General features: G+C 39.7%; 2 protein-coding genes across 2 annotated transcripts; one reads left to right on the top strand and one right to left on the bottom strand.

The window, feature by feature from the left end:
* Positions 1 to 29,238: 29,238 nt before the first annotated feature.
* LOC133250509 (adhesion G protein-coupled receptor E2-like) lies at positions 29,239 to 94,786 on the top strand. Its single transcript, XM_061421830.1, has 20 exons — positions 29,239 to 29,435; positions 32,519 to 32,572; positions 33,105 to 33,224; positions 36,288 to 36,434; positions 37,847 to 37,900; positions 38,189 to 38,323; positions 40,714 to 40,760; positions 40,858 to 40,935; positions 41,316 to 41,493; positions 46,628 to 46,735; positions 46,920 to 47,140; positions 47,326 to 47,505; positions 56,234 to 56,431; positions 56,703 to 56,938; positions 75,893 to 75,959; positions 76,321 to 76,412; positions 77,408 to 77,576; positions 77,662 to 77,772; positions 91,954 to 92,161; positions 93,865 to 94,786. The coding sequence occupies exons 1-19, from the start codon at positions 29,369 to 29,371 to the stop codon at positions 92,134 to 92,136; spliced, it is 2,445 nt and encodes an 814-aa protein (XP_061277814.1). The 5' UTR covers positions 29,239 to 29,368; the 3' UTR covers positions 92,137 to 92,161; positions 93,865 to 94,786.
* A 41,680-nt stretch (positions 94,787 to 136,466) lies between these two features.
* On the bottom strand, positions 136,467 to 137,470 carry LOC133251836 (olfactory receptor 7A17-like). The gene has a single exon (XM_061424613.1). It carries the CDS (start codon positions 137,403 to 137,405, stop codon positions 136,467 to 136,469), a length of 939 nt encoding a protein of 312 aa, XP_061280597.1. The 5' UTR covers positions 137,406 to 137,470.
* Positions 137,471 to 144,179: the final 6,709 nt, after the last annotated feature.

A 144,179-nucleotide genomic window follows, 5' to 3' on the forward strand; every position in this document is an offset into this window, starting at 1 on the left:
ACGACAATCTAACAAGTGGTGCTGGGAAAACTGGTCAACCACTTGTAAAACAATGAAACTAGAACACTTTCTAACACCACACACAAAAATAAACTCAAAATGGATTAAAGATCTAAACATAAAACCAGAAACTATAAAACTCCTAGAGGAGAACATAGGCAAAACACTCTCCGACATAAGCCACAGCAGGATCCTCTATGACCCACCTTCCAGAATATTGGAAATAAAAGCAATAATAAACAAATGGGAACTAAATAAACTTAAAAGCTTCTGCACAACAAAGGAAACTATAAACAAGGTGAAAAGACAGCCTTCAGAATGGGAGAAAATAATAGCAAATGAAGCAACTGACAAACAACTAATCTCAAAAATACACAAGCAACTCCTGCAGATCAATTCCAGAAAATAAATGACCCAGTTAAAAAATGGGCCAAAGAACTAGAAAGACATTTCTCCAAAGAAGATATACAGATGGCTAACAAACACATGAAAAGATGCTCAACATCACTTATTTTCAGAGAATTGCAAATCAAAACCACAATGAAGTACCATTTCACACCAGTCAGAATGGCTGCTATCCAAAAGTCTACAATAAATGCTGGAGAGGGTGTGGAGAAAAGGGAACCCTCTTACACTGTTGGTGGGAATGCAAACTAGTATAGCCACTATGGAGAATAGTGTGGAGATTCCTTAAAAAACTGCAAATAGAACTGCCATACAACCCAGCAATCCCACTGCTGGGCATACACACTGAGGAAACCAGAATAGAAGGACATGTGTACCCCAAAGTTCATCACAGCACTGCTTATAATAGCCAGGGCATGGAAGCAACCTAGATGTCCATCAGCAGACGAATGGATAAGAAAGCTCTGGTACATATACACGATGGAGTATTACTCAGCCATTAAAAAAATACATTTGAATCAGTTCTAATGAGTTGGATGAAACTGGAACCTATTATACAGAGTGAAGTAAGGCAGAAAGAAAAACACCAATACAGTATACTAATGCATATATATGGAATTTAGAAAGATGGTAATGATAACGCTATATGCAAGACAGCAAAAAAGACACAGATGTATAGAACAGTCTTTTGGACTCTGTGGGAGAGTGTGAGGGTGGGATGATTTAGGAGAATGGCATTGAAACATGTATAATATCATATGTGAAACGAATCGCCAGTCCAGGTTGGATGCATGATACAGGATGCTTGGGGCTGGTGCACTGGGACGACCCAGAGGGATGGTATGGGGAGGGAGGTGGGAGGGGGTTCAGAATGGGGAACATGTGTACACCCATGGTGGATTCATGATGATGTATGGCAAAACCAATACAATATTGTAAAGTTATTAGCCTCCAAGTAAAATAAATAAATATATTTAAAAAAAAACTCTAAAACATACAAAGAACTCCAATAAACAGAAAACAAATACAACCAAATGGAGAATTGAGTAAAGTATTGAGTTTCAGAGAAGATATGCAAATGATGAATATGTGTATGAAGGTGTGTGAAACCTTGTTAGTCATCAGAAAAGGGGAAATGGAAACCACACACACCCACACACACACACACACACACACACACAAAGTCCCTAAGTGCAATGTTGTTTCTTGTATTTGATTTTCAAACAGGAAAATAATATTAGTGGAGGGAAATGGTGAAATCCAAATACAGTCTATAGTTTGGCTAATAATAACATATTTCTCATGGTTTTCATCAATGTTAATTTCTAACTGTTGACCAAAGTATCATTGTTCTGTAATACTTTAACACAGGAAAATCTGGGTGTAAAACATACAGGAATTTTCTCTACCAACTTTGCAGCTTTTCTAGAAATACAAAATTATTCTGAAATGTTTATTTTTGGAAATGTTTTATTTATTTATTTATTTTATTTTTAAACTTTACATAATTGTATTAGTTTTGCCAAATATCAAAATGAATCCGCCACAGGTATACATGTGTTCCCCATCCTGAGCCCTCCTCCCTCCTCCCTCCCCATACCATCCCTCTGGGTCGTCCCAGTGCACTAGCCCCAAGCATCCAGTATCGTGCATCAAACCTGGACTGGCAACTCGTTTTAAAATCTACTACACACTCACTACATACTCAAAAGAATAATTAAAATTTAAATGATGGAAAACAGTAAGCATAACAGAACATGTGGACAAGTGGAAGTCATACATTGATGATAGAAATAAAAACTGGCAACCCTCCTTCAAAAAATTATTCAGCACTGTCTATGAAAACTATATCTACACTCTGATACATCAATTTCATTCTTAAAAACCCCAAAGAATTGAATGCATAAGTGCACAAAAGATGTAAAGTATGTTCATTGCAGCTTGATTTATAGCAACAACAATAGGTAAAAAAAAAAAAAAAAAAACTGAAAACAATCCAAATGACCATGAATCAAGTAAATAAACTGCAGTGCTTTCACACAATGGAATGATACCCAAGATTAGAAAAGGACAAAATATCTTTATGGGTGGTTATCACAAACGTAACACTGAGTAAAAGAAATCAGACACATAAGACACATGCTGTTTGTATTCAGTTATAAAAGTTTTTTTTTTTTTATATTAATAGATATAGCAATGGCAGCCCACTCCAGTACTTTTGCCTAGAAAATCCCATGGACAGAGGAGCCTGGTAGGCTACAGTCGATGGGGTCGCTAGAGTTGGACACGACTGAGCAACTTCACTTTCACCTTTCACTTTCATGCATTGGAGAAGGAAATGGCAACCCACTCCAGTATTCTTGCCTGGAGAATCCCAGGGATGGGGGAGCCTGGTGGGCTGCCCTCTATGGGGTCGCACAGAGTCGGACACGACTGAAGTGACTTAGCAGCAGCAGCAGCATAGTTAATCTACTGGCTTAGAAATTAAAGTGAAGTGAAAGAGGCTCAGTCATGTGGGATTCTTTGTGACCTTATGGACTGTGATGTCTGCCAGGATCCTCTGTCCATGGAATCCTTTAAGCAAGAATATTGTAGTTGGTTGCCATTCTCTTCTTCAGGGATCTTCCTGACTCTTGGATCAAACCCAGGTCTCCCACATTGCAGGCAGATTCTTTATCATCGGAGCCACCAGGGAAGCCAGTGGTGACATTTGTATGAAAAAAAAAAAAAAGGAATAAAGTACAAGTTAAGAGGAGGAACGAGAAAGGGTTTTTCTTGGGTAGTGCCCATGTTGTTTTCCTAATAATAGCATTGACTATGTATAGTTAGCAAAAACAAGACCAGGAGCTGACTGTGGCTCAGATCATGAACTCTTTATTGGCAAATTCACACTGAAATTGAAGAAAGTGGAAACCACTAGACCATTCAGGTATGACTTAATCAAATTCCTTATGACTATTCAGTGAAAGTGAGAAATAGATTTAAGGGACTGAATCTGATAGACAGAGTACCTGATGAACTATGGACGGAGGTTCATGGCATTGTACAAGAGACAGGAATCAAGACCACCACCAAGAAAAAGAAAGGCAAAAAAAACAAAGTGGTTGTCTGAGGAGACCTTACAAATAGCTGTGAAAAGGAGGGAAGTGAAAAGCAAAGGAGAAAAGGAAAGATATAAGCATCTGAATGCAGAATTCCAAATAATAGCAAGGAGAGATATAAAAGCCTTCCTCAGCGATCAATGCAAAGAAATAGAGGAAAACAATAGAATGGGAAAGACTAGCCATCTCTTCAAGAATATTAGAGATACCAAGGGAACATTTCATGCAAAGATGGGCTCAATAAAGGACAGAAATGGTATGGACCTAACAGAAGCAGAAGATAGTAAGAAGAGATGGCAAGAATAAACAGAAGAACTGTACAAAAAAGGTCTGCACGACCCATATAATCACGATGGTGTCATTAATCACCTAGAGCCAGACATCCTGGAATGGGAAATCAAGTGGGCCTTAGGAAGCATCACTACGAATAAAGCTAGTGGAGGTGATGGAATTCCAGGTGAGCTATTTCAAATCCTGAAAGATGATGCTGTGAAAGTGCTGCACTCAATGTGCCAGCAAATTTGGAAAACTCAGTAGTGGCCACAGGACTAGAAAAGGTCAGTTTTTATTCCAATCCCAAAGAAAGGCAATGCCAAAGAATGCTCAAACTACTGCACAATTGCACTCATCTCACACATTAGTAAAGTGACGCTTAAAGTTCTCCAAGCCAGGCTTCAGCAATATGTGAACTGTGAACTTCCAGATGTTCAAACTGGTTTTAGAAAAGGCAGAGGAACCAGAAATCAAGTTGCCAACATCAGCTGGATCATCAAAAAAGCAAGAGAGTTAAAAAAAAAAACAAACCCATCTATTTCTGCTTTATTGACTATGCCAAAGCCTTTGACTGTGTGGATCACAATAAACTGTGGAAAATTAACTGTGGATCAAAATAAACTCTTGAAGAAGAGATGGGCATACCAGACCACCTGACCTGCGTCTTGAGAAACCTGTATGCAGATCAGGAAGCAACATTAAGAACTGGACATGGAACAAAAAAACTGGTTCCAAATAGGAAAAGGAGTACGTCAAGGCTGCATATTGTCACCATGCTTATTTAACTTCTATGCAGAGTACATCATGAGAAACGCTGGGCTGGAGGAAGCACAGGCTGGAATCAAGATTGCTGGGAGAAATATCAAGAACCTCAGATATGCAGATGATACCACCCTTATGGCAAGGGTGGTATCACCCTTTAGAAGAACTAAAGGGCCTCTTGATGAATGTGAGAAAGGAGAGAGAAAAAGTTGGCTTAAAGCTCAACATTCAGAAAACTAAGATCATGGCATCCGGTCCCAACACTTCATGGCAAATAGATGGGGAAATAGTGGAAACAGTGGCTGACTTTATTTTTCTGGGCTCCAAAATGACTGCAGCTGGTGACTGCAGCCATGAAATTAAAGTGTGCTTACTCCTTGGAAGGAAAGTTATGCTCAACCTAGATAGCATATTGAAAAGCAGAGACATTACTTTGTCAACAAAGGTCCATCTAGTCAAGGCTATGGTTTTCCCAGTGGTCATGTATGGATGTGAGAGTTGGACTATAAAGAAAGCTGAGTGCTGAAGAATTGATGCTTTTGAACTATGATGTTGGAGAAGACTATTGAGAGTCCCTTTGACTGCAAGGAGATCCAACCAGTCCATTTTAAAGAAATCAGTTCTGGGTGTTCTTTGGAAAGACTGATGTTTGAAGCTGAAACTTCAATACTTTGGCCCACTGATGCAAAGAACTGACTCATTGGACAAGACCCTGATGCTGGGAAAAATTGAGGGCAGGAGTACAAGGGGACGGCAGAGGATGAGATCGTTAGATGGCATCACCAACTCAGTGGACATGGGTTTGGGTAAACTCCTGGAGTTGGTGATGGACAGGGAGGCCTGGCATGCTCCAATTCATGGGGTCGCAAAGAGTTGAACATGACTGAGCAACTGAACTGAACTGGTGTATGTTCATTATATGTTAACCCATTAACACATTTAAAAATGTAGGATACATTTTTCCTAGCCCTGAAAGTTGTATTATAGTACAACTTAATACTCTAGTTATTATACCTTTTTATTAATTATGCTGGAGTGTACTTCCTTTATATGTTGCTTTAATTTCTGCTGTACAGCAAAGTCAATCAGTTATATGTATCTGCTCTTTTTCATACTTCCTTCCAATTTAGGTCAGTACAAAGCATTAAGTAGAGTTCCCTGTACTATACAGTAGGTTCTCATTATCTATTTTATACATATTGTTGTTCAGTAGCTAACTCGTGTCCAACTTCTTGTCACCCCAGAGACTACAAGCACACCAGACTCCTCTCTTCTCCACTATCTCCCCGTTTTTGCTCAGATTCATGTCTATTGAGTTGGTGATGCTATCTAACAATCTCATCCTGCAACATCCCTTTCTCCTTTTGCCTCAATCTTTCCCAGAATCATAGTCTTTTCCAATAAGTCAGCTCTTTGTATTGGAACTTCAGAAACAGTCCTTTCAGTGAATATCCAGGGTTTATTTCATTTAAGATTGAGCGATTTGATCTCCCTGTAGTCTAAGGGATTCTCAAGAGTCTTCAACACCACAATTCAAAAGCATCAATTCTTCCAAGCCTACCATCCTTTATGCACTAGCTCTCACATCCACACGTAATTACTTGAGCAGCTTGTACATCTGTAAGTTCTTAATTAAAGTATTTTTGAAGCCTGGCTTGAAGGATTTTGAGCATAACCTTGCTAGCATATGAAATGAGTGCAGTTGTACAGTAGTTTGAACATTCTTTGGGATTGCCCTTCTTTGGGACTGGAATGAAAACTGACCTTTTCCGGTCCTATGGCGACTGCTGACTTCCAAATTTGCTGACATATTGAATGAAGCGCTTTAACAGCATCATCTCTTAGGATTTTAAATAGCTCCACTGGAACTCCATCACCTACACTAGATTTTTTTTTTTTTTTGCAGTAATTCTTCCCAAGCCCCACTTGACTTTACATTCCAGGATATCCAGTTCTAGGGGAGTGACCCATCATTATCTGGATCATTAAGACCTTTCTTGTATAGTTCTTCTGTGCAATCTTGCCACCTCTTGTTAATACATATTACACAGAACATAATACATAGTAGTGTTTATACATCAAAAGGACCAGATTAGTGCCATTAGCAGAGGTGTGGATGGACCTAGAGATTGTCATACAGAGTGAAGTAACTCATAAAGAGAAAAACAAATGTTGTATTAATATAAAATCACTTATATGTGAAATCTAGAAAAGTGGCACAGATGAACTTATTTGCAAAATAGAAATAGAATCACAGATATAGCAAATAAACTTATAGCTACTGAGTGGGGAAGGGAGTGGGATGTATTAGGAAATTGGGATTGCCATGTAGAATTCACTTTAATCAAGACATTTCTATTGGTTTACAGCATTATATGTTTTATGTATTGATATATTTCAACTTCTGAATACACTACATTTGACAACCACTGATGGTGTATTTTCCATTCATCACCACCCTCTTGAATTCTCTTGCCTATTTTCCCCTCCCCCTACTCCTCTTCCTCTTTGGAACCATTACTTTGTTGTCTTATACATGTATTTAAAATATTATACTTTATTCTAATAAATTTCTAAAATTTAGATAAATAGACAAAATTTTTAAAAACCATGATTCAGGGTTATTGTTACCATCTTTCTAAATTCCATATATATGCGTTAGTATACTGTATTGGTGTTTTTCTTTCTGGCTTACTTCACTCTGTATCATAGGCTCCAGTTTCATCCACCTCATTAGAACTGATTCAAATGTATTCTTTTTAATGGCTGAGTAATACTCCATTGTGTATATGTACCACAGCTTTCTTATCCATTCATCTGCTGATGGGCATCTAGGTTGCTTCCATGTCCTGGCTATTATAAACAGTGCTGCGATGAACATTGGGGTACACGTGTCTCTTTCCCTTCTGGTTTCCTCAGTGTGTATGCCCAGCAGTGGGATTGCTGGATCATAAGGCAGTTCTATTTCCAGTTTTTTAAGGAATCTCCACACTGTTCTCCATAGTGGCTGTACTAGTTTGCATTCCCACCAAGAGTGTAAGAGGGTTCCCTTTTCTCCACACCCTCTCCAGCATTTATTGCTTGTAGACGTTTGGATAGCAGCCATTCTGACTGGTGTGAAATGGTACCTCATAGTGGTTTTGATTTGCATTTCTTAACCCTGTGTACGAGACAGCAAAAGAGACATTGATGTATAGATCAGTATTATGGACTCTGTGGGAGAGGGAGAGGGTGGGGAGATTTGGGAGAATGGCATTGAAACATGTGTAATATCATGTATGAAATGAGTCGCCAGTCCAGGTTCATTGCACGATACTGGATGCTTGGGGCTGGTGCACTGGGACGACCCAGAGGGAGGGTATGGGGAGGGAGGAGGGAGGAGGGTTCAGGATGGGGAACACAGGTATACCTGTGGCGGATTCATTTTGATATTTGGCAAAACTAATACAATATTGTACAGTTTAAAAATAAAATAAAATTTAAAAAAAGAAAAATAATTAAAAAAATAAAAAGTAAAAAAAAAATAAAATCCATGATTCATCACAATTAATACTTAAAAAAAAAGATACAGAAGGTTTGCAGCACTATAATTTTCTCTATCTTTACTGAGGTATAATTGACAAACTAAAATTGTATATATTTAAGTTGTACAACATGATCCTTTGATATACATATACATTATTAAATGACTATCACAATCAAGATAATTAACATAGCTACCACCTCATATAGTTCTTTTTCATTTTTGGCTTTTGTGAGAACAATTAAAATTTCTTCTCTGATATGCTCAGCATCACTCATTATTAGAGAAATATAAATCAAAACTATAGTGAGATATCACTTCACCCCAGACAGAATGGACATAATCAAAAATTCAAAAAACAACAAGGGCTGGAGAGAGCATGGAGAAAAGGGAATCACTGCAGGTTGGAATGTAAATTGATACAGCCACTATAGAAGACAGTACGGAGATTCCTTAAATAATTAGGAATAAAACCACGATATGATCCAGCAATACCACTTCTAGGCATATACCCTGAAGAAACCAAAACTGAAAAAGACACATGTATCCACAAAGTTCATTGCAGTACTATTTACAATAGGCAGGAGTTGGAAGCAACTAGATGTCCATTGACAGATGAATAGATAAAAGAATTTGTGGCACATGTATACAATGGAATACTACTCAGCCATAAAAAGGAACACATTTGAGTCAATTCTAATGAGGTGGATGAATCTAGAGCCTATTATATGGAGTGAAACAAATATCCTATATTAATGCATATGTATGGAATCTAGAAGGATGGTACTGACAAATCTGTTCACAGAACAGCAATGGAGACACAGACATAGAGAATAGGCTCATGGACAAGGGTGGGGAAGAAGAGGGAGAGGGTGCGTTAAATGGAGAGAGTAGTATGGGTGCCTATACACTAACATATGTACAGAGATAGCCAGTGGGAATTTCTCTATGACTCAGGGAACTCAAACTTGGGCTGTACAAAAGACAAGAGGGATGGGAATAAGTGGGAGACGGGAGGAAGACTCAAGGAGGGGACATATGCACACCTATGGTTAATTAATGTTGATGTATGACAGAAATAAAACCAATATTGTAAACCAATTATCAATTAAAAATAATTAAACATTTTTAAAACTTTCCTCTCTGAGCAAATTTCAAGTATATAATTATATACTTGAAATTATATAAGTAAAGTCGCTCAGTCCTATCTGACTCTTTGCGACCCCATGGACTGTAGCTCACCAGGCTCCTCCGTCCATGGGATTCGTACTGGAGTGGGTTGCCATTTCCTTCTCCAGGGGATCTTCCCGACCCAGGGATCGAACCCAGGTCTCCTGCATTGCAGGCAGACACTTTAACCTCTGAGCCACCAGGGAAACACATATAATTATATAACACAGTATAATTATTATCTATTATAACCACACTGTACATCACCAGAACTTACTTACCCTGCATAAATAAAATTTCATGGCCTTTAAAAATCAAGATTTCTCTATTTCCCCAACTCCCAGCTCCTGGTAACCAACAGAGACTTTAACACCTGAAAGATGATGCTGTGAAAGTGCTGCACTCAATATGCCAGCAAATTTGGAAAACTCAGCAGTGGCCACAGGCCTGGAAAAGGTCAGTTTTCATTCCAATCCCAAAGAAAGTCAATGCCGAAGAATGCTCAAACTACCACACAATTGCACTCATCTCACATGCTAGTAAAGTAATGCTCAAAATTCTCCAAGCCAGGCTTTAGCAATATGTGAACCGTGAACTTCCAGATGTTCAAGCTGGTTTTAGAAAAGGCAGAGGAGCCAGAGATTGAATTGCCAACATCTGCTGGATCATGGAAAAAGCAAGAGAGTTCCAGAAAAACATATATTTCTGCTTTATTGAATATGCCAAAGCCTTTGACTGTGTGGATCACAATAAACTGTGGAAAATTCTTCAAGAGATGGGAATATCAGACCACCTGACCTGCCTCTTAAGAAATCTGTATGCAGGTCAGGAAGCAGCAGTTAGAACTGGACATGGAACAACAGACTGGTTCCAAATTGGAAAAGGAGTACATCAAGACTGTATATTGTCACCATGCTTATTTAACTTCTATGCAGAGTACATCATGAGAAATGCTGGACTGGAAGAAACACAAGCTGGAATCAAGATTGCAGGGAGAAATATCGATAACCTGAGATATGCAGATAACACCACCCTGATGGCAGAAAGTGAAGAGGAACTAAAAAGCCTCTTGATGAAAGTGAAAGTGGAGAGTGAAAAAGTTGGCTTAAAGCTCAACATTCAGAAAACTAAGATCATGGCATCTGGTCCCATCACTTCATGGGAAATAGATGGGGAAACAATGGAAACAGTGTCAGACTTTATTTTTTGGGGGGATCCAACATCACTGCAGATGGTGACTGCAGCCATGAAATTAAAAGATGCTTACTCCTTGGAAGGAAAGTTATCACTAACCTAGACAGCATATTCAAAAGCAGAGACATTTACTTTGCCAACAAAGGTCTGTCTAGTCCAGGCTATGGTTTTTCCTGTGGTCATGTATGGATGTGAGAGTTGGACTGTGAAGAAGACTGAGCACCGAAGAATTGATGCTTTTGAACTGTGGTGTTGGAGAAGACTCTTGAGAGTCTCTTGGACTGCAAGGAGATCCAACCAGTCCATTCTGAAGGAGATCAGCCCTGGGATTTCTTTGGAGGCAATGATGCTGAAGCTGAAACTCCAGTACTTTGGCCACCTCATGCGAAGAGCTGACTCAATGAAAAAGACTCTGCTGTTGGGAGGGATTGGGGGCAGGAGGAGAAGGGGACGACAGAGGATGAGATGGCTGGATGGCATCACTGCCGCGATGGATGTGAGTCTGAGTGAACTCCGGGAGTTTGTGATGGACAGGGAGGCCTGGTGTGCTGCGATTCATGAGGTCTCAAAGAGTCAGACACGACTGAGTGACTGAACTGAACTGAACTGAACACTGATCAGAGAGATCATCCAGACAGAAGGTCATTAAAGCAACAGAAATCCTAAATGCCACAATAGAGCAGTTGGGGACCTAACTGATATTTACAATACATTATATCCCAAAAGAACCAGAGTGCACAATCCTCTCTAGAAATGTACATAGAACATTCTCCAGGATAGATCACATGAGTATATATCTGTCTGCTTAGTTGCATCCTACTCTTTGTGATCGTATAGACTGTAGCCCACCAGGGACTTCTCTCCACGGGATTTTCCAGGCAAGAATACTGGAGTAGGCTGCCATTTCCTTCTCAAATAGGCTACATGTCACAAAACAAGTCTCAATAAGTTTAAGAGGATAGAAAATATATCAAACATCTTTTCCTATCACAATGATTAGAAGTCAAGTACAGAAAAAATAATGAGAAAAGAGCAAACATGTGAAGACTAAACAACATGCTACTAAAAAACCAATGGGTCAGGATTAAAATCTGAGAAGAAATAAGAAAATATCTCGACACACATAGAAAAAGAAAGAAAACATACCATTCCAAAATTTTCGGGATGCAGTAAAGACATTTCTACGAGAGAAGTTCATAATGATACAGGTCTATATCAGAAAGCAAACTCTCAAATTATCTGACATGCACATAAAAAAATTAGAAAAAGAAGAAAAAACAAACCCTGACGTTAGAAGAAGGAGGAAACCAAAAAGAGTTTTGAATTTTTGAAGCAATCTTGAAAAAATAATTACCTTCCAAGACTTCCCTATACTATAAATCTGTATTAATCAAAGCAGCACAGTCCTGGCACAAAAACAAACACATAGATCACTGGAAAATAATTGAAATCCCAGAAATAAATTCACACACCTATGGCTAATTAGCCTATGACAAAATGGGCAAGAATATTCAGTGAAGAAAAAACAGTCTCTTCAACAAGTGGTACTGGGAAAACTAAACAGCCAAAAATAAAGCAATGAGATTAGAACGTTTCCTCACTCCATATACAAATATAAACTCAAAAGCGTTTAAAGGTCTAAATGCACGACATGAAACAATAAAGCTCCTAGAAGAGGACATAGGCCAAACAGTCTTTGACATAAGTTGCAGTAATATTTTTTTGGATCAGTCCCTGGAGGCAAAAACATAACAACAAGAGTAATGAAAATTGACTATAACTGTTGCAGGAAGGGGGACCCCTTCCAGGGCCCGAAACTGGGCTCTTGTCTAACACTCCAAAATGAATTGTCTGAGGAGACCCATGGGCTCACAAAGCAAAAGATTTTATTGGGAAAAGGGCACCCGAGTGGAAAGCAGTAGGGCAAGGGAACCCAGGAGAACAGCTCTGTCACATGGCTTTCAGTCTCAGGATTTATGGTGATGGGATTAGCTTCCGGGTTGTCTTTAGCCAATAATTGTGACTCAGAATACTTCTTAGTGGTGCACGCCTTGTTCAGCCAAGATGAATGCCAGAGAGAAGGATTCTGGGAGGTGGTCGGACATGTGGTGTCTCATTTTGACCTTTCCCAAACTCTGCCGGTTGATGGAGGCTTATTAGTTCCGTGTTCCTTACCGGGACCTCCTGTCTTAAAACAACTTATGCAAATGGTTACTATGGTGCCTGGCCAGGGTGGACAGTGTGCTTCCCCTAACATAACTACAATAAACAGGTATGTCTAGTAGTAAACAATATATTCCTCAAAGTCTACTATTCTATACACATTGCTAAGTATTCAATCAGTATTTATGAAACACAAGCAAAAACACAAAAAACAACTCATGAAGAGATCAACAGAACCATACTTAACCTAACTGTCAGGAAATTAAAAATAACTATGAATAATATATTAAAGGCTGTAGAGCAGTAGCACTCACCTAAGGGACAACTTGGCCTCAGGAAATGTTTGGCAACTTCTGGAGACAATTTTGGCATCACAGACAACGTTGGCATTAGTGAACAAAAGCAAGGGATTCTGTTCAGCATTCTACAATGCAGAGGACACACTTCCAGCCACAAAGAATTATACAACCACCCCCAAATGTCAGTAATGCTGAGCTTGAGAAACTCTGTCCTTACTTTCTGCAAATACTAAGCTCAGCTATCTTCCTTTTGCCACTGGATGCAGGACATTTTCTACAGAATCATATGAGTGGTAAAGAGAAAGTAACTTTTAATAGGAAATTTAACGTTCTCTTTCTTTCCCTAAGATTGAGAAACCCTGTTCTCCTGGCAAAAGCGGACAGCATGTATGAACACATGAGAAATTTCAAAAGACAATGAGGGCCAACATTTTAAATTTTATAATGCCATACTTTTAAAACATATCTAGTCATAGAAAAAATTGACAAATTTTACTACTCAAATGTTTCTAATAATTAAAGGCACCATTTACAAAGACTGAAGACAAGTTAAAGTATTTGCCATGTTAGTAAGATACCAACACACATAATGTAATAAGAAGTGTCACATTCAATAATAAAAGGTTAACAGAGATATTTATAAATAATTAACAAAAGTAAAAATAAATTTCTTTAAAAATACCAAGTAATCAAGGAAATTGGAATTAATACAAAGAGCAAATACTGCCATACATTAGATCAGAAAAATCTACATATCTGAGCAACATTCAATATCAGTTACACCAGGGTAAAATGGATATTCCTATATGGTACTAAGGTAAGTTTATATAGACACTTTGCTCAGGAATTTGGTAGCAGCTATAGAAATTTAGGATGCAGAGACCCTAGGGTTCAGCAATCTTACTTTTAAAATCTTCATTCAAGAAACATTCCTATGATTGTAGAGGATATTTACAAAAAGGTTTTTTTGCACTACATTCACAAGAGATAAATATTGAAAGGTAGGTGAGCAAAACAATGTGCACCAAGAGTGAATCCTAATGTAAGCTATGGACTTTGGTTGATCATGATACATCTTTATAGGTTCCTAACTTGTAACAAATGTGCCACTCTGATGAGTGATACTGATAACAGGAGAAGCTGTACATGTCTGGAGGCAAGGGAAATATGAAAAAAACCTCTGTACCTTCCTTTATTTTGCTGTGAATGAAAACTTATCTAAATAATACTGTCCCAAAAAATGAGCAATTTGGTTGACACCCAAATCTCTTGCAGTTTCCCACTTGGCCTTCTCAGTTGCCCCTGAAACTATATTAATGTGGCTAAAGCTGAAACTCCAGTACTTTGGCCACCTCATGTGAAGAGTTGACTCATTGGAAAAGACTCTGATGCTGGGACGGATTGGGGGCAGGAGGAGAAGGGGACGACAGAGGATGAGATGGCTGGATGGCATCACTGACTCGATGGATGTGAGTCTAGGTGAACTCCAGGAGTTGGTGATGGACAGGGCGGCCTGGCGTGCTGCGATTCATGGGGTTGCAAAGAGTCGGACACGACTGAGCGACTGATCTGATCTGATTTGATCACCTCTTTGTTCTGAGATCATTTGTTGGCTGGGAGAATCTTTCTGATGGTAATCCAATGCAAAAATATAAGCTTTTTTTCTGGGGCTTTAAATGTGTATATGAGTAGCCATTAATTTTACATAAAAATCAGTTATTTATAAGTATCTATATATTTAAGTAAAAATATATACTTCCAAATTGAGGACTCTAAATTTTAGCATTCTACAAAAAAACACCTCAATGCTTGACAAAGTTGGAGAGTTCTTGCAATCTAGAGTTTGTAGAAAGGGATGCTTCATAAAATGTAAAAAATCAAAATTGTTTATTTATACTTTCAAATTACTTAGACTCTTAGATTTTAACTAAAATCATTCTTTTAATTTGCTTTAAATATTCAAGCATCCATTCATTAAAAAATGTCAAAATAAATGTAGATATATATCTATGAATAGAAAAGGATAAAATGCATGTATGTGTAGCATAGCTTCTATAAAGATGAGAAAAGATTTTCAATATACATAGTTGAGTGTAAAAAAAAAGCAACTTGAAATACAATGGACATAGTATTATTGAGTTAATTCTTATAAAGAGTAAAATATTCTATTTTTACAGGTGCAAAGCAAAGAGCCTAAGTTTGGAGCAGTGATTAGAGGCATGATAACTTCTGTAATGTCCGAGATGTTTCAGCAAGATATATTTTACTAATGTGATTAACAGGTTATATGTTAAAAAGCAGAGACATTACTTTGCCAATAAATGTCTGTCTAGTCAAAGCTATGGTTTTTCCAGTAGTCATGTAGGAATGTGAGAATTGGGCCAAAAAGAAGGCTAAGTGCCAAAGAACTGATGCTTTCAAACTGTGGTTCTGGAGAAGACTCTTGAGAGTCCCTCGGACAGCAAGGAGATCAAACCAGTCAATCCTAAAGGAAATCAACCCTGAATATTCATTGGAAGATCTGATGCTGAAGCTGAAGCTTCAATACTTTTGCCACCTGATGTGAAGAGCGAAATCATTGAAAAAGACCCTGATACTGGGATAGATTGAAAGCAAGTGGAGAAGAGTGCAGCAGAGGATAAGGTGCTTAGATAGCATCACTGACTCAATGGACATGAATCTGAACAAACTCCAGGAGACAGTGAAGGACAGGGAAGCCTGGCATGAAGCAGTCCATGGGGTTGCAAAGAGTCAGACACAACTTAGCAACTGAATGACAACATCATTAAACTCAATGTCTTGAGTTTAAGATAGAATACACATCCTAGTCATAAAAAATAAGAATTCTGCTGAGGGCACTGGGATAGGGACAGTGTTCAAGAAGCAATTTGACACAATTTCTCAGTTCTAGTAAGTTATTTAAAGTTACAACATAAGCACTTAGTGCCTGTGTGAAGTAAAACTGTTAGTCATTCATCATATCCAATTCTTTGGGACCTCATGTATGTAGCCCACCAGGCTCCTCTGTCCAAGGGATTCTCCAGGCAAGAATACTGGAGTGGGTAGCCATTCCCTTTTCCAGGGATCTTCCCAACCCAGGAATCAAACCCATGTCTCCTTAATTTCAGGCAGATTTCTTACTGTCTGAGCATAAAGGCAGTGCCAGTGCTTGTGTACTTCACAATAAATAGAGTATAAAAAATAAGAGACAACTTCTGAGTGTTTGGATAAATAATTCAAGTGTTCTCAGTGACTACTGATGTTTTAAAAGAAAGAGCAAAGAGAAATGCAAAAAAAAAAAAAGAAGAAGAAGTAGAAGAATAGAATACTAAAATTTATAAGAAAAAGCAGTAGACTGAGAACATAGACATCTCTGGGGTACCAGGTCTTATCTGTCTGGATGTAAGGAGCCACAATTCTTACCTCAGTGTGGGAGTTATGATGCTCTGGGTGGAGGGGAAACCATAAGATAATGTTACCAGAAGGAGGGTGTGGGGTCCGGCTGCTCACCACTCAAAAGCCAATAAACAATCCAGGATGGTAGAAAGGAAAATTTGCTTTATTTCAGATGCTGGCAACTGTGTGGGGGGAGGGTGGCAGAAACCTGTCCAAAGGCTGACACCCCTCCCTCGACAAGCAGGAGGAAAGGCTTTTATAGACAGATTGTTGGGATGGGGTGCTACATGCAGTCATCTCTAACAGTCATCTTCAGATTGGTTATCAGTGGTCTGACCAGCATCATCATGAATGTTTTAGGTACAGTTCATCTTCAGCTCCAGGGTCCAATTTTTCCCATTTCTTTGTGGTCAATTCTCAGAATTGTGGCAGCTCAAGTCTTGGGTACAGTCTGGTCATCATGTAGTTAACTTCTCCATCTAGGGTTTTTGTATCTATAAGACCGCTCACAGGATATGGATCAGAATATAATCTATAGCCCTTGAGAAAGAACTAAAGACCTTTGACTATGCTTAATGACTACATAATTATAATTTCGTCTCTTTTGACTGCTTTCCATTGTTTTAGAATTTCTTGTTTCTCTGATTATTCTTTGACTAAAGTTTTCCACAGGCAAAAGAAAAGCAGAGGACATGGGGGTTGGGGGAGGTAGGGTGTGGGAAGGACCATATAACCCTGCTCTGTTTCAATAAGACTGTCCATAGGATCACCCTCTCCCTGCTTCTTAAGAGGAATACTCTGCTGAGCCATTCAACTTTCCCCACCTCCCAGTACTGAAGCCCTGTATTCTACAGTTGATCATGATCCTTATTTTTTGCATATCTCAGTAATGGCTCAAGGATTTCACAACCAGGTATAGGGTCTTGGCCCTCCTCCACTTTAAGTATCATGTCCATATACAAATCAAATAATAAATCTGCACCCACTTCAAATGTGCAATTCTCCTTTAAAACTAAAATATTTACTAAAAAGGCAGAGTTAAATCAGAGTTCAATTATAATAAGAAAGTACATAGTGCTAGGAATAAAACCAGAAGGCATATATACTTAAAAGGAATATTTTAATGTGAAAAATACTAGTTACATAATCCTACATATAGTTTGAAACAAATTTTCAAAAATATATAGATACATAAATCCATGTAGATTAATATTTAGAATGATTAATGGGTTGTTGCAAAGTTTAAATCATAAGTGAGAAAGAAAATGCATGTCCACTTGTGTTTTGGACAGGACAGCTGTGGGTAAGGGAAATTTTTTTGAATTTTGCTGTATCAGTACATATATAACTTCTTTGAAGAGACTATTCATATATTGTGATAAAACAAAAATTATAATTGCTGTCAAAGAAAAAGAAACACATGTATGAATAATTTTCCACTTCTCAGTTTAATGTGTTCACATCTAACTAACATGGTATTTCTTCTTTGGACTATGGTGGAAATTTACAAATTTTCTCTTGGTGTGATTGTATTTTCCATACCAGTTGCTGCTTGCAATCTCTGTTCCTGGAATGCATTATTTTCCACAAGACATACATTCTTTGGATGTGGGATAAGGAGAAAGAGTAAATCAAACCCAATCGCCCCTAATATGCTACCTTCACCTCACTGCTTGAAAATTTCTAGCTGCTTCCTGAAGCAGACAGTACAAAGCACTTTTCTCAACAAGCAAACCCCAATGGAAACAGACCTTCATCCACTCCTCCAAAAAAAAACCTACAAAACAATGTCTCCCAGGAGTGATCCCAGATTCACCTCCTACCACACTCTTATAACTTTTCCTAGCTGGGGAATTCATTCTGTGCTGAATACCATTTAAGCAATGGCTCAGCCCTTTGCTGTGTGTTTCTCCTTGAATTATTTCATATCATATATCTTAGCTTCCTCAGCTCAATTCCCTCTCATTATCATCCCCCAATCGTCTCTGCTGCCACTCCAGATTTTCCTATCTAACTCCTTCAGAACATGATCCTCTTTGCACGATCAATCTTTCATATTCTCTCATCTAGACTCCTCAACCACAAACTGTCAATCTGGGTGATCAGTTTAGACCCACAACAGTCTCCTTCATTATGTGACACTCAGTTTGCCTTCAGGCTCTACAGTCGTCCAATTTTCACATCCACCAAGAGTAGATGGATTCTTAGCATCTCCAGTGTTCAAGTCTTAGATTCTTGAGTCATGCTCCTGGATTTCTGCATATACAAAGTTTCAATTCCCCTTATTCTTGTGTTTCAATTGACAGGAATGGAATGTGGTTTCCAGTTTACTTTAGTCACAAACTTCTGGTTTCCAGATTGCTGAGAATACCAACTTCTGGCAATCAGCAGAAAAGAGGTGACATCTTAGCAAAGGTCCTTTTTTATCTATCAGACAATAGGAAGTCTCTGCTCTAAACATTTCTAAAGTAGGGAGCTCAAGGAGAAGACATTCATTGCAGCACTGTAAGAAGAAAAATCAAGCTACTCAAATGAACCATTAATAAACTATAGCAAAATGAAAAGTCATCTCAATTTTAAGGAACCCTGGTCCACAGACCCAAAGACTGAATTACTTCTACCTATGTTGGCAAGGAAAAATTGCCTTGTATGCTATAAAGAGTAGTCAAGTTTGGGGGTGATTTTCAGTAAATGCTTCATATTTCCAAAAGTATATATTTATTAATATTTGAATATTTAAGAAATCTTATATAACTGTCAATATTAAAATATAGATTCTATGTATACCAGAAAAAATACAGTTTTATGATAGTTTAGTTAGGTTCAGTCGCTCAGTCATGTCTGACTCTTTGTGACCCCATTAATTTCAGCACGCCAGGCCTCCCTGTCCATCACCAACTCCCGGAGTTCACTCAAATTTATGTCCATTGAGTTGGTGATGACATCCAGCCATCTCATCCTCTGTCGTCCCCTTCTCCACCTGCCCCCAATCCCTCCCAGCATCAAAGTCTTTTCCAATGAGTCAACTCTTCACATGAGGTGGCCAAAGTATTGGAGTTTCAGCTTTAGTATCAGTCCTTCCAAAGGACACCCTGGGCTGATCTCCTTCAGAATGGACTGGTTGGTTCTTCTTGCAGTCCAAGGGACTCTCAAGAGTCTTCTCCAACACCACAGTTCAAAAGCATCAATTCTTTGGCACTCAGCTTTCTTCACAGTCCAACTCTCACATCCATATATGACCAATGGAAAAACCATAGCCTTGACTAGACTGACCTTTGTTGACAAAGTAATGTCTCTGCTTTTGAATATGCTATCTAGGTTGGTCATAACCTTCCTTCCAAGAAGTAAGTGTCTTTTAATTTCATGGCTGCAGTCACCATCTGCAGTGATTTTGGAGCCCCCAAAAATAAAGTCTGACACTATTTCCACTGTTTCCCCATCTATTTCCCATGAAGTGATGGGACCGGATGCCATGATCCTAGTTTTCTGAATGTTGAGCTTTAAGCTAACTTTTTCACTCTCCACTTTCACTTTCATCAAGAGGCTTTTGAGTTCCTCTTCACTTTCTGCCATAAGGGTGGTGTAATCTGCATATCTTAGGTTATTGATATTTCTCCCTGCAATCTTGATTCCAGCTTGTGCTTCCTCCAGCCTAGCATTTCTCATGATGTACTCTGCATATAAGTTAAATAAGCAGAGTGACAATATACAGCCTTGACGTACTCCTTTTCCTATTTGGAACCAGTCTGTTGTTCCATGTCCAGTTCTAACTGTTGCTTTCTGATTTGCATACAAGTTTCTCAAGAGGCAGGTCAAGTGGTCTGGTATGCCCATCTCTTGAAGAATTTTCCACAGTTGATTGTGATCCACACAGTGAAAGGCTTTGGCATAGTCAATAAAGCAGAAGTAGATGTTTTCCTGGAACTCCCTTCCTTTTTCCATGATCCACCAGATGTTGGCAACTTGATCTCTGGTTCCTCTGCCTTTTCTAAAACTGGCTTGAACATCTGGAAGTTCACGGTTCACATATTGCTGAAGCCTGGCTTGGAGAATTTTGAGCATTACTTTACTAGCGTGTGAGATGAGTACAATTGTGCAGTAGTTTGAGCATTCTTTGGCACTGCTTTTCTTTGGGATTGAAATGAAAACTGACCTTTTCCAGGCCTGTGGCCACTGCTGAGTTTTCCAAATTTGCTGGCATATTGAGTGCAGCACTTTCACAGCATCATCTTTCAGGATTTGAAATAGCTCAACTGGAATTCCATCACCTCCACTAGCTTTGTTCATAGTGATGCTTTCTAAGGCCCACTTGACTTCACATTCCAGGATGTCTGGCTCTAGGTGAGTAATCACACCATCGTGATTATCTTGGTCATGAAGATCTTTTTTGTACAGTTCTTCTGTGTATTTTTGCCACCTCTTCTTAATATTTTCTGCTTGTGATAGTAGATAATAACTATTAAAGGGAGACTAGACCAGGGTAGGAATGGATCATATATGTCTTGTGTTTTGGGTTTATTTTTTCAACCAAAATTTATTCATGTTGTCCTTGCTATCAAAAATTTTTTTTCAATTTAAATAATGCTAGAATATAGCTACTGAAAAGCACCATTTAATGCATTAAATACCTCAACTCTGTGTGTGCTCTGCCAAATTCCTTATGCATACAGAATATGTGATACCTTTTTCTTAAATTGCAATTTATAACTCAATAACCATTGAACTTTTACCAGTAAGGAAGCAAGACTTATTGTGACCATTATTAAATGTTCAACTCAAAATATTTGAACACTGGTACTTGAGTTGTCTCACAAATCTTTATCCCATCTCCAAACTCACACAAGTGCAATGAAAAAAGAAAGATACAAGTGCTTGAAAGAAATACACAATAGAGTCTTTATTTCCAGAGGGCAAGTTGTCTATCAAAGAAACTTCACATTGTTTATTGAAAAATATTGAGTTCTACATATATAGCAGGATCAACTTGCAAAGTGCAATGTTTTTTCTATCTAAAGAAAAAACAATTTAAAAATACTATAGGAAAATTGTTTGAAATTTAAGAATAATACTAGGAATAATCCTCCAAGAATGCATCAAGTTCTTAAGCAGAAAACTGGAAAGTATAATTGAAAGAAATAATAAGCTACATAGGGTGTTATATTGGAGGGGTTGGAAAATCTCAGTTTTATAAGGAATCTATTACCTCCAAATTAATCTACAGAGCCAGTTCAATCAAAATCAAAGTCCCAAGACATTTTTTATGGAACTTACTAATGTTTATATAGTATAAAAAATATGAAAGAGGAAATAGCACAATTGTAAAGAATGACATTTATCAATTGTTATTTCTTACACTTTGCTTTGTCTTGGTCCAGCTTGAAACAAGTGTTTCTCTTTTTCCTACAGGTCTCTGAACTAAGTTTATCCACAAGCCTGAGTAAGAATCAAAATAAAGTAGAACATGCCTTCATTTTTAACTTCTTCTGGGAAATGGCTGATCACATTAAAATCAATTTCCTGTCACAAACTGAGGATAATTTCCCCTTACTTGTCCAGCTTCCCCTTCCAAAAATTAAGTTTATCTCTGCCTGCTTCTTCCTTTACACTATAAAAGAAAAACTTTTTGCAGTATGATTTTGAGATCCTCACAGATTTCTGAGATCAGAGCATTCTCCCTATTACAATAGACTTTCTGATGAAACTCTATTCTTATCCAACCAGATTCACACATTTAACAGGAAATACAGAAATTTGCTTCATAGCACTTATAAAAACAAAACTAAAGCATTTTAACTGTGTTACTGGTCTGGAAATGGGAAAATTGATTCATGAAACAAATAACAAATACATCATGTATAGAAATTTAATGTTCAGTAGATATGATATTTCAAATCAATGTATGAAAGATGGCATGTGAAGTCAGGAAAGTCACAATAACTCCTGCAATAAATCACATCAATATAGCAGGTTATTTATTCAGAAAAAATTAGTGAATGAACAAATTCCAAGTATACTAACAATCTACCAAATAAACATTGGAAGATGAAGAACAATGCCCTAGGCAAGGCTAAAGCAAAATCCACATAGTAAATAATTGAAAACTAGACCAAAATAAAAGTTTGTAATGACATAGCTGTCAATTTCATCTCACTTCAATTGGAATGAGGATGATGTTTACCCTGTTTACTATCAACATGAGCACAGACATGCAGCATCATCAAGTGAGCCTGATGTTCACAGATAACTCCTATCCACAGAGGTCAGAAAATGTGCAGTGAACAGGGTGTGCAAGTCATCTTGGACCCATTGCACAGCATTCAACTTTTTGATGGGTGCATCCTTAGTATCTGGCTTTCCTGCCAACATAGTTACTGATTCCCATCACTGGAGGCAGCTGTGAGCTAGACAGGTCCATCAGCAATCAAATCCCAGTTTAGAAGGAGTGACTTGACTGTATCTGGTTAATAATGCCTTTGTTCTTCATGTTCCTGGGGCTCCTACTATGGGTAGAAGACCAGCTGAATTCAGAAAGAATACAACTGTGACTTCTACACATATTTTCATTTTAAAAATCTGAATTTGAAAGGAGTAACCTCACCTTAATTTCTTTGTTAAAACTCTATTTGGTGTTACTGAGCTTGCTTTTCTTCATTCTTTTATCCCAGTGAAAATGGATGATCTTGCTCTAGTCTCCAAAGTAAGATGATTCAGCATTCCCTTTACTGAGAATATTCTTAAGGGCTTAAAATTATTGACACTGTTGCTTCCAGCATAGCTGCCTCTCAAATTAAAGTGAATATCTTCTCTTTTTTGTTTACCCTTCTCCAGGAATAAAATAGGTAACAGGTTTTTGAGGGGTGGGGGGGGAGGTAGGGTGAGGGAAATATGGTAACAAAAGACACCACAATCAAAGATATATACACACATCATGCACATGTGTATATTCTTAACAATTTTAGTAAATACAATGAATAAAATAGTTTGCAAAAGATCAGATCAGATCGCATCAGTTGCTCAGTCATATCCAACTCTCTGCGACCTCATGAACCACAGCACGCCAGGTCTCGCTGTCCATCATCAACTTCCAGAGTCCACCCAAACTCATTTCCATTGAGTCGGTGATGCCATCAGATCAGTTTATTCTTCTCCCTTAGTTCTTATCTCATCATAACAAAGATTTGAAATGACAAAATAGTCACAGTTCAAGAAGGCAGGGTTTCTCAGCTCTTGTATCGTCATAGCATGGATTTGAGATAATAGCCTAGTTATAGCTCAAATAGGCAGGATTTATTAAGGAGACAGCAGATAGTGCACCCTCAAGGTTATCGTCTCATCAACAGACTAGTTACAGCTCAAGTAGGCTAAGAGCTCAAGAAGGCAGCAGGCAGTAGACAGTGCACCCTCAAGATGGGAGATAAGGCTGACCCCACAGGAGAGATTTTATCTCTCTTGTCTTATACTTTCTGTCTCATCCTCCTGGAGTCTGATTGTTTCACCTTTATGCAAAACAGAGCTTGTACCCACCACCAATCAAGAAAGGGAATGCAAAAAGGCATATGCTCAAGACCAATAAGGTAATGGAACGTGTTCTGGGCATGGTTTTTTTTTTTTTTCTTTTAGAAAATATATTTATTTGCCCTTATTCTTGATAGTCTTTATTTTTTTTTTCTAATTTTATTTTATTTTTAAACTTTACATAATTGTATTAGTTTTGCCAAATATCAAAATGAATCCATCACAGGTATACATGTGTTCCCCATCCCGAACCCTCCTCCCTCCTCCCTCCCCCTCCTCCCTCCTCCCTCCCCATACCATCCCTCTGGGCCGTCCCAGTGCACCAGCCCCAAGCATCCAGCATCATGCATCGAACCTGGACTGGCAACTCGTTTCCTACATGATATTTTACATGTTTCAATGCCATTCTCCCAAATCTTCCCACCCTCTCCCTCTCCCACAGAGTCCATAAGACTGTTCTATACATCAGTGTCTCTTTTGCTGTCTCGTACACCGGGTTATTGTTACCATCTTTCTAAATTCCATATATATGCGTTAGTATACTGTATTTATGTTTTTCCTTCTGGCTTACTTCACTCTGTATAATAGGCTCCAGTTTCATCCACCTCATTAGAACTGATTCAAATGTATTCTTTTTAATGGCTGAGTAATACTCCATTGTGTATATGTACCACAGCTTTCTTATCCATTCATCTGCTGATGGACATCTAGGGCATGTTTTCTTACCAGAGGCTCTCACTCAAGTTTTTAGCTTCCTCTTTTGCAGGTTTTTTCTTTGTTTGACCTCTGCATGGCTTTTGCTAGCCACCATCTTGGACTCCCCTTTCCATTTTAACGACCTAATATATAATGAATTAACTTCCTGACATTTTAAAGTTCCTATATCTTAGTCTTCTATTAATTTAATTCTAAGTTAGGTAATGGAGAAGGCAATAGCAACCCATTCCAGTACTCTTGCCTGGAAAATTCCATGGACAGAGGAGCCTGGTAGGCTGCAGTTTATGGGGTTGTGCAAAGAGTCAGACATGACTGAGCGACTTCCCTTTCACTTTTCATTTTCATGCATTGGAGAAGAGAATGTCAACCCAGTCCAGTGTTCTTGCCTGGAATATCGCAGGGATGCAGGACCCTAGTAGGCTGCTGTCTATGGGGTCGCACAGAGTCAGACACGACTGAAGCAACTTAGCAGCAAATGAGATAAATAATTGATTAATTCATATGTCATTTAAACCAACTAACAACAAAAATTTTTATATTAAAAATGAAAAAAGTATGGCAGCAAGAGTGTTAATTGAATATAGGAAGTTGACTCTATCCTATAGCACCAATGGCACTTTGAGTGCCATTAAATAGAAGACTTGTAGAATTTATCATAATGTAGAATATATATATACTCTACAACCCAAGATTAGAACCACATAATGCCTCTTGTAAGGAAAATATCAAATGTTCTCCTTATGGTACTTTTGAGGTATTCACTGCAGCATTATTGTATGGGCATAAAAATAGAGAATGGAAAAATTAATTTCTTCATGTTGTTCTGGATACATGCAACAGCAGCAGAAAAGAAAAATGTGGATTTACATGGAATGACATGAAAGAACTCCCCAAGAACTTCTGCTGCTGCTGCTAAGTTGCTTCAGTCGTGTCTGACTCTGTGCAACCCCATATATGGCAGCCCACCAGACTCCCCTGTCCCTGGGATTCTCCAGGCAAGAACACTGGAGTGGGTTTCCATTTCCTTCTCCAATGCATGAAAGTGAAGTCGCTCAGTCGTGTCCAACTCTTAGCGACCCCATGGACTGCAGCCTGCCAGCCTCCTCCATCCATGGGATTTTCCAGGCAAGAGTACTGGAGTGGAGTGCCATTGCCTTCTCCACACCAAGAACTATTGCTGACTAAAGAAACTTTGAAGACAAAGTTTATAGCATGAAAAACCCTACTTAAAACACAATTACATCCAAAATATGTATCAGTTCAGTTCAGTCACTCAGTCGTGTCCAACTCTTTGCAACCCCGTGAATCGCAGCACGCCAGGCCTCCCTGTCCATCACCAACTCCCAGGAATCACTCAGACTAATGTCCATCGAGTCAGTGATGCCATCTAGCCATCTCATCCTCTGTCCTCCCCTTCTCCTCCTGCCCCCAATTCCTCCCAGCATCAGAGTCTTTTCCAATGAGTCAACTCTTTGCATGAGGTGGCCAAAGTATTGGAGTTTCAGCTTTAGCATCATTCCTTCCAAAGAAATCCCAGGGCTGATCTCCTTCAGAATGGACTGGTTGGATCTCCTTGCAGTCCAAGGGACTCTCAAGAGTCTTCTCCAACACCACAGTTCAAAAGCATCAATTCGTCAGTGCTCAGCCTTCTTCAAAGTCCAATTCTCACATCCATATATGACCACAGGAAAAACCATAGCCTTGACTAGATGGACCTTTGTTGGCAAAGTAATGTCTCTGCTTTTCAATATGCTATCTAGTTTGGTCATAACTTTCCTTCCAAGGAGTAAGCATCTTTTAATTTGATGGCTGCAGTCACCATCTGCAGTGATTTTGGAACCCTCCAAAATAAAGTCAGCCACTGTTTCCACTGTTTCCCCATCTATCTGTCATGAAATAATGGGACCGGATGCCATGATCTTTGTTTTTTTGAATGTTGAGCTTTAAGCCAACTTTTTCACTCTCCTCTTTCACTTTCATCAAGAGGCTTTTTAGTTCCTCTTCACTTTCTGCCATAAGGGTGGTGTCATCTGCATATCTGAGGTTATTGATATTTCTCCCAGCAATCTTGATTCCAGCTTGTGCTTCTTCCTGTCAGCGTTTCTCATGATGTACTCTGCATATAAGTTAAATAAGCAGGGTGACAATATACAGCCTTGATGGACTCCTTTTCCTATTTGGAACCAGTTTGTTGTTCCATGTCCAGTTCTAACTGTTGCTTCCTAACCTTCATACAGGTTTCTCAAGAGGCAGGTCAGATGGTCTGGTATTCCCATCTCTTTCAGAATTTTCCACAGTTGATTGTGATCCACATAGTCAAAGGCTTTGGCATAGTCAATAAAGCAGAAATAGATGTTTTTCTGGAGCTCTCTTGCTTTTCCCATGATCCAGCAGATGTTGGCAATGTGATCTCTGGTTCTTCTGCCTTTTCTAAAACCAGCTTGAACATCTGGAAGTTCACGGTTCATGTATTGCTGAAGCCTGGCTTGAAGAATTTTGAGCATTATTAGCATGTGTATAAACATCTTATATATCAGACAAACATAAGACTCTAAAAGATTTAGAGAAGCAAGATAGGACAAAAAACAACTTTGTAAATATAAAGAACAGAGAACAGAGAGGGGGAGTGGGTGAAGGGGATCCAAAGGTACACGTATCCAGTTATAAAATAAGTCATGTAGATATAACGTGCAACAAAGCAACAATACCTAATAATATTGTATTACAAAGTTTCTAACAAAATAAAGCTTTTTTTTTTCAATATTCCGTTCAGAATTTAATGATTCTTCTAAATCAGTCTTATCTGTTGACAGTAATCACAGTGAGAGGCATTCTCTCTCTCTCTCTCTCTCTCTCTCTCTCTCTCTCTCCATACTCACCAGATTAAGCAATCAGGAAATTTATTGTCTTACATATTGGGAAGTTCTGAGGTCAAACAAACTTCAGCATTGGGTGATTGAGCTGATCAACAATGTCATCAAGGTCCATTTTTCTGCTCTGCCTTTCTGACTGGATTGGTTCCCCTTTTCAGGCTGCTGGATGGAGCCATTCCAGCATTGCATCCAGAAATTGCAATGCTCAGAAAGAAAAGGGATATCAGGGTTTTTTTCTTAGGAAGGAGGAATCTTACTAGAAGCCCCACAGCTTTTGGTCCTCATTGCAAGAACGGAGTCACCAATCCATTCTGAAACCAATCTCTGACTGGGGATGGGGCACCGTAGCTGTTTATGGTCAAATAGAATGTACCTTAGAAATGGGGCGGCGGGGTGGGGGTGGGGTTGGTGGTCATCTTTGTTCAAAACTGGAGCTCTTGGACCTTGATGACTAAGAAAATAAATGTGAGGGACATCAAAGAACACCTGCCTATGAGTTTACTTGCCTAATTCAGTTGAATTTTTTATTGAGTTAATTTTGAATTGGCCAAAAATTTGAAATTTCCTATCACAAGCAAAAACAATTTGTAACTGTGTGTGGTGATGGATGTTAACGACTTATTTTGGTAATCATTTGGCAATATATACAAATATCAAATAATCCCATTTCACATTTGAAACTAATATCATGTTATGTGCCCATTACAACACAATTTTTAAATGTCCACTAATCAATAATAAATATATAATTCTGCTCACTCTGACCTAAAGGCCTCACAGAGGTAAAAAGTCCAATATGATTATTCATGTTGGGGAGGTTTTCTTATACATAGTATCACACCTTCAGAGAGTGAAAAAGTTTGCTTAAAGCTCAACATTCAGAAAACAAAGATCATGGCATCCGGTCCCATCACTTCATGGCAGATAGATGGGGAAACAGTGGTTGACTATTTTTCTGGGCTCCAAAATCACTGCAGATGGTGATTGCAGCCATGAAATTAAAAGACGCTTACTCCTTGGAAGGAAAGTTATGACCAACCTAGATAGCATATTCAAAAGCAGAGACACTACTTTGCCAACAAAGGTCTGTCTGGTCAAGGCTATAGTTTTTCCAGTGGTCATGTACGGATGTGAGAGTTGGACTGTGAAGAAAGCTGAGCACTGAAGAATTGATGTTTTTGAATTGTGGTGTTGGAGAAGACTCTTTAGAGTCCCTTGGACTACAAGGAGATCTAATGAGTCAAGCCTAAAGGAGATCAGTCCTGGGTGTTCACTGGAAGGACTGATGTTGAAGCTGAAACTCCAATACTTTGGCCACCTCATGCAAAGAGTTGACTCATTGGAAAAGACCCTGATGCTGGGAAAGATTGAGGTCAGGAAGAGAAGGGGACAACAGAACATAAGATGGTTGGATGGCATCACCAACTCAATGGAAATGAGTTTGGGTGGACCCTGAAAGTTGGTGATGGACAGCGAGGCCTGGCATGCTGCGGTTCATGAGGCTGCAGAGAGTCTGACATGACTGAGTGAACTGAACTGAGCTGATACCAAAAAGATTAAAAAACCACCTTCAATGAGTATTTCAGTACAAATACTATGTGAAAGTCACTCAGTCGTGTCCCACTCTTTATGACCCCATGGACTATGCAGTTTATGGAATTCTCCAGGCTGGAATACTGGAGTAGGTAGCCTTTCCCTTCTCCAGTGGATTTTCCCGACCCAGGAATCGAATCGGGGTCTCCTACATTGCAGGCAGATTCTTTATCAGTTGAGCCACAAGGGAAGCCCAAATACTAATTCAGTATAAATACCATGCACATAGTTTAAAAACAGAACTGCAGTTTCTAAGAAGCTAATCATAGGGCAGATTAAAAGGGAAGAAAGAATCCAGATCAGCATTTTCCTCAGTCAACTTCTTCAAAGTGCAAGTAACACTTAAAACCAGAAGTCTTTTCAACACGCACAGACCAAGATCAGATGTCTTCCGTGGCTGAACTTGCTGGTCTCTACATCATGAAAAACGGCTATCTAAGGTTGCTTCCAGGTGTGTAGAATGATAACACGGGGTATAGACAAATAGAGCTGTTTGGGGACTCTATCCATCTGCAAATATTCTCTTCTTTCTTTCATCCTTGATATTTAACTTGCTTTCCTACTATCTCTATAAGGGATAGACAAGTAGAAATTTTAAGGATATTAGCACACTGATAGTAAGTTTCAAAGGAGAAAACTGGTCAAACTTACTTCTGGGCAAATTGGAGACTTAAAGACATCTCGTTTTGCCACCTGTATTAGTCCAGGTTTTCCTGAGAAAGAGAATTCACTGGAATGTTTAGAGAGAAGGAAAGAGAAAGGGGTTTATTGAAGGAACTGGTTCATGGGACTGCGGAGGTTGGAAAGTTCAAAATCTACAGGACAGGGAGCCAGGCTGGAAACCTTGGGAAGACCTAATGCTGCTTCTCAAGTCCAAATGCAATCTGGAAGAATTCTCTCTTCCTCAGTGAGGTCAGTCTTTTTACTATAAGGTTTTCAACTGTTTGAAAAAGGATCACCTATATAATGGAGAGTAATCTGCTTTACTCAAAGTCTATGGATTTAAATGTGTGTGTGCATGCATGTTTAATCCCAAAGTCATCTCAGATTCTTTGGGACCCGATGGACTGTAATCCACCAGGCTTCTCTGTACATAGGATCTCCCAGACAAAAACACTGGAGCAAGTTGCTAATTTCTTCTCCAGGTGATCTTCCCAGCCCAGAGGCTGAACCCGCATCTCCTGCTAGGCAGGCAGATTCTTTACCACTGAGTGACCTGGGAAGCCCTGCCTTAAATGTTAATCTCATTTTTAAAAAGCAAAACAAAACTCTGCAGCAGCATCTAGACTAGTGTTTGACAAAATATCTGGGTACTATGGCTGAGACAAGCCTGGTAAACTTTTTTTTTTTTTTTTCAGAAGAGTATAAAACCAACCTATGTGAAAATTCTAATGGCATAAGAAAAACACCATTACTTAATCTATAGGCTTTATGTGGGATGGAATGATTTGAGGGAAACCACTCCAGTATTCTTGCCTGGAAAATCCCATGGACAAAGGAGCCTAGTGGGCTGCAGCCTATGGGGAGGCAAAGAATTGGACACAACTGAGTGACCAACACTTTCAATAGTAAATTGGTGAAAAAACAGTATCAGAAAGGTCAGCTTAATTCTGATGAATCTTTATTTTCTTCACTGTTTAGAATAATACCTGTTACCTAGTAAGTCAAATGTTCCTTATATGTTGTCCTCATTGCTTGTAAATAGTTTTCTGTTTTTTATGAGAATGGCCATATTTCTTATCTTCTTTGTGAAACATGACTTTATTAATTCTGGGCACATTTGGGGAAAATTCTGTGCAGACTCACAGATCGTAAAAAATTTTCATAGGGTTCACTGGCTCCCATGGATAAGATAACAGACTCTAATACGTGCTCCACATATTGCCTATAAGAGTAAATTTTATCTTTGCATCCATAGTTATTTTCTTTATTCATTTTTTTAAACTTTCATTTTGTATTGGAGTGTAGCCAATTAGGGGCTTTCCAGGTAGCACAAAAGGTAAAGAACCCGCCTACCAATGCAGGAGACATAATGAGATGTGGGTTTGATCCCTGGGTCAAGAAGATCCCCTGGGGAAGAGAATGGCAGTCCACTCCAGTATCTTTGTCTGGAGAATTTCATGGACAAAGGAGCCTGGTGGGCTGCAGTCCATGGGATTGCAAAGAGTAAGACACATCTGAGTGATTAACACACACACACACATATGTCCAATTAATAATGTTGTGATAGTTTCAGGTGAACAGTGAAGGGACTCGACCATTACATGTACATGTATCCATTCTCCCCCGAAATTCCTCCCATCCTGGTTGCCACATAACATTGAGCAGAGTTCCCTGTGCTATGCAGTAGGTCCTTGTTAGTTATCCATTTTAAATGTAGCAGTGTGTACATGTCCATCCCCAACTCCCTAAATATCCCTTCCTCCATTCTTCCCACCCCCCACCCCCCCGGCAACCATAAGTTCATTATCTATGTCTATGAGACTCTTTCTGTTTTGTAAGTTAATTTGTATTATTTCTGTTTAGATTCCACATATAAGGGTTATTTTCATAACAGAAAACTTGATCAGTAACTCATTTTCTCAGACCAAACTGGGAGATCAAGAAAAAAGGCTGTGCTCTTGATACACTATAGCAGGACCAGGAGTTCACTTGGAAGTTTAGAAGTCATTGGACTTCCCTGGTGGCTCAGATGGTAAAGAATCTGCTGAAATGCAGGAGTCCCAGATTTGATCCCTGGATGGGGAAGATGCCCTGGAGAAAGGAATGGCTACCTACTCTAGTATTCTTGCCTGGAGAATTCCATGGACAGAGGAGTCACCTTGTGGGCTACAGTTCTTGGGCTCACAAAGAGTCAGACATGACTGAGCCACTAACTCTTTCAGTTTCATAGAAGTTATTGGTGCTATATGTGGAGAGGCCATTTAACAAGGTTATAGTGACTCTACCTTAGTTCTTCTACCTTAGAAGTTGCCTTAGTTCTTACTTCTCACATGCTCTAAACTCCCTGTCTCCTGATCCAGGGCTCCATGCCCTGCTGATATAATTGTGAGCTAGGGCTCCAACTCAGGGCTGTTTCATTTCTACTACCCATACCCATCTGTGTCATGTATGTTAAACATGAAGAGAGATCCTGAAAGAGAAACCTTCAGAGCAGATTTCTGCCACTGTCAGAGAACAAATAACCTAGGTACAACAATCTAAAGAACTTTCTCCTCCACAATTTAACACTTCCACCGGAAGAGGTTGGAATTTCAAAGATGTGTTGCTAACATCAGCTGTAGGTCTATATATTGCCTGTCCTTTACCTGTAGCACCTGTTTTTTCTGTGAGGACTGTGTCCGTTGCTGACTGACTCCTCAGGGAGACCCAAGACTCAGGTGAAAGACTGAGTTCTCGAGAATATGACATGCCACTGGAAAGCTAAGGGATACAGGGCCCAGAAACACATCCCCAGGTGGCAATGGCTATGGGGACAGGAGATGAAATTGAGTGTGACTCTACTCTGTCATCTTTCTGTTTTTCTGCCCCCAGGATTCTTGATTCTGCTGTTTTTGCCGTTGGAATCCATATCCTTGAACAAGAAACGTAAGTTTGTTCAGCCAGCCCCATTAGTGACATAAGCTGTGGAGCATATGCTGGGGTTTGTGTCCTCTTACCAACAAAGGAATAAGAAAGTAGGCTTATGCTGAATGTAAGGTCCAGACACAGTTTTATGAATGTAAGAGAAGCTATTCCTCCACACTCCAACATGCTCAGAAATTTTTGTCTCTTCCTATTCCAAGAAAGGGCTTCCCAGCTGACTCAGTGGTAAAGAATGTGCCTGCCAATGCAAGAGACACAGGTTTAATTCCTAGATCATGAAGATCCCCTGGAGGAGGAAAATGGCAACTCACTCCAGCATTCTTGCTTGGAGAATCCCCTGGAGCCTGGTGGGCTAAAATCCATGGGGTCACAAATAGTCAGACATGACTTAGTAACTAAACAAAAATAACTTCCAATGGAAGCCATCCCATCCATTCCTTCCCTTCCTCTATTATTAGATCACCAGCCTGAAGCAGGCTTTGTTCATTCCTTGACAATTCCTTGACCTCCATCCCCACTGCTTCTTCCCTCACAGCCTGTGCTTGGTGGTGCCCTCCAAACCCTCCATGTGTCAACACTGATGCCTGCCGCTGCATTCCAGGATTCAGTTCTGCATCTGAGGACAGCTTCACCAGCCCCTTGAAGAGTTGCCATGGTACAGAGCCTTGGGGTGGTGGAAATGCTCAGGCAGATTTGGGGAGAGGCTGTGGTACATCTATAGCATTCAGCTCTGAGGGCAGCACAGAAGCACTTTGTTGAGAATAAGAAAGGAGACACTTTAAGAAAGCATGAAGGAAGTGAGCAGTCCCATAGGGGCTGCAAATTTGATACCAACAATGGAAAAAAGTCCTTTCCTCCACATCATCACTAACACTTGTTCTGTCTTGTCTTTTTGATAATAGTTATTCTAACAAGTGTGAGGTGATATCTGGTTTTTATTTCCATTTCATTGATTGGTGATGTTGAACACCTTTCCATGTACCTGTTGGCCATTTGGTAGTCTTCTTTGGAAAAACATCTATTCAGTCATCTACCCATTTTTTACTCAATCACTTTATTTGGTTTTTTTTTTGTTTGTTTGTTTGTTTTTTGCTATTGAGTCATATGAGTTCTTTATATATTTTGGATATTAACCCCTTATGTATGTATGATTTGTAAATTATTATCCAATATTGTAGATTTTCTTTTCATTTTTTGGATAGATTCATTTGCTGTACAGTCTTCCCTGATAGCTCAGTTGGTAAAGAATCTGCCTGCAATGCAAAAGACCCCAGTTCAATTCCTGGGTCGGAAAGATCCTCTGGAGAAGGGATAGGCTACCCACTCCAAAATTCTTGGGCTTCCCTTGTGACTCAGCTGGTAAAGAATCTGCATGCAATGTGGGAGACCTGGGTTCGATCCTTGGGTCGGGAAGATCCCATGGAGAAGGTAACAGCTACCCACTCAAGTATTCTGGCCTGGAGAATTCGATGGGTTGTAGAGTCCATGAGGTGGGACACGACTGAGTGATTTCACTTCATTTTGCTGTACAGAGCTATGTAGTTTGATGGAGTCCCACCTCTCTAGTTTGCTTTTGTTGCTTTGCTTTTGCTGTCAAATCCAAAAAAAAGTTATTACCATGACCAATGTCAAGGAGCTTATACAGTATGGTTTTTTCTATGAATTTTATGATTTCAAGGTAGCCTGATTTTTGTAATTAGCAAATTCAGCCTCAAAGAGATTGAGTGATGTCCAAAGTTCTATAACTAATAAGGTAGTATAAACAGACTATGTCTAAAGCCAAGGAGTTTTTATTCTTCAAAAAAATAGAACGACAAAAGGAAATTATTAAACATAAAGTTAAGATGAAAACTTTTGTTATGGACATTTTACTGCAATTTTTTTTAATGAGGGAAAAGAAAATTATATGATTTTTCATCAAGAAATATTCTTCATCTGCTCAAAATAATCTGAGTTATTGGTAATAAAATAAATTATTCCTAGCATATTTGAAACAATGAGTGAAAAAAAAAAGAAAAAAATCTACAATATTCTAGAATGCTAGAATTCTGGGTGATCCCCCCCCCTTTTTTTTTTTAACTTTTTCCCTGTTTTATTTTTTTTTTTAAGTTTTTTTTTCTTTTTTTGGTCTTTGAAATCTGGTGTGTATTTTATTTTTTAAAATTTTATTTTATTTTTAAACTTTACATAATTGTATTAGTTTTGCCAAATATCAAAATGAATCCACCACAGGTAAGTATCGATGTATTATTTAAAATTTGGGAGAAAGTAAATTTTATCAAAGAAAGGAAAAGATGTTGCAATTACTGCACAGCCCTTACTTGACCCTGGAAGTATCCAAAAGATTCCTTTGTGAACTTGCATGTGTGTGTCTCAGGGAGATATGCAGACTCTTGAACATGGAGAGGAAATCTGGCTGATGCTTTAACTGGATTCCAGCTCCTTCCTTGGACTACACTTGTCAGGTTGAGGAGTCTCCCATCCTCATGTCTTCTCCTTCCAGCACTCATTCCCATATGCCCCCACTCACTCCTCCCTATCCCTCAGCCTTTAATATGGGTCTCCATCTGAGAGGAGGAAATCTCAGAGATCAGATGGGGGCCAAACAACAATTCCTCAGGTGTGCATCCCTCCCCCTTCCATTCATATCCTTATGTTAATACTACCCACAACCTGGATCTGGGGCCTTAGAAGGGAATGTCAAAATTCTGGATAAGAAACTCTGACCTGGGAAAGACCAGTTGTCTACCCTGACTGATCATGACCGTGTGAGTCCTTCCAGGCTTTAAACGTCTTTGGCCCCCTGACTGGAAGGAGATCATATATGTACAAGAGCCAAACATTCTACTTCTGAATTTTTACTAAGTTGCTGTTGTTTTAGCATTGGTGTCCAGCACTTGCTCTATGGTTCCCTGACCTATTCCAAGGGGACCTGGCTCATGGGCACCTTTCCTCCTAAGTTTAGGAACAGGGAGAGGTAAAATGCCAGACAACACCTGCAGTGACTCAGCTGTGAGCTGCTTCCTCTTTCCTATGCATAACAGGCTCTGATAAAATGTGATTTCTACAGAAGTGGAGAGAGCAAGTCTCCCCTAGAGACATCCTGGGGAATCTCAAGAAGTCTTAACATGAGAGCTGGGGGAGTGCTTGATGAAGATTGTAGGGTGTACTAGGACTGCTATGACTAAAGTGGAGGTTGAGGGGATCAATGTGTAAGAGCCTGATCACCTACCCCTAACCTCAGCTGTAAATGATGGATATCACTCTGGACAATTCCCCAGCCATGACTGCCTCCATTTCCTCAGCATCTTGGGAAGCTTTCAGTGTCACTGTCACTCACAGTTAGGAATGACTTGAGCTCAAATGCTTGTCCCTGATGATGCAAACAGCAACCAAGAGGATGGTCCAGAACCAAGTCATTTTTTCTGTCTACCCCAAAAGGCCTGCAGCGGGGAGGCAGACCTCCTTCCAGTCCCCATATGACACAGCAGAGTGTTTGAATCAAGGTACATGCAGATAGTCAGAGAGCAGGGATGAGCAGAACAGTAAGCCAGCTTTCTGGAGCAACTGATGCTAGTTCAGCCTAACCCTACAAGAGCTAATGAGGAGCTGAGTTAGTTCAGTCTTGTGTCAAGATCAGGATGGAGGTGAGTGCCATGTGAATTCACAACGGAATTCATACCTTTGAGAGGTGACATTTTGTCCTGTTGTGTTCCAGATATCAACAAGTGTGGACCATCATGGAAAGTGTCCTGTGGAATATATGTAGACTGCCAGAACTTTAACAACACACAGCGTCAATGCAAAGGAAACAGAACTCTTTCTCAAAAAGAATTTGAGAATGAGTGTACTACAAAAACCTTTGGTAAGAAGGAACCCATTTCTTTCATTTCCTCATTCATTAAGTTTGGCCACTTACTCTAGGCCACAGAGGTCTGTTCTCAGCACCTACTGGTATCCCCTCTCTCTCAAAACCCCAAGGGTCAGAACCCCACATAGAGTGTCATTTCTGCAATACTGGATGCCCCCTTGACATTTGGCATCTTATTTTCTCAAATAAACAGAAGAGTGGTATTCAAGACATTTCAGGAGTTGATGTCCAGTGCAATGAGTTCCAGGAAATTATCTGTATTCTTCATCATTAATTGCCAAGATGAGACCTTTCTCACCTGGATCCCATACAGATTTGAGCAAGCTAGGGGTCCTTTCAGACTCTTCTGGAATGATGGACCTGAGAACTCTGTCTAGAAATGTTGGAAGGGGGATATTCAAGGGTGGTCCCATCTTCCCCAGCCAGCCCTGTCCCTGGGTAACCTTACCCAGTTCCTTGGCCACTCAGCCTTTGTCTATTTCACTATGCAAGTATCCACCATGCCCCTGACCAATAATTTCTATTAACAAGCCTATGGGAAACTCAAATGACTGGGACCGGGAGGATGTTATGTCAGAATGGGTAGATGACATGAACCACACCACATATACTCAAAGTGGCTCCCATTTGGCATAGATGGAAAGAGAGAGTGTCACTGGGCTTCATTGTCCTGGCCCAACTCTCTACTTAGGAGGTCAACAAAGGCCCTACATTGACTCAGACCACTTGAGCCTTGCACAGAAGGAGCCCACAAGTTTGCATCCCTAGCTGGATGCCCAGGACAAAGAAGACAGAAACACCAGCCACTCCTCATCCATCAGCACCTGCTTCCTTCTTCAGCCACCCAGCCCTCCCACAAAGCTGGCCTCACTCAGATGATGAGTCTTACCATTTCATTTCAGTTTGGAAAACGCCTTCCAAGGGTACAGGAAGTGGATCCTCACAACACCAAGTCTGCATGGATGGAAGTAGACCTCCATTGTATCCCCAGTCTGGTCCCCAGTGTCCAGGAGCCTCTGGCCTGTTCTGGCATCATCTTTACACGCCTCACCCCTTCCTGAAAGCTTATTGATGGTCCTGGCTCAGGGGTGGGTCTTGGACCAGCTTCATGGAGTTAGAGTCTGAGCTAGCATGGATGGGAGAGCACTATTCTTTCTACAAATGTGTAGCACATGAGGTTCCACAGGGGCTGTCTATTAGTGACTGATCCCTCAAGAGACCTGAGAAATGGAGGGGAAGTGTTGATTCCTTGATTCCAAGTAAAGTACAGGAGCCTCAGTAATGTTGCTCAGAGTGATGGGCTATAGAGCCAGAGCCATCCAGTAAGAAGGCAAAGGCCATGGGTATAGTGGTTGCAATTAGAGCTCAACTCTCTCCTCTTTGTCATCTCTGTCTTTCTGCCACAGAACTGAATCTACTACTGCTGAAGACAATGAACACTGCAGTCCAGAACCTTAAAAGTGAGTCTCTGCACCCAGCTCCATTGGTGACATAAGCTTGAGAGTGTATGCCATGGTCTGGGTCCTCTCACCAATAAAATTGGGAAAGGAGGTTTATTCTGCAAGAATATCCTCTAAGGATACTAACAGCTGTTACTCTTCCCCATTACGTCCAGAGTTTTCTGAGGCTTTTCACTTCTAGTGGCAGCCATTCAACACTTTGCTCCCCTCCTCTACTATTGGGCCTCTAGCATGAAGCTGACTTCCTCAGTTTCTTGGGTCTTCTGACCATGATCTTCATCCACACAGCCTCTATCATAACTCGTTGTGCTCGGTGGTGCCCTCCAAACTCCAAATGTGTTGATGCCAACACCTGTCGCTGCATTCCAGGATTCACATCTTCAACTGGGGAAGTCATCACCAGCCGCTCAGAGACTTGTGATGGTACAGAGGCTTGGGGGTGGCATTAACTTGTGGGTGGCATATGCTTGGGGGTGGTATATAGAGATTGTGGGAGGACACAATGGGACCTCCAGAGCCCTCAGCCATTGGAGCAGCTCAAAAGTATTTTAACAAGCATAACATAAAAGTGGCAGCACAGGAAAGTATGAGGGGAGTTGGTAATCTTGTTTTCATGATCAGTTGGAAGAGGGCTGAGAGCCGACACAGCAGAGCTGGGCTATGACACAGGCTCTTTGACAGTTAGGAAGTTGTTTTCCTCTCTGTGCATTATTTGCTAGTCTGTAAACCAGAGGTAGCCATTGTACCTACCCCATATGGATGAACTTAGATTTAATATTTACCTTAGTTAAGAAAAGCTAAAGTTTCAGTTCAGTTCAATTCAGTTGCTCAGTCATGTCCAACTCTTTGTGAACCCATGAACCACAGCACGCCAGGCCTCCTTGTCCATCACCAACTGCCAGAGTCCACCCAAACCTATGTCCATTGAGTCAGTAATGCCACCCAACATCTCATCCTCTGCTGTCCCCTTCTCCTCCTGCCCTCAATCTTTCCCAGCATCAGGATCTTTTCCAATGAGTCAGCTCTTCCCATCAGGTGGCCAAAGTATCAGAGTTTCAGCTTCAACATCAGTCCTTCCAATGAACACCCAGGACTGATTTCCTTTAGGATGGACTGGTTGGATCTCCTTGCAGTCCAAGGGACTCTCAAAGAGTCTTCTCCAAAACCACAGTTCAAAAGCATCAATTCTTCGGTGCTCAGCTTTCTTTATAGTCCAACTTTCACATCCATACATGACCACTGGAAAAACCATAGTCTTGACTAGATGGACCTTAGTGCAGAGAAAATTGTCAACACATGAGAGCTATTATCATCATTCATAGTGTTACACTATTATTATTATTATGGCAAAAAGAAAGGGGGGGGGAATAAATGGACCGACAGAAGGAAAGAAACTCCCAGGAGGAAGCTCAGGCTTTCTCACTGTCTCAAGCTCACCAGGAACTCCTCCCCACTGACCATTGTGGTTTCCCACATCAATCCTCACAGCAGACCCAGGATGCTAGCACACTTAGATTTTTTTCCCCACCTTCTCCCACTTTGCCCAACTGTCATATTTTATTCTAGGAGTTTTACATTTTCAAGGCAGAATCTTTTTTTCAATAATCATATTTGGGCCCAAAGAGCTTAAGTTATATATCCAAAGTCACACATTTAGTAGGGTCATAGAACCAAGATCCAGATCTAAAATTTAAAGACTTTATTTTCAACAATATAGAATCATAAGGGAAATTGTATTGCTTAAAAAGTTAATAAGATGGTACATTTTATGTTTTATGAATTTTACCACAATACTAAAAAGTACGGGAGAATTATACAGTTTTTACAAGAAATAATCCTTGTCTACTGATAATAGTTTTTGATGGACATTTATTGCTACTAAAGAAAAATATTCTTAATATGTGCAATATGATGAGAAAAAAATTTTGAAGAAATTTCCAGGGATCTGTGTAATGGACATAAGAGTGATTTTCTTTCTTTCTTCTTTTTTTTTTCATGTTTTAAATTATCTTTGTTTTCCAAGTATCCATGTGTTACTTAATATTTTTTATAAAAGTAGATTTTATCAGATTTTGTTATCAAAAAACGTATTTGACTGATGTTCAGTCTTTCTGTCACTCTAGAGGTATTCCCAGAGTTTCTTTGATGCATTTGTATGTGTGTCTCATGGAGATTTGTAAACTGCTGAACATGGAGAAGAGATATGGCTGCTAGTCCCAGCTCATTCCTAGGAGCACACTTGTCAGGTTGAGGAATTCCAGATCCTCATATCCTCCCCTCCTCACACCCCATTTCCACTATCCTGCACTCAATTCCATCTCATCTCATCAACATTTAAGACAGGTCTCCAGTGACTGCCACTATCTAAGAAGACAGGAAGAAGTCTCAATGCCCAGTTAGAGGTTGAATTTGAATCCCTCAGTTGTGCATCCCTCCTATATCTTGTTCTGTCTTACTGCAGACCCTCCACCTGGGTCTGGGGCCTTAGAAGGGAAACCCTTAGGTCCAGAGATGAGGACTCTGATCTGGGGGGACCAGACAGCTGCCCTGACTCATCATGATGTTATGAGTCCTGTGAAGCCATAAAGTCTTTGGTTCCCTAATCAGAATATACAGGATCGAGCATTCTGTTCCTTCTTTTTGATTCATTCTTACGTTCATGGTTCTTCCTAAACTGTTATTCTGAGGAACCAAATATTCAGGGATTAATGTCTGGGATGGTACCTGGCCTGACCTGACCACAGATCCCACTCACAACATACACACACACAAATGCTCTCACCCCTAATGATCCACCGTACTGTTCCCTGCAGAGATCTCCATCCACACCTGGACCGCACCCTCAAGTATCAACAGCTCGGTGAGTGGCCCAGCAGACAACACGCAACAGGAAATCCCTCCATATAGCCCACCTATTTCCCCCAAGTTCTAACCTCCTCATATTCTTCCCCCCCAAGATGCTCTCCTGCTTCTTCGAAAGAGTCCAGAATCTTAGGGAAAATGTGGAGTCAGTCCCTGTCCAGGACACTATCCAGGTAAGGGTAGGACCCAGGGAGGCAGGTGGAGGCTTCCCACAGGTCCTGTGGGAAAATCTGGTCCAGGAGGAGATATTTCAACATAATGGTGCACTGCTCCGAGGCCCTGCCATGTGTAGTCACTCCCACATGCACCTTTTAAAAACCTTTAATCTTGCAGCCCCTGAATATTAGGTTTGCATCATCCTTGGCATTCATGTACAAGATTGACCTCTGAATGGCTGGATTCCAGATGCAAAGACCACCCAAAGAATCCTACCTGGCACTGCCTTTATCCCTCAAACAGTTTCCAATCTCTGTTTTCTGTGAGTGAGTGGGTAATGGCTTCATACAACCTCTCAGGTGTGTGATCTACTGGCTCTGTGTCCTTATCTCCACAGAACCTCATACAGGGGGTGGATGAAATGCTGGAGGCCCCCCGGGACCTAGAAACCTTGCCCAACTCAGAACAGCACCTTGTGGCCTCTAACCTGCTCATTGGCCTGGAAACTGTCTTGAGAGGACTGAGCAAGTCCCTGAACAATGAATCACTGTACTTCAGTTCACCTTCAGGCACAGGTAATTACCTGGAACAGCCTCCAGGCTCCTGCTCTGCTCATTCCTGGTTCATTCCTTTCCCAACCTCACTAGAGCCCAGTGACCAGGGTTGTATTTCAAGTTGACCTCATAAACAAAAATAAATTTTAAAAAATAAATAAATTATTATGCTAAGCAAAACAATAAGACAGAGGAAGACAAATACCCTGGTTTCTCTAATAGTTCAGATGGTAGAGTCAGCCTGCAATGCAGGAGACCTGAGCTTGATTGCTGAGTCAGGAAGTTCCCTTGGAGAAGGGAACGGCAACCCACTCCAGTACTATTTTCTGGAGAATCCCATGGGCAGAGGAGCCTTGCAGTCTACAGTCCGTGGGTTGCAGAGTCAGACAAAACTGAGCCACTAACACTTTCAAAAAACTATACAAACACCAAGGTCATCAACATAGAGAACAGATTGGTGATTGCCAGAGACAAGGATAGCAGTACAGGAAATGGTGCAAAGAAGTCAAAAGGTACAAGCTTTCAGTTAAAAATAAGTTACTGGAATGTACAACATGGTAACTATAGTTAATAGTACTGTACTGTGTATTTTAAATTGCTATGAAAGTACATCTTAAAAGGACTTACCACAGAAAAATTTGGAACTCTGTATGATGACAGATTTTAGCTAGTTTTTGTGGTGATTGTTTTGCAATATATTCAAGTATGGAGTCACTATACCTGTCAATTATACCTCAGTAAGAAAAACATAAATGAATAAAATTATATACAATATACACTTTCATTGTAAATAAATTATAAGCATAAAAATAATGATAATGAAAAGTTTAAGACAAAATAGAAATGGTTACAAAAGGGAAAATTTTTAATTTGGAATAACATAACTTTCTCATGTTATTTGTCATGTAGGTATAATCTGTTTCAATTGAGTATTTGTTTTGTTTAGCACAATTATTTATTTATTTTTTTAAAATTTATTTTTATTTATAGTAGTTTCAGGAGTGCAGCATAGTAATTTGGTATTTTTACAGAATACACTTGATTACAAGTTCTTACAGGACAATGGCTATATTCCTTATCCTAAACAATATATCCCTGTTGCTTATCTATTTTAAACATAGCTGCTGCTGCTGATGCTAAGTTGCTTCAGCCGTGTCCGACTCTGTGGGACCCCATAGATGGAAGCCCACCAGGCTCCCCCATCCCTGGGATTCTCCAGGCAAGAACACTGGAGTGGGTTGCCATAGCAGTTTGCACTTATTAATCCCATAACCCTAGCTTGCCCTTCCACCCTACCATCTCCCTTTTGATAACCACTAGTTTCTTTTCAATATCAATGAATCTGTTTCTGTTTTGCATATATTGGTTTATATTATTTTTATATTTCACATAGAAATGATATACAGTATTTGTCTTTATCTGGCTTATTTCACTAAGCATAATACTCTCTAGGTCCATCTACAATGTTGCAAATGGCAGAATTTCATTCTTTGCTGTGGTAGATTAATATTCTATTCTACATAATCATCACATCTTTTTATCCCATTCCTCCACTGATGGACACTAAAGTTCACAATTTTAATCAAAGTGTAAAATCTAGTAGCATTTAGTACATTATAAGGTTGTAATCGGAGAAAGCAATGGCACCCCACTCCAGTACTCTTGCCTGGAGAGTCCCATGGATGGAGGAGCCTGGTGGCCTGCAGTCCATGGGGTCACTAAGAGTCGGACACAACCGAGCAACTTCACTTTCACTTTCATGCATTGGAGAAGGAAATGGCAACCCACTCCAGTGTTCTTGCCTGGAGAATCCCAGGGACGGGGGAGCCTGGTGTGCTCCGTCTATGGGGTCGCACAGTCAGACACGACTGAAGCAACTTAGCAGCAGCAGCAAGGTTGTAATCATAACCTCTATTTATAAAATAACTTCAACTCTCCCAAAGTAGAAACTGTAGCCACTAAGCAAACACTCCTCAATCCTCTGTTCCCCTGGTACCTGCCAACCACTGATTTGTTTTCTTTCTCTATGAATTTGCCATGCTGGAAATTTTGTATAAATAGAATTAAAGATATATGACCTGAATGTTTAGCTTCTTTCACCTAGCATAATGTTTCCAAGTTTCATCCATGTTGTAGCATGTATCAGTATTTCATTCTTTTATGGCTGAATAATAATGTATTGTACATGGATGTACCTCCTTTTGTTTATCCATTCATCCATTGATGGACTTTGGCTGACTGCCACCTTTTGACTGTTGTGACCAAAGCTACTATGAATGTGGTGTTTCTTTTCTGTGCACCTCACAGCATATGGGAAGTAGGATCTTAATTCCCTGACCAGAGACCAAAACTGTGTCTCTTGCATTGTAAGCATGGAGTCCTGGAAGCACTGTACCACCAGGGAAGTCCCTGTAGCATAAGTTTTGATTTTAATAACTGTTGAATAAAGTTCTTTGGGGCACATAATAGGGTGTAAAACTGTTTGGTGATGTGGTAGTTCTATTTTCAGCTTTTTGAGGAACCACCAAACGAGTTTTCCACAGTGGCTTTTTCTTCATTTTACATTATCAACAGCAATGTATGAGGGTTCCAATTTCCTCATCCTCAGCAACACGTTACTTCCACTTTGCTTTCTTTTTCTTGTACCCATTCTAGTGTGTGTCAGGTGATATCTCATCATGGTTCTATCTGCATTTCCCTAGTGACTAAGATGTTGAACCTCTTTTCATGTCATTGTTGAATTTGTCTATATTTTATTGGAGAAACACCTACTTGGGTATTTTTCTTTCTTTTCAATTACAATTTTTTACATTTGGTTGTTAAGCTATAAGAGATCTTCATAGATCTTAATTTAGATCCTATCAGATATGTCTTTGCAAATATATTCTCCCATTCTGTAGATTACCTTTTCACTTTTTTGTGGTCTTTTCACTTTAATGAATAGATATTTCCATTTTGATGAAGTCCATATAATCTGTTGGCACTTTTGTTGCTCCTGCATAATTACTCCATATCTAATAGTCCATTTCCAAATCCAAGGTCAGGAAGAGTTACTCATGTGTTTTTGTCCTACTTGTTTTAGTTTTAACTTTTAAATGTAGATCTTTGAGCCATTTTGACCCCAAGGGGTCTTTGACCCATTTCTTTATCAAAATTTATTATATGAAGTAGGTCACTGAATTCCTTCATTGCTTGTGGAAAGCTGGATGTCTCATTGTGTTTTTTTGTTTTTTTAGTATTATTTATTTTATTTTTTTTGTCTTATTTTTTTTCTAATTTTATTTTATTTTTAAACTTTACATAATTGTATTAGTTTTGCCAAATATCAAAATGAATCCGCCACAGGTATACATGTGTTACCCATCCTGAACCCTCCTCCCTCCTCCCTCCCCATACCATCCCTCTGGGTCGTCCCAGTGCACTAGCCCCAAGCATCCAGTATCCTGCATCGAACCTGGACTGGCAACTCGTTTCTTACATGATATTTTACATGTTTCAATGCCATTCTCCCAAATCTTCCCACCCTCTCCTTTGCCCATTGATGGTCTTGACACCCCTTTGTGAAAATCAACTGACCATAGATGCATGGATTTATTCCTGGATCCTCAGTTCTGTTTTACTGCTCTGTATTCATATAGCAATTTCCCACCATTTTGAATACTGTAGGTTGGCAGTAAGTTTTGAAATCAGAAATTGTAATGCCTCCAAATTTGTTTTTCACCTTTAAGATTGCTTTGTTTATCCAGGTCACTTGCAGTCCATTATGGATTTTAGGATGAACTTTCCATTTCTGCTGAAAATTAATTTAATGATGTCAGAATTTTGATACAGATTGCATTGAGTCGATAAATCATTTTGGGGACTGTTGAGATCTTAATATGATGGTTCTGATCCATGACCACAGGATGTCTTATGATTTATTTAGAGTTTCTAATTACTTTCAACAGTCCTTTGTAGTGTTCAATATACAAGTCTTGAGTTTCCTTGGATAAAATTTTTCCTTATATTTTGTTGACTATTTGTGTATCTATGTTCAAATTGACATTGGTTTATTGGGATTGCTGTGATGCATTATCTTGTTTTGTTCTTGGGATAATGATGGTCTCATAGAACTATTTAGGTAGAGTTATTTCTCTTCTATTCTATAGAAAAGTTTACAAAGGATTAGTATTAATTTTTTCCAGAATGCCTGAGAGCATTCACTATAGAAGCCATCTGTTCTGGTCTTTTCATTTTGTAAAGTTTTGGATACTGATTCAATCTACTTATCTGTTACTGGATTGCTCTGATTTTCCATTTTCTTAAATCAACTTTTTGTATTTTGTGTCTATAGGAATTTCTCCATTTTATTTAGGTTGCATTTCATGTTGTTGAATAATTGCTCATATGTTCTCTTACAATCCTTTGTAAATTTAAATGATATATGTATATACCACTATTATTGTACCAAATGATATTGCTTAAAACAATAATATCATTATTTATAATATACATTATTATAAATATTATTTATATATTATTGATAAAATGATACATAATCATTTCTATATGTCATATGATTTAGATATTTTGACATCATATTTAGATATCATGTAAATCAATGATAAAAATATATCATTTCCTGAGCTACCACAGAAGCCCATATAATATATATTATGTAATATATAAACTGTCTACATATTTATATAATATATTAAGGGGCTTCCCTGGTAGCTCAGCTGGTAAAGAATCTTCCTGCAGTACAGGAGACCCTGATTTGATTCCTGCATCAGGAAGATCCCTTGGAGAAGGGATAGGCTACCAAGACTAATATTATTGAGCTTCCCTAGTGGATCAACAGTAAAGGTTCCAATATTAATCCAAAGTTTACAATGCAGGATACCTGGGCTTGATCCCTGGGTTAGGAAGGTCTCCTAGAGGAGGGCATGATATCCCACTCCAGTATTCTGCCTGGAGAATCCCCATGGACAGAGGAGCTTGGCAGGCTACCACCCATGGGGTTGCAAAGTTTTGGACACGATTGACCAAATAAGGGCAGCACACAGCACATAATATATTAAAATACTTATGTTTATGTATGCAAATAATGGTAGTATGTGTACCATCATAGCCACAATTACTAATCTAACTCCCTTCTATAACCCTCACAACTCAGAAATGTCACTGAAGGCACTGGATAAAGAAGATAAGAATGTCACCTTGATTCAGAATAACATAAAGATGATACTGATCTGGGATGCAGTGCATGAATCTAATGACTCAGGTAATGGTTGTGGCAGGGTACAGATCCCTAGGAATTCAAAATGGAACATGATACTCAAAGAAGCAATAAACAGAAATGTATACTTTAAAGGAAACTATAGGTAATGGTGGGGCCACAGGGAAATAGTTAATTAAAGGAGGAGTCATGGATACCCCAAGATATCAACCTTGCCTTTGTCCTGCAGGTCCCATTGTGGTGGGCCTTGTCTCCATACCTGGGATTGAAAAGTTGCTGGATAAAGTCCCCCTGATTGTGGACGCTGAGGAACAGGCAGTTCCACATGAGACACGTGGGGAATTGCTGCAGGAAATTCCCCCTATCCTGCTGTCAGATGTCATATCTGTTTTTATCAGCAACAGTAACACACAGAACCTCAGTTCTCCAGTCAAATTTGTCTTCAAACATGTGAGTCCTGAGGGGATGAAGCTATGGGTGTGGGAGAGAACTGAGTCCTGGGCACAGCCTTTGTGCTTCAGGGATGTCCATCACGGGTGCATCATATCCCAAGGAAAGTCCATCATGAGCTAGATTTGGGTCAGCATTTCTGAGCAACAGAACCACCAGCTCAAACCTACTTCCTGTTTCTACAGTCAAGGACCCCTGAAACAAAGGGGAAGGTGCACTGTGTCTTCTGGGAGCAGGGCCAGAATAGAAGTGGTCATTGGGCAACCAGAGGCTGCAGGACAATGGACAACAGAGACGACAGCACCACCTGCCAGTGCACCCACTTCAGCAGCTTTGCTGTCCTCATGGCCTACTACGATGTGCAGGTGACACCCCTCAGAGGGGCTGCATTCAATATCTTGATGTGGAACAAATTCTAACACATGTAAAACCTGAAAAAAATACCGTCTCCCAGTTATTGCACATCAGTAATCTGGCACGGTATAGCAGGGATGTCTGCTCAAGTTCTTCCAAGGCTGAAATCATTCTGTCAGCCTGGACTGCATTCTGATCTGAGGTTTGCAGTCCTCCTCTAACCCTCTAATTTTGGGCACAATTCAGTTCCTTGTGATGGTAGGACTGAGGTCTCCTTGACTTCCTATCTGACAACAGGTGTCCATGTTTAGCTCTTAGGGGCTGTGGGGATTTTCTCCCTGGGACTTGGAAATGATGAACCTGAAAGAATAACAAGTCTCTTGCAAGGACTGACAAATTTATTTCTGCAGTCAAGCCTTTTTATAGAAGCAGGAACAAAGACCTTAGAGTATATGGCCAGCAGAGCGCATACGGGGTTAAGACATAATCAGTAAAATATATTTCAAGGACAGCGCATTCTAAATGACCCAGGTGTTTATCCCATGATCCATTTTCTCAAGCAACATCTTTAATATTATTAAATCTTGGCACGGAGCATAGCTAAAAGCAGGAGATGTTTTTCAGCTATCGCAAAGCCTGAGTACTTCTGGCCCTCTGCCATTTTCCCAAAGACCTTCTCCTTCAAGGCTATTTAGCACTGCACTTCCCAACATATTTTCCTTTTGTTTTTAGTTTAAGCATGGCAGCTGCTAGTTGGACTCCGTTGTGAGAGGCATGGAGTCTTGAGTAGAGACATCTGTATCTTATAATCAATGACAGAAAAAGTAAGGTGATTAATATATATATATATAAATGTTGCTTCCTGAAAACCAAGTTCTAGGGTCTAGGGATGACAGGGTTTTAGTTAAAGTATCATAAAATTGAGTGCTGTACAATTCCTTAGGTACCTCAACTTGAAAATTAGCAATTTGTTGTTTCAACAGATTGATGTCTAAACTTGAGTTGTCTGTGAGATCCTGGAAATGTGCTTTAACTTTATCCCAAGGATACTCAGTGCTATTATAAGGCATGTTAGTCAGACAAAAAGATGTAAAATTCTAGTGACAACGTATATGTGTTTGGAAAGTCAGTTGCTGCATTTGATCTCCTAAGTGGATTATCATAGTTTGTAACTCATTAATTTGTGTTTGTAGTTGCTGATCTATTTGGGGCTTGTCGAGTCCAAAGATCATGAGAGTCTTTGTGCCATGCAGTGATAAAATCATGATTTTGTATAGAATTGTGTAATGCCATACCAGACAGGGTTCCTACTGTAACAATGGATATTAGACTAAGAATGCCAGCAATAATCCACCCTATTATGCGCCTTGACCTTTTCAGATCATTTCTGAGCAGAACTGAAAGGAATATAGAGTCAGTCCATGGCTCTGTTAAATTGACAGGAAGCCATAGTTCAGACCTCTGCTTGACCAAAGTGACATTGGCATTGTGGTAAGAAATAGTATGGTTTAAACATGTATATAAAGCATAAGCTGTACAGTTAACAATTTTAGCAGAAAGATCTATATCAAAGTTACCTACAATAAACATGTATGGGAGGTGCACATAGGATTGGATACAACCTGTATTATTATACATAAAGGTATAGTTTTGGGGTTTTAAAGCCTTCACAGTCCCATGTATATTGGCAAAGTGTTCCAGTGCAGCAGGAATCTTCCAAATAGGCCATTGTTCAGGTCCTATAAGAGGGACTATAATTCTGGGCTGAGGTGGAGACAACCCTCCATTATACTAGTTTAACAATACATCCTTATCAGTCCAAAAGCCAATATTGGTCTTATGGAATCCCCATGTGTTGACTCTATGATACCAGGAACAGCTATGATTTTTTTCTTGCTCCTCAGAGCAATTCATAAATAATCCATGGGGCCCCCAGTCCACGAATTTGAATATGGATTGATTTTGTTGTTTGATAGAAACCTTCCTGAACTGTCCTCAATAGTCAGACCAATATAGTGGTTGAATTGATCGTTTCTTTCTCCAAGATACAGCATCACATATTAGTTCTGCAGGCTGGAAAAGTGAGTTAGTATAGTTAGCTATTTGTCCAGGATAATGTCTTTCAGAACCATTTAAGAGGAAGGATGCAGTTGCAAACGTTCCTATACTATAGGTGGAAACATTGTGTACAGATTAAGCCCACCATTGTGGGAATATAGTCATGCACAAAAAATGAGCTCCGAAGCATATAGGTAGTGTTTTGAATCCAATTGAAACATTTATCTTTTTTCCTTCATCTTCTTTGTGAATTGGCCTCTGTGCTGACCATGGGGCAGAGAAGTGCAGACTATCATTGGTGAATACCATAGGGGCCTTGTCAACCCAATCCATTATGGATAACAAAGGTGGATTAGGTATATATGCCCAATAAACATATTCCACATTTACCCCAGAGGAACAGGAAAGAACAGCTAACATTGCCAGAAATAGCTTCTCTGGAGTCATAGGAGTTCTAGTGTTCTTCAGTGTTTGCTCAGCCTGATGAGTCATGTTTTTCATTTGAGCCCATGTAGGGTAAGGATTCAGACAATGGTGTTTCCTCATTGGCTCTTCCAAGGTCATTGATGAGACCCTTCGCTTCAGCTTTGTCATTTGCCAAGGGAGTCCAGTCTTGGGGTCCTTCTCGGTAATGGACGTGGTGAAGGGGAACCCAGATTTCCTCTCCATCTGCAATGACAAGACCATAACCTTTGCCTAGGAGTTGTAAGATTCCTGGCAGCCATTGATTAAATTGCTTATACCATATTGATGTATTTATTGATTTCTAATTTGTTGTTTTTGTCTTCTGCAAAATGTCTATCTACACGAGTGTTAGAATCATTTTCTGTTGAGTTTAAAAAATTTAGGGAATAAAGAGTTAAAGATAATAATAATTGAGGGTTCATAGGATAAGAAGTGTATCTCCTCTTCCAAATTCCCCCTTTCTGTTTTAATAAATGAGTTTCTAGGGTGTGGTGGGCTCTTTAAATAATGGCTTGACTCTGGGGATTATAGAGTATTCCTGTAATGTGTGTGGTGTTCCATTCCGATAAAAATGAATGAAATGAGTGTGAGATAAATGCAGGTCCATTGTCTGTTTTCAGGACTGAAGGAATCCCCATAACTGGGAAGGTGAGTAAGAGTGCGGAAATGGCGTGTTTGCTGGATTCTGAAGAGATAGGTATTGCCCAGATAAAGCTGGAAAATGTATCTACTGAGACAAAAAGCAAAGAAAACTTTCTTAGGGAGCAGTGAGTGAAGTCAGATCGCCAAAGGGAATTAGGTTATTGCCCCTGGGAGTTAACTCTTGAAATCGTAGTTCGTAAGTGCAGAGGAGCACAGACGTCATAGGTTTTAATAATATGCCTTGCTTCAGTGAGGGGAATATGATATTTAGAGTGCAATCTGTTAGCATTGGTATGAAGATTAGCATGTTCGTCACTGGCAGATGTAAAGACAGGAGCTATGAGCCTGTCGATGGCATCATTTCTTGCAACCAGAGGGCCAGGTAAACCTGAATGAGCATATATGTGTGCAATGAAGAAAGGTTCTGTACGTGAGCGAATTAAGGCTTGAGTCTGTGAAAAGAGTATGCAATTCTTCATCTTGATTGTATAAAAAGGTGGTAACAAAGTCGGGGAAAAGGGAAGCAAGGTATTTGGAATCAGTATATACATTGAAGGATAATGGTTGAAGAGACAAAAGAACATGTAAAACATACAATTCAATTCTTTGTACTGAAGAATAGGTAGTGGGTAATTTCTCTTTGATATTAGGGCCGACAATCCCTGCTATGCCTTTCTTGTTACTATCAATGAAATAGGTGGGTGCATTGGAAATTGGCTAGGATGCAATGATATTAGTTATAATGAATTTAGTACATTGTAGAAAGTCCCATAATTTTCTTTTTGGCAAATGAGATGAGATAACATTTTGAAAATCATTTAATGCTATTTTCATGGTCAGGTTATACTGTAAGGCAATTTGCAATTCTTTTTTGTCAAGGGGATGTGTATTGTATATGGATCAAATCCAGTCAAAGTTTGTACATGGCTTCTCCCTGACATGAGAAATTGCCCTATTTTCTCAATATATGATACGATTTTTTTAGACTGTTTAGTGTGTAAATATACCCATTCTATTGGGCTGTGTTGAGCTATAATTGCAGTGGGCAAATGTTCAGTGGGGAATATATATAAAGAAACCGGTTGATCATGATCTAGCCGAGTTGAGAAAGATTGTTGAATGTGTTCTTCCATTAAGGCTAGCTCTTCTCTGGCCTCTTTTGTTAGCTGCCTAGGGCTATTAGGGCTAAGGGATCCCTCTAAAATTTTAAATAGATTTTGTAAGGCATAGGTGAGGATGCCAACAAATGGCTGTAGCCAATTAATATCTCCTAGCAACTTTTGAAAATCATTCAGTGTGTGTAAAGACTGTACAGAAATTTTAGTTTTTTGAGGTTTGATTTTAGATTCTTCCATAACATGTCCTAAATAATTAAAGGGTGCTTTCAATTGAATTTTATCTGGCGCAACAAGCAGGCCATGATTTTGAAGAGTAGTAGTAACTTCATTATATAACTGTTGTAAACAGAGTTCAGATTCCATGAAGAGGAGTATATCATCCACATAATGAATTATGAAAGCAGTAGGATATTTATCTCTAATGGGTTGTAATAAAACAGATATGAGATATTGGCAAATGGTAGGAGAGTTCATCATTCCCTGAGGTAGAACCTTCCGTTGAAATCTTTTAACAGGAGCCGTGTGATTAGAAGGAACTGAAAAAGCAAAGTGTTTTCTATCTTTAGGATGCAAAAGTATAGTAAAAAAGCAATCTTATAAAATAATAATTATAGATTAGCCTTTTGGTACCATGGAAGGGGAGGGTAATCCAGGTTGTAATGGCCCCATAGGAATTATAGTATTATTAACATTTCTTAGATCTATCAACATTTTCCATTTTCTTGATTTCTTTTTTATTACATCAGTTTCATCCACTCCTAATAGTCTTGAAGAGCCACAATTTTACCCCAATCAAGGGGCCATTCTTCCGCTCTAATGATTGAAATGTTAGCTCCGGTATCTAGCATGCCTGTGAAATTTTTTTTCCTGTATGTGTAAAGTGAGCATGGGTTTCTGATGTTCCTTTAACAAGGTGGATAGTGCAGCAGTAAGGTTGGTACTACCAAAGCTTCCCTGCAAAATTTTATCAGATGCTTTCATTGATTTGACATATGGTAAAAGTAATAATTGTGCAAAATGTTCCCCTTTATGTAAATATACATTCCCCATTTCCACAACATTTACCATAACATGTATTTCCCCTTTATAATCTTCATCCATAACATCGGTCAATACCATTAAACCTTTCATTGTGCAGCTATTATGTCCCAAAATTAGTCCCATCATCCCGGATGGAATAAGGCCATAATATCCAGTGGGAATTTTGTGGAGGTTATATAATTCCATTAATTATATGTCATAAGGACTAGGTATATCAATGCAAGCACTCTTAGATGTAGCTACTTGTAGCATCATAACGTTGGGTCCTCCTTTTGTAATGGGGCTAGAGGATGGCCCCTTTATTAGTTTCCCTGTTGTTTTTGTTGTGCACCAGGGGTCAATGTGTTTCCATCTTTATCAAATTTAGAATGACATTCATTCAGCCAATGGAACCCCTTATTATATCTTGGACATACTGCTGGGGGTCTCTTCTTATTAGAAGTAGTATTATTTTTTCTGGTCTGTGTTGGCAGGCAGCATTGTTTTTTTCATATGGTTGGCCTTCTTGCAGTTAAAACATTTGGCATTAGTAGCTTTCTGTACATTAAAAGTTTCTAATGTCACCAATTTTGCTCTATGGGACATAGATCCAATATCCTTCCAAGCTTTCAAATATTCCATAAGAGAGCCAGTCTCTCGAATTGGTCTAAGCACGGATTGACATTCCTCATTAGCATTTTCAAAAGCAAGTTGTTTTAAAATAATATTTTGTAAAATCAAATCCTTAATAGATTTTTTGATTGCATCCTGTAATTTCCCTAAAAATTGAGAATATTCCTCCTCATGTCCTTGAATAAACTTAACAAATGAACCATCAGAGTTTGCACTATCAACCTTTGCCCACGTCCTGTAGGCAGTTTCTTTAATGAAATGTAACATCTGAGGGGTAATATTAGCTAATTGTGCAATCATATCGGCCATGGATCCTGTTCCAGTGAGTATATCATAGGTTAAATTGGCAGGGTTACCATGAGATGGCTGGTCAATCATTATTTGTTGGGCCTCATCATTAACCCATATTTGCCATTGAAGTAATTGTTAAGGATTTTGAACCATCTTTGCTATTTGAAAAAAATCATATGGCATCCAATGATCAGCCCATCCTCTGAGGAATTCTACACAGTAAGGAGAAGTAGGTCCATGCAGAGTGCATGCTTTCTCAAGGCTAGACAACACGTCTAGATTAGCCCAAGTATTTTGGCCTTGGGCAGGTTGATTAAACTGTATTGGGAAAGCAAAAGTGCAAGCAGGCATCTCCCAAGGAGGAGTGAAATGATTAGTATGAGCAAAGTTAGCAACTGCTGTTACAGGCGGAGCAGAAGGAAAACCTCAGATTTGGGCTGTCCGTTGAATGAAATGACCTCTGTTCTAAGTGGCTTCAGTTTTGACACATCCTGTATATATATGTCTCTAAGTTGTTTTTCTAAGGATTGCGTCTGCTTGAGCATAACATTCTTGTAAAGACTGAATAGTCTTTACTTCCAAATCAATGTTATGCCCTTCAATTTGTTCTATGATAGCCTGTATGAGTGACCATGTAACCCTTGCTGATATGCTCGCAAAACATTACTTTTAACCCTTTTCTATGTCTAGATTGAGTGTCCCCTCTTCTGGGAACCATGAGTTGTTCCAGTAAAATATGATAGCAGTCGTTCAATTGATCCCTTGAAATACTAATACCATTTTGTATCAGAAAATGATGCATTATAGAAATGAAAGGAATCTTATTGCTATGTTGTCCCATCTTGCTTACCTCTTTCTGCAGGGCTCGTTGCTTTGTTTAGCCTTCCTTTCAAGTCCCTGTTCAGGCGCCACTTGTGGGGATTTTCTCCCCTGAACTTGGAAACGACGAACCTGAAAGAACAACACTCGGACAGTCTCTTGCAAGGACTGACAAATTTATTTCTGCAGTCGAGCCTTTTTATAGAAGCAGGAACAAAGACCTTAGAGTATATGACCAGCAGAGTGCATACGGGGTTAAGACATAATCAGTAAAAGATATTTCAAGGACAGCACATTCTAAATGACCCAGGTGTTTATCCCATGATCCATTTTATCAAGCAACATCTTTAATATTATTAAATCTTGGCACTGAGCATAGCTAAAAGCAGGAGATGTTTTTCAGCTATCGCAAAGCCTGAGTACTTCTGGCCCTCTGCCATTTTCCCAAGGACCTTCTCCTTCAAGGCTATTTTGCACTGCACTTCCCAACAGGGGCTACCTGCATTTCCTCCCATGTGGACCTCTCTTGGGAACTTTAATACAGTACAAAAATTAGTTTTATGCAATAAGCCAAACATTCTCAAAAGTTAAAGTGCATCAGAATCATCTGGAGGGCCAGTTATTTATTTCTAAACATTTCATTCTTAAACAAAATTGAACATAGAGACATGCTGCAAAAATAAATTTGGTGCTACCATACTCAATTGCTTTTTATCCAGAAGCACTTAATTTGCAGGTTTTAACATTCATTTTCTTCATCCTTTTTGCACCTCCCTCTGTCTTTCTCCCTCTCTCTCTTCACCCAGACTTATACTAAAAGGAAGTTGGGAGATATTTTTTCCTTGTGCTCAGGTATTTAGGATGATTTCCAAAAAGAAGCAAGCTTCCCAGGTGGCTCAGTAGTAAAGAATCCACTTGCCAACTCAGAAGACGCAGAAGACTCAGGTTCAATGCCTGGATTGGGAAGATCCCCTGGAGGAGGAAATGGCAACCCAGTCCTATATTTTTGCCTGGAAAATTCCATGGACAGAGGAGCTTGAGGGGCTACAGTCCTTGAGGTCACAAAAAGTCAGACACCCCTGAGTGACTGAGAACACATGCACACCAAAAAGAGGCAGACATTATCAATTTTAAGCTACAGCCAACATCCAAGCTTAGCAGTTTTTCTCTTTTACCCAAGAGTTTAGCTCTAAATCTGTAAGGATTAGTGGCCAAACATGAAGAAATATTACAGGGATAAACTGTGCTGAATTAAGAGTTGGGAATTGATACCTGGACATCATGACAACAGGTAGAGACTTTGTCATAGATCATTACATTACGGGGATGGAGGATGGTGCTCAAAATGTAGCTTCTTGCCTCTGTGAACCTATTGAGGTAACTGAGAAGCTTAGTCATGCTCAAAAGTCTAGAGGGAAATAAACCCTTGTGAGATCCAGGTCTTGGTCTTCATTAGCACTCTCTTATCCCTCGATCCTTCCTGGCACAGATTTTATCATTCAGATCCCATAAATTTCTATATTTTGGAACTGGGGGAAAGTTATCCATAAACATAACATATCCGTAAACATATCCATAACATCATCTACTCAGCACCTCCATTCCTGATTTTTCTATGTCTACAAATAAAAATGGTGGAAGGGTCATTACCCCACAGCAGGAAAGCATGACTGATCTCTCTGCTGGGTCCCAGGAGGAGGATCTCGCACTGACTGTGATCACCTACATGGGACTGAGCCTCTCTCTGCTGTGTCTCTTCCTGGCGGCCCTCACCTTCCTGCTGTGCAAAGCCATCCAGAGCATCAGCACCTCGCTCCATCTGCAGCTCTCGCTCTGCCTCTTCCTGGCCCACCTGCTCTTCCTGACAGCCATCGACAGAACTGAGAGCAAGGTACGTATACTGTCCCAGAATATACCTGCCCCAGGGATGCTGAGTTCATGGGGCCATACTGCACTGGACTCCTTAATATAGTGGGATCCCAGGTAATGTTAGATGGATAAGTAGCCAATTCACACGGACTGACAGAACTAGAAAGCAAACACTCAATTGATAATTCATTCATTTACATCAGAGTTATCCCCAGTGGCAAGTCATAGAGGAAGTTCTGGGGCTGTGATCCATCCTGACAAACCATCCAGGTGACACCTTCCTCCTCTCCCAGGTGCTGTGTGCCATCATTGCAGGTGCCTTACACTATCTCTACCTGGCCTCCTTCACCTGGATGCTGCTGGAGGGTCTGCAGCTCTTCCTCACTGCACGCAACCTGACGGTGGTCAACTACTCCAGTGTCAACAGATTCATGAAGAAGCTCACGTTCCCAGTGGGCTACGGAGTCCCGGCGGTGATTGTGGCCATTTCTTCTGCATCCAGGCCTCATCTTTATGGAACACCCAAACGGTAAAACCAAATTCCCGCCATCCTAACTTCTCATGCATGACTATGGCCATTATAGAACCAACATAGCACTTTGATTTTATCTTTCTTAATTTATTCATTTTAATTTAAGGACAATTACTTTATGATATTGTGGTGGCTTTGCCATACATCAACATGAATCAGCCACAGGTGGACATGTGTCCCCCCATCCTTAACCCCCCTGCTTCATCCTTCCCCACCCTATCCCATTGGGTTCTACAAGAGCACCCGCTTTGTGTGCCTTGCTGCTTGCATTGAACTTGCACTGGTCATATGTTTTACACGTAGTAATATAAATGTTTAAGTGCTATTCTTTCAAGTCATCCCACTGTCCCCTTCTCCCACAGAGTCCAAAAAGTCTATTCTTTTTTTTTTAATTAATTTTATTTTATTTTTAAACTTTACATAATTGTATTAGTTTTGCCCAATATCAAAATGAATCCACCACAGGTATACATGTGTTCCCCATCCTGAACCCTCCTCCCTCCTCCCTCCCCATACCATCCCTCTGGGTCGTCCCAGTGCACTAGCCCCAAGCATCCAGTATTGTGCATCGAACCTGGACTGGCATCTCGTTTCATACATGATATTTTACATGTTTCAATGCCGTTCTCCCAAATCTTCCCACCCTCTCCCTCTCCCACAAAGTCCATAAGACTATTCTATACATCAGCGTCTCTTTTGCTGTCTCGTATACAGGGTTATCGTTACCATCTTTCTAAATTCCATATATATGCGTTAGTATACTGTATTGGTGTTTTTCCTTCTGGCTTACTTCACTCTGTATAATAGGCTCCAGTTTCATCCACCTCATTAGAACTGATTCAAATGTATTCTTTTTAATGGCTGAGTAATACTCCATTGTGTATATGTACCACAGCTTTCTTATCCATTCATCTGCTGATGGACATCTAGGTTGCTTCCATGTCCTGGCTATGATAAACAGTGCTGCGATGAACATTGGGGTACACGTGTCTCTTTCCCTTTTGCTTTCCTCAGTGTGTGTGCCCAGCAGTGGGATTGCTGGATCATAAGGCAGTTCTATTTCCAGTTTTTTAAGGAATCTCCACACTGTTCTCCATAGTGGCTGTACTAGTTTGCATTCCCACCAACAGTGTAAGAGGGTTCCCTTTTATCCACACCCTCTCCAGCATTTATTATTTGTAGACTTTGGGATCGCAGCCATTCTGACTGGTGTGAAATGGTACCTCATAGTGGTTTTGATTTGCATTTCTCTGATAATGAGTGATGTTGAGCACCTTTTCATGTGTTTGTTAGCCATCTGTATGTCTTCTTTGGAGAAATGTCTATTTAGATCTTTGGCCCATTTTTTGATTGGGTCATTTATTTTTCTGGAGTTGAGCTGTAGGAGTTGCTTGTATATTTTTGAGATTAGTTGTTTGTCAGTTGCTTCATTTGCTATTATTTTCTCCCATTCTGAAGGCTGTCTTTTCACCTTGCTAATAGTTTCCTTTGATGTGCAGAAGCTTTTAAGTTTAATTCGGTCCCATTTGTTTATTTTTGGTTTATTTCCAATATTCTTGGAGGTGGGTCATAGAGGATCCTGCTGTGATGTATGTCAGAGAGTGTTTTGCCTATGTTCTCCTCTAGGAGTTTTATAGTTTCTGGTCTTACGTTGAGATCTTTAATCCATTTTGAGTTTATTTTTGTATATGGTGTTAGAAAGTGTTCTAGTTTCATTCTTTTACAAGTGGTTGACCAGATTTCCCAGCACCACTTGTTAAAGAGATTGTCTTTAATCCATTGTATATTCTTGCCTCCTTTGTCGAAGATAAGGTGTCCATATGTTCGTGGATTTATCTCTGGGCTTTCTATTTTGTTCCATTGGTCTATATTTCTGTCTTTGTACCAGTACCATACTGTCTTGATAACTGTGGCTTTGTAGTAGAGCCTGAAGTCGGGTAGGTTGATTCCTCCAGTTCCATTTTTCTTTCTGAAGATCGCTTTGGCTATTGGAGGTTTTTTGTATTTCCATACAAATTGTGAAATTATTTGTTCTAGCTCTGTGAAGAATACTGTTGGTAGCTTGATAGGGATTGCATTGAATCTATAAATTGCTTTGGGTAATATACTCATTTTCACTATATTGATTCTTCCAATCCATGAACATGGTATATTTCTCCATCTATTAGTGTCCTCTTTGATTTCTTTCACCAGTGTTTTATAGTTTTCTATATATAGGTCTTTAGTTTCTTTAGGTAGATATAGTCCTAAGTATTTTATTCTTTTCGTTGCAATGGTGAATGGAATTGTTTCCTTAATTTCTCTTTCTGTTTTCTCATTATTAGTGTATAGGAATGCAAGGGATTTCTGTGTGTTGATTTTATATCCTGCAACTTTACTATAATCATTGATTAGTTCTAGTAATTTTCTGGTGGAGTCTTTAGGGTTTTCTATGTAGAGGATCATGTCATCTGCAAATAGTGAGAGTTTTACTTCTTCTTTTCCAATTTGGATTCCTTTTATTTCTTTTTCTGCTCTGATTGCTGTGGCCAAAACTTCCAAAACTGTGTTGAATAGTAATGGTGAAAGTGGGCACCCTTGTCTTCTTCCTGACTTTAGAGGAAATGCTTTCAATTTTTCACCATTGAGGATAATGTTAGCTGTGGGTTTGCAATATATAGCTTTTATTATGTTGAGGTATGTTCCTTCTATTCCTGCTTTCTGGAGAGTTTTTATCATAAATGGGTGTTGAATTTTGTCAAAGGCTTTCTCTGCATCTATTGAGATAATCATATGGTTTTTATTTTTCAATTTGTTAATGTGGTGTATTACATTGATTGATTTGCGGATATTGAAGAATCCTTGCATCCCTGGGATAAAGCCCACTTGGTCATGGTGTATGATCTTTTTAATGTGTTGTTGGATTCTGATTGCTAGAATTTTTTTTAGGATTTTTGCATCTATGTTCATCAGTGATATTGGCCTGTAGTTTTCTTTTTTTGTGGGATCTTTGTCAGGTTTTGGTATTAGGGTGATGGTGGCCTCATAGAATGACTTTGGAAGTTTACCTTCCTCTGCAATTTTCTGGAAGAGTTTGAGCAGGATAGGTGTTAGCTCTTCTCTAAATTTTTGGTAGAATTCAGCTGTGAAGCCGTCTGGACCTGGGCTTTTGTTTGCTGGAAGATTTTTGATTACAGTTTCAATTTCCGTGCTTGTGATGGGTCTGTTAAGGTTTTCTATTTCTTCCTGGTCAAGTTTTGGAAAGTTGTACTTTTCTAAGAATTTGTCCATTTCTTCCTCGTTGTCCATTTTATTGGCATATAATTGTTGATAATAGTCTCTTATGATCCTTTGTATTTCTGTGTTGTCTGTTGTGATCTCTCCATTTTCGTTTCTAATTTTATTGATTTGATTTTTCTCCCTTTGTTTCTTGATGAGTCTGGCTAATGGTTTGTCCATTTTATTTATCCTCTCAAAGAACCAGCTTTTGGCTTTGTTGATTTTCGCTATGGTCTCTTTTGTTTCTTTTGCATTTATTTCTGCTCTAATTTTTAAGATTTCTTTCCTTCTACTAACCCTGGGGTTCTTCATTTCTTCCTTTTCTAGTTGTTTTAGGTGTAGAGTTAGGTTATTTATTTGACTTTTTTCTTGTTTCTTGAGGTGTGCCTGTATTGCTATGAACTTTCCCCTTAGGACTGCTTTTACTGTGTCCCACAGGTTTTGGGTTGTTGTGTTTTCATTTTCATTCGTTTCTATGCAAATTTTGATTTCTTTTTTGATTTCTTCTGTGATTTGTTGGTTATTCAGCAGGGTGTTGTTCAGCCTCCATATGTTGGAATTTTTAATAGTTTTTCTCCTGTAATTGAGATCTAATCTTACTGCATTGTGTTCAGAAAAGATGCTTGGAATGATTTCTATTTTTTTGAATTTACCAAGGCTAGCTTTATGGCCCAGGATGTGATCTATCCTGGAGAAGGTTCCATGTGCACTTGAGAAAAAGATGAAATTCATTGTTTTGGGATGAAATGTCCTATAGATATCAATTAGGTCTAACTGGTCTATTGTATCGTTTAAAGTTTTGTTTCCTTGTTAATTTTCTGTTTAGTTGATCTATCCATAGGTGTAAGTGGGGTATTAAAGTCTCCGACTATTATTGTGTTATTGTTAATTTCTCCTTTCATACTTGTTAGCATTTGTCTTACATACTGCGGTGCTCCTGTGTTGGGTGCATATATATATTTATAAATGTTATATCTTCTTCTTGGATTGATCCTTTGATCATTATGTAGTGACTTTCTTTGTCTCTTTTCACAACCTTTGTTTTAAAGTCTATTTTATCTGATATGAGTATTGCTACTCCTGCTTTCTTTTGGTCCCTATTTGCATGGAAAATCTTTTTCCAGCCCTTCACTTTCAGTCTGTATGTGTCCCCTGTTTTGAGGTGGGTCTCTTGTAGACAACATATGTAGGGGTCTTGTTTTTGTATCCATTCAGCCAGTCTTTGTCTTTTGGTTGGGGCATTCAACCCATTTACGTTTAAGGTAATTACTGATAAGTATGATCCCGTTGCCATTTACTTTATTGTTTTGGGTTCGAGTTTATACACTGTTTTTGTGTTTCCTGTCTAGAGAATATCCTTTAGTATTTGTTGGAGAGCTGGTTTGGTGGTGCAGAATTCTCTCAGCTTTTGCTTGTCTGAGAAGCTTTTGATTTCTCCTTCATACTTGAATGAAATCCTTGCTGGGTACAATAATCTGGGCTGTAGGTTATTTTCTTTCATCATTTTAAGTATGTCTTGCCATTCCCTCCTGGCTTGAAGAGTTTCTATTGACAGATCAGCTGTTATCCTTATGGGAATTCCCTTGTGTGTTATGTGTTGTTTTTCCCTTGCTGCTTTTAATATTTGTTCTTTGTGTTTGATCTTTGTTAATTTGATTAATATGTGTCTTGGGGTGTTTCGCCTTGGGTTTATCCTGTTTGGGACTCTCTGGGTTTCTTGGACTTGGGTGATTATTTCCTTTCCCAGTTTAGGGAAGTTTTCAACTATTACCTCCTCAAGTATTTTCTCATGGTCTTTCTTTTTGTCTTCTTCTTCTGGAACCCCTATGATTCGAATGTTGTAGCATTTATTGTCCTGGAGGTCTCTGAGATTGTCCTCATTTCTTTTAATTCGTTTTTCTTTTATTCTCTCTGATTCATTTATTTCTACCATTCTATCTTCTAATTCACTAATCCTATCTTCTGCCTCTGTTATTCTACTATTTGTTGCCTCCAGAGTGTTTTTAATTTCATTTATTGCATTATTCATTATATATTGACTCTCTTTTATTTCTTCTAGGTCCTTGTTGAACCTTTCTTGCATCTTCTCAATCCTTGTCTCCACGCTATTTATCTGTGATTCCATTTTAATTTCAAGATTTTGGGTCAATTTCACTATCATTATTCGGAATTCTTTATCAGGTAGATTCCCTATCTCTTCCTCTTTTGTTTGGTTTGGTGGGCATTTATCCTGTTCCTTTATCTGCTGGCTATTCCTCTGTCTCTTCATCTTGTTTAAATTGCTGAGTTTGGGGTGTCCTTTCTGTATTCTGGCAGTTTGTGGAGTTCTCTTTATTGTGGCTTTTCCTCGCTGTGTGTGGGTTTGTACAGGTGGCTTGTCAAGGTTTCCTGGTTAGGGAAGCTTGTGTCGGTGTTCTGATGGGTGGAGCTGTATTTCTTCTCTTTGTTCAGTCGTGCTGTGGGGAGGGAGGGAGGGATGCTACAAACAAATAACACTGGCATGCGCTCGCAGTGCCTCAGCCACCCTGGGTCTGCCCCCGCTCACGGCGCGTGTAGCCTCCCTGCCCACACTGCTCGGGCTCTAGGTTGTTCCGCCGGGAACAATCCGAGGCTGGCCCTGGGCTGCATGTACCTCCCAGGTCCAAGCCGCTCAGGTTCAGGCACTCGGGCAGTCCTCAGAGTCGCAGACTCAGTTGGGCCTGAGTTTTGTGCTGTTCCCAGGTCCGAGCAGCTCAAGTGATGAGGTGTTTGGCGAGCGCCAATGCTGCGACTTATCGCCTCCCCGCCACTCAGTTATCTGGGTGTAAAACCGGCGCACCTTCTCAGGCAGATGTTAACCGTCCAGACCCCCAAGAAGTTTTAGTTAGCAAAGAAGCCTGCTTACAGTTTTATAGATATTGTCTCTCTGGGGCTGCGATTGCCCCCTTCCGGCTCTGGCTGCCTGTCACCGGAGGGGGAAGGTCTGCAGCCAGCTATCTCTGTTCAGTTCTTTGTTCCGTGCGCGGGCCTGGCGGTGTCTTAGGTTGGGGCTGGCTTTTCGAGTGGTAGATATCCCACAGTCTGGTTTGCTAGCCCAAATTATTTCGCTCAGATAGTGCTCAGGGTGTGCAGGCCAGATTCTTACTCTAAGCGATGCAGCCCGCGCTGCGCCTCCCTGCCCAGCCCCCACTTGCTAATGGCGCGTGCAGGCGTCTGTGCTGCTTCTCCGCTGGGGGAGTTACTGTAGGACTCACAATCTTCGAGTTTTAATTGTTTATTTATTTTTTCTCCCCGTTATGTTGCCCTCTGTGCTTCCAAAGCTTGGCACAGATTCGGCAGTGAGAAGGTTTCCTGGTGTTTGGAAACTTCTCTCTTTTTAAGACTCCCTTCCCAGGACGGAACTCCGTCCCTCCCTCTTTTGTCTCTTTTTTGTCTTTTATATTTTTTCCTACCTCCTTTCGAAGAGTTGGATTGCTTTTCTGGGTGCCTGATGTCCTCTGCCGGCATTCAGAAGTTGTTCTGTGGAATTTACTCGACGTTTAAATGCTCTTTTGATGAATTTGTGGGGGAGAAAGTGTTCTCCCAGTCCTACTCCTCCGCCATCTTGGCTCCTCCTCCCAAAAAGTCTATTCTTTACATCTGTGCCTCTTTTGCTGCCCCGCTTATAGGATCTTCATTACCATCTTTCTAAATTTCATATTGTCTTTCTCTTTCTGATTTACTTCAGTCTATATAATAGGCTCCAGTTTCATCCATCTCACTAAATTGAATCAAATGAGTTTCTTTTTACAGCTGAGTGATATTCCACTCTGTATAAGTACCACATCTTCCTTATCCATTCATCTGCTGGTGGACATATAGGTTGCTTCCATGTCCTAGTAATTGTAAATAATGCTGCAGTGAACATTGGTGTATATGAGTCTCTTTCTGGTTTCCTTGGGAAGTATACCCACCAGTGGGATTGCTGGGTCATATGACAGGTCTATGACCCATTTTTAAAGGAATCTCCACACTGTTCTCCATAATGGTTATATCAGTTTGCATTCCCACCAACAGTATAAAAGTGTTCGCTTTTCTCTACACACTCTCCAGCATTTTTTGTTTGTAGAGTTTGATAATGGCCATTCTGACCAGGGTGAAATGATATCTCATTGTGGTTTTGATTTGCATTTCTCTAATAATGAGTGATGTGCATCTTTTCATGTGTTTGTTAGCCATCTGTATGTCTTCTATGGAGAAATGTCTGTTTAGTTCTTTGGCCTACTTTTAGATTGAGTTATTCATTTTTCTGGTACTGAGCTGCATGAACTGCTTATACATGTGGCACATTAATTCTTTTTCAGTTGTTTTATTTCCTCCCATTCTGAAACCTGTCTTTTCACTTGCTTATACCTTCCTTCATAGGGCACAAGCTTTTAAGTTTACTTAGGTGCCATTTGTTTATTTCTGCTTTTATTTCCATTACTCTGGGAGGTGGGTCTTAGAGGATCTTGCTGTGATTTAAGTCAGAGACTGTTCTGCCTATGTTTTCCTCTAAGTGTTTTATAATTTCTGGTCTTAACATTTAGGTCTTTAATCTATTTTGAGTTTATTTTTGTGTATGGTGTTAGAAAGTGTTCTAATTTCAGTGTTTTATAGGTGTTTGACCAGTTTTCTAAGCACCACTTGTTGAATAGACTGTCTTTTCTCCATTGTATATTTTTGCTTCCTTTGTCAAAGATAAGGTGTCTATATGTGCATGGATTTATCTCCAGACTTTCTGTTTTGTTCCATTGATCTATATTTCTGTCTTTGCGCCAGTACCATACTGTCTTGATGACTGTAGCTTTGTAGTATAGTCTGAAGTCAGGAAAGTTGTTTCCTCCAGTTCCATTCTTCTTTCTCAAGATTCCTCTGGCTACTTGACGGGTTTTGTGTTTTCATGCAAATTGTGAAATTATTTTTTCTAGTTCTGTGAAAAACAGCATTGGAGTTTCATAGGGATTGCATTGAATCTATAGATTGCTTTAGGTAGTATACTTATTTTCTCTATATTGATTCTTTCACTCCAAGTACATGGCATATTTCTCCATCTAGTTGTGTCATCTTTAAGTTCTTTCATAAGTGTTTTATATTTTTCTATATATGGATCTTTTGTTTCTTTAGGCAGATTTATTCCTAAGTATTTTATTCTTAATGTTGCAATGGTATATAGGATTGTTTCCATAATTTCTCTTTCTGATTTTTCATTATTAGTATATAGGAATGCAAGGGATTTCTGTGCATTAATTTTATATCCTTCAACTTTGCTATATTCATTGATTAACTCTAGTAATTTTCTTGTGGAGTCTTTATGGTTTTCTATGTAGAGGATCATGTCATCAGCAAACAGTGACAGTTTTACTTCTTTTCCTATCTAGATTCCTTTTATTTCTTTTTCTTCTCTGATTGCTGTGGCTATGACTTCCAAAACTATGTTGAATAGTAGTGGTAACAGTGGGCACCCTTGCCTTGTTCCTGATTTAGAGGAAATGCTTTCAGTTTTTTGCCATTGAGAATGTTTGCTGTGGGTTTGTCATATATAGTTTTTGTTATGTTGAGGTATATTCCTTCTATGCCTACTTTCCCAGGCAATGGTACCCCACTCCAGTACTTTTGCCTGGAAAATCCCATGGACGGAGAAGCCTGGTAGGCTGCAGTCCATGGGTTTGCTAGAGTCGGACATGACTGAGCGACTTCACTTTCACTTTCACGCATTAGAGAAGGAAATGGCAACCCACTCCAGTGTTCTTGCCTGGGAGAATCCCAGGGATGGGGGAGCCTGGTGGGCTGCTGTCTCAGGGGTCACACAGAGTCGGACATGACTGAAGCGACTTAGCAGCAGCAGCAGCAGCAGCCTACTTTCTCGAGTTTTTATCATAAATGGATATTGAATTTTGTCAAAGGCTTTATCTGCATCTATTGAGATAATCATACCATTTTTATCTTTCAATTTGTTAAGATGGTGTATCACATTGATTGATTAGAGAATATTGAAGAATCCTTGCATTCCTGAAATGAAGCCCACTTGGTCATGATGTATGATCTTTTTAATATGTTGTTGGATTCTGTTTGCTAGAATTTTGTTGAGGATTTTTACATCTATGTTCATCAGTGATATCGGCCTGTAGTTTTCTTTTTTGTGGCTTTTGTTTGGTTTTGGTATCAGGATGATGGTGGCCTCCATAAGGCTCAGACCCAGGTGTGCTGTGCATTTTGTGCCTTTCCCAGGTCCAAGCAACTCAGGTGACCAGGTGCTTGGCGAGCACACTGTCTTGGGTGGGCCATGCATCTTATGCACCTCCCCGGTCCAAGCTGCCCAATTTCTCTGTTGCACGAAGAGGGCACTATGCCAGGTGTGCTGTGTTTCTCCTCTGGGGAGCTGGTCTCAGACTGTGACATTCCCGGCCAATGTGAACTGTCCAGGATCCAAGGAAGACATGGTTATCGACTGACAGCCTGCTCACAGTTTGATGGGAAATGCAGTCTCTGGGGCCAAGATTGCAGCAGCCCCTTGCATTCCAGCTCTGGCTGTCACAGTCCTACCTCTCTGCCTCCAGGGAAAGAGGGTCATAAATGGCAGCAGCTTACTCCTTTTTGGTTTTCACTAGGGCACAATATTTGTTCTGTGAGCTGACCAGGTGTCACCATGCAGCACTTGAGCCTTCCTGCAGGAAAGGTCCTTTGATTTTCTTTGTCTCTCTGGCATTCACATGGTTTAGGTTGCTGTGTTATAGTAGCCTCCTCCGATTGTCCACAGGACATTCAGATCCAGTCCTTACCCTAAGAACCAGCCACCAGCCCAAACCTCTACACCCAACCCCCACTAGTTGCTGGTGGACTTGAGCAGCCTCTGAGCTGTTTCTCTGCTAGTAATTGAGGTTCAGAACGTATTCTGTGGTGAATTTTTTTGTTGTTGTTGTTATGTTGCCCTCTGAGTTTCCTCTATCTCCCAGAGTTTGCTTAAGTTTGTATCAGTTGCATTAGTGATGCTATCTAACCATTTCATCATCTGCCACTTCCTCCTCTTTCTGCCTTCAATCTTTCCCAGCAACAGGATGTTTTCCAATGAGTCAGATTTTCACATCAAGCAATCAAGGTAATGGAGCTTCAGCCTCAGTTCTTCCAATTAATATTAAGGGTTGATTTCCTTTAGGATTGACCAGTTTGATCTCCTTGCAATTCAAGGGACTCTCGAGAGTCTTCTCCCACACCACAGTTTGAAAGTATCAATTCTTTGGCACTCAGCCTTCTTTATGATCCAACTCTCATACCCATACATGACTATTGGAAAAACCATAGCTTTAACTATATGAACGTTTGACCACAAAATGCTGTTTCTATATATATAGAAAGAGAGAGAGAGAGAGAGAGCGAGAGAGAGCTGTGTACATGAACTCTTTGTACATTTTAGAGATTAGTCCTTTGTCAGTTGCTTCATTTGCAAATATTTTCTCCCATTATGATGGTTGTCTTTTCATCTTGTTTATGGTCTGCTTTGTTTGACTTTTTTATTGTTTCTTGAGGTATGCCTGTATTGCTATGCTATAAACTTTCCCCTTAGTACTGCTTTTACAGTGTCCCACAGATTTTGGGTTGCTGTGTTTTCATTTTCATTCGTTTCTATGCATATTTAGATTTCTTTTTTTATTTCTTCTGTGATTTGTTGGTTATTCAGCAACGTGTTGTTCAGCCTCCATATGTTGCCATTTTTAATAGTTTTTCTACTGTAATTGAGATCTAATCTTACTGCACTGTGGTCAGAAAAGATGCTTGGAATGGCTTCATTTTTTTTTTTTAATTTTACCAAGGCTAGATTTATGGCCCAGGATGTGGTCTATCCTGGAGAAGCTTCCGTGTGCACTTGAGAAAAATGTGAAATTCATTGTTTTGGGGTGAAATGTCCTATGGATATCAATTATGTCTAACTGGTTTATTGCATCATTTAAAGTTTGTGTTTCCTTGTTAATTTTCTGTTTAGTTGATCTATCCATAGGTGTGATGGGGTATTAAGGTCTCCCACTATTGTTGTGTTATTGTTAATTTCCCTTTCATACTTGTTAGCATTTGTCTTACATATTGTGGTGCTCCTATGTTGGGTGCATATATATTTATAACTGTTATATCTTCTTCTTGGATTGATCCTTTGATCATTATGTAGTGTCTTTCTTTGTCTCTTTTCACAGCCTTTTTTTAAAGTCTATTTTATCTGATATGAGTATTGCTACTCCTACTTTCTTTTGATCTCTATTTGCATGGAATATCTTTTTCCAGCCCTTCACTTTCAGTCTGTATGTGTCCCCTGTTTTGAGGTGGGTCTCTTGTAGACAACACATATAGAGATCTTGTTTTTGTATCCATCTAGCCAGTCTTTGTCTTTTGGTTGGGGCATTCAACCCATTTATGTTTAAGGTAATTATTGATAAGTATGATCTCATTGCTATTTACTTTATTGTTTTGGGTTCAAGTTTATACACCCTTTTGGTGTTTCCTGTCTAGAGAAGATCCTTTAGAATTTGTGGGAGAGCTGGCTTGGTGATGCTGAATTCTCTCAGCGTTGGCTTGTCTGTAAAGCTTTTGATTTCTCCTTCATATTTGAATGAGATCCTGTCTGGGTACAGTAACCTGGGCTGTAGGTTATTTTCTTTCATTACATTAAGTATGTCCTGCCATTCCCTCCTGGCCTGAAGAGTTTCTATTGAAAGATCAGCTGTTATCCTTATGGGAATTCCCTTGTGTGTTGTTTGTTGTTTTTCCCTTGCTGCTTTTAATATTTATTCTTTGTGTTTGATCTTTGTTAATTTGATTAATATGTGTCTTGGGGTGTTTCACCTTGGGTTTATCCTGTTTGGAACTCTCTGGGTTTCTTGGACTTGGGTGATTATTTCCGTCCCCATTTTGGGAAGTTTTCAACTATTATCTCCTCAAGTATTTTTTTCATGGTCTTTCTTTTTGTCTTCTTCTTCTGGGACTCCTATGATTCAAATGTTGGTGTGTTTAACATTGTCCTTGAGGTCCCTGAGATTGTCCTTATTTCTTTTAATTCATTTTTCTTTATTCCTCTCTGATTCATTTATTTCTACCATTCTATCTTCTAATTCACTAATCCTATCTTCTGCCTTGGTTATTCTACTATTTGTTCCCTCTAGAATGTTTTTGACCTCATTTATTGCATTATTCATTATTTATTGACTCTTTTTTATTTCTTCTAGGTCCTTGTTAAACCTTTCTTGCATCTTCTCAATCCTTGTCTCCGGGCTATTTATCTGTGATTCCATTTTGATTTCAAGATTTTGGATAATTTTCACTATCATTATTCAGAATTCTTTATCAGGTAGATTCCCTATCTCTTCCTCTTTTGTTTGGTTTGGTGGGCATTTGTCCTGTTCCTTTACCTGCTGGGGATTTCTCTGTCTCTTCATCTTGTTTATATTGTTGTGTTTGGGGTGGTCTTTCTGTATTCTGGCAGTTTGTGGAGTTCTCTTTATTGTGGAGTTTCCTCACATTTGGGTGAGGTTTTACGGGTGGCTTGTCAAGGTTTCCTGGTTAGGGAAGCTTGTGTCAGTGTTTTGGTGGGTGGAGCTGGATTTCTTATCTCTGGGGTGCAATGTCCAGTAATGAGTTAGGAGATGTCAGTGGATTTGGAGTGACTTTGGGAAGCCTTTATATTGAAGATCAGGGCTGTGTTCCTGTGTTGCTGGAGAATTTGTGTAGTATTTCTTGCTCTGGAACTTGTTGGCCCTTGGGTGGTGCTTGGTTTCAGGGTAGGTATGGAGGCATTTAATGAGCTCCTGTTGATTAATGTTCCCTGGAGTCAGGAGTTCCCAGGTATTCTCAGGATTTGGACTTAAGCCTCCTGCTTTTGGTTTTCAGTCTTATTTGTACAGTAGTCTCAAGACTTCTCCATCTATACAGCACCATTGATAAAACATCTTGGTTAAAGATGAAAATTTTCTCCACAGTGAGGGACACCCAAAGAGGTTCACAGAGTTACATGAAGAAGATAAGAGGGAGGAGAGAGTTAGAGGTGACCCAAATGAGATGAGGTGGAATCAAAAGAGGAGAGAGCAAGCTAGCCAGTAATCACTTCCTTATGTGTGCTCCACAGTCTTGACCGCTCAGAGATGTTCACAGAGTTATACAGAGAAGAGAAGAGGGAGGAAGGAGACAGAGGTGGCCAGGAGGATAAAGGTGGGAATCAAAAGGAGAGAGACAGATCCAGCCAGTAATCAGTTCCCTAAGTGTTCTCCACCGTCTGGAACACACAACGAGATTCACAGAGTTGGGTAGAGAAAAGAAGGGGGAGGGAAGAGATAGAGGTGACCTGATGGAGAAAAAGGAAAGTCCAAAGGGAGAGAGATCGGTCAAGCCAGTAATCTCACTCCCAAGTAAAGTAGGTACTGAAGATTGGGTTCTTAAAGGTACAAAATTGATAACAAATGCCAAATAGCAAATATTAAAAATCTAGAGTAGAGGTTGGATTTTCAAAAATACAGTATTAAAGAAAAGAAAAAAAAGTCACAAAAATTATTTTTTTAAATTATATATGAAGTTTGCTTTAAAAAATAGGGTCTCTCTCTTTTTTTTTTTTTTTGCAAAGCAATAGTAGGTTATAAGAATGAAAATTAAAGGAGTAATAGAGGACTTAAACATTTTTAAAATTGTTTTAAAAAGAATGATAGTAAAAATAGTAAAAATATATCTAGGACTTTCTCTGGTGGTGTTGTGGGCAGTGTGGGGTCAGTTCATTTTCAGATAGTTTCTTGGTCCGGCTTATATTTCCCAAGATCTATAGGCCTCTTCCTTGGAGAAGGCAATGGCACCCCACTCCAGTACTCTTGCCTGGAAAATCCCATGGACAGAGGAGCCTGGTAGGCTGCAGTCCATGGGGTCGCTAAGAGTTGGACATGACTGAGAGACTTCACATTTCCTTTTTTTTTTAATTTTTAACTTTACAATATTGTATTGGTTTTGCCATATATCAAAATGAATCTGCCACAGGTATACATGTGTTCCCCATCCTGAACCCTCCTCCCGCCTCCCTCCCCATACCATCCCTCTGGGTCATTCCAGTGCACCAGCCAGCCCAGTTTCGATGCACTTTTACTTTTCACTTAAATGCACTGGAGAAGGAAATGGCAACCCACTCCACTGTTTTTGCCTGGAGAATCCCAGGGACAAGGGAGCCTGGTGGGCTGCCGTCTGTGGGGTCACACAGAGTTGGACACGACTGAAGTGACTTAGCAGCAGCAGCAGCATAGGCCCCTTCCTATGTAGTCAGTACTAACTACAGGGTTTTAATCTATTAAACCTGTCACTTCCAAGGCGGTTTCCTCTATTTTAGCTTCTTCCATTTGCTAGTCTCTTCAGTGTCTGATTTACTGCCTGACACAAGGGGGAGGTGGTGGACACTTTTTTAGGCTCACTTGTTCAATCGCACTGTCGAGAGGGAGGGACGCTGCAAACAAATAACACTGGCGTGTGCTCGCAGTGTCTCAGCCAAACTGGGCCTGCCCCCACTCACAGCATGTGTGCTTTCCCTGTCTACACTGCTCAGGCTTTAGGTTGCTCCGCTGGGAACCGTCCAAGGCTGGCCCTTGCCTGCATGTACCTCCCAGGTCTAAGGCACTCAGGTTCAGGCACTCGGGTAGTCCTCAGAGGCACAGACTTGGTTGGGCCTCATTTTGTGCCCTTCCCAGGTCCGAGCAGCTCAGGTGATGAGGTGTTTGGCGAGCGTGGTCGCTGCGACTTACTGCCTCCCCCGTCCCTGCCACTCGGTTTTCTGGGTGTACAACTGGCGCACCTTCTCAGGTGGATGTTGACCATCCAGAACCCCAAGAAGTCTTAGTTAGCAAAGAAGCCTGCTTACAGTTTGGTAGATAATGTCTCTCTGGGGCTGCACTTGCCCCCTTCCAGCTCTGGCTGCCTGTCACCGGAGGGGGATGGTCTGCAGCTGGCTAGGTCTGTTCAGTCCTTTGTTCTGTGAGTGGGCCTGACGGTGTCCTAGGTTAGGACCCCTCACATAGCTCTAGGCAGTCCTTTGTTCTGTGAGCGGGCCTGGTGGTGTCTTAGGTTAGGGTGTTTCACGTGATAGCTATCCCACAGGCTGGTTTGCTAGCCCAAGTTAGTTCCCTCAGGTTGACCTTGGGGCATTCAGGCCTGGTCCTTACTCTAAGCAATGCAGCCTGCACCTCCCTGCCCAGCCCCCGCTTGTTAGTGGCGGGTGCAGGCGTCTGTGCTGCTTCTCTGCTGGGGGAGTTACCATTGGGCACGTAATCTATGGGGTTTAATTATTTATTTTTCCTCCCAGTTATGTTGCCCTCTGTGGTTCCAAGGCTCGCCACAGACTCGGCAATGAGAGTGTTTCCCGGTGTTTGGAAACTTCTCTCTTTTAAGACTCCCTTCCCTGGATGGAGCTCTGTCCCTACCTCTTTTGTCTCTTTTTCTGTCTTTTAAATTTTTTCTATCTCCTTTCAAAGGTAACGGGCTCCTTTTCTGGGTGCCTGATGTCCTCTGCCAACATTCAGAAGTTGTTTTGTGGAATTTACTCAGTTTTTAAATATTCTTTTGATGAATTTTTGTGGGAGAAAGTGGTCTCCCTGTCCTATTCCTCTGCCATCTTAGGACCACCCCACTATGGTCTCCTTTTCTGTGCAAAAGCTTTTAAGTTTAACTAGGTCCAATTTTTTATTTTAATTTTATTTTCATTACTCTAGGAGAAGAATGGGGGGAAAAGATCTTGCTGTAATTTATGTGGAAGAGAGTTCTGCTTATGTTTTCCTCTAAGAGTTTTATAATGTCTGGGCTTACATTTAGGTCATTAATGCATTTTGAATTTATTTTTGTATATGATGTTAGGGAGTGTTTCATATCATTCCTTTACGTGTAGCTGTCTAGTTTTCCCAGAATCATTTACTGAAAAGATTGTCTTTTCTCCATTGATATATTCTTTTCATTGTGTCAATATTGTTCTGCAACACTGTATATGTTTTATGTGTAGGACATATTTCTATGTTTGTATACCCTACAACCTGTTTACCACTGATAATTGGGTTTCCATCCATTACCATACAGTTGAACCAATTTGCCCATTTCACCTCTCCCCAAGCTCATATTTTCTCTTCTGTCAGTACTCTATTATCTTCTTCTATAGGGAGAGGGCAGTTGTTTGGTTTAGGCAGTTCATTTATTTTGTTTGTTTATTGATTTGTCATAGTCCACATGTGAATTAAATCAGACTGTATTTGTCTTTCTCTATCTGGCTTCTTTCACTTAGCATAATAAACCCAGCATCCATTCACGTTGTAACAATTAGCAAGATTTCCTCATTTTTATGGCTAGGTAGTACTACATGGCTGGTGTGTATGTGTGTGTATCACATCTTCTTTATCCTTTGATAGGCACTTAGTATGCCTCCATATCTTTGCCATTGCAAATAATGCCGCAGTGAACATAAAAGTCTGCACATCATTTTGAGTTAGTGTTTTTGTAGTCCTTATAATTACCCAGGCACAGGATAGCTGGATCACATAGTAGTTCTATTCTTAGTGTTTTTGAAGGTCTCAGTACTGTCTTCCATAGTGATTGCATCAGTTTACATTTCTAGCAACAATGTATAAGAGTTCCTTTTTCTCCACATTCTCACTTACAGTGATTATTACACACGTGTTTGATAAGACCCACTCTAACAAGTGTGCTGGAATGTCTCACTGTGGTTTTGACTTACATTTCCCTAACATTCGTGATGTTGAACATTTTTCATGTGCCTGCTGATAATCTCTATGACCTCTTTAGAAAATGTCTCGTTAGTCCTGTACCATTTTTTAATTAGGCTGTTGGTGGTAGAGATGTGATAAAATGCACACTGGTACTCACAACAAATTTCTATGCTGGACCATAAAGAAATCTGAATGCCAAAAACTGATGCTTTCAAATTGTGGTGCTGTAGAAAACTCTAGAGACTGCCTTGGATAGCAAGGAGATCAAATCAGTCAATCTTTAAGGAAACCAACACTGAACATTCACTGGGAGGATGATGCTGAAGCTGAAGCTCCAATACTTTGGCCACCTGATGTGAAGAGCAGACTCATTGGAAAAGACTCTGTTTCTGGGAAGATTGAGGGCAGGAGAAGGGTGTGACAAGGATGAAATTGTTGGATAGCATCACCAACTAGATGACATGAGTTAGAGCAAACTCAGGGAGATAGTGGAAGATTGGGAAACCTGGCGTACTGCAGTTCATGGGGTCACAAATAGTCAGACATAACTTAGCAACTCACAACAAATTCTTATGCTGGTAAAAACTGATGTCGACCTGCATCAGATGGTTTCTGAATCACTGGCCTTTCTAGATAGTTTAGCAAAAAGTCAGAAAACTTTCCCTACAAACACAAGGTAGTAGATATTTTGGTTTTGTGGGTCAAACAGTCTCAGTTGCAATTTTCCACCTCTGTCCTTGTAGTTCAAAAGCAGCCACAGAAAAGATATAAGAAAATGAGTGTAACTCTGACCCAGTAAAATGCATTTCCAAAATCAGACAGCAACCCAATGTGGACCACAGGCTGCAGTATGTCAACCCCTGTCTCTGTAACTCTCTCTTTGGTTCTTCCTGGTGGATCCAACTAGCGTGGTCTTAACATCTCCCAAATCGCACACAGTTCCTATTTAGGATCAAGCACCAATTCTATAATTTCTATCAGTGTGAACTTCAGTTACTGACTCTGTATCCCTATGCCTCAGATGCCTGATCTGTAATCATTTGATTACGTATGTCGTCATGAGGAATAACTTGTTTAACGCACATGAGCCTGCCATAGCAGTGTCAGGCTTACTGTTATTCTCTCTCTCTCTCTCTCTCACTCTCTCTCCCTTCTTGGCTGTCCCCAATTTTTTCACCCCATCTACATCTACTCATCCTTCACCTCTCATCATAAACACAACAGAATTCTCTCAGGGAACCCTTCCCAGTATCAGAACCTCCTACAGGTCTGATTAGGTTATAGATCCACCTACATGTTCCCACAACTCCTCATATTTGATCATAAGCTTCATCATTTTGATGTTTCTATTGTCTAACTATCAATAAGCCTACAGAGCTAGGAACTCCTTGAAGAAAGAGATCGCTCTCTTAATCATACTTGATCTTCAGAGCCAAGAACTGACCCTAATAGAGAAAGAGAGACTCAATATTTGTCTCATAAACCATAAATTAATTTTTATTGATTTTTTTTCTTTAAAACATGTACATTTCTTTCTGCCAGCATATGAGGGCCAAGACTTAAAAGGGCTTTTTAAAATAAGTTTATATTTATTTAAAACCACTTTTTTACATTGTGATTTACTTGGAAAAAAAGCTGCACATGATTAATGTGTATAACCTGACAAATTGGGAATAAGTACACACCCATGGCCTTTACTAATATCAAGGACATACATAGCTTTCAATTATGCAAAATAATAAGTTCAGAAAGTCTACTATAGAACATAGTGCCTATAGCTAATATTGTGTTGTGTATTGAAATTTGCTAAGGGTGATCTTATGTGAAATATTCTGACCAAAAAATAATAATAATAATAATTAATAATAATAATAATACAGAAGTCAGGAAAAACTTTGAGGAATGAGAGATATGTTCATCTATCAATTCTTTATCCACAAAGGCTAATATACTCTTGATTCTCAACCACCTCTCTTAGATGCTGGCTCAGCACAGAGAAAGGATTTGTATGGACATTTCTTGGCCCTGTCTGCACCATCTTCTCTGTGAGTAATGGATGACATCAGAGGATCTTTCCTCCCTGGCTGAGGGTGAATTAAAACCACAAGCAAAAAGAGGGCTATGGACAAGGTGACCAATTATTCCAATTAGCTGAGGAATGAGAAGGTCCCGGGATGCAGAAATTCCCATTTTAAAACCAGGAAGGAGCATTTCCTTAGACATAGCACTCTCGGTGTTTAAACATGTAAATCCCCATGCAAAGTGAGTTACTGGTGTTCAGTCTGGTTTTCTATCACTGTTATGAAATACAAACCCTTCCTACCTGCTGATTTAGATGTTGGATGAGCCACAGGGAAGGATTAGCAGATCTGGATGCACTTAATATCCCTTGTGATGTTTCTGCAGATTAATTTAGTTTTCTTCCTGATAACATTCTGGATTGTGAAAAAGAAGCTTTCCTCACTCAACAGTGATGTGTCCACTCTCCGGAAGACTAGGTGAGATGGATCAGAGGTATACATCACCACCCTACCCCACCACACACCCCCCCCCAACCCCACACCATAAAAAGCATGGTCCAGGAGCAAGGACATAGAGTTCCAAGCTTCTAGTGTCCCTTCACAGGGTTTCAAGGGGACTTGAGAGGAGGAGTTCAGCCACCCTCTTGGAAGCTTGAATACTGTTTTGTTGCTGATACCTAAGTCAAAAATATTCCATTCATCTCTAACCCGAGAATGGAACTATTTTAGCTACAAAGGAAATTGATTTTGTTCTGGTAAACAGGGATTACCACCATGACACTATAAGAAAAGTCCTGAGAATATGTATATCCTTATAAATCACTTACATACCTGACACAGGCCCCAGCATTCCCTTTCATGCCCATGTCTTTATTCATGTTCGTCCCACTACCCTTATCTGCCCTGCTCTACCTGGTGAAGTCAGGTTGATTATCTATATATCATATCTTCTAAGAAGCCAAGGATATCCTTTGCTTTCTTTTCCTTTACACAGAATGAATCATCTGACAAAGCATGCTCTGGGTCAATTCATGGAGATGGAAAAGATAGGGAAATCATTGGAGGGACCAGGGCAGAGGGACCTTCAATTTCACAAGTATAATTGACCATTGTATTTGTCTTCCCAAAAGGTGGTAAGGTCTGTGAAATCAGAAATCTTGCCTTTCTTATTTTTAATGCTCAGGGCCAGCACAAAGCCATGTGCACAGAACATCCACAGTAATATTAGTTAATTGAAACTTGGGATATTCATCCTATTACTGAAAGCAACATTATGAAGTTTCACTACCAACTTCAGTCTAAGATAATATGCCATTCCAGAACAACAACAAAAAAATTTCTTTTAGATAATCCTTCACAGTAAACATCAGATTGGCCACAACTAAGTCAGAGACATTGTTTGAGTTGAAAAGAGATGGACTTGACTGTGTTGGTCAGGGTGCATAGTGAATCTTTTTTGTCCTCCTACTCAGGATGCTAACATTTAAAGCCACAGCTCAGCTCTTTATCTTGGGATGTACATGGTGTCTGGGAATCCTGCAGGTGGGACCAGCTCCCCACGTCATGGCTTACCTCTTCACCATCATCAACAGCCTGCAAGGTTTCTTCATCTTCCTGGTGTACTGCCTCCTCAGCCAGCAGGTACCACTGTCTGACTCCTGCTTAGGACTCTTCTCATCCTCATTTCTCTCTGAGAGCTGATGCAGAGCATGCTTTGTCTCTACAGGTGCAAGAGCAATACAATATATGGTTCAAAGTGATCAAGAAAAAGAAAACTGAGTCTGAGGAGTACACACTCTCCAGCAGGGCCATGTCGGAACCCTCTAAACATAGTGAGGTAAAATCATGCATTTCCCCAGAGCACTTCACTGATTGATTCATTGAGCAGCACATTCCTATCATACTGGACAATTGGGTATAAAGCAGGTGATATCCTATGACTCACACTGGTTTACATCTAAACTCACTCAGGACATTCCTCTGTCATGAAAGAATGTCTTCCTCTTACTTCTGCTCATTGCATTTCTATTCTCATCTTGACTCTCATACATAACTATCTTCTTATTCTCCACCTGGGTTGAGCACCTATTTTGTCCATGCAGCATGGGCTTTTTCATGCACAAACTCTTAAGGAAGAGTATAGTCCTGTGTTAAGCTCAATAAGCAGTAACTGTGGATCTGAAGCACAGACACACAAGCTAACCAGAGTCACAGGACCATCATTTAACCCATATCAACCCTAGTACCCCTCTGTGTGTGTGTGTGTGTGTGTGCGCCAAATTGCTTCAGTCACGTTTGACTCTTTGAGACCCTATGGACCATAGCCTACCAGACTTCTCTGTCCATGGGATTCTCCAAGCAAGAATACTGGAGTAGGTTTCTATGCCCTTCTCCAGGAGATCTTCTCAACCCAGGTATTAAATGCTTATCTCCCGAATCTTTCTGCATTGGCAGATGGGTTCTTTACCACTAGTGCCACCTGGAAAGCCACCCCTGTATATAGAAAACAGTAAATACACGGCTTATGTAGTCATAAAAGTAAAGTATAAGGATTACATTAGATTGGAGAATTTCCTTAAAAGTAATAATTCCTGGGATTTGCAACACGCACAAATAATGCAAAACATCAAAAAAATCACAGAGGTCATAGAGAGATCCTGGCACTGTGAATCTTACCAAGAATTTGTATTTTTGAGTTTACAAAAACAGTTCTCATGTTTTCTAATCATATATTCTTCACATCACCACTTGAAAATAAGGTATTACTGTTTCTATTCGACAGATGAAAACACTGAGACCCATGGGGTCTATATGAATTGTGCAAGGACCTCAGCCCACCATTTCTCTCAATGTTTTCACTCTCTCATAGTGTCAACTGATGCACAGAAGTTTTAATTTTTTAACTAATTTATTTATTTTAATTGGAGGCTAAGTACTTTACAATATTGTGGTGGTTTTTGCTGTACATTAACATGAATCAGCCACAGGTGTACATGTATCCACCCTCCCAAACTCCCTCCCACGTCCCTCCCCACCCCATCCCTCTGGGTTGTCCCAGTGCAGCAGCTTTGAGTGCCCGTTTCATGCATCAAACTCGGACAGGTGATCTGTTTCACATATGGTAATATACATGTTTCAATGTTATTCTCTCAAATCATCCCATCCTCGCCTTCTCCCACAGAGTCCAAAAGTCTGTTCTTTACATCTGTGTCTCTTTCACTGTCTTGCATATAAGGTCATCGTAACCATCTTTATAAATTCCATATATATGCATTAATATACTGTATTGGTGTTTTTCTTTCTACCTTACTTCACTCTGTATAATAGGCTCCAGTTTCATCCAACTCATTAGAACTGATTCAAATGTATTCTTTTTAATGGCTGAGTAATACTCCATTGTGTATATGTACCACAGCTTTCTTATCTATTCATCTGCTGATGGACATCTAGGTTGCTTCCATGTCCTAGCTATTGTAAACAGTGCTACGATGGACATTGGGGTACACGTGTCTCTCTCAATTCTGGTTTCCTACCTGTGTATGCCCACCGGTGGGATTACTGGGTTGTATGGCTGTTCTGTTTCTAGTTTTTTAAGGAATCTCCACACTGTTCTCCATAGTGGCTGTACTAGTTTGTATTCCCACCAACAGTGTAACAGGGTTCCCTTTTCTCCACACCCTCTTCAGCATTTACTGTTTGTAGACTTTTTGATAGCAGCTATTCTGACTGGCGTGAAATGGTACCTCATTGTGGTTTTGATTTGCATTTCTCTGATAATGAGTGATGTTGAGCATTTTTTCATGTGTTTGTTAGCCATCTGTCTGTCTTCTTTGGATAAATGTCCTTTTAGTTTTTTGGCCCATTTTTTGATTTGGTTGTTTACTTTTTGGAATTGAGCTGCATGAGCTGCTTGCATATTTCTGAGATAAATTCTTTGTCAGTTGCTTTGTTTGCTATTATTTTCTCCCATTCTGAAGGCTGTCTTTTCACCTTCCTTATAGTTTCCTTCGTTGTGTAAAAGCTTTTAAGTTTAATTAGGTCCCATTTATTTTTGCTTTTATTTCCATTACTCTGGGAAGTGGGTCATAGAGGATCTTGCTGTGATTTACGTCAGAGAGTGTTTTGCCTATGTTTTCCTCTAGGAGTTTTAAACTTTCTGATCTTACATTTAGGTCTTTAATCCATTTTGAGTTTATTTTTTTGTATGGTGTTAGAAAATGTTCTAGTTTCATTCTTTTACAGGTGGATGACTAGTTTTCCCAGCACCACTTCTTAAAGAAATTGTATTTTCTCCATTGTATATTTTTTATTCATTTGTCAAAGATGAGGTGTCCATAGATGCATGGACTTATCTATAGGCTTTCTATTTGTTCCATTAATCTATATTTCAGTTTTTGTGCCAGCTTTGTAGTATAGTCTGAAGTCAGGAAGGTTGATTCCTCCAGTTCCATTCTTCTTTTTCAAGATTACTCTGGCTATTCGAGGACTTTGTATTTCCATACAAACTGTGAAATTATTTGTTCTAGTTCTGTGAAAAATACCGTTGATAGCTTGATAGGGATTGCATTGAATCTATAGATTGCTTTGTGTAGTACCCTCATTTTCACTATGTTGATTCTTCTGATACATGAACACAGTATATTTCTCCATCTATTAGTCTCATCTTTGATTTTGTTATCAGTGTTTTATAGTTCTCTATGTATAGGTCTTTTTTTTCTTTAGGTAGATTTATTCCGAAGTGTTTTATTCTTTTCATCACAATGGTGAATGGAATTGTTTCCTTAATTTCTACTTCTGTATTTTCATGGTTAGTGTACAGGAATGCAAGGGATTTCTGTGTATTAATTCTACGTCCTGCAACTTTTCTATAATCATTGATTAGCTCTAGTAATTTTCTGGTGGAGTCTTTATGGTTTTCTATGTAAAAGATCATGTCATCTGCAAATAGTGAGAGTTTTACTTCTTCTTTTCCAATCTAGATTCTTTTTATTTCTTTTTTTGCTCTGATTACTGTGGCTAAAACTTCCAAAAATATGTTGAATAGTAGTGATGAGAGTGGTCACCCTTGTCTTGTTTCTGACTTTAGGGGAAAGCCTTTGATTTTTTGCCATTGAGGATAATGTTTGCTGTGTGTTTATCATATATGGCTTTTATTATGTTGAGGTATGTTCTTTCTGTGCCTGCTTTCTGGAAGGATTTTATCATAAATGGATGTTGAATTTTGTTAAAGGCTTTCTTTGCATCTATTGAGATAATTATATGGTTTTTATCCTTCAATTTGTTAATATGGTGTATCACATTGATTGATTTGTGAATATTGAAGAATCCTTGCATTCCTGGGATAAAGCCCACTTGGTCATGATGTGTGATCTTTTTAATATGTTGCTGGATTCTGTTTGCTAGAATTCTGTTGAGGATTTTTGCATCTATGTTTATCAGTGATATTGGCCTAAAGTTTTCTTTTTTATGGCATCTTTGTCAGGTTTTGGTATTAGGGTGATGATGGTGCAATAGAAAGAGTTTGGGAGTTTACCTTCCTCTGAAATTTTCTAGAAGAGTTTGAGTAGGATAGGCGCTAGCTCTTCTCTAAATTTTTGGTAGAATTCAGCTGTGAAGCCACCTGATCCTGGGCTTTTATTTGTTAGAAGAATTTTTATTAGAGTTTTGATTCCATGCTTGTGATAGCTCTGTTAAGATTTTCTATTTCTTCCTGGTCCAGTTTTAGAAAGTCGTACTTTTCTAAGAATTTGTCCACTTCTTCCACGTTGTTCATTTTATTGGCATATAATTGCTGATAGTAGTCTTTTATGATCCTTTGTATTTCTGCATTGTCTGCTGTGATTTCTCCATTTTCATTTCTATTTTGTTTATTTGATTCTTCTCCTTTTTTTTTCTTGATGAGTCTGGCTAATTGTTGGTCTATCTTACTTATCTTCTGAAAGAACCAACTTTTAGTTTTGTAGATTACTGCTATCAGATCAGATCAGATCAGATCAGTCGCTCAGTCATGTCCGACTCTTTGCGAACCTATGAATCGCAGCAAGCCAGGCCTCCCTGTCCCTCACCAACTACCGGAGTTCACTCAGACTCATGTCCATTGAGTCAGTGATGCCATCCAGCCATCTCATCCTGTGTTAACCCCTTCTTCTCCTGCCCCCAAACCTTCCCAGCATCAGAGTCTTTGCCAATGAGTCAACACTTCGCATGAGGTGGCCCAAGTACAGGAGTTTCAGCTTTAGCATCATTCCTTCCAAAGTAATCCCAGGGCTGATCTCCTTCAGAATGGACTGGTTGGATCTCCTTGCAGTCCAAGGGACTCTCAAGAGTCTTCTCCAACACCACAGTTCAAAGGCATCAATTCTTCAGTGCTCAGCCTTCTTCACAGTCCAACTCTCACATCCATACATGACCAAAGGAAAAACCATAGCCTTGACTAGACGAACCTTTGTTGGCAAAGTAATGTCTCTGCTTTTGAATATGCTATCTAGGTTGGTAACTTTCCTTTCAAGGAGGTAGCGTCTTTTAATTTCATGGCTGCAGTCACCATCTGTAGTGGAGCCCAGAAATATAAAGTCTGACACTGTTTCCACTGTTTCCTCATCTATTTCCCATGAAGTGGTGGGACCGGATGCCATGATCTTCATTTTCTGAATGTTGAGCTTTACGCCAACTTTTTCACTCTCCATTTTCACTTTCATCAAGAGGCTTTTTAGTTCTTCTTCACTTTCTGCCATAAGGCTGGTGTCATCTGCATATCTGAGGTTATTGATATTTCTCCCGGCAATCTTGACTCCAGCTTGTGCTTCTTCCAGTCCAGCGTTTCTCATGATGTACTCTGCATATAAGCTAAATAAACAGGGTGACAATATACAGCCTTGACGAACTCCTTTTCCTATATGGAACCAGTCTGTTGTTCCATGTCCAGTTCTAACTGTTGCTTCCTGACCTGCATACAAATTTCTCAAGAGGCAGATCAGGTGGTCTGGTATTCCCATCTCTTGAAGACTTTTCCACAGTTTATTGTGATCCACACAGTCAAAGGCTTTGGCATAGTCAATAAAGCAGAAGTAGATGTTTTCCTGAAACTCTCTTGCTTTTTCTATGATCCAGCAGATGTTGGCAATTTGATCTCTGGTTCCTCAGCCTTTTCTAAAACCAGCTTGAACATCAGCAAGTTCACGGTTCACATATTGCTGAAGCCTGGCTTGGAAAATTTTGAGCATTACTTTACTAGCGTGTGAGATGAATACAACCGTGTGGTAGTTTGAGCATTCTTTGGCATTGCCTTTCTTTGGGATTGGAATAAAAACTGACCTTTTCCAGGCCTGTGGCCACTGCTGAGTTTTCCAAATTTGCTGGCATATTGAGTGCATCACTTTCACAGCATCATCTTTCAGGATTCAGAATAGCTCAACTGGAATTCATCACCTCCACTAGCTTTGTTCGTAGTGATGCTTTCTAATGCCCACTTGATTTCACATTCCAGGATGTCTGGCTCTCGGTCAGTGATCACACCATCGTGATTACCTGGGTTATGAAGATCTTTTTTGTACAGTTCTTCTGTGTATTCTTGCCATCTCTTCTTAATATTGTCTGCTTCTTTTAGGTTCATACCATTTCTGTCCTTTATCAAGCTCATCTTTGCATGAAATGTTCCTTTGGTATCTATCATTTTCTTGAAGAGATCCCTAGTCTTTCCCATTCTGTTGTTTTCCTCTATTTCTTTGCATTGATCGCTGAAGAAGGCTTTCTTATGTCTTCTTGCTATTCTTTGGAACTCTGCATTCAGATGTTTATATCTTCCTTTTTCTCCTTTGCTTTTTGCTTCTCTTCTTTTCACAGCTATTTGTAAGGTCTCCCCAGACAGCCATTTTGCTTTTTTGCATTTCTTTTCTATGGGAATGGTCTTGATCCCTGTCTCCTGTACAATGTCACGAACCTCATTGCATAGTTCATCGGGCACTCTATCTATCAGATCTAGGCCCTTAAACCTATTTCTCACTTCCATTGTATAATCATAAGGGATTTGATTTAGGTCATACCTGAATGGTCTAGTGGTTTTCTCAACTTTCTTCAATTTAAGTCTGAATTTGGAAATAAGGAGTTCATGTTCTGAGTCACAGTCAGCTCCTGGTCTTGTTTTTGCTAACTGTATAGAGCTTCTCCTTCTTTGGCTGCAAAGAATATAATCAATCTGATTTCAGTGTTGACCATCTGGTGATGTCCATGTATAGAGTCTTCTCTTGTATTGTTGGAAGTGGGTGTTTGTTATGACCAGTGCATTTTCTTGGCAAAACTCTATTAGTCTTTGCCCTGCTTCATTCCGTATTCCAAGGCCAAATTTGTCTGTTACTCCAGGTGTTTCTTGACTTCCTACTTTTACGTTCCAGTCCCCTATAATGAAAAGGACATCTTTTTTGGGTGTTAGTTCTAAAAGGTCTTGTAGGTCTTCATTGAATCGTTCAACTTCAGCTTCTTCAGCATTACTGGTTGGGGCATCGACTTGTATTACTGTGATATTGAATGGTTTGCCTTGGAAACAAACAGAGATCATTCTGTCATTTTTGAGATTGCATCCAAGTACTGCATTTCGGACTCTTTTGTTGACCATGATGGCCACTCCATTTCTTCTGAGGGATTACTGCCTGCAGTAGTAGACATAATGGTCATCTGAGTTAAATTCACCCATTCCAGTCCATTTCAGTTGACTGATTCCTAGAATGCCGACATTCACTGTTGCTATCTCTTGTTTGACCACTTCCAATTTGCCTTGATTCATGGACCTGACATTCCAGGTTCCTATTCAAATATTGCTCTTTACAACATCGGACCTTGCTTCTATCACCAGTCACATCCACAGCTGGGTATTCTTTTTGCTTTGGCTCCATCCCTTCATTCTTTCTGGAGTTATTTCTCCACTGATCTCCAGTAGCATATTGGGCACCTACTGACCTGGGGAATTCCTCTTTCAGTATCCTATCATTTTGCCTTTCCATACTGTTCATGGGGTTCTCAAGGCAAGAATACTGAAGTGGTTTGTCATTCCCTTCTCCAGTGGACCACATTCTGTCAGATCTCTCCACCATGATCCACCTGTCTTGGTTTGCCCCATGGGCATGGCTTAGTTTCATTGAGTTAGACAAGGCTGTGGTCCTAGTGTGATTAGATTGACTAGTTTTCTGTGAGTATGGTTTCAGTGTGTTTGCCCTCTGATGCCCTCTTGCAACACCTACCATCTTACTTGGGTTTCTCTTACCTTGGGTGTGGGGTATCTCTTCATGGCTGCTCCAGCAAAGCACAGCCATAGCTCCTTACCTTGGACGATGTGTATCTCCTCACCGCCACCCTTCCTGCCCTTCAATGTGGGATAGCTCCTCTAGGCCTTCCTGCACCCGCGCAGCCATGGCTCCAGGTAACTCCTCTCGTTTCTGCCCCATAGTCACCTTTATTTCTTTTTCATTGATTTCTGCCCTAATTTTTATGATTTATTTCCTTCTACTAACCCTGGGGTTCTTCATTTCTTCTTTTTCTAGTTGCTTTACATGTAAAGTTAGGTTATTTATCTGATTTTTCTCTTGTTTCTTGAAGTAAGCTTGTAATGATATGAACCTTGCCCTTAGCGCTGCTTTTACTGAATCCCATAGGTTTTGGGTTGTCGTGTTTTCATTTTCATTTGTTTCTGTGCATATTTTGATATCCTTTTTGATTTATTCCATGATTTGTTGGTTACTCAGAACTGTGTTGTTTAATCTCCTTATGTTTGTATTGTTAATAGTTTTTTCCCTATTCAGTTGAGTTCAGTTCAGTCACTCAGTCGAGTCCGACTCTGTGACCCCATGAACTGCAGCACACCAGGCCTCCCTCTCCATCACCAACTCCCAGAGTTCACTCAAACTCACATCCACTGAGTCGGTGATGCCATCCAGCCATCTCATCCTCTGTCGTCCCCTTCTCATCCTGCCCCAAATCCCTCCCAGCATCAGAGTCTTTGCCAAAGAGTCAACTCTTCTCTTGAGGTGGCCAAAGTACTGGAGTTTCAGCTTTAGCTTCATTCCTTCCAAAGAACATCCAGGACTGATCTCTTTTAGAATAGACTGGTTGGATCTCCTTGCAGTCCAAGGGACTCTCAAGAGTCTTCTCCAACACCACAGTTCAAAAGCATCAATTCTTCGGTGCTCAGCTTTCTTCACAGTCCAAATCTCACATCCATACATGACTACTGGAAAAACCATAGCCTTGACTAGACGGACCTTTGTTGGCAAAATAATGTCTCTGCTTTTGAATATGCTATCTCGGTTGGTCATAAATTTCCTTCCAAGGAGTAAGCATCTTTTAATTTCATGGCTGCAATCACCATCTTCAGTGATCCTGGAGCCAAAAAAAAAAAAAAGATAATAATAAAGTCCTACACTGTTGCCACTGTTTCCGCATCTACTTGCCATGAAATGATGGGACCAGGTGCCATGATCTTAGTTTTCTGAGTGTTGAGCTTTACACCAACCTTTTCAGTCTTCTCATTCACTTTCCTCAAGAGGCTTTTTAGTTCCTCTTCACTTTCTGCCATAAGGCTGGTGTCATCTGCATATCTGAGGTTATCGATATTTCTTCTGGCAATCTTGATTCCAGCTTGTGCTTCTTCCAGTCCAGCATTTCTCATGATGTACTCTGCACATAAGTTAAATAAGCAGGGTGACAATATACAGCCTTGACATACTCCTTTTCCTATTTAGAACCAATCTGTTGTTCCATGTTCTAACTGTTTTAACTGTTTCTTCCTGACCTGCATATAGGTTTCTCAAGAAGCAGGTCAGGTGGTCTTGTATTCCCATCTCTTTTAGAATTTTCCAGTTTATTATGATCCACACAGTCAAAGGCTTTGGCATAGTCAATAAAGCAGAAATAGATGTTTTTCTGGAACTCTCTTGCTTTTCCCATGATCCAGCGGATGTTGGCGATTTGATCTCTGGTTCCTCTGCCTTTTTTAAATTCAGCTTGAACATCTGGAAGTTCATGGTTCACATATTGCTGATCCTGGCTTGGAGAAATTTGAGCATTACTTTACTAGCATGTGAGATGAGTGCAATTGTGCGGTAGTTTGAGGATTCTTTGACATTGCCTTTCTTTGAGTTGATATCTACTCTTACCACATTATGATCAAAAAAGAGGTTTGAAATGGTTTCAATTTTCTTTGAATTTATTAAGGTTAGACCTATGCCCAGAATGTGATTAATCCTGGAGAATGTTCTGTGTGCACTTGCGAAAAAGGTGAAATTCATTGTTTTGGGGTGAAATGTCTTTTTTTTTTGTTGTTGTATTTTTTGTATTTTTTTTTTATTTTTAAACTTTACATAATTGTATTAGTTTTGCCAAATATCAAAATGAATCCGCCACAGGTATACATGTGTTCCCCATCCTGAACCCTCCTCCCTCCTCCCTCCCCATACCATCCCTCTGGGTCGTCCCAGTGCACTAGCCCCAAGCATCCAAAGATATCAATTAGGTCTAACTGGTCCATTGTATCATTTACAGTTTTTGTTTCCTTGCTAATTTTCTGCTTAGTTTATCTATCCATAGGTGTGAGTGGGGTATTAAAGTCTCCTACTCTTATTGTGTTACTGTTAATTTCCCCTTTCATGCTTGTTAGCATTTGTTTTACGTATTGAGGTGCTCTTAGGTTGGGTGCATATATGTTTATAATTGTTATATCTTCTTCTTTGTTTGATCCTTTGATCATTATGTAGAGTCCTTCTTTGTCTCTTTTCATGGCCTTTATTTCAAAGTCTATTTTATCTGATATGAGTATTGCTACTCCTGCTTTCTTTTGGTCTTTATTTGCATGAAATATTTATTTCCAGCCCTTCACTTTCAATCTGTTTGTGTCCCTTGTTTTGAGGTGGGTCTCTTGTAGACAGCATATATAGGGGGCTTGTTTTTGTATCCAGTCTTTGCCTTTTGGTTTCAGCATTGAACCCATTTGCATTTAAAGTAATTATTGATAAGTATGACCCTCTTACCAATTACTTTGTTGTTTGGGGTTCAAGTTTATACACGTTTTCTGTGTTTCCTGTCTAAAGAAGATCATTTAGCACTTACTCAAGAGCTGGTTTGGTGGTACTGAATTCTCTCAGCTTTTGCTTCTCTGTAAAGCTTTTAATTTCTCCTTCATATTTTAATGTGATCTTTGTTGGGTATAGTAATCTGGGTTGTTGGTTTTTCTCTTTCATCACCTTAAGTATGTCCTGCCATTCCCTCCTGACCTGAAGAGTTTCTATGGAAGGATCAGCTGTTATCCTTATGGGGATCCCCGTGTGTGTTTTTGGTTGTTTTTCCCTTGCTACTTTTAATATTTGCTCTTCGTTAGTTTGATTAGTATGTGTCTTGGGGTGTTTTACCTTGGGTTTATTCTGTTTGGGATTCTCTGGGTTTCTTGAACTTGGATGGCTATTTCCTTCCTCATTTTAGGGAAGTTTTCAACTATTCTCTCCTCAAGTATTTTTTCATGCCTTTTCTTTTTGTCTTCTTCTTCTGGGACTCCTATGATTTGAATGTAGGGATGGAGGTCTCTGAGGTTGTCCTCACTTATTTTAATTCTTTTTTAAATTTTTCCTTCTTTGCTTCATTTATTTCCACTATTCTATCTTCCACCTCACTTATGCTATCTTCTGCCTCAGTTATTCTACTGTTGGTTCCCTCCAGAGTGCTTTTGATCTCAGTTATTGCATTGTTCATAATTTATTGACTCTTCTTTATCTCTTCTAGATCCTTGTTAAACATTTTTTGCATCTTCTCAATCCTTGTCTCTAATTTATTTATCTGTAACTCCATTTTGTTTTCAAGCTTTTGGATAATCTTTACTATCATTATTCTGAATTCTTTTTCAGGTAGACTCCCTATCTCCTTCTCTTTTGTTTGATCTGGTGGGCATTTATCATGTTCCTTTACCTGCTGAATATTTCTCTGCCTTTTCATTTTGTTTAGATTGCTCTGTTTGGGGTGTCCATTCTGTATGATTGAAATTTATGGTTCCTCTTTATTGTGGAGCCTGCCCTGTGGACTAGTGGCTTGTCAAGGTTTCCTGGTTAGGGGAGCTTGCATCTGTGTCCTGGTGGGTGGAGCTGGGTCTCTTCTCTCTGGAGTGCAGTGAAGTGTCCAGTAGAGAGTTTGGGTGTCAGTGGGATTGGTATGGCTTTGAACAGCTTGTCTTTTAATTCTCAAGGCTTTTTTCCTGCTTTGCTGGAGAATTAGCATGGTGACCAGGAGGAGAACAGGGAGAGTCAAAAGGGGAAGGAGAAATCTAGCCAGTAATCAATTCCATATGTGCTCTCCACCGTCTGAAACACCCAGAAAGGTTCAGAGTTACATAGAGAAGAGAAGAGGGATGAGGAAGATAGAGGTGACCAGGAGGAGAAGAGGGGGGAGTCAAAAGAGGAGAGACCAATCTAGCAAGTAATCAGTTCCCTAAGTGTTCTCCACGGCCCAGAACATCCAGAGATATTCACAAAGTAGAAAAGAGAAGGGGGAAGGAGGAGATAGAGGTGACCTGGAGATAAAAGGGAGAGTCCAAAGGGGAGAGAGCAATCAAGCCAGTAATCAACATCCCTAAGTGAAAATGGATATTGAAGGTTAGGTTCTTAAAGGTACAAAATTGATAACAAATACCAAAAAGCAAAAATTAAAAATCTAGAGTAGAGGTTAAACTCTCAAAAATACAATTTTAAAAATACAAAGCAAAATCAATCACAAAATTTATAAAATATATATCTATGAAATATGCTTTAAAAATAGGGTCTTTTTTGCAAGGTAACAGTAGGTTGTAAAAATGAAAATTAAAGGAGTAATAAGGAACATAAATTTTTAAAAAATTAAAAAGTGATGATAGCAAAACTATATCTAGGAATTTCTCTGGAGCTGTTGAAAGCAGTGTGGAGTCAGTTCAGTTTCAAATAGTTCCTTGTTCCAGCTTGTACTTGTTCTCCAGGTCTACAGGCCCCCTCCAATGCTTAGTCAATGTTAACTATAAGGTTTTAATCTGTTGCACCTGTTACTTCCAGTGGTTCCCTCTTCTTTGTTCATTTTGGCTTCCTCTGTTTGCAGGTCTCTTTGGTGTCTAATTGCTGCCCTGACACAAGGGGGTGAAGGCAGTCACTTATTTAGGCTCACTTGTTCAGTTGTGTTGTGGGGAGGGGAAGAACACTGCAAATAAATATCGCTGGCATGTGTGGGGAGTGCTCACAGTGTATGGACCACACTGGGTTTGTCCCAGGTCACAGCAGCATGTGCTTTCCTGGTCTACACTGCTCAGGCTCCAGGATGCTCTGGAAGGCACTGTCCAAAGTGGGCCCTGCATTTCGTGCACTTCCCAGGTCTAAACCGCTCAGGTTCAGGTTCTCGGGTACTCCACAAGGGCACAGACTTGATTGGGCATGTGTTTTGTGCCCTTCCCAGGTCCGAGCAGCTCAGACAACCAGGTGCTTGGCAAGTGCACTGCCCCAGATGTGCAGTGCGTCTTAATCACCTCCCAGTCCTGGCTTGGTTTCCTAGAGCATGAGAGCACTGTCTCATGTGTGCTGTGTGTCTCCTCTGGGGAGCTGATGTCAGGCTGTGACCTTCCTGGCAGATGTCAACCATCCAGGATCCCAGGAAGACGTGGTTAGCAACTGGGAGCCTGCTCACAGTTTGGTGGAGGATGCTGGTCTCTGGGGCCGAGATTGGAGCAGCCCCTTGCCTTCCAGCTCTGGCTGTCACATGCCTGCCTCTCTGCCTCCAGCAGGGTGGCCTGTACACAGCAGGGGTGGTAGATCTGAGCTTCTAGGCTACTTCTCTGCTGGCAGCTGTGGTTAGGCGCCTAATCTGTGGGGTTTTTTCCCCCCTCCCAGTTATGTTGCCCTCTGAGATTTCAAATCTCCCCACAGACCTGCCTTTGAGGGGGTTTCCTACTGTTTTGGAAACTTCTTCTCCTTCACGACTCCCTCCCCATGATGGGTCTCTGTCCCTAACTCTTTTGTCTCTCTTTTTGTCTTTTATATTTTGTCCTACCTCCTTTCAAAGAGAATGGGCTGCATTTCTGGGTGCATGGTGTCCTACCCCAGCATTCAGAAGTTGTTTTGTGGAAGTTACTCAGCATTCAAATGATCTTTAGATGAATTTGTGGGGGAGAAAGTGGTCTCCCTATCCTATTCCTCCTGCATCTTGGGACCATTCCCCAGAAGTTTTAATTTTTGAAGAAATCCAGTTTATCCATTTTTTTGTTCACTTGCACTTTGGCAGTCTTATCTTTAAACAATGGCTTGCAACAAGGTCACAAAAATTTGCATGCATGTTTCTTCCAAGACTTCAGAACTTTTAGTAATTGCATATAGGTATTGTCTATATTAATTGTATATATATATATATATATATATATATATATATATATATAATGTATATTAATTGTATTAGGTATTGGTTACAGATAGCATATTCAACCTAGATAGCATATTCAAAAGCAGAGACATTACTCTGCCAACAGAGGTCCGTCTAGTCAAGGCTATGGTTTTTCCAGTAGTCATATATGGATGTGAGAATTGGACTGTGAAGAAAGCTGAGCACCGAAGAATTGATGCTTTTTAACTGTGGTGTTGGAGAAGACTCTTGAGAGTCCCTTGGACTGCAAGGAGATCCAACCAGTCCATTCTGAAGGAGATCAGTCCTGAGTGTTCTTTGGAAGGAATGATGCTAAAGCTGAAACTCCAGTACTTTGGCTACTTCATGAGAAGAGTTGACTCATTGGGAAAGACTCTGATGCTGCAAGGGATGGGGGGCAGGAGGAGAAGGGAACAACAGAGGATGAGATGGCTGGATGGCATCACCGACTCAATGGATGTGAGTTTGAGTGAACTCTGGGAGTGGTGATGGACAGGGAATCCTGGCGTGCTGCAATTCATGGGGTTGCAAAGAGTCGGACACAACTGAGTGACTGACCTGAACTGAACTGATTGCTTATAATAATATAGTTTTACATATAGTAATTGTTTCCCAGGTGGCACTAGTGGTAAGCAATCTACCTGCGGTGCAGGAGACCCAGGTTCAATCCCTGGGTCAGGAAGATCCCCCAGAGGAGGAAATGGCAACCAACTCCAGAATTCTTGCCTGGGGAATACCATGGACAGTGAAGCCTGACGACCTACAAACGATGGAATCACAAAGAATTGGACATAACTGAGCAACTAACACTTTCACTTCCATAGGTATATCAATTTATAATTAACATTTTTTTTTAATTTTGTATAGTCATATGCGTTCATTTCTCTTTTTTAAATTAATTTTATTTTATTTTTAAACTTTACATAATTGTATTAGTTTTGCCAAATGTCAAAATGAATCCACCACAGGTAGACATGTGTTCCCCATCCTGAACCCTCCTCCCTCCTTCCTCCCCATAGCATCCCTCTGGGTCGTCCCAGTGCACTAGCCCCAAGCATCCAGTATCGTGCATCGAACCTGGACTGGCATCTCGTTTCATACATGATATTTTACATGTTTCAGTGCCATTCTCCCAGATCTTCCTACTCTCTCCCTCTCCCACAGAGTCCATAAGACTGTTCTATACAGCAAAAGAGACACTGATGTATAATTAACATTTTAATGATACAAATTTTATACTTTTTTTGTGAGGTCCACATTCTTTAGCATGTGGATTTGCAGTTGTCCCAGCATCATTTTTTTAAAAGGTTATTCTTTCCCCCAGTGAACTTTACTGAAAACCTTGTCAAAATAAGTTACCCTAAATATAAGTGTTCATGTCTGTACTCTAAGCTCTTTCATTCGTATATCTTGATTCAAGTATTTTGTAGTAAATTTCACTTTGACTCTATCAATAAGTTTTTCTCAGGATTTTTTAACAATTTGGGACCGCATCAGTTCAGTTCAGTTCAGTCACTCAGTCGTGTCCAACTCTTCGCGATCCCATGAATCGCCAGCACGCCAGGCCTTCCCGTCCATCACCAACTCCTGGAGCTCACTCAAACTCATACCATTCAGTCGGTGATGCCATCCAGCCATCTCATCCTCTGTCATCCCCTTCTCCTCCTGCCCCAAATCCCTCCCAGCATCAGAGTCTTTTCCAATGAGTCAACTCTTCTCATGAAGTGGCCAAAGTACTGGAGTTTCAGCTTTAGCATCATTCCTTCAAAAGAACACCCAGGACTGATCTCCTTTAGAATGGACTGGTTGGATTTCCTTGCAGCCCAAGGGACTCTCAAGAGTCTTCTCCAACACCACAGTTCAAAAGCATCAATTCTTCGGTGCTCAGCTTTCTTCACAGTCCAACTCTCATATCCATAAATGACTACTGCAAAAACCATAGCCTTAACTAGACAGACCTTTGTTGGCAAAGTAATATTTCTGCTTTTTAATATGCTATCTAGGTTGGTCATAACTTTTCTTCCAAGGAGTAAGCGTCTTTTAATTTCATGACTGCAATCACCATCTGCAGTGATTTTGGAGCCCCCAAAAATAAAGTCTGACACTGTTTCCACTGTTTCCCCATCTATTTCCCATGAAGTCGTGGGACCAGATGCCATGATCTTAGTTTTCTGAATGTTGAACTTTAAGCCAACTCTTTCACTCTCCTCTTTCACTTTCATCAAGAGGCTTTTTAGTTCATCTTCCGTTTCTGCCATAAGGGTGAAGTCCCAAGTAAATTGTAAGAAGTGCTTGTCAATTTCTGAAAAAAAGTTAGCTGAGATGTTGATAAGGACTATGTTGAGTCTATAGATCAACTTGGGGGAATGCTGCCATATTAACTATATTGCCTCCTGACCCATGATCATAGAAAGTTTATTTAATTCTTTGGGTCTTCTTTGACTTCTTTTGACTATCTTTTATAGTTTTTGGTGTAAAAGTCTAGCACTTTCTAAAAAAATATTATTTTTCACACTTTTCTTCTCAGGATACTTGAATCAGTCAGTAAACCAGATGATCTGGTATCCTAGACAATGAGGAAAATTCTGAACTGTCACCTCCGTCATGGAAAAAAAAAAAAATTCGTGTTTTTTACAAGTAACTCTTCATGGAACCATTGTGGAAGAAAGCATGAAGGGAACGTGTGATATTCAGATTGCTGGAGAATTTGGGTTTTCTGTTCCATATGGGATGCTTACTTCACTAACAGCATAATCAAGGAGCTATGACCCAATTCCCCAGTTGCCTTGGATTAAATCATCTGCCTCAACCTTTTTTTTTCTACAAAGTTCCTCTAATTGAAGATATATGACAAGGAGAATGACCTTCAGAAGTCAAACTTAAAATACAGTAAGAGAGGAAACAGGTCAAACCCTACATATAGGGTAAACAACCAGTATGGTTTCCCAAGATTTTTCTGGATTATGTCCTAAAAAACATTTTCATTACAGGCAACCTAGGACAGATGGTCTCCATACATACATGCTTCAACTTCTTCACTCTCCATTTCTAAAGATTGCTAACTTATTCATTAGAAATATATATATTAGTATTCACCATATGCTCCACTAAATTAAGAGATTTTCAGTTTCTAATTTCACTTATATGATAAATAAAGTGCTTTATCAGAGTAAAATTAGAACCCTGTGAATAAAATATCTTTAATTTGTATATCTTGTAAACTGAGCTTGGCAAAATAAAAGTGTATGTTGTTACTGCACAGTTTTGTTTTGTTTACGTATATAACAAATTATTTCTTTCTCAAAATGTGGCCTATTCAAGATATAAGCCAGAGGATTACATCTACAGTAAATGTCCTGCAAACACCCACTAATCTCTTTGTATCACTTGAAACAAAATAGAAAATTACTGTAAGTTATCATAATATATAAACTTTAAAATATCCATGAGTTCTTGTTGTTGTTTACTCATTGAGTAATGTCTGACTCTTTTGAAACCCTATGGAATGTAGCCCATCAGGTTCCTCTGTCCATGGGATTTCCCAGGCAAGAATACTGGAGTGGGTGGCCATTTCCTTCTCCAGGGAACCCTCCCATCCCAGGGGTCAAACCCACATCTCCTGCATTGGCAGGTGGATTCTTTTCCACTGAGCCACCTGGGAAGCCCCATCAATGAGTACAGATTGTTCTTCAATCAGTAAGACATGTCCAACTCTGCATCCCCATGGACTGAAGCACACCAGGCTTCCCTGTCCTACATCATCTCCCAGAGTTTGCTCAACTTCTTGTCCATTGAATCAATGATGCCATCCAACCATCTCATCCTGTCTTCCTCTTCTCCTTCTGCCTTCAGTTTTTCCCAGCATCAGGATCTTTTCCAGTGAGTCAGCTGTTCCTATCAGGTGCCCAAGTACTGGAGTTTCATTTTCAGCATCAGTCCTTCCAAAGAGTATTCAGGGTTGATTTCATTTAAGGTTGACTTGTCATCAAGACAGTATGGTACTGGCACAAAGACAGAAATATAGATCAATGGAACAAAATAGAAAGCCCAGAGATAAATCCACACACCTATGGACACCTTATCTTTGACAAAGGAGGCAAGAATATACAATGGAGAAACAACAATCTCTTTAACAAGTGACGCTGGGAAAACTGATCAACCACTTGTAAAAGAATGAAACTAGAACACTTTCTAACACCATACACAAAAATAAACTCAAAATGGATTAAAGATCTAAATGTAATATCAGAAATTATTAAAATACTAGAGGAAAACATAGGCAAAACACTCTCCGACATAAACCACAGCAGGATCCTCAATGACCAACCTCCCAGAATATTGGAAATAAAAGCAAAAATAAACAAATGGGACCTAATTAAAATTAAAAGCTTCTGCACAACAAAGGAAACTATAAGCAAGGTGAAAAGATAGCCTTCATAATGGGAGAAAATAATAGCAAATGAAGCAACTGACAAAGAATTTACCTCAAAAATACACAAGCAACTCCTGCAGCTCAATTCCAGAAAAATAAATGAACCAATCAAAAAATGGGCCAAAGAACTAAACAGACATTTCTCCAAAGAAGACATACAGATGGCTAACAAACACATGAAAATATGCTCAATATCACTCATTATCAGAGAAATGCAAACCAAAACCACAATGAGGTACCATTTCACGCCAGTCAGAATGGCTGTGATCCAAAAGTCTACAAGCAATAAATGCTGTAGAGGGAGTGGAGAAAAGGCACCCTCTTACACTGTTGGAATGCAAACTAGTACAGCCACTATGGACAACAGTGTGGAGATTCCTTAAAAACCTGAAAATAGAGCTCCATATGACCCAGCAATCCCACTGCTGGGCATACACACCAAGGAAACCAGAATCGAAAGAGACACGTGCACCCCAATGTTCGTCGCAGCACTGTTTATAATAGCTAGGACATGGAAGCAACCTAGATGTCCATCAACCAATAAATGGATAAGAAAGCAGTGGTACATATACACAATGGAGTATTACTCAGCCATTAAAAAGAATACATTTGAATCAGTTCTAACTAGGTGGATGAAACTGGAGCCTATTATACAGAGTGAAGTAAGCCATAAAGAAAAACACCAGTACAGTATACTAACACATATATATGGAATTTAGAAAGAAGGTAACGATAATCCTGTATGCGAGGCAGCAAAAGAGACACAGATGTATAGAACAGTCTTTTGGACTCTGGGAGAGGACGAGGGTGGGATGGTTTGGGAGAATTTCACTGAAACGTATAAAATATCATATGTTAAATGAATCGCCAGTCCAGGTTTAATGCATGATACAGGATGCTCGGGGCTGGTGTACTGGGATGACCCAGAGGGATGGAATGGGGAGGGAGGTGGGAGGGGGTTCAGGATGGGGAGCACATGTACACTCACAGCAGATTCAAGTCAATGTATGGCAAAACCAGTACAATATTGTAAAGTAAAATAAATTAATTAATTGATTTAAAAATTTTTAATTTAAATTAAAAAAAAAATTGACTGGTTTGATCACTTTGCTTTCCAAGGGACTCCCAAGAGTCTTCTCCAGCACCACAGTTCAAAAGCATCAATTCTTCAATGCTCTGACTTCTTTATTGTCCAGGCTTACATCCTTAGATGACTACTGAAAAGACCATAGCCTTGACTATACAGACCTTTGTCAGCAAAGTGGTGTCTTTGCTTTTTAATACACTGTCTAGGTTTGTCATAGCTTTCCTGCCAAGAAACAATTGTCTTCTAATTTCGTGGCTGTAGTCACTATCCACAATGATTTTAGAGCCCAAGAAGAGGAAATATGTCACAGCTTCCACATTTTCCTCTTCTATTTGACTTGAAGTAATGGGACCAGATGGCACGATATTAGTTTTTAATATTGAGTTTTAAGCTGGCATTTTCCCTCTCTTCCTTCACCCACATCAAGAGGTTCTTTAGTTCCTCTTCACTTTCTGCCATTAGAGTGGTATCATCCACGTTTCTGAGGTCCTGGTAATCTTAATTCTGGCTTGTAACTCATCCAGCCCGGCCGACATATAGCATGAAGTGCTCTGTGTATAAGTTAAATAAACAGGGTGACAATAAACAGCCTCATCGTTCTCCTTTCTCAATTCTGAACCAGTCAATTGTCCATACAGGGTTTCAACTGTTGCTTCTTGACCCACATACAGGATTCTCAGGAGACAGTTAAAGTGATCTGGTATTCACAACTCTTTAAGTTTTCCCACTTTGTTATGATTGACAAAGTCAAAGGCTTTTGCATAGTCAATGAAACAGAAGTAGAAGTTTTGGAGGGAATTGCCTTGCTTTCTCTATGATCCAGTGAATGTTAGTAATTTTACCTCTGTTTATTCTGCATTTTCTAAACCCAGCTTGAACACCTGGAAGTTCCCAGTTCACGTAATGTTGAAGCCTAGCTTGAGGATAATGATAAGAAAAGTAACAGCCAATAAATATGGAAGATATGATAGAAATAGATCATGATAACTTTACAGTATTTAGTAAATCATCACTAAAAGCACAAGGGAAAATCTTGTTGAAAGACAAGACTATCCCACAGAATTTTCTAAGAGATAATTGATTAATTACAAGGAACAAAGTGTTATTTTACATTGTTAGATTAGACAACCACCAAATGAATTAATAATCAATCTCAACATCAAAAGTATGTCTGACAGTTTATATTTCCTGATAAAACATGAGTTTACAACATCTCACTTGTGAAATAAAAGATTGTGGCAAATCAGTCTAACCTAAATCCAATCCAGGCTTTATTTAGGTGTTTGAGAAGACTCTTGAGAGTCCCTTGGACAGCAAGAAGATCAAACCAGTCAATTGTAAAGGAAATCAGTCCTGAATATCCATCTGAAGGACTGTTGCCATAGCCGCTTTCAAGCTACAATATCAAGTTGAGTGCTTGTGAAAGAGAATGCAAGACTACAAAGCCAAAAATACTTACCTTCTGGCCACTTCTAGAAAAAGCTTACAGGTACCCATTCTTTGTGACCAGACTTTCAGTACACATGAAATACAGGAGAAAGGCACACAAGTCAAATGACATCATGAGGAAACAATTAGGCAAATGCAGACTCTTCTAATGTCAGTATCCTTATAAAAGTTTCATAAGGCTATCCTAGATCAAAGTGACAAAATAACATGACAGTCAAATTTGATGTCAATTTTTCTGGTTTGGATATATATTACAAAAATATTTTGGAGACAACTGGGATAATTTTACTTTGAAATCATTTATTTTGAGGGGTGAAATACTAGTATTATAATTATGTTGAGCATATTCTATAAATTCTTCAACATTTGATGAAGACATTTTAAAGAATAAAGTTTTATAATGTCTCCACTGAAAATCAAGTATCAGCAGCAAAATAAACATGTGTATACACATTATGCAAGATTTTATAATGTGGTGCTGTGTTAATAATTGTGGTCCCAGGGTGTAGTCTATATAAGATTTTAGTGTGTCATTGCACCAAAATCTATATTTCAAATTATACATAAAATCTATCATAAAAGTAAATAAATGTATAATCAGTTATCAATTCCTTAAAAGCATATATACTCATAAATTTTTAGGTTTACAAAAGATGTCCTTTTTATACAAAACTAACCTTGTAAATTGATATAAATATATGAATTTGGCTCTATGCTGATGATTTAAAGTATAAAACTTAAAATTAAAGCAAAATTTTTAAAATGTCAAAAAAAATAGAGGGTATTCACACATCTGGCTAAGCCATTAAAAAGAATACGTTTGAATCAGTTCTAATGAGGTGGATGAAACTGGAGCCTATTATACAGAGTGAAGTAAGCCAGAAAGAAAAACACCAATACAGTATACTAATGCATATATATGGAATTTAGAAAGATGGTAACGATAAACCTGTATGCAAGACAGCAGAAGAGACACAGATGTATAGAGCAGTCTTTTGGACTTTGTGGGAGAGGGAGAGGGTGGAATGATTTGGGAGAATGGCATTGAAACATGTATAATATAATATATGAAACGAATCGCCAGTCCAGGTTCAATGCATGATCCTGGATGCCTAGGGCTTGTGCACTGAGACAACCCAGAGGGATGGTACGGGGAGGAAGGAGGGAGGGGGGTTCAGGATGGGGAACATGTGCATACCCATGGCAGATTCATGTTGAGGTATGGCAAAGCCAATGCAATATTATAAAGTAGTTGACCTACAATTAAAATTAAAAAAAAAAAAGTCTGAAGCCAAAAAAATAAAATAAAATAATTGATAATGTAGCTTTCACTTTACAAAAGAGATATTGTGATAATTAATCCACCATTTTTATGCAAAATAAGGTAACACATTTTAACTAGTAAATAATTTTTATGTTTTATAAAAAAAAAGAAATAGAAAATGGAAAAAGGTAATATCAAGCTAGTAATGAGAAATAGTCTTAGAAACTACAAAGTCATACATTTCCTTGGATCCAGAGAGAGCTGATATACAACAAAGTAACCTAAACTCTAAGAAAAAATCATCCACAGAGATGCCATCAGGAACACCGGTTGACATATGCAGTGCACACACACACACACAAAAATGATGTAACTATTACAGAAACGGTTAAGAGAAATTTATCTAAAGTTTTTAATTAAGGAAAATATTTTCAGCATTCCACTGTTGAATGTGATGCTAACTGGGTTGGTTTTATATATTCTTTTTCACAAAACTAAAACAAAAAGTTCAATTTATATGGAATAGCAAAAGCAATTTTGAGAAAGATAAACAGAACTAGATGAATCAGAGTCCCTGAAATCAGACTGTACTAAAACTCTGCAGTTATTAAAACAATATGGTACTGGCACAAAAATAGAAATCTACATCAATGGAACAGGATAGAAAGTAGAGATAAACCCACATGCACCTGTGGTTACGTACTCTGACAAAGAAGGCAAAAATATACAATGGAGAAGAGATAATCTCTTCAATAAATTATGCTGAGAAAACTGGACAGCTGCATGCAAAATAATAATAATAATAATAATAATAAAATACTCCATAATGCCACACAAATAAATTCAAAATGGTTTAAACACCCAAATGTAAGGCCAAATACTCTAAGACTCTTAGAAGAAAACATAGGCAGAACACTCCTTGACATCATAGCAATATCTTTTTAATCCTTTTTGGTCCAGTGGGTAAGAATCCACCTTGCAATGCTAGAGATGTGAGTCTGATCCCTGGTCAGGGAACTATGATTACACATGCTTGAGGCGACTGAGCCCACATGCAACTACTGAGCCCACACTGCAACAAAATATCCCACATGATGCAATGAAGATCCCACATTCCACAACTATTAATAAGATCTGACATAGCCAAATAAACAGATACATAAAACTTCTTTCTAAATGACAACTTCAGAATGGGAGAAAATATTTTCCAAAGCAGCAACTAACAAAGCATTAATCTCAAAAATATTCAAACAGTTCATGTGGCTTAATATTAAAATAAAATAAAAACAGAAGTGGGCAGAAGATCTATATAGACATTTCTCCAAAGAAGACATTTGTGGGTTCGTGAGTCATGTCTGACTCTTTGTAAGCCCATGAACGTGTAGCCTACCAGACTCCTCTATCCATGGAATTCTCCAGGCAAGAATACTGGAGAACTATGGCTAATTCATGTTGAGGTTTGACAGAAAACAGCAAAACTCTGTAAAGCAATTATCCTTCAATAAGAAATAAATTAATTAAAAAAAAAAAAGAATACTGGAGTGGGTTGCCATGCCCTCCTCCAGGGGATTTTCCCAACCCAGGTATCAATCCTGCATCTCCTGCATTGCAGATATATTTTTTACCCATTGGGCCACCTAGAAAGCCTATGGAGCCACATAGAGATGACCATAAAGGACATGAATGATGCTCAACATCACTAATTATTAGAGACATGCAAATCAAAACTGTAAAGAAGTATCACCTCACACTGGTCTGGATGGCCATCACCAAAAATTCTACAAACAACAAGTGCTGCAGAGGATGTGGAGAAAACGGACCCCTCCTACATGTTGGTGGGAATGTAAACTGGTACAGCCACAATGGACAACACTATGGAGATTTTGGGATGTCAGTGGCACTAAGGAGCAGCACAGAAGCACTTCATCAGGGGAATGGAGGCCAAGGGAAGAGTGAGGGAATAGGACACCGGTGTTGTCATGTCTAAGAGATGGAGCACGAAGAGCTCAAGCTTTAGAACTAGAGGACACCAATGATCACTGTCTTTCCACAAAGAGGGGAAGGGTCATATGAGGACACAGTGAGAACAGGGCCAGGTACAAGCCCAGAGAGAGCTTTCATCAGAAACCAACCCTACCAGCACTTGATCTTGGACATCCAGCCCCAGAACTGTGACAAAATAAATTTCTGCTGTTTAAGCCACTCAGTCTATATTTTATTGTGGCAGCTCTAGCAGACCTAATAAACACGACCACATAGAAAAAAAAAATAAAGTTAAAAACTGCAAACAAAATTATCATAATTCCATCACATAGACTACTGGAAAATTTGAGGGGTATGCTTTTCTCATGTTTAAATGCATATCAGGAATATTTTCTTTCATCAACAAATATGAATCTCAGACTATGTTGGGTCTTGTTGAAGAATAAAATCCTTAGTTTTAGACCTGCCAATGTTAGGGATGCTGCAGTGGCATGAGGGAGATCTTTGTGGCGATGGAATACTGATGTGTCTTGATTGCAGTGACAGTTACAGGAATCTAAACATGTGATAAAATGGCATGAAATTATATACACATTATACCAATGTCAATTTCTTGATTTAGATATTGGACCTTTTGTTGTTGAATCACTCAGTCTGTGTCCAAGTCTTCACAACCTGTTGAACTATTGCCTGCTAGACTCCTATACCCATGGGATTTTCCAGGCAAAAATACTGGAGTGGGTTGCCATTTCCTTCTCCAGGGTATATTGCCAACCCAGGGATCAAACCCATTTCTCCTCCATTGCAGATGGATTCTTTACCACTGAGCCACCTAGGAAACCTGGATATTGGACTATCATTACATAAAAACACAACCTTTGTGAGAAAATGAGTAAAGGTTACACAGGATCTTTGGTAGTGTTTTGCAACTTCCTCTGAATCTTTATTTCAAAATAAACTTAAAAATTAAAAAAATTGTTAATAAGCAATAAACAGATATTTCTATTCACTCTGAGCAAAAGTCCTTATAGGAGAAAAGACCAATATAATGATTCTCCGTGTCATAGATCATTCTATATCAAAAAGATATAAAAACTGCCCTTTAGGAGGCTTTCAGTGCAAATAGTAGTAATGCAATATAAATACTCTGAAATTTCAGAGATGTAATGAGGGGAAAGAAATCATCCAGACCTGTAGTTTCCTGTCAGGTCATGAAAAGCATAAGTCATACTGAAAATACCAAGATAAAAGGTCCTCTATGGCTGGGCTTGCTGGTCTCCACAGCTTGAGAAATGGACATCTAAGTATGCTGCCAGGTAAGTAGACATAAGGGCTTCTCAGGTGGCACTAGTGGTAAAGAACCTGCCTGCCAATGCAGAAGACATAAGAGAAATGGGTTTGATCCCTGAGTTGGAAAGATCCCCTGAAGGAGGGCATGGCAACTCACTCCAGTATTCTTGCCTGGAGAATCCCATGGACAGAGGATCCTGGCTGGCTACAGACCCTAGGATCGCAAAGAGTTGGACATGACTGAAGTGACTTAGGACACACAAAGGCTAGCAAGTAGAACCATAACAGTGGAGATAGACAACTAAAGCTGTCTGGGACTATTTATCCAATTTGAGAATGTCCTCTCTTCTTTGATTTACATCCAACTTTTGCTTTATTTCTAGCTCTCCCACTATTTATATAAGGGAGAGGAAGGAAGGAATTTTAAGAAGGGTATTAACTCAATTATATTAAGTTCTCAAAAAAGAAAGTTGGTGAAGCTTATTCCTAGGGAAGTGTGGGGACCTAACAGAGATTTCTCATTTTACCACCTGTGTTAGTCCAGGTTCTCAAGAGAAATAAAACCAATAGGATGAATCTATAGAAGAGAGAAAGAACTTTATTTAAGGCACTGCTTCATGAGATTGTGGGATCATGAGGAAAGGGGTTGAAGTTGAAGCTCAATTTTCCTATCTTTCTCATCTCTGTCTTACTACCCCAGGACTCTTGGTGCTGCTGTTGTTGCCAGTGGTACCTGCAACTCCAAACATTAGGGGTGAGCATTGGGAAGACAGAGACTACATGCCAGGGCCTGGGTTCTCTCACCAACAAAGGAGAGAAGGAGGCATATTTTTCAAATGAAGTTCAGCATTGGTTCTCTGGGAATAAGAGGAGTTGTTTTTTCCTGCCCAGAGTGTTCTGAACTCTTCCTCTTTTGATGGTGTCAGGTCTCTGCCTTCTTCCCTCCCTCCCCTCTCCCTCCCTTCCCCCCATTCATCCTTCCCTCCCTCCTTCTGCCCTTTGACCACTAGCTGATAGCTGGTTTCCTTCATTCCTTGGACCTCTGCAAAAAGTCTCCATCCCCACAGCCTGTGTTCAGTGGTTCCCTCCAAACTCCTCATGCATCAGTGACACCACCTGCCAATGTGCTCCAGCATTCATTTCTTCATCTGGGGAGATCTTCACCGACCCCTTGGACAGTTGTGGTGGTACAGAGATTTGGGGTGGTGGCGGGGCATGCAGAGATTGTGGAGTATACTCCAGCGCTTGTGGAAGACATGGATGTTGGTTGGGGGCCCCAGGCTTCCTCCTCAGAACTGTCATCAAGGACTGAAAAAAGAGAAAAGAAAAGATATGAAGGTGGAGAGATAAGAAGTGAGTAAGCTTAGTTTCCTGGGAAGGAGAGTGTCTCCAGGAGTCTGGAGTTTGTGCCTCAGTTTATCCTTTCAGGAATGAGGAGGAGGGTGCAGAGCTTCCACCCACTCCCCACATCAGTACTTCCCACTGTGTCCCTTCTGGGGTGCCAGCCAGAGGACCAAGAAAAGCAGAGCTGGACTGCACAAGCTTCAGGAATGGTTTGCTCCTGCAGCTGCCTAGACTCAGCAGTATTGCCCAAGAGTCTAATTCTTTCCAAAAAGACATGGAGTAAACATTAGGCCCAGAGCTGGGGAGTCAGGTACAGTGTGGGGATCTCAGCCTTGAGAGATCACAGACTTTAGGGAAGTGACCATTTTTCTTGCTGTGTTCAGACATCAATGAGTGTGGACCCTTAACAGTGTCCTGTGGGAAATTAGCAGACTGCTGGAACATGGCAGGAGGCTTCTACTACATGTTCATCCAAGGATGTGAGCTTATTTCTGGGGTAACAATGTTCAGGAATGAGAGTGGGAACACATGTCAAGGTAAAAATGACCCTGTGTCCTCCACCTCTCCATTCATGAGGTTTGGGGTCAGCCAAATGCTGAGTCATTCCTGCAGCATCCAAGGGGCAGGACCTGGTTACAAGTGCAGTACTCAGATCTCAGTTGGGACAAGTGTAACTGTTCCTATCTCACCTGCACAGAGAGGCAGGGTGGCATAATGAGCCAGGGACCCAAATCCTGGCTTTGCTACCTGATAGCTGTGAGTTTGACACTGGCCAGGATACTGATTCAGAAATCCTTAACTTTTGAGATGTGATAATATTATTGTAGTTTAGTGTTTTCTTTTATAAGAATCCCTATCCATTACAGATAAAAACAAAAGCAACTTTTCCTTTTGTTAACTGTGTGATCTTGGACAAATTATTTCACATCTCTGTGCCCCAGCTTACCTAACTATAAAAAAAAGGATGCATAAAAATGAGGTAACCATGGTGCTTACTGCAGAGAATTGCTGGGAAGGTATATGAGATCACAAAGCACAAAACAGTGATGGCTATTGGGCTTTTAAATTATGGTTATGATGACCTAACACACCCTCTCCTGGATGGTCATCCTTGGGGGCTGTGTCCAGTGTGGGTGTTCAAGAGCAGTTGTGTTTGCCCAGCCCCTCACCATGGACAGAGGAGGAGCCTAGCCTCCACATATCAGCATGCTTTGCCCCCTTTCCATGGGGATGGGGCAGAGGTAGCCAGCAGTGGGGCAGACAGAACTCCAAGAGGTGTCCAAGAAGAGGGTTAGACTTGAATACCAAGGATAGGGAGGGGAGGAGAGTGAAGGTGGGAGATGAGGAAGTGGCTAAGTCCAGGGTCCAGAGGACTCTGAAGAGTGTCCTTTGACCCACTGTGCTGCAGAGAGAAGAGTCCACAACCTTGGTCTCAGCCCCTTCCCTCCTTCCCTGCAGATGGAGGATGGCATAGCCTCCCTGGTGGGAGAAATGAGGGGACCTGCATCTGTGTGAAGGCTCTGCTGGTTCACAGGGTCCCCTGTGGGTGGATGTTGCACTTTAAACATGTAGCCTTGGCAGAATTCAAAACCTTCATGTGAATTAGATAAAGGCCCCTCATCTCCAGGTGAACGCTGCATGTTTGGGGAATGGAGATTGAGCTGATTTTCCTCTTCCCATTTGACTCCTTGGCTGGACACTCTTGTGCAGTGAATAACCTGCATAATTGCACATGGTGGTCATGAATTCCACTCACTGTTTCTGGACTGTGAGTATCTCCCACCCACTGCTGCCAACCCCTACAGAGACATGCATGAACAAGACTGGGGTGGGACAGGACCCTAACAGACCTCAAGGTGGTTGACTGAAAAAGGAACCTGTGGCTTTGGAGCAAAGCCTGTTACCTGAAGACTTAGCCCTGTGACAGGCTCAGCTGGACTGTCTGTGCACTACCACTTCAGCATTCCAGCCTTTGCTGCACCTGAGGATGTGTCTACCCATGACCTGCTGTGGGGTCTGCTATGGGCAGGAGAACTGGGCTGCTCTTTGGGCTTCTTGTCCCACTTTCTCCAGGCATTAGAGGGCCATTCTGTGCACCTACCTGGTCTCCCAACCCTCTCTGAACCCTAAGGCTCAGAACCTCTGCAGAGGGTGTCTTCTGGATGTTCAGAACATCCCCCCACCACCTGGCATCTTATTTGTGTAAAACAAAGGAGAGCGTGACATTCAAGATATTCAATGAGGTCACAGCACTGTGGTTTCCAGAAAAATATCTGTCGTCTTCACCATCGATAGTGACTGCTGGGAGGACGTCTGTCCTCACTGGGGACTTCTCAGACCCCCTGTGTCATGGTGGACCCGGGTGACCTGTTCAGAAATGTGGGAGCAGAAAGTATCAAGGAAAGACCCACTATTTCCAACTGGCCCTGCCCCCAATAAAAAGCCCACCTGGGAAAGACAACACCTGTCATCCCGACCCCACATCTCAGTTGCTCAGCCTTCATCTATTTCCCCACCCAAGGCTCCATCCTGACCCTCCCCAGTAATTTCAGTTCATGGACCTGAGGCAGCTCTGATGACTGGGGCCTGAGAGGATGTTGTGTCAGGGGTATGTCGGGGTAACATCAATGCCCAACCCACTTGAAGAATCAGGTAAATGAAGATGCTTTCATCTGGACCAGATGATGAGAGGTCATCACTGCCCATTGCCTGACCCCCTACTGAGGAGATCAACTCAGATCCCACGATGACCCAGAACACATGGGGACAGAAGGTGGAGGCTGAGCCCCACTCAGCAGGGTGCACAGGTCTACGTCCCTGGTGGGATACCAACTGCCAGATGGCAGAAACAACTGCCACCCTTCACCCAAGGGCATCTGCTTCCTGCTCCAGCCACCCAGTCCTTCTCCATTAAAAGCCTTGATCAGCTGTGGATTCTTACCACTTTCTGCCAGCCTGGGGGAAGCCTTCATGGGAATCAGAAAAAGGCACTTTCACAGCCCCAAGCCTGTGTGATCAGACATCAGCTCCAGTGTCCAGCACAGCCTGGTGCCCACTGCCCAGATGACCATGGCCTTTTTACCATCATGCTCATTTTCTGTGCCACTGCCCACAAGCCTCATTCTTGAGCAGCCTGGCTCAGGGGTGGGTCTTGGTCCATCTCCATGGAGCTGGAGTATCAGAGTTAGCATGGATGGGAGAGTGCTGTCCTGCCAGGGTCAGCAGGATCCAAGGTGAACTAAGTTGGCAGCACTTGCCCTGGGGAAGTCAGACAAAGTCCATCACTGGGAGCCAATATGGGCCTTATTCAGGGACCACAGAATTTCCTCTGAACTCAGTTCCCAGGAAGGCCCACCCAGGCCTTTGTTCAAATCCTTAGCCTGTGACACATGCATCTGTGATGTCCCCATCCCAGCTGGGAGCTTCCCAGAGAGGCTGAGGGAGCCAGAGCAGGCAGACAGGGTGGACCTGGGTCACTTCTGGCCACATTGGGACAACAGAACATCTGGGCCACCATGTTAACCATAGGAAGCCTCCATGGGAACGAGAAAAGGCCCCCACAAACTGGGGAAGAGAGAGCGGGCTCTTCTGGATGCTTATACCAGGAAACTTAGCCAAACCCCAGCCCGGAAAGCTGTCTACAGCCACAAGTATCCATCACACTCTCCTTACCCTTGCAAATGTGGACAAATGTCTGCACAGACCCAGAGTCTGTAAAGGCCACAGTGTCTGCATCAACATCCAGGGCAGCTACACCTGCCAGTGCCCAAAACTTCTTTAATGTGCTCACGTGATGTTTTCTCAGTCTTGGGTCAAATGAGAATGAAATCATCTTTATTTAATAAAGAAAAAGGAATTCTCAGGCACGATTTCTACATTACCTAGAGGAAACATAACTTATCTTGCCAGCTTGAGCTGTATCCACTCCTACTCTGCTCAGTGTGGCTGGAGATGAGAAAGCCATGATAGTAACACAGCCTAGGAGATACCAAGGTTCTGTCCACACCACAAGTTAAAGTTTTGAAGATCCGAGGAGACTAATCAAGATACCATCCTAAGTCTGCCTTGGATGAAACTTTAATTCAGGGCTGGGATAAGGTGATGGGAGTTCTGAGCTCTAGAAGGCAGGAGAGTTCATGGAGAAGGAGAAATAAAAAAACTGAATTCACCTAGCCTATCAGATAGACTCCTACTGTTGTATCCAGCCTATTGGTAGTGATGCTATCAGCTAGGAGTGCCTCAGGCACTCACCTGTTTCATATTATTTATAGCAAGACCCCAAAACATTTTCTTCACTGGGGTCAAGATTGTGGCTGGATCAGTCCGTGTGGTTCTAAATAAGATCACAGAACTCACCTCAGAAAAAAAAACAAAAACAAAAACAAAAAACAGGGAGATTTGAGAAACAAGATTTAATACTGAAATGTTCTAGAGTTTACACAGCATGCTCAAAACCACACAACAAGGTTTGTATTCGATTTTACATTTCTACTTCTGTATACCCTAGAGCATGAGCACTACCAAAAACTATGTTTTATTCATCACCATACTGTTGATCTCGTTTACTTATTTCTCACTGTACCCAACTCCTTTCCCTCTGGCAATCACTATTCTGTTCCATGTATCTACATGTTTTTTTCTTTGGTTTGGATTGTTCACTTATTTTGCTCATTTGTTTTTTACATTCCATATATGAGTTATTTCCCTTTACATAATATCTTCAAGGCCAGTCTCTGTTGTCACAAATGTTAAGATATCATCTTTTAAAGGCTTAGTGGTATTCCATGTGTGTCTATACACACACACACACACACACACACACACACACACACACACACATATATATATATATATATATATATATATATTGCATCTTCTTTACCTATCAAATCACTGATGTGGCTGATGCTGCTGCTAAGTCACTTCAGTTGTGTCTGACTCTGTGCGACCCCATAGATGGCAGCCCACCAGGCTCCACCGCCCCTGGTATTCTCCAGCAAAGAACACTGGAGTGGGTTGCCATTTCCTTCTCCAGTGCATAAAAATGAAAAGTGAAAGTGAAGTCGCTCAGTCATGTCTGACTCCTAGCGACCCCATGGACTGCAGCCCACCAGGCTCCTCCATCCATAGGATTTGCCAGTCAAGAGTACTGGAGTGGGTTGCTACTGCCTTCTCCAATCACTAATGGGTACTTAGGTATTTCCATGTATTGGCTATTGTAAATAATGTCATGATTAATATAGGGGAGCATATATCTATCTTTCTAGTAAAGCATTTTCATACTCTTTGGATAAATACCCCCAAATTGGATAGGTGGATCATATGACAGTTTTATTCTTAATTTTTAAGAAATTTCCATTCTGAGGGGAGAAGCCAAGATGGCGGAGGAGTAGGACGGGGAGAACACTTTCTCCCCCACAAATTCATCAAAAGAGCATTTAAACGTCGAGTAAATTCCACAAAACAACGTCTGAATGCCGGCAGAGGACATCAGGCACCCAGAAAAGCAACCCAACTCTTCGAAAGGAGGTAGGAAAAAATATTAAAGACAAAAAAAAAGAGACAAAAGAGGGAGGGATGGAGCTCCGTCCCGGGAAGGGAATCTTAAAAAGAGAGAAGTTTCCAAACACCAGGAAACCTTCTCACTGCCGAATCTGTGCCGAGCTTTGGAAGCACAGAGGGCAACATAACAGGGAGAAAAAATAAATTAACAATTAAAACTCGCAGATTGAGAGCCCTATGGTAACTCCCCCAGCGGAGAAGCAGCACAGACGCCTGCATCCGCCATTAGCAAGCGGGGGCTGGGCAGAGAGGCGCGGCGCGGGCTGCATCGCTGAGAGTAAGAATCTGGCCTGAATACCCTGAGCGCTATCTGAGCGAAATAATTTGGGCTAGCAAACCAGACTGTGGGATATCTACCATGCGAAAAGCCAGTCCTAACCTAAGACCGCCAGGCCCGCACATGGAACAAAGGACTGAACAGAGATAGCCAGCTGCAGACCTTCCCCCTCCGGTGACAGGCATCCAGAGCCAGAAGGGGGCAATCGCAGCCCCAGAGAGACATTATCTATAAAACTGTAAGCAGGCTTCTTTGCTAACTAAAACTTCTTGGGGGTCTGGACGGTCAACATCTGCCTGAGAAGGTGCACCGGTTTTACATCCAGATAACCGAGTGGCGGGGAGGCATTAAGTCGCAGCATTGGCGCTCGCCAAACACCTCATCACCTGAGCTGCTCGGACCTGGGAAGAGCACAAAACGCAGGCCCAACTGAGTCTGCACCTCTGAGGACTACCCGAGTGCCTGAACCTGAGCGGCTTGGACCTGGGAGATGCATGCAACCCAGGGCCGGCCTCGGATTGTTCCCAGCGGAACAACCTAGAGCCCGAGCAGTGTGGGCAGGGTGGCTACATGCACCGTGAGCGGGGGCAGACCCAGGGTGGCTGAGGCACTGCAAGCCCACGCCAGTGTTATTTGTTTGCAGCATTCCTCCCTCCCTCCCCACAGCGCGACTGAACAAGTAAGCCTAAAAAAAAAAAACAAAAAAAAACTGTCCTCCACCATCCCCTTTGTGTCAGGGCGGAAACCAGATACTGAAGAGACTAGCAAACAGAAGAAGATATAACAGAGGGAAACGCCTTGGAAGCTACAGGCAATAGACCAAAACCCTGTGGTTACTCCGGACTACATAGGAAGGGGCCTATAGATCTTGAGAAATATAAATCTGACCAAGGAACTAGCCAAAAATGAACTGAACCCACAACAACACCAAGAAAGTCCTAGATATATTTTTATTATTTTTACGATCATTCTTTCTTCTTTTTTTAATTAAAAAAAATTTTTTAAGTCCTCTATTGTTCCTTTAATTTTCACTTTTATAACCTTTTACTTTGCAAAAAAAAAAAAAAAAAAAAAGACCCTATTTTTTTCTTCTTCAGCAAACTTCATATATATATATATTTTATAATTTTTGACCTTGTTTTTTTTTTTTTTTTCCTCTTCTTTTCTTTAACATTGTATTTTTGAAATTCCAAACTCTACTCTAGATTTTAAATTTTTGCTTTTTGGTATTTGTTATCAATTTTGTACCTATAGTTTTTTTATATATATATATATAATTTCTGTGACTTCTTTTTTTGTTCTTCTCTGTTTCTTTCTCTTCTTCTTCTATATAACATTGTATATCTGAATAATTTCAATTTTGTACCTGTATTTTCTTTATAATTTTTGTGACATTGTTTGTTTTTGTTTGTCTGTTTTCTCTCTTAATTTTTCTTCTTCTTCTTTTTTTTTTTTAACATTGTATGTTTGAAATTCCAAACTCTACTCTAGATTTTTAATTTTTGCTTTTTGGTATTAGTTATCAATTTTGTACCTGTACTTTCTTTACAATTTTTGTGACCTTGTTTGTTTTTGTTTGTTCGTTTTTTCTCTCTTTCTTTTCCTTCTTCTTTTCTTTAACATCGTATTTTTGAAATTCCAAACTCTACTCTAGATTTTTTAATTTTTGCTTTTATGTAATTGTTACCAATTTTGTACCTTTAAGAACCCAATCTTCAGGACCCATTTTTCACTAGGGAGCAAGAATACTGGCTTGACTGCTCTCTCTCCCTTTAGACTCTCCTTTTTCTCCACCAGGTCGTCTGTGTCTCCTCCGTAACCCCTCTACTCTACCCAACTCTGTGAATTTCTGTGTGTTCCAGACGGTGGAGAACACTTAGGGAACTGATTACTGGCTGGATCTGTCTCCCTCCTTTTCATTCCCCCTTTTATCCTTCTGGCCACCTCTGTCACCTTCCTCCTCCTTCTCTTCTCTGTATAACTCCGTGAACATCTCTGAGTGGTCCAGTTGTGGAGGGCACATAAGGAAGTGACTACTGGCTAGCCCACTATCTCCATTATTGATTCACCTCATCTCATTTGGGTCACCTCTAACTCCCTCCTCCCTCTTCTCTTCTCCATGTAACCCTGTGAACCTCTCTGAGTGACCCTCATCATAGAGAAACTTTTCATCTTTAATGTAGATGTTTTATCAATGGTGCTGTATAGAAGGAGAAGTTTTGAAACTACTGTAAAAATAAGACCAATAACCGGAAGCAGGAGACTTAAGTCCAAACCCTGACTCCAGGGAACTCCTGACTCCAAGGAACATTAATTGACAGGAGCTCATCAAATGCCTCCATACCGACACTGAAACCAAGCACCACACAAGGGCCAATAAGTTCCAGGGCAAGACATACCAAGCAAATTCTCCAGCAACAAAGGAACACAGCCCTGAGCTTCAAGATACAGGCTGCCCAAAGTCACCCCAAAACTATAGACATCTCATAACTCACTACTGGACATTTCATTGCACTCCAGAGAGAAGAAATACAGCTCCACCAACCAGAACACTGACACAAGCTTCCCTAACCAGGAAACCTTGACAAGCCACCTGTACAAACCCACACACAGTGAGGAAATGCCACAATAAAGAGAACTCCACAAACTGCCAGAATACATAAAGGACACCCCAAACTCAGCAATTTAAACAAGATGAAGAGACAGAGGAATACTCAGCAGATAAAGGAACAGGATAAATGCCCACCAAACCAAACAAAAGAGGAAGAGATAGGGAATCTACCTGATAAAGAATTCCGAATAATGATACTGAAATTGATCCAAAATCTCGAAACTAAAATGGAATCACAGATAAATAGCCTGGAGACAAGGATTGAGAAGATGCAAGAAAGGTTTAACAAGGACCTAGAAGAAATGAAAAAGAGTCAATATATAATGAATAATGCAATAAATGAAATTAAAAACACTCTGGAGGCAACAAATAGTAGAATAACAGAGGCAGAAGATAGGATTAGTGAATTAGAAGATAGAATGGTAGATATAAATGAATCAGAGAGGATAAAAGAAAAACGAATTCAAAGAAATGACGACAATCTCAGAGACCTCCAGGACAATATTAAATGCTACAACATTCGAATAATAGGGGTTCCAGAAGAAGACAAAAAGAAAGACCATGAGAAAATACTTGAGGAGATAATAGTGGAAAACTTCCCTAAAATGGGGAAGGAAATAATCACCCAAGTCCAAGAAAACCAGAGAGTCCCAAACAGGATAAACCCAAGGAGAAACACCCCAAGACACATATTAATCAAATTAACAAAGATCAAACACAAAGAACAAATATTAAAAGCAGCAAGGGAAAAACAACACATAACACACAAGGGAATTCCCATAAGGATAACAGCTGATCTGTCAATAGAAACTCTTCAAGCCAGGAGGGAATGGCAAGACATACTTAAAATGATGAAAGAAAATAACCTACAGCCCAGATTATTGTACCCAGCAAGGATCTCATTCAAGTATGAAGGAGAAATCAAAAGCTTTTCAGACAAGCAAAAGCTAAAAGAATTCTGCACCACCAAACCAGCTCTCCAAAAATACTAAAGGATATTCTCTAGACAGGAAACACAAAAACAGTGTATAAACTCGAACCCAAAACAATAAAGTAAATGGCAACGGGATCATACTTATCAGTAATTACCTTAAACGTAAATGGGTTGAATGCCCCAACCAAAAGACAAAGACTGGCTGAATGGATACAAAAACAAGACCCCTACATATGTTGTCTACAAGAGACCCACCTCAAAACAGGGGACACATACAGACTGAAAGTGAAGGGCTGGAAAAAGATTTTCCATGCAAATAGGGACCAAAAGAAAGCAGGAGTAGCAATACTCATATCAGATAAAATAGACTTTAAAACAAAGGCTGTGAAAAGAGACAAAGAAGGTCACTACATAATGATCAAAGGATCAATCCAAGAAGAAGATATAACAATTATAAATATATATGCACTCAACATGGGACCACCACAGTACATAAGACAAATGCTAACAAGTATGAAAGGAGAAATTAAAAATAACACAATAATAGTGGGAGAATTTAATACCCCACTTACACCTATGGATAGATCAACTAAACAGAAAATTAACAAGGAAACACAAACTTTAAACGATACAATAGACCAGTTAGACCTAATTGATATCTATAGGACATTTCATCCCAAAACAATGAATTTCACCTTTTTCTCAAGCGCACATGGAACCTTCTCCAGGATAGATCACATCCTGGGCCATAAAGCTAGCCTTGGTAAATTCAAAAAAATAGAAATCATCCCAAGCATTTTTTCTGACCACAATGCAGTAAGATTAGATCTCAATTACAGGAGAAAAACTATTAAAAATTCCAACATATGGAGGCTGAACAACACCCTGCTGAATAACCAACAAATCACAGAAGAAATCAAAAAAGAAATCAAAATTTGCATAGAAACGAATGAAAATGAAAACACAACAACCCAAAACCTGTGGGACACAGTAAAAGCAGTCCTAAGGGGAAAGTTCATAGCAATACAGGCACACCTCAAGAAACAAGAAAAAAGTCAAATAAATAACCTAACTCTACACCTAAAGCAACTAGAAAAGGAAGAAATGAAGAACCCCAGGGTTAGTAGAAGGAAAGAAATCTTAAAAATTAGAGCAGAAATAAATGCAAAAGAAACAAAAGAGACCATAGCGAAAATCAACAAAGCCAAAAGCTGGTTCTTTGAAAGGATAAATAAAATGGACAAACCATTAGCCAGACTCATCAAGAAACAAAGGGAGAAAAATCAAATCAACAAAATTAGAAACGAAAACGGAGAGATCACAACAGACAACACAGAAATACAAAGGATCATAAAAGACTACTATCAACAATTATATGCCAATAAAATGGACAACGTGGAAGAAATGGACAAATTCTTAGAAAAGTACAACTTTCCAAAACTCGACCAGGAAGAAATAGAAAATCTTAACAGACCCATCACAAGCATGGAAATTGAAACTGTAATCAAAAATCTTCCAGCAAACAAAAGCCCAGGTCCAGACGGCTTCACAGCTGATTCTACCAAAAATTTAGAGAAGAGCTGACACCTGTGCTGCTAAAATTCTTTCAAAAAATTGCAGAGGAAGGTAAACTTCCAAACTCATTCTATGAGGCCACCATCACCCTAATACCAAAACCTGACAAAGATGCCACAAAAAAAGAAAACTACAGGCCAATATCACTGATGAACATAGATGCAAAAATCCTTAACAAAATTCTAGCAATCAGAATCCAACAACACATTAAAAAGATCATACACCATGATCAAGTGGGCTTTATTCCAGGGGTGCAAGGATTCTTCAATATCCGCAAATCAATCAATGTAATACACCACATTAACAAATTGAAAAATAAAAACCATATGATTATCTCAATAGATGCAGAGAAAGCCTTTGACAAAATTCAACACCCATTTATGATAAAAAACTCTCCAGAAAGCAGGAATAGAAGGAACATACCTCAACATAATAAAAGCTATATATTGCAAACCCACAGCAAACATTATCCTCAATGGTGAAAAATTGAAAGCATTTCCTCTAAAGTCAGGAACAAGACAAGGGTGCCCACTTTCACCATTACTATTCAACATAGTTTTGAAAGTTTTGGCCACAGCAATCAGAGCAGAAAAAGAAATAAAAGGAATCCAAATTGGAAAAGAAGAAGTAAAACTCTCACTAATTGCAAATGACATGATCCCCTACATAGAAAACCCTAAAGATTCCACCAGAAAATTACGAGAAATAATCAATGACTATAGTAAAGTTGCAGGATATAAAATCAACACACAGAAATCCCTTGCATTCCTATACACTAATAATGAGAAAACAGAGAGAGAAATTAAGGAAACAATTCCATTCACCATTGCAACTGAAAGAATAAAATACTTAGGAATATATCTACCTAAAGAAACTAAAGACCTATATATAGAAAACTATAAAACACTGGTGAAAGAAATCAAAGAGAACACTAATAGATGGAGAAATATACCATGTTCATGGATTGGAAGAATCAATATAGTGAAAATGAGTATACTACCCAAAGCAATTTATAGATTCAACACAATCCCTATCAAGCTACCAACAGTATTCTTCACAGAGCTAGAACAAATAATTTCACAATTTGTATGGAAAAACAGAAAACCTCGAATAGCCAAAGTGATCTTGAGAAAGAAGAATGGAACTGGAGGAATCAACCTACCTGACTTCAGGCTCTACTACAAAGCCACAGTTATCAAGACAGTATGGTACTGGCACAAAGACAGAAATATAGATCAATGGAATAAAATAGAAAGCCCAGAGATAAATCCACGCACATATGGACACCTTATCTTTGACAAAGGAGGCAAGAATATACAATAGATTAAAGACAATCTCTTTAACAAGTGGTGCTGGGAAATCTGGTCAACCACTTGTAAAAGAATGAAACTAGACCACTTTCTAACACCATACACAAAAATAAACTCAAAATGGATTAAAGATCTAAACGTAAGACCAGAAACTATAAAACTCCTAGAGGAGAACATAGGCAAAACACTCTCTGACATACATCACAGCAGGATCCTCTATGACCCACCTCCCAGAATATTGGAAATAAAAGCAAAAATAAACAAATGGGACCTAATTAACCTTAAAAGCTTCTGCACAACAAAGGAAACTATTAGCAAGGTGAAAAGACAGCCTTCAGAATGGGAGAAAATAATTGCAAATGAAGCAACTGACAAACAACTAATCTCACAAATATACAAGCAACTCCTACAGCTCAACTCCAGAAAAATAAATGACCCAATCAAAAAATGGGCCAAAGAACTAAATAGACATTTCTCCAAAGAAGACATACAGATGGCTAACAAACACATGAAAATATGCTCAACATCACTCATTATCAGAGAAATGCAAATCAAAACCACTATGAGGTACCATTTCACACCAGTCAGAATGGCTGCGATCCCAAAGTCTACAAATAATAAATGCTGGAGAGGGTGTGGATAAAAGGGAACCCTCTTACACTGTTGGTGGGAATGCAAACTAGTACAGCCACGATGGAGAACAGTGTGGAGATTCCTTAAAAAACTGGAAATAGAACTGCCTTATGATCCAGCAATCCCACTGCTGGGCATACACACTGAGGAAACCAGAAGGGAAAGAGACACGTGTACCCCAATGTTCATCGCAGCACTGTTTATAATAGCCAGTACATGGAAGCAACCTAGATGTCCATCAGCAGATGAATGGATAAGAAAGCAGTGGTACATATACACAATGGAGTATTATTCAGCCATTAAAAAGAATACATTTGAATCAGTTCTAATGAGGTGGATGAAACTGGAGCCTATTATACAGAGTGAAGTAAGCCAGAAGGAAAAACATAAATACAGTATACTAACGCATATATATGGAATTTAGAAAGATGGTAACAATAACCTGGTGTACGAGACAGCAAAAGAGACACTGATATATAGAACAGTTTTATGGACTCTGTGGGAGAGGGAGAGGGTGGGAAAATTTTGGAGAGTGACATTGAAACATGTAGAATATCATGTAGGAAACGAGTTGCCAGTCCAGGTTCAATGCGCGATACTGGATGCTTGGGGCTGGTGCACTGGGACAAACCAGAGGGATGGTGTGGGGAGGGAGGAGGGAGGGGGGTTCAGGATGGGGAACACATGTATGCCTGTGGTGGAATAATTTTGATATTTGGCAAAACTAATACAATTATATAAAGTTTAAAAATAAAATTAAATTAAAAAATTAAATTAAATTAAAAAAAAAAAAAAAAAGAAATTTCCATTCTGTTTCCCATAGTGGCTACATTAAAGTGTATGCGGGTTCTCTTTTCTCCACATCCAATCCAACACTCATTACTTCTTGCTATTTTAATAATAGTGATCCTATTGGGTATAAGGAGATTGCTCACTGAGTTTTTGATTTGCATTTCCCTAATAGTCAAGTGGGCATTAGGAAGCGATGCTAACCCTAACCCTACATATGGACATTACCAGATGGTCAACACTGAAATCAGATTGATTATATTCTCTGCAGCCAAAGATGGAGAAGCTCTATACAGTCAGCAAAAACAAGACCAGGAGCTGACTGTGGCTCAGATCATAAACCTGTTATTGCCAAATTCAGACTTAAATTGAAGAAAGTAGGGAAAACCACTAGACCATTCAGGTATGACCTACATCAAATCCCTTATGATTATACAGTTGAAGTGAGAAGTAGATTTAAGGGACTACATTTGACAGACAGAGTGCCTGATGAACTATGGAATGAGGTTCATGACATTGTACAGGAGACAGGGATCAAGACCATTCCCATGGAAAAGAAATGCAAAACAAAACGGCTGTCTGAGGAGGCCTTACAAATAGCTGTGAAAAGAAGAAAAGTGAAAAGCAAAGGAGAAAAGGAAAGATATAAGCACCTGAATGCAGAGTTCCAAAGAATAGCAAGGAGAGATAAGAAAGCCTTCCTCAGTGATCAGTGCAAAGAAATAGGGGAAAACAACAGAATGAAAAAGACTAGAGATCTCTTCAAGAAAATTAGAGATACCAAGGGAACATTTCATGCAAAGATGGGCTCGATAAAGGACAGAAATGGTATGGACCTAACAGAAGTAGAAATATTAAGAAGAGATGGCAAGAATACACAGAAGAACTGTACAAAAAAGATCTTCATGACCCAGATAATCACGATGGTGTGATCACTCACCTAGAGCCAGATATCCTAGAATGTAAAGTCAAATGGGCCTTAGAAAGCATCACTATGAACAAAGTTAGTGGAGATGATGAAATTCCAGCTGAGCTATTTCAAATCCTGAAAGATGATGCTGTGAAATTACTGCACTCAATATGCCAGCAAACTTGGAAAACTCAGCAGTGGCCACAGGACTGGAAAAGGTCAGTTTTCATTCCAATCCCAAAGAAAGGCAATGCCAAAGAATGCTCAAACTACTGTACAATTTTGCTCATTTCTCACGCTAGTAAGGTTATTCTCAAAATCCTTCAGTCTAGGGTTCACTTGTTTGTGAACCGAGAACTTCCAGATGTACAAGCTAGGTTTTGCAGAGGCAGAGGAACCAGAAGTCAATTGCCAACATTTGTTGGATCATAGAGAAAGCAAGGGAGTCCCAGACAAACATCAACTTCTGCTTCTTTGGCTACACTAAAGTCTTTGTGTGGATCACAACAAATGGAAAATTCTTAAAGAGTTAGGAGTAGCAGATCACTTTGCCTGTCTCCTGAGAAACCTGTATGTGGGTCAAGAAGCAAGTAGGACCAAACATGTAAAACTGTTTCAGAATTGGGAAAGGAATATATCAAGGCTGTATATTGTCATCCCTCTCATTAAACTTATATGCAGAGTACATCATGCAAAATGCTGGTCTGGATGAATCACAAGCTTGAATCAAGATTGCCAGGAGAAATATCAACAACCTCAGATATGCAGTCACCACTCTAATGGCAGAAGGTGAAGAGGAACTAAAGAGCCTCTTGATGAAGGTAAAAGAGGAGCATGAAAAAGCTCGCTTAAAATTCAATATTAAAATCTAGAATCTTGGCATCCAGCCCCATCAGTTCACAGCAAATAGAAGGGGAAGTGGAAACACTGACAATTTTTCTTTTCTTGAGTTCTAAATTCACTGCAGACATGAAGTGAAGGACAAGGAAGCCCAACATGCTTCAGTTCATGGTGTCTCAAAGAGTTGAGCACAACTTAGCGACTGAACAACAACACAAATTGTCTTTTAATTGCTCCTTTGTCATAAGTTAATTAATTTGCTCCTTTGTCATAAATTAATACACACATATCATATATATACATATATGTCACTAATTAATTATGTGTGTATTCATCTATCTGGAGAAGGAAATGGCAACCCACTTCAGTATTCTTGCCTGGAGAATCCCCATGGACAGAGGAGCCTGGCAGGCTACAGTCCATGGGGTCACAAGAGTCAGACATGACTTAGCAACTAAACCACCACCACCACCATATTCATCTATGCATAATCAGTCACGTCAGACTCTTTTTTAACCCCATGGAATGTAGCCTGCCAGGCTCCTCTGCCCTTAGAATTGTCCAGGCAAGAATACTAGAGTGGGTTGCCATTTCTTACTCCAGGGGATCTTCCCAACCCAGGGATCAAACCTATGTCTCCTGGATTGGAAGGCAGGTTCTTTACCTCTAGCATCACCAGGGAAGCCCAGGACATATGCCACTTTTGACTTTGAAGAATATCACTAGGCTCTAGTAATCAAGACAGCATGATATTTTCAGAAAAATTGATACACATATCAATGTAAGAGAATAGAAAGCTCAGATGGGTTTCCCCAGGATTGTTTTAGCTATTAGAGGTCTTTTGTGCTTCCATATAAAGTTCAGAATTTTTTTGTGCTATTTCTGTGGGGAAAAAAAATCCTTGGGATTTTGATGGAAATTGCTTTGAATCTGTACATTGCTTTACAAAATATGGACATTTTAAAAATGGTAATTCTTCCAATCATGAGCACATGATATATTTCCATTTTTGTATGACAAGTTTTTTTTTTTTTTTTAAACAATGCCATATCAGTTTCAATATACAGGTCTTTCACATCCTAGGTTAAATTTATCTCTAAGTACTTTATTCTTTTTTAACAGTTGAAATGGAATTGTTTTCTTAATTACTCTTTCTGCTAGCTTATTATTAGTGTATAGAAATGCAACAGATTTTTGTATGTTGATTTTGTGTCTTGCAACTTTACCTTTTTTTATTTCTATTAAAATGGTGGTGGTGTCTTCAGGGTTTTCTATATGTACAGAATCACATCATTCTCAGTGACAGTTTTAGTTCATCTTTTCCAGTTTGGATGGCTTTTTAAATTTTCTTGCCTAATTGCTCTGGCAAGAGTTTCAAGCTCTGTTGTATAAGATGTTGAAACGGGGCATTCGTGTCTTATTCCTGATATTAGAGGGATATCTTTCAGTTTTTCACCACTGAGTATGATGTCAGCTCTGGATTTGTCATATATGGCCTTTATTATGTTGAAATATGACCCTTCTATACCCACTTGACTAATAATATTTTTTTATCATCAATGGGCACTGATTCTTATCAAATGCTTTTTTGCATCTATTTAGATTATCATTTTTTATCCTTCATTTTATTAATGTGGTGCACCACATTGATCGATTTTCAGATATAAGAAAAATTCTTGCATCTCCAAATTAAATCCTACTTGATCATGGCATATGATCCCCTTGATGGGATTCTGTACTTAGCATTCTAATATTTTGTTCAGGATTTTTGGATGTATGTTCATGAGACATATTGGTCTTTTGTTTAATTTTTGTGTGTTGCTCTTTCTGTTTTTTGTATCAAGGTAATGTTGGCCTCATAAAGTGAGTTAGAAAGCTTTTCCTCCACTTCAATTTATTGGAGAAGATTGAATAGGTATTAAATAATTGAATGTTTGGGAGAATTCAGCAGTGATGCCACGTGGTCCTGGACTGTTGTTTGGGCATAGCATTTTGATAATGGTTTTAATCTCTATGGTGGTGGTTTTAGTTGCTAAGTCGTGTTCAATTCTTGTGATGTCATGGACTGTAGCCTACCAGGCTCCTCTGTCCATGGGATTTCCCAGGCAAGCATACTGGAGTGGGTAGCCTATCCCTTCTCTAGGGGATCTTCCCAACCAAGAAATCAAACCCAGGTCTCCTGCATTGCAGTCAGATTCTTTACCCGCTGAGCTACAAATTAATTCCTCATAATCTCTGTACAAGTAACCAATCTCTTCAGCTTTTCTATTGCTTCATGATCAGTCTTGGAAGTTTGCATGATTCTAAAAATTCATCCATTTCTTCCAGAAATAGTCTTCCAAAAATTTGTCCAACTTGGTATTTAGCTGTTCATAATATTCCCTGATGATCCTTTGTATTTCTGTGGTATCTATTATTATTTCCCCTTTTACATCTCTAATTTTATTTATCAGAGCCTTCTGTCTCTTTATATAGTTGCTGCTGCTGCTGGTAAGTCTCTTCAGTCGTGTCTGACTCTGTGCGACCCCATAGACGGCAGTCCATCAGGCTCCCCCATCCCTGGGATTCTCCAGGCAAGAGTACTGGAGTGGGGTGCCATTGCCTTCTCCCTTTATATAGTTAAAGGTATTCATTTCCAAGGCCAGCTCCTAGTTCACTGATCTTTTCTATTGTATTTTTAGTCTCTATTTCATTTATTTCTGCTCTGTTCTTTATTGCTCCCTTCTTTATACAGACTTTGGTCTGTGTGTTCTTTTTTTAGCTCATTTAGGTGTAAGCATAGACTTCCCTGGTGGCTCAGATGGTAAAGCATCTGCCTACAATGTGGGAGACCCAGGTTCCATCCCTGGGTTGGGAAGATCCTCTGGAGAAGGAAATGGCAACCCACTACAGTACTCTTGCCTGGAAAATCCCAGGGATGGAGGAGCTTTGTAGGCTAAAAAAGTCCATGGGGGTCACAAAGAGTCAGACACGACTGAGCAACTTCACTTTCACTTTAGATTATTTCTTTGAGTTTTTTTGTTTCTTTGTTAGGCCTTTATTGCTATAAGTGTGCTTTTTAGTACCATTTCTGCTCCACCCCAAAGATTTGAGTGCATTGTATTTTCATTTTCATTTGCTTTTAGCTAATTTTTGTTTTTTTTTAATATTTTTTATTTTATTTATATTTTATTTAAATTTTTAATTTAAATTTTATTTACATTTATTTAATTAGAGGATAATTACTTTACAATATTGTATTGGTTTTGCCATACATCAACATAAATCCACCACAGGTATACACATGTTCCCCATCCTGAACTCCCCTCCCACCTCCCTCCCCGTACCATCCCTCTGGGTCATCCCAGTGCACCAGCCCCAAGCATCCTGTATCCTGCATCAAAGCTGGACTGGTGATTCATTTTTTATATGATATTATACATGTTTCAGTGCTGTCTAATTTTTGATTCCCCATTGATTTCTTTGTTCAGTGGGCATGTTGTTCACTTTCCACATATATGAAATTTTCCAGCTTTCTTCCCATAGTTGACTTCTAGTTTTTTATCATTGTAATCAGAAAGATGATTGATATGCTTTAAATCTTATTAAATTTACTCAGATTTGCTTTGTGTCCAAGCATATGCTCAATCCTTGAAAAAGTTTCATGTGCACTTGAACAGAATGTATATTGTGCTGCATTTAAATGGAATGTTCTGTATAAATCTATCATATTCATCCTGCCTAATGCCTCATTTAAGCCCACTGTTTCCTTGTTGACTTTCTATCTGGATAATCTATCCATTAATGAAACTAGGGTGTTAAAGTTTCTTACTACTATTGTGTTGCTGTCAATTCTCCTTTGGGGTCTCTTAATACTTGTTTTATATATTTTATTGCTCCTATATTAGGTTCATGAAGATTAATATCTATGTCTTCCTGATGAATTGTCCTTTTTACCATTATGTACTGTCCACATGTGTCTCTTATTCATTTTTTGGCTTGAAGTATATTTTGTCTGATATAAGTATGGCTACATCCATATTTTCTTGGCTGTCACTGACTTTAAGTATCATCTTCTATGTCTTCAGTTTGAGCCTATGTTGTCCTTTAGAGCTGAGGTGAGTCTCCTGCAGAAGCACATAGTTAAGTCTTGTTTTTAATCCATCTAGCCACTCTGTTTTTGGGGTGAATTCAATCCATTTACATTTAGGAAGATTATTGGTAAATAAAGACTTAATATTGCCACTTTATCTTTCACTTTCTGGTTGTTCTATACATGCATTGTCCTTTTTTCCTCATGTTTCTGTCTGCCATTTTTGGTTTGCTGGTTCTCTTAAATGTTCTTCTCAGTTTTCTCTATTTTATATTTTGTTCCTCCACTTTAGATTTATGTTTTGTGATTATTATAAAATTTGTATATAATATCTCACAGGAAATAGTTTATTCTGTTGATAACATTTTATCAATAATTACCTATGTGAATTTCATCTTTTTCATTTTGTGTTTTTGTTGTCTTCAATTATCTGTGTGTTATCTTGTGAGTTCATTAGCTAAATGTGGTGCTCATAGATATTTTTCTGTTTTATTTCCCCCTTTCACCTTTATGTTATAATAAATTTTTAGAAGCCTATTCTGATATAAAGTTGCAATTCCCCAATCCTGTTTATATTTATCATCTTGCTCAATTTACAATGCTTTTTAGTGCATTCTTCATCTTGTTTATTGAATTCCTAAGGTCTAGAATTTCTGTCTGATTCTTTTTTAGAGACTTGATCTTTTTATAAGTATTTTTCCTGTTCACTAATTTTATTCCTGAACTCATTAAAGTACCTCTGAATTTTCTTGTAGCTTGTTGAGTTTCTTCTTGACAGGGGTTTGAATTCTCTGTCAGTTAGATCACTGTATTCTGTGACTTTAAGTTTGGCTTCTGAAGAATTGTCATTTTCTTTCTGTGATAATGTTATTCTGGGTCTTCATAGTGCTTGATGTGTTGTACTTCTGTACATTTCAGGCATGAACCACCTTTCTGCTTGATGCTAAAAATTCAACAGATTAGAAATTAGAGGACTTTCTTTTATTTTCAACTAAGTGGAGATATAGCATTTTATTTGTTCCTTTCTCTAACCTGAGCTGTCTGTGGTTATATTTGAAGAAATGGCACTTTTTACCCTACCCTGCTTCTGTCAGGTGTGGCTCTGTGCCTTCATTTTCACTTCTTGTGTCTCTGAGGTTGTTGGTGCCTTGTTGTTACCAATGTCACTGACATTGCTGTCTGGTGCACCAGGACGGTGGGTTCCTCCCGTGCATTCAGGATGGCATGACTTACAGTTACCACTGCCCTGGGGAAGCTGGGTTCATGCAGATGCCTCTCTTGTGTCATGCTGTAAGATTCACAGGCTCTACTACTGCAAGGATCAGATGCAGATTCACAGTCACAGGCACCTCAGAAGTTGGAGGAACAGTGTCCCAGGCCCCACTGCTAAAGTTACCCAGTTGCCAGTAGCCACTGGTGTCTCTGTGATTGGGAGGCCAGAGTCTTGTGTTCCACCTCCCCTAACCCCACAAGGTTCTCTGGGGCTGAGGGTTCAGCTATCACAAGCAGATTCTTGAACTGCAAACACTGCCTCCATCGTTCCCTCAGTTTCACCTTATTGATGCATTTCGGTCTACCACTTTTAGATGTACAAATTTGTAAATTATCTACCATCTTTATGTGATGGACAGAGACACTTGTGTTTCACTGGTTATGTTTTACTGATTGTAGATTGACAGGGAGAGCAAGGCCAGCTTTGCACTCCACCATGTTGCTGACATCACTCTCCATCTTATCTATTTTCTGAATTAGCACAGTACATGTGAGAATCAATACCTTGGCATCACAAAGTACTTGATAGTAGAACTAATTTCTGAAATCCTTCCAGTAACAGAGCACTCCTTTAAGGGATTTCTGCTTTCTGTTTCCTTGCCTGGAACTTGAACTGGGAATTAAAGCAGTTCAAGTCCTGAGTTCAATATTTCCTTCTCCAAGTTCTTCTATACTCTTAGAAGTAACCCACCAAAACATTATACTTCTTTTACTAAAAAGCTCTAAGGTATCAAATACTTTGGTACTGAGAATCTTGCTTTCTAAAGGTGTATATCTATAGTTATCTAAAAGTAATAATTTAAGTTTAATTTAATTGTAGATTTGCCACAGCATGCTGTGAAATATTGCTGTCTCTTTTAGCTACCACCCCCACACATGCACACTAGAGTCATTAATGCCTTTAAATTTAATCAGAACACAGAACCAATTTCAGATGTCCAGCTCTAGAGTTATATTCCTTTGAAACCACTTCTGAAACCAGTGATTGCAGAAGTGAGCATTCAGTCATAGAACCAGGACTACTATGATTTAGGGATTATGAATTTATTATAGAAATTAGATCTTACACATTTGAGAGAACAGCTTGGAATGGAAGATTTGAAAGCAGTTGTGGTTTTCAAAATAACCACCAACCAGTTATTCAAAGAACATCTAATTGCTGAAGAGAGACTGCAAAGTTTGAGTTTGTGATGAAGTTTTTGCAGATCTGTCATATCTCTGGCTCTGCAGCCAAATGTCTGTTGATACACTTGAGGTCACTTTCGATCATCAGGAACACTAGTTGGGAAGAAGTGCTGAACAGAGCAGAATATAGTGAAGTCAAGCTAAAATTCATCGCACACTTGCATCTATCTGTCAACTCATCGAATGTCAAGACCTTCAGAGGGCAATTATTGTCACTTCACTTCCACCTGTTAAATCACATACAATTTCTCTTTTAACAAGAGGTAAAGTGATTCTAGATATCTTTTTAATAAAGTTGATACAGAACACAGCACAAACATGTAGCTGGTAGTAACCAAGAGGATTGCATTCCAAACATGACCCACAACTTTTCTCTGCCAATCATTTATTTGAATAAAACCATGCTCCTTTGTTTTCATGTTGTCTATTTCTGCTTTGTTGGCTGACTTCTGTTACCATGGCAGAATTGAGTGGTTGTCATAGAGGCTATGTGACTTGAGAGCCAAAAATGTTTACATACTCTCTTCTTCTTTACAGACATTAGAGACTCCTTGTCTAGATTAGTAGACAATTAGCATAAAAATAGGTATACTGAAAGAAAAAGTTGATGCAATGAGATGTTATCATTGTAATCAATGGTACAATTCTAAGTGGAAAATCAGGTTCAATCTCTTATATATCTATAGAAATTTTAACATTCATTACTAACCTGACAAGTAAAATGAAACATCAAATATATATTTTTAATTAATGAATATTTTAAATATAGATTACTCAAAAACTAAAATTTACTTAATTAAAATGATTACAACTAAATTCCTTGGTTTCTAAAATTGGGGGTGAATTTTAGGAAAAGAAAACAGGAAAATGATGAAAAGAGTTTAGAGATATCTAGGTCATTATCAAACAAAATACATGAAATGATATTTCAAAAATTTGTAAATTTTATGAACAAACAGAAACAGTCACAAAGTATCTGGATTTCTGAATCTTAATATATTTTTTAAATTTTGTGTTATTCACGGGCACCTCTCCAGCCCCAAGACAAACATCTCTGTCACCCTTCAGAAGTGATAGAAGTGGCACAATTTATCAAAGGACATTTTATGTCCTTATTTCTCAGACTATAGATAAAAGGGTTCAGCAGGGTGTCACCACTGTATACATAACTGAAACTATTTTACTGACCTTGGTACTTAGGGTTATTCCAGAACTTATCTACATCTCAAGTCTTGTACCATAGAACAAGGAAACAATAGAGATGTGAGATCCACAGGTGGAAAATACCTTATACTTGCCTCTAACTGATGAAACTCTCAGAAGAGATAAAAGAATCTTAGAGTAAGAGAAAAGGATACTAGTGAATGAAATAAAACTCACCAAGATGCAAAATACAGCATTAGGTGATTTTAAAAATTGTCAGAACAGGTATGTTGAAGCACCTGATTGCTTTCTCTGAAAAAGTGGGGGATTACCATGTCAGCACAGAAGGAGAGCCGCAATACAAGTAAACTATTTAACAAAGAGTCCAGAATGCTTAATAACCAACATACCAGAAGCAGGAGACCACAGAGCTGGGGGATCATGATGACTGTGTAATCCAAGGGCTGACAGATGGCTACAAACAAGTCATGGGCCATTGCATTCAGGAGAAAGTAATCCAAAGCTACAAAGAGCACAAAAAAGTGTAACTCGCAGAGGCAGCCTTCATAGGTTTGGCTTTGCTCTTTATCTGGATGTTCCACAGCATCTTTGAGATGGACATGGAGATGAAACAGATATCTACAAACAATAGGTTGGAGAGGAAGAAATACATGTGTGTGTGAAGGTGGGAGTCAATGACAATGGTCAGGATAGTGAGAAGGTTCCCAAAGAAGGTGATCAGGTACAAGAACAGGAACAGCCCAAAAAGGAGAGGCTTCAGTTCTGTCTCTTCTGAGAATCCAAGCAGAAAAAAAATTCTGCAACCTGTGTATGGTTTCCTGGTTCCATGTTGCTTATGAGATTTCCAGTGACTCAGATGGTAAAGAATCTGCCTGTGATGCAGGAAACCTGGGTTCAATCCCTGGATAAGGAAGATTCCCTAGAAATGGTAATGGCTACCCACTCCAATATTCTTTCCTGGAGAATCCCATGGACAGAGGAGCCAGGCCAGGCTATAGTCCATGGGGTTGCAAAAAGTAGGACATGACTGAGCAATCAACATACATGTTCAGAAGAATATAATTGGCCCACCTTAGGAGTTCGTCAAGGCTGTATATTGTCACCCTGTTTATTTAACTTATATGCAGAGTACATCATGAGAAACGCTGGACTGGAAGAAACACAAACTGGAATCAAGATTGCTGGGAGAAATATCCATAACCTCAGATATGCAGATGACACCACCCTTATGGCAGAAAGTGAAGAGGAACTCAAAAGCCTCTTGATGAAAGTGAAAGAGGAGAGTGAAAAAGTTGGCTTAAGGCTCAACATTCAGAAAACGAAGATCATGGCATCCGGTCCCATCACTTCATGGGAAATAGATGGGGAAACAGTGGAAACAGTGTCAGACTTTATTTTTCTGGGTTCCAAAATCACTACAGATGGTTACTGCAGCCATGAAATTAAAAGACACTTACTCCTTGGAAGGAAAGTTATGACCAACCTAGATAGCATGTTCAAAAGCAGAGACATTACTTTGCCAACAAAAGTTCATCTAGTCAAGGCTATGGTTTTTCTTGTGGTATGTAAGGATGTGAGAGTTGGACTGTGAAGAAGGCTGAGCACTGAAGAATTGATGCTTTTGAACTGTGGTGTTGGAGAAGATTCTTGAGAGTCCCTTGGACTGCAAGGAGATCCAACCAGTCCATTCTGAAGGAGATCAGCCCTGGGATTTCTTTGGAAGGAATGATGCTAAAGCTGAAACTCCAGTACTTTGGCCACCTCATGCAGAGTTGACTCATTGGAAAAGACTCTGATGCTGGAAGGGATTGGGGGCAGGAGGAGAAGGGGACGACAGAGGATGAGATGGCTGGATGGCATCACTGACTCGATGGACATGAGTCTGAGTGAACTCCGGGAGCTGGTGATGGACAGGGAGACCTGGCATGCTGCAATTCATGGGGTCGCAAAGAGTCAGACACGACTGAGCAACTCATCTGATCTGATCTGATCTCCTGGGTACAGCCAACTGTGTGTCAGCATTGTACCTAATTTCATCGTTTTCCCTAAACTGTCTTTCCTCCAAAAATTCTTACCCCAAAAAATCAAGAACCTGTCTTAGAAAGTCTCTTGATCATTAAACTTTTCTTATATTGTTTTCCCCACCGATTCCCCTAAAATTCACAAATGAAAATAGCCTATTATGCTCTTCCATATCCTCCAGCACCTATGAAGATGCGGTGGCTCACCCAAATAATGTCATGGAAACATCTGCCTTCTCCCATCCAATTACTTCCTTGAATGGTGGACAAAATTGGAAGCTGCCCCTAAAAGAGTAAGGAGATGGAACAACTCATGAAGCCTCTGTGAGATGATTGTGTTTTCTCATCCCCTTTGATGAGACAGACTTGAATATATTGAGGAAAAGCATTTGTAACTTTTTTGTGACTTATTAATATGAACTCCCATAGGGCCTCATTGAATGAAATATTCTTTGGTATTTTTTCTCTGATGGATGTGATTCTTACTTGTTAAAATATTAAAAGAAAGCAAATGCTTGTGCCATATTTTCCCCTTTAGGGTATACATGGGAGCTCGAGTCATGTCTCCTATCTCACTGGACTTCTCAGAGTAGCTTCCAAGATGCAGGATATCATTAAAAGTTGATTTATGTGGCTATGACATGAAATTTCTTCTTCTAAGAATTGAAGGCCACAATCAAACACCTTGAGTTGACACTATTGGAGCCTCACCCAAACGTATGAGGAAAGTCCTTGATCTCACCTGATCCAAGAGAGAATTACTGTGTGTATTTATCATGAGGGCCCTTTTAACTGACAGTGCACACTAATAAAAGGGAACACCATCCACTGAGCAGGTCCATGGTGTAACAGTCATTGTATGTTTGCCATGGAAAGTCTCATGGGGTCATCACATGTAAGTCAGTTCAGTCACTCAGTCGTGTCCGACTCTTTGTGACCCCATGAATCACAGCACGCCAGGCCTCCCTGTCCATCACCAACTCCTGGAGTTCACTCAGACTCACGTCCATCGAGTTAGTGATGCCATCCAACCATTTCATCCTCTGTCGTCCCCTTCTCCTCCTGCCCCAAATCCCTCCCAGCATCAGAGTCTTTTCCAATGAGTCAACTCTTCACATGAGGTGGCCAAAGTACTGGAATTTCAGCTTTAGCATCATTCCTTCCAAAGAAATCCCAGGGCTGATCTCCTTCAGAATGGACTGGTTGGATTTCCTTGCAGTCCAAGGGACTTTCAAGAGTCTTCTCCAACACTGCAGTTCAAAAGCATCAATTCTTGGGCGCTCAGCCTTCTTCACAGTCCAACTCTCACATCCATACATGACCACAAGAAAAACCATAGCCTTGACTAGACGGACCTTTGTTGGCAAAGTAATGTATCTGTTTTTCAATATGCTATCTAGGTTGGTCATAACTTTCCTTCGAGAAATCTGTAGGCAGGTAGGAAGCAATAGTTAGAACTGGAGGTGGAACCACAGACTGGTTCCAAATAGGAAAAGGAGTACGTCAAGGCTGTATATTGTCACTCTGCTTATTTAACTTCTATGCAGAGTACATAATGAGAAATGCTGGACTGGAAGAAGCACAAGCTGGAATCAAGATTGCTGGGAGAAATATCAATAACCTCAGATATGCAGATAACACCACCCTTATGGCAGAAAGTGAAGAGGAACTCAAAAGCCTCTTGATGAAAGTGAAAGAGGAGAATGAAAAAGTTGGCTTAAAGCTCAACATTCAGAAAACGAAGATCATGGCATCTGGTCTCATCACTTCATGGGAAATAGATGGGGAAACAGTGGAAACAGTGTCAGACTATATTTTTTGGGCTCCAGGATCACTGAAGATGGTGACTCCAGCCATGAAATTAAAAGACGCTTACTCCTTGGAAGGAAAGTCATCACATGTAAGTCTGGTAATTTCAGTAAGATGAGAGCAAGTGAACATTAGCAATCTATTATGCCACTGAGAAAGACTGAAGGTGAGAGGAGAAGGGGATGACAGGATGAGATGGTTAGATGACATCACCGACTCAAAGGACATGAGTTTTAGTAAATTCCAGGGGTTGGTGATAGACAGGGAGGCCTGGCATGCTGCAGTCCATGAGGTCACAAAAAGTTGGACACGACTGAGCAACTGAACTGAACTGATGCCACTGAGTCATCCATGAGGCTCACAGTTAATCATATGATATTCAAGGAATTATAATAATATTTTTAATAATAATAACATGAAAATTTCAGTCAATGACAAAGTCCAAGTTTGAAGTCAAGCAAAGGTGTTCATTTGGTAGAATATTGCCAACAACCCCCACCCACCCACCCAAATCACTGTGCTGTTTTTCTACACTATAGTGGAAAATAAGTGATCAGTGTGAAAACATATCACAGAGGGAAGGAATTCAGTTGGGGATAACAAAAGAGGAGGAAAAACCTCTTTAAGAAGGGGCTATTTAGGACTGACCAGAGATCAAAAGTGATAATATAGGGTGATAACTAGTTGAAAGGGAAGAGGAAAGATGTACACATTGGGAAGAAGATCTGCTGGATCCTTTTTCCGTTTCTTCTCCTATTTTCTTCAGCACAGGTAAAAAAGACAAGGTAGAAACTTGTCAGTCTGACATGCTTGATTACAAAATTCCCTTGAAGCAAAAGGGAAGAATCCAAAATGTTTGATAGAGATAAGTGACTGTGATTAGTCTATAGTATTCAATGCCATTCCTTAACCCAGTCTGGGATTCACAGGTGGCTTAGTGGTAAAGAATCCACCTGCCAATACAGGAGACACAGGTTTGATCTGCGAGTTGGGAAGATCCCCTGGAGAAGGAAATGGCAACCCATTCCAGTATTCTTGCCTGGGAAATCCCATGGACACAAGTGCCTGGAAGGCTACAGTCCATGGGGTCAGAAAAGAGTCTAACACAGTTTAGTAACTAAACAATGACAACCCAGTCTACCTTGATAAAGAACTGATTCTTTCCTTTCCTTTTTATGCTAATAAAAGTCAAGGTATATTGTTAAGATTACATATCAGAGTGATCTGGTGTCTATAAACTTTTAAGTGAGGGAAATAGATTGTCATCTGAGAGTCAAATGGTATAATCAATAATTATAGTGTGATTATTGTAAATTCTATGTACCCTCACTCAACCAAAAGTGCACAATTTTTATTCCTCCATTCCTAACACAGTGCCTGTCACACTTGAGATATGTGCTGCAGACTGAATTGTGTCCCCTCAAAACACATGTGTTCAAATTCAAGTCCCCAGTGTGACATCACTGTATTTGGAGATAGAGCTTCTAGGAGTTGATACAGGTGTTGGGAAAATTAAAATGGAGGGAGTCTTATTCAGGCTTCAGAAGCAGGAGAGCAGGTCTCTAACCTGGCTTCTGACCTCCTTGGACACTGCTCAGATTTCATGCCTGCCCACAAGCACCTCTAGTCAGTCAGGACTTTAGATAAGAAAGAGAGTGAGATGTGAAATTTTTGAGCCCCTGGAGAGCAGATCAACAGCTCAGGGTTTAATGAAATCTTATGACTCACAGAAAACAGAATTTAAAAATGGTTAAAGTAAAACCAGGGCTGCATTTTGTGCACAAACTGATGATGGTATCAGTTTGCCACCTGGGATTATAAATGAGAACCTCCAAAACTACAATTATAAAACTCACCATGAAGTGGATGCACTGCCCAAGACCCTTTCCCTATTGGGGCTCCAGATTTCTTTTAATGAGTGACTTTTCTGTACCAGCTGAGCCACAGGGGAAACCCGAGGGACTTTCCAGTGCTGTTTAGTTCTGGATGTCAGATGACCCAATTTGGTGATGTATATGCTGTTGCTTGTCTCTATTGTTTCTATTTCTTTTCTTTAAATGACTGAATATTGAAATCAAATAATGTTCTTTTAAAATTGAAATTGTTTGCTTGTGTGTAAAGAGTGGCTTAGTTTGTTATCAAATCCTTTGAACCTAAAACAAAACTTTCAGCAAAACAACAGGTTAAATGAAGTCATAACTGTAGTGTCATAATTTAATACCCTTGGTGGCCTTATAAGAAGATAAAGTGCTTCCTCTTTCTCTTTGCTTCTCTCTCTCCATCTCCCTCTCTATCTCTCTCTCTGGGTGTGTGCGTGTGTGTGTGTGTGTGTGTGTGTGTTTCCACTCTCACGAAAAAGCCATTTGAAGGCACGGTGAGGAGGCAACCACGTGAAAGCCAGAAACAGTGCTCTCACCAAAACCCAACTGTTTTGGCACCTGATCTCAGACTCCCACCATCCAGAATGTGAGAAATAAGTTTCTGTTATTTAAGCTGCCCAATCTCTTGTATTTTGTTACAGCATCCCAAGCTGACTAATGCAATGTGTAGCACCCACTTGATGAATGACTGAGCAACATCCCTTAGACAAATTCCCCAAGTGTTCTTCAATTTCTGAGTAAGGTATATTTCCATATTCTGCCCTTAAATGAGGAGATCATATACAGTGTAAGGCAATAATATCCTGTGTGCCCTGATTCTGGTTCTGACCCCTGGGAGAAGTTTCTTTGTTTTCTCAGAGTTATACTTCAGGAAGAATTGTCTCCTATAGTAGAATGTCATCCATGTAAATCATCTCTCCCTGGCCAGTAAGGAGAGCTGAAGGCATGTGTACAGAGTTGGTTTTACCTAGAGTCCAAGTTTACACTTCCTCCAGATTTTAAGCTAATCCTTGAAAGATATGATATCTTCCATTATGTGCTAGAAATTGATATCAAGAGGAAACCAAAGCTACTCTAGTGTAAATTGTTTGAGACACAGGTAGACTGGCCACTCAGAGAAGACCTTTCAGGATGTATGTTGTTTTCACTTGTCACCCTTGAAACAAAGTCTTTCAAAACTATTTTTTTAAGCAACATCCTCACAAATATTTGCATAAAAGATGTATGATATCTCCATCTTCTCTGAAAAGTTCCTCATGCTTCATATTCAGTATATCCTAAGCCCCTTCTTTGGCACAGGCACCACTGATCTGATTCCAATCACCTTAACATTGGTTTTGACTATGTATAACTTCATAGAAATTGCTTCTATTATGGGAACTTTCTAGCATTATTCACTCATAATAGATTTTGGAATTCATTTAAATTGTCATTTGTATCTGTAGTTGGTTTATTTTTATTGCTTAGTAGATTTCATTGTATGAATATACTAAAACTTTTTTATAATTATGTATCAGTGGATATTTCAGTTTTTCTTCCACTTTGTCTACTATGAATCAATTGTTAAAATTGTTTGTGACTAAGTCTTTGTATGGACTCTTAATGAAAGTGAAAGAGGAGAGTGAAAAAGTTGGCTTAAAGCTCAACATTCAGAAAACTAAGAACATGGCATCTGGTCCTCTCACTTCATGGAAAATAGATGGGGAAACAGTGGAAAGAGTGTCAGACTTTATTTTGGGGAGCTCCAAAATCACTGCAGATGGTGTAATTGCAGCCATGAAATTAAAAGTCGCTTATTCCTTGGAAAGAAAGTTATGCCCAACCTAGATAGCATATTAAAAAGCAGAGATATTACTTTGCCAACAAAGGTCCGACTAGTCAAGGCTATGGTTTTTCCAGTGGTCATGTATGGATGTGAGAGTTGGACTGTGAAGAAAGCTGAGTGCCGAAGAATTGATGCTTTTGAACTGTGGTGTTGGAGAAGACTCTTGAAAGTCCCTTGGACTGCAAGGAGATCCATCCAGCCCATTCTAAAGGATATCAGTCCTGGGTGTTCATTGGAAGGACTGATACTAAGGCTGAAACTCCAGTACTTTGGCCACCTCGTGTGAAGAGTTGACTCATTGGAAAAGACCCTGATGCTGGGAGGGATTGAGGGCAGGAGAAGAAGGGGACGACAGAGGATGAGATGGCTAGATGGCATCACCAACTTGATGCACATGGGTTTGGGTGAATTCCAGGAGTTGTTGATGGACAGGGAGGCCTGGCATGCTGTGATTCATGGGGTTGCAAAGAGTCAGACACGACTGAGTGACTGAACTAAACTGAACTGATGCTTTCATTTACTTCAAATAAAAACCCAGGAGCAGAATTGCTGAGTCCTACTGTAAATATGTTGGCTTCCCAGGTGGCTCAGTGGTAAAGAATTCACCTGCCATTGGAGGAGATACAACAGACTTGAGTTCTTCTTGACCAAATTCTTCTTGATCCCTGGGTCAAGAAGATTCCCTGGAGAAGAAAATGGCAACCCTCTCCACTATTCTTGCCTGGAAAATTCCATGAAATCGGGAGCTTATAGGACTAAAGTCCATGGGGTTACAATGAGTGAAATACGACTGAACGACTAAACAGGCACACATACCCTGTAAATATTTATACTTTTACAACAGATAATCAAGATTTTTCAAAGTGTTGGGTCATTTTTTCATCCTATGTAAATATATAAGAATTATACTAGTTTTCTATACCTCTGTATTATTTATTAATATTTTTGTGGATAACATATTCTCCCACAAAACTTAGACAAAGTACACATATCAATTATCTTAAAGTTTTTGTGATTCAGGAATCTGGCCATGACTAAGTTGGGTTCTCTGAGCCCTGGTCTCTCACAGGGGTACAATCTACCTCTCAGTCATTGTAGGAGAGCAGATGAAGATTATTGTAAACTACATCAGTTGGTGACTCAAGTTGCTTCTCCTATTGTTGATGTGATCTAGTTACAAATTGGATTAACCCAAACCCTGGCCATTAGTGTACAGACTCCAATATGTCAAATGACTTGTCAACAGAAGATCATATGAAGTACAGTTACTTTCACCTGGTAGAGAAAGCATTGCACAATTTCTTCAGCAATCCTGTATTATTTTAAGCATTACATTTCCTGTATTACATATTATACTTGTGAAAACTTACGCAGTAGGTTCTATTTCCCACACTAAACCCAGAGAATATATTAAGAGATCAAAATTTTAAAGAAAACACAGGAAGAAACCATTGCCTATATATGAAAAATGAAAGAAATTGAACTCTTTAAATAACTTAAATTTCAAATTATCTTTCTGGTCACTGATAATATTAATCATGATTAGGATCTCTTAGGGTTTTGAGGACTGTTACTCATGAAAAAGTCTCTATCTTCAGACAAATATTTCCCTTATACCAAGAATGTTTCTCTACTGAAGAGTGTTTTAAGGGCTTGCTTTATGTCTTTGTTTTTAAGACTGTAGATAAAAGGGTTCAGCATGGGTGTGACCACAGTGTACATCACTGAGGCTACTGCAGTTGCCCTGGAGTTTTGTGTGCTGGCAGAGCTAAGATACACCCCAAGGCTTGTACCATAGAACAAGGAGACAGTTGAGAGGTGAGACACACATGTGGAAAATGCTTTATACTTGCCCCTTGTGGATGAAATTTTCAAAATAGAGGATACAATCTTAGAGTAAGAAAAAAGGATACCAGTGAGTGGAACAATAACCAGAACTCCACTTGCAAAATATATCATCAGGTCATTGAGGAAAGTATCAGAACAAGCAAGCTGAACCACCTCATAAAGTTCACAAAAAAAATGGTGAATTTCCAATTTTGTGCAAAAAGAGAGTCGCAAAATCATTAAGCCATGTAACAGAGAGTCGAGGACACTCACTAACCAGGATGTCAGAAGCAGGAGGTCACAAAACTTAGGATTCATGATGATCAGGTACTGCAATGGGTGACAGATGGCTACAAACCGGTCATAAGCCATCACAGTCAAGAGGATGTTGTCTAATATCCCAAAAAGCATGAAAAAATACATCTGTATGATGCAGCCTTCATAGGTGATAACTTGACTCTGAGTCTTGATGTTCCACAGCATCTTTGGGATGGTGGTAGAGGTGAAACAGATGTCTGAAAAAGATAGGTTGAAGAGAAAGAAATACATGGGTGTGTGGAGGTGGGAATTAGTGATAAAGGCCAGGATGATGAGAAGGTTCCCAATGAAGGTGACCAGGTACATGAACAGGAAGAACCAAAAGAGGAGAGGCTGCAGTAATACTTCCTCTGAGAGTCCCAGGAGGATAAACTCTGAAATACAAGTTTGGTTTCCTACTTCCATGTAGCCAATGAAACTGCAGAAATAGAAACAGGAACAGTGCAAATTTAGCTGAAAGAAGCCATCAAGAGATGGTACGGGTGGGTGGAGGGAGGGGGGTTCGGAATGGGGAACACGTGTATACCTGTGGTGGATTCAGGTTAATGTATGGCAAAACCAATACAATATTGCAAAGTAATTAACCTCCAATTAAAATAAATAAATTTATATTTAAAAATAAAAATTAAAAAATGAAATAAAATACAGTGGGTGAAAAAAAAAAAAAAGAAATTAACAGAGAAGGAAGCAAGATGTTCTTCAGTAGGTGAACGTGAAATCATTCAGTCGTGTCAGATTCTTTGCAACCCTGTGAGCTGTAGCCTACCAGATTCCTCCATCCACGGGATTCTTCAGGCAATAGTACTGGAGTGGGTTGTTATTTCCTTCTCCAGGGGATCTTCTCAATCCAGGGATCGAACCGAGGTCTCCTGCCTTGCAGGCAGATGCTTTACCATCTGAGCCACCAGGGAAGCCGATTGGATAAGTAAACTTGGGCACATCCAAACAATGCACTACGGTGTCACTGAGTCCTCCTGCATCTGAAGCAGTTGATAGGGCCAGCAGAAGTCTTCTATAGGATAAATCTATTAGTTTGCTTTCCTCTGAGAATCTGGTTTTTAGTTCAAGTATCCTAATGGAGAAGCCATGTCTACTGGGATCTCAAGAATGAGCCAGACATGAAGCAGGGAACTGTACAAGTCTTCTTCTATGTGCATGAAAAGAGATAGAAAATACAGAGAAGGAGAGAGAAATGGAATAGACAAAAAGGGAGGATAAGAAGCAAAAGACTGTATTTCACTGAAAGAAGAAACGATGGGGAATCACTTTCTTTGGGTGATAGCAGTATTATACATCTATCTTATAGCTCCCTGAATGCCCCCAATAATAATAATATTAATATCCAACTAGAAAAATATTTTCAATCTTTATGACCTAAAATTATTCATAGTCTCACACTACCATTTATCCTCACATTACTATTTATCTGTTTAAATAACATGTATAATACCATATATGAAACAAGTCACCAGTCCAGGTTCAATGCACGATACTGGATGCTTGAGGCTGGTGCACTGGGACGACCCAGAGGGATGGTACAGGGAGGGAGGAGGGAGGAGGGTTCAGAATGTGGAACACGTGTACACCTGTGGAGGATTCATGTTATTCATGCTGATATATGGCAAAACCAATACAATATTGTAAAGTTAAAAAAGAAAAAAAAAGATCAATTAAAAAATTTAAATATATATAGTAAAATTTATAGAATTAAAGCAAAACATTTTAAAGCTTTTTTTTTTCTTCAAAATCTAGTGACCTGGGAAATGTTTTGATAGGTTAAACTGTTATTTTTAAAATATTGCTGAAATGATAGTGAATTCTAGCGATAATTTCAGAAAGAAATTACTTCAATTCCCCACAATGTTTCCAGAAAGTAGAAACAGTTAAGATACTTTCTAATTCATTCTGTAAAGCCAGCCTTAACTAACAGAAAGCTATGTAGACATATTACAGGAAAAGAAAGCTGCAGATCAGTATAACTCACAAATATAGGTACAAAGGTCCTCAACAAAATATTAGCAAATCAAAACAAACAATAGAGGGAATTTTATACTAAGACCAAGGAGAATTTATTCCAGGTATGCAGGATGAGTTAAAAATGTGAAAATAAATGTAATCTATTCCTTCCTTCAGTTAACAATAGTGTTAACTTTAAATTTTGTTAATAAAAAAATGGACAACTTGGAAGAAATGGACAAATTCTTAGAAAACTACAACTTTTCATGTTAATTTTTAAAATACTAAAAAGAAAATCAATTTAATCTACTATGTCAACAAGCTAATGAAGAGAAATCACATCAATTTATGTAGAAAGAGCAGTTGATAAAACCCAAAACACGTTCATAATAATAATAACAAACCTGCAGTAGATTGAGTATAGGAACTTCCTCTGTCTTGTAGAGAATGTGTAACACAGAGCCGAAAATAAAATCCTACTTGGTAGTGAGAAAATGGGACAAAGCCCTTTCACAAAAATTACCTCAAGGTGTATCATATACTTAAAACACAAAACCATAAGTCATCTAGAAGAAAACACTGGGGGAAATCTAGAGTATCTTAGATTTGGCAATGAGGTTTTAGACACAGCACCAAAAGAATAATTCATACAAAAAATAAGTTGTATTTCATTCCTTTAAAAATCTGCTTTGTAAAAGTGGCTAAGAGTGACAATAGTCAAGCAGCAATCTTAGAAATAGTACTTGAAAAAATGTTTCTAATAAAGGACTTGAATCCAAATTATACATAGAACTCATAAATTCAATAATAAGAAAACAAATAACCCAATTTAAAATGGACACCACTGCAGTGACTTGGCATGAACGAAGGTAAAGACATCTCATCAAAGAAACACTGATGGAAAGAAAGCTTCTGGAAAAATTCACAGCATCTTTTATCATTAGATAATTATAATATACAACAACCAATATACACATTTTAGAATGGCTGAAAACAAACGAAAATACTCGACATACCAATTGACAAGTATGTGAAGCAATACAAACTCTCATTCATTGCCAGTGGGATTAAAATATAGCATAGTCACTTAGGAGGATGGCTTGGTAGATTCTTCTGAAGTTAAATATAATCTTACCATACAATCCAGCAGTGTAACTACTAGGTATGTGCATGTCTGCATAGTCATTTTTCATGTCCTACTCTTTGTGACCCCATGGACTGTAGGCTGGCAGGTCCTCTGTCCATGGAATTTTTCAGGCAAGAATGATGGAGTGGGTTGCCATTTCCTCCTCCAAGGTATCTTCCTGACCCGGAGATCAAACCCGCATCTCCTACATCGGCAGGCAAATCCTTTACCACTGTGAAACCTGGGATGTACAACTAAGGTATACACCCAACTAATCCAAAAACATGTCCACACAAAAATCTGCATTCAAATAATTATAGCAGCTTTATTCATGGTCTCTAAAATTGCAAGCAACCAAGGTGCCCTTCAATTAAGTAAATGTATAAATACACTGTGGTACATCTGTACAAATGAAAAAAAATAAATTCGTGATAAAAAAAAAAAAAAAAAACTAGTGAAAAAAATAAATTCAGTTCAGTTCAGTCACTCAGTCATGTCCGACACTTTGCAACACCATGAATCGCAGCACACCAGGCCTCCCTGTCCATCACCAACTCCCGGAGTTCACTCAGACTAACGTCCATCGAGTCAGTGATGCCATCCAGCCATCTCAACGTCTGTCGTCCCCTTCTCCTCTTGCCCCCAATCCCTCCCAGCATCAGAGTCTTTTCCAATGAGTGAACTCTTCGCATGAGGGGGCCAAAGTACTGGAATTTCAGCTTTAACATCATTCCTTCCAAAGAAATCCCAGGGCTGATCTCCTTTAGAATGGACTGGTTGGATCTTCTTGCTGTCCAAGGGAATCTCAAGAGTCTTGTCCAGCATCACAGTTCAACGCATCAATTCTTCGGTGCTCAGCCTTCTTCACAGTCCAACTCTCACATCCATACATGACCACTGAAAAAATCATAGCCTTGACTAGACGAACGTTTGTTGGCAAAGTAATGTCTCTGCTTTTCAATATGCTATCTAGGTTGGTCATAACTTTCCTTCCAAGAAGTAAGCGTCTTTTAATTTCATGGCTGCAGTCACCATCTGCAGTGATTTTGGAGCCCCAAAAAATAAAGTCTGACACTGTTTCCACTGTTTCCCCATCTATTTCCCATGAAGTGATGGGACCGGATGCCATGATCTTCGTTTTCTGAATGTTGAGCTTTAATCCAATTTTTTCACTCTCCACTTTCACTTTCATTAAGAGGCTTTTTAGTTTCTCTTCACTTTCTTCCATAAGGGTGGTGTCATCTGCATATCTGAGGTTATTGATATTTCTCCCGGCAATCTTGACTCCAGCTTGTGCTTCTTCTAGTCCAGCGTTTCTCATGATGTACTCTGCATAGAAGTTAAATAAGCAGAGTGACAATATATAGCCTTGACGTACTCCTTTTCCTATTTGGAATCAGTCTGTTATTCCATGTCCAGTTCTAACAGTTGCTTCCTGACCTGCATACAAATTTAGCAAGAGACAGATCAGGTGGTCTGGTATTCCCATCTCTTGAAGAATTTTCCACAGTTTATTGTGATCCATGCAGTCAAAGGCTTTGGCATAGTCAATAAAGCAGAAATAGATGTTTTTCTGGAACTCTCTTGCTTTTCCCATGATCCAGCGGATGTTGGCAATTTGGTCTCTAGTTCCTCTGCCTTTTCTAAAACCAGCTTGAACATCTGGAAGTTCACAGTTCACGTATTGCTGAAGCCTGGCTTGGAGAATTTTGACCATTACTTTACTAGCGTGCAAGATGAGTGCAATTGTGTGGTAGTTTGAGCATTCTTTGGCATTGCCTTTCTTTGCGATTGGAAGGAAAACTGACCTTTCCCAGTCCTGTGGCCACTGCTGAGTTTTCCAAATTTGCTGGCATATTGAGTGCAGCACTTTCATGGCATCATCTTTCAGGATTTGGAATAGCTCGACTGGAATTCCATTACTTCCACTAGCTTTGTTCATAGTGATGCTTTCTAAGGCCCACTTGACTTCACATTCCAGGATGTCTGCCTCTAGGCCAGTGATCACACCTTTGTGATTATCTGGGTCTTGAAGATCTTTTTTGTACAGTTCTTCTGTGTATTCTTGCCATCTCTTCTTAATATCTTCTACTTCTGTTAGGTCCATACCATTTCTGTCCTTTATCAAGCCCATATTTGCATGAAATGTTCCCTTGGTATCTCTAATATTCTTGAAGTGTTTCTCTAGTCTTTCTCATTTTGTTGTTTTCTTCTATTTCTTTGCATTGATTGCTGAAGAAGGCTTTCTTATCTCTTCTTGCTATTCTTTGGAACTCTGCATTCAGTTGCTTATATCTTTCCTTTTCTCCTTTGCTTTTCTCTTCTCTTCTTTTCACAGCTATTTGTAAGGCATCCCCAAATAGCCATTTTGCTTTTTGCATTTCTTTTCCACGGGGATGGTCTTGATCCCTGTCTCCTGTACAATGTCATGAACATCATTCCAAAGTTCATCAGGCACGCTATCTCTCAGATCTAGGCCCTTAAATCTATTTCTCACTTTCACTGTAGAATCATAAGGGATATGATTTAGGCCATACCTGTATGGTCTAGTACTTTTCCCTACTTTCTTCAATTTGAGTCTGAATTTGGCAATAAGGAGTTCATGATCTGAGTCACAGTCAGCTCCTGGTCTTGTTTTTGTTTACTGTATAGAGCCTCTCCATCTTGGCTGCAAAGAATATAATCAGTCTGATTTTGGTGTTGACCATCTGGTGATGTCCACGTGTAGAGTCTTCTCTTGTGTTGTTGGAAGAGGGTGTTTGATATGATCAGTGCATTTTCTTAGCAAAACTCTATTAGTCTTTGCCCTGCTTCATTCCGTATTCCAAGGCCAAATTTGCCTGTTGCTCCAGGTGTTTCTTGACTTCCTACTTTTGCATTCCAGTCCCCTATAATTAAAAGGACATCTTTTTTGGGTGTTAGTTCTAAAAGGTCTTGTAGGTCTTCGTAGAACCGTTCAAATTCAGCTTCTTCAGCATTACTGGTTGGGGCATAGACTTGGATTACTGTGCTATTGAATGGTTTGCCTTGGACACGAACAGAGATCATTCTGTCGTTTTTGAGATTGTATCCAAGTACTGCATTTCGGACTCTTTTGTTGACCATGATGGCTACTCCATTTCTTCTGAGGGATTCCTGCCCACAGAAGTATATAGAATGGTCATCTGAGTTAAATTCACGCATTCCAGTCCACTTTAGTTCGCTGATTCCTAGAATGTTGACATTCACTCTTGCCGTCTCTTGTTTGACCACTTCCAATTTTCCTTGATTCATGGAAGCCATAAAATAGCATGGATAAATCTTATATGCTTGTTTCTAAATGAATGAAGTCAGATTGAAAAGTTAAGGTTGTATGACTCTGAGGAAGAAACAATGAAAAGTTAAAAGACAAGCAGTTTTTCCAGCAGTGAAACTATTCCATAGGATACTGTAACTGTGAACATGTGAAAGTATGTATTTTTCAAAATGTATTAAACTTTGCAAAGAGTAAATATCTAGGTATGCAAATAAAGACATCAGTTAGAAGGTTAAGGGAATTCCAGGATGGAATGCAGACTGTGGAGAAAAAAATCTAATTGTACTCAAATAAATGGAACACCTTCACTGAAGGAAGAAGGGGAAACAGTGGTGAACTTAGTATTACTGGAAATGAGTAGAGACTATAAAATTAAAGGCAAAGAATTGTACATAATTACTGTACTCAGGTGCCCTTCCCTCATGGCTGAGGTCAGGGGAAGAAGCCAGGAGGACCCCATGCCTGAGGGGCAGTGGCCAAGAGGAGTTACCCCCATGTCCGAGGTTAGGGGCAGCAGCCGAGAGTGCCAGGCTGCAACAGCGCAGGAACAGCCAAGAGGAGCTACCCCACGTCCAAGGTCAGGGGCAGCAGCTGGGAAGAGCTACCCAACGTCTAAGGTTAGGGGCAGCAGCCGAGAGGAGCTACCCCATGTCCGAGGTCAGAGGAAGCGGCTGAGAGGAGCTACCCCCTGCCCGAGGCCAGGGGCAGCAGCCCAGATGAGCAACCCCACATCCAAGGAGTGGTGGCTGCGCAGGCACAGGAGGGCCTAGAGGAGCTATTCCACGTTCAAGGTCAGGAGGGG

This window comes from Bos javanicus, chromosome 7 (assembly GCF_032452875.1).
Source record: "Bos javanicus breed banteng chromosome 7, ARS-OSU_banteng_1.0, whole genome shotgun sequence".
In the NCBI taxonomy this organism is placed as follows: domain Eukaryota; kingdom Metazoa; phylum Chordata; class Mammalia; order Artiodactyla; family Bovidae; genus Bos; species Bos javanicus.

Bases quoted from the DNA above. Each gene is read 5' to 3' on its own strand.
- LOC133250509 (XM_061421830.1), top strand. From the start codon at position 29,369: ATGTCTTCCGTGGCTGAACTTGCTGGTCTCTACATCATGAAAAACGGC. The intron at 77,577-77,661 runs GTACCACTGTCT...TTGTCTCTACAG, and splicing joins ACTGCCTCCTCAGCCAGCAG to GTGCAAGAGCAATACAATAT. The intron at 77,773-91,953 runs GTAAAATCATGC...ATTGTTTCCCAG, and splicing joins AACCCTCTAAACATAGTGAG to GTGGCACTAGTGGTAAGCAA.
- LOC133251836 (XM_061424613.1), bottom strand. From the start codon at position 137,405: ATGGAAGTAGGAAACCAAACTTGTATTTCAGAGTTTATCCTCCTGGGA.